At 40.7% G+C, this 144,179-nt stretch overlaps 7 protein-coding genes across 8 annotated transcripts in view; 4 read left to right on the forward strand and 3 right to left on the reverse strand.

Moving 5' to 3' along the window:
- Nucleotides 1–2,821, reverse strand: part of npc1 (NPC intracellular cholesterol transporter 1) — a 24,248-nt gene extending 21,427 nt beyond the window's left edge. The window contains exons 1-5 of the mRNA XM_011487031.3: nucleotides 2,654–2,821; nucleotides 969–1,094; nucleotides 787–893; nucleotides 552–697; nucleotides 155–322 (exon numbers count right to left, since the gene is read on the reverse strand). Of these exons, the coding sequence (XP_011485333.2) occupies nucleotides 155–322; nucleotides 552–697; nucleotides 787–893; nucleotides 969–1,094; nucleotides 2,654–2,731 (625 nt within the window). The 5' untranslated portion in view covers nucleotides 2,732–2,821. The remainder of the gene's footprint in view (nucleotides 1–154; nucleotides 323–551; nucleotides 698–786; nucleotides 894–968; nucleotides 1,095–2,653) is intronic.
- Nucleotides 2,822–6,291: 3,470 nt separating this feature from the next.
- Nucleotides 6,292–59,730, reverse strand: egfr (epidermal growth factor receptor). The gene is made up of 28 exons (XM_004079423.4): nucleotides 59,371–59,730; nucleotides 31,862–32,013; nucleotides 29,724–29,904; nucleotides 29,497–29,628; nucleotides 29,343–29,411; nucleotides 28,114–28,232; nucleotides 27,636–27,777; nucleotides 27,091–27,207; nucleotides 25,653–25,779; nucleotides 25,485–25,558; nucleotides 25,324–25,411; nucleotides 25,026–25,225; nucleotides 24,312–24,444; nucleotides 23,869–23,959; nucleotides 22,487–22,644; nucleotides 21,678–21,716; nucleotides 19,910–20,054; nucleotides 19,714–19,836; nucleotides 19,140–19,238; nucleotides 16,344–16,529; nucleotides 16,058–16,213; nucleotides 15,638–15,713; nucleotides 14,730–14,876; nucleotides 14,263–14,360; nucleotides 14,002–14,169; nucleotides 10,652–10,699; nucleotides 10,486–10,579; nucleotides 6,292–8,112 (listed from the first exon to the last, which is right to left on the reverse strand). Exons 1-28 carry the CDS (start codon nucleotides 59,441–59,443, stop codon nucleotides 7,790–7,792), a joined length of 3,558 nt encoding a protein of 1,185 aa, XP_004079471.1. The 5' UTR covers nucleotides 59,444–59,730; the 3' UTR covers nucleotides 6,292–7,789.
- An 8,109-nt stretch (nucleotides 59,731–67,839) lies between these two features.
- Nucleotides 67,840–89,848, forward strand: LOC101156684 (matrix metalloproteinase-16). 2 transcript variants are annotated; one of them, XM_011487032.3, is made up of 11 exons: nucleotides 67,841–68,453; nucleotides 72,076–72,224; nucleotides 72,428–72,442; nucleotides 72,694–72,810; nucleotides 73,728–74,032; nucleotides 77,807–77,968; nucleotides 78,248–78,465; nucleotides 78,555–78,693; nucleotides 79,897–80,047; nucleotides 84,076–84,191; nucleotides 85,575–89,848. In XM_011487032.3, the coding sequence occupies exons 1-11, from the start codon at nucleotides 68,325–68,327 to the stop codon at nucleotides 85,934–85,936; spliced, it is 1,863 nt and encodes a 620-aa protein (XP_011485334.1). In that variant the 5' UTR covers nucleotides 67,841–68,324; the 3' UTR covers nucleotides 85,937–89,848. The 2 variants fall into 2 exon arrangements, with proteins under 2 accessions (XP_004079542.1, XP_011485334.1); XM_004079494.4 differs by lacking the exon at nucleotides 72,428–72,442 and having other exon boundaries at nucleotides 67,840–68,453.
- A 13,127-nt stretch (nucleotides 89,849–102,975) lies between these two features.
- Nucleotides 102,976–103,971, forward strand: LOC101160024. The gene is made up of 5 exons (XM_004079424.4): nucleotides 102,976–103,177; nucleotides 103,248–103,323; nucleotides 103,396–103,512; nucleotides 103,586–103,664; nucleotides 103,749–103,971. Exons 1-5 carry the CDS (start codon nucleotides 103,056–103,058, stop codon nucleotides 103,835–103,837), a joined length of 483 nt encoding a protein of 160 aa, XP_004079472.1. The 5' UTR covers nucleotides 102,976–103,055; the 3' UTR covers nucleotides 103,838–103,971.
- Nucleotides 103,972–125,300: 21,329 nt separating this feature from the next.
- Nucleotides 125,301–128,788, forward strand: LOC101160510 (phosphotriesterase-related protein; the record flags this gene model as incomplete). Its single annotated transcript, XM_004079425.4, has 5 exons — nucleotides 125,301–125,443; nucleotides 125,791–126,244; nucleotides 126,357–126,622; nucleotides 128,260–128,400; nucleotides 128,546–128,788. Coding segments are annotated over 5 exons (1,215 nt in total), but the record flags the coding sequence as incomplete, so codon positions are not given.
- Nucleotides 128,789–130,163: 1,375 nt separating this feature from the next.
- Nucleotides 130,164–132,753, forward strand: pter (phosphotriesterase related). The gene is made up of 5 exons (XM_004079426.3): nucleotides 130,164–130,202; nucleotides 130,552–131,002; nucleotides 131,318–131,583; nucleotides 131,841–131,981; nucleotides 132,127–132,753. Exons 2-5 carry the CDS (start codon nucleotides 130,571–130,573, stop codon nucleotides 132,335–132,337), a joined length of 1,050 nt encoding a protein of 349 aa, XP_004079474.1. The 5' UTR covers nucleotides 130,164–130,202; nucleotides 130,552–130,570; the 3' UTR covers nucleotides 132,338–132,753.
- An 852-nt stretch (nucleotides 132,754–133,605) lies between these two features.
- LOC101161009 (complement C1q-like protein 3) lies at nucleotides 133,606–135,375 on the reverse strand. Its single transcript, XM_004079427.4, has 2 exons — nucleotides 134,194–135,375; nucleotides 133,606–133,941 (listed from the first exon to the last, which is right to left on the reverse strand). The coding sequence occupies exons 1-2, from the start codon at nucleotides 134,818–134,820 to the stop codon at nucleotides 133,762–133,764; spliced, it is 807 nt and encodes a 268-aa protein (XP_004079475.1). The 5' UTR covers nucleotides 134,821–135,375; the 3' UTR covers nucleotides 133,606–133,761.
- Between the last annotated feature and the right edge of the window lie 8,804 nt (nucleotides 135,376–144,179).

Raw genomic sequence — 144,179 nt, forward strand, 5'->3', positions numbered from 1 at the left:
ACTTTATTCTCATTGTCTCACTATAATGAAAATTACAGGCCCCTCTCCTCTTTTTAGGTGGGAGAACTTGCACGACTTTGCCCCACTGTATCCATATAACAGCGTGGGGGCACCCCAGCATTAATACCTTTAGGAGACAAAATAGGGAAATTACCAGAGAATATAGGGTTGATAGGAAACGGAGCCTGCCCGTTGCTGGTGCTGAACATGTACTGGATCCAGTTGGTTGCATTGCACTCTTGAGCAACTTTGCCACACAGCAGCGATAAGGCCTTGACGTTACTGGAAGGGGCCTGAACGTCGCTGCAGGCATTGTACATGGCTGCAAATATAAAAGAACAAAGAAAAAAAGAAGTTTTTATTTGAAGCATAAACAGCTATGACCATAAGTCACCCAGAGAATCACACTGCTGACAACATGACTGTTAAGGAAGCAGAAACACGCCACTCAGCAGATTTCTCATGAGAGCCAACCGTGGATGTGACTTATGCAAAAAAAAAAGTTTTGTAAACTTGACACCAAAAACAAAACAAAAAAACACTGAACTCACCGCTGGCGAACGTTTTTCCAATGTAATATTGCACTTCCATCACATTGGAGTCGTTAAACTTTGTGGCCTTCGTAAACTGGCTCTGGTGAGGGCTGCAGGTGAGCTCGCAGAAGAGGTTCATCAGGTTATAGAAACAGGCGGGACACCTGTTAAGTTAACAAATCAAATCAGCCCTGGTTTAGTGGCCGACCTAAACGTGTCATGTGCTTCACAGGGTTTGTACAGAACTGCTGACCTAGACAGGAACTGGAGTGGAAGCTGGAGGCTTCCCTTCAGCGTACGCAGCTGGTTGGCGTTGCAGCACAGACTTCGATTTCCATAGTCATATCCGGGACACAGCTCCTATAAAAAAGATCATTTACGTAAATGCCAGAACTAATGACAGGATCATCTTTTTTCTTTAAAAGCAGCCCCTACCGTGAGAAGATCATAAGCCTCAGGCTCCAGCGGCAGGGGGGGGCCCGTGTAGTTACAGTTGAATTTTTTCCCAGGGACCGGGCTGTCCCCACACTCGCCGTACCAAATACAGTGATGGGCCTCAACCTGACAGCGAGAGCGACAAAGTCATCAAGTGTCACAAAATAAAGATTTTCATAAAAACAAGCGACTAGATGCTCCGATTTGACACAAAAGCGGCTCAGAAACGCGCTTGGTTCCTCCGCCGAGCAAAACTTTTTCATTTCCAACTTAAATATAGACACATCTGTCAGATTCTGACCTAACAAGGTAAAAACCTGGTAATCTTTTTTTTTCCATTTCCTGTTTCTAAACTGGTATTTTTGTATGTATGAAATTAACTTCTGCTTAAACATCCTTTGGATGTAGGTTTTTTCCAAAGCAAGCCGGTAAAGTAAATGGATCTCTGAACGACAGAAAACAAGATAGAAAATGCAAAATTGGAAGACCATAATGCCCTATTTAATATTTGACATGTTTGTGAAGTGTTCAGTATTGTTGTTTTTCTTAGCTAATAGAGCAATTTTGACTACTTAAACTGCCCAAACAGGCAGTTTTTCCTTTATTTTTTTAAGGGAGTTACGCTGCAGCATCTGTCAAACACTTTCTGCAAAGATTCTGCTCACAGCAGTCGCACAAGAATCAATATTTTTTACTGATTTCAACATTCCTGCAGCTTTTTTTCCCCAAACTGGGATGCTGATACCCTATCTTTGGAAAGTAATGATTAATCAGATTTCAAATGTTCCAGCAAGGTTACTGAGCACTTTTGTTTATTTCAGAAGGAGTAATTGCATCATGAAACAGAACGCAAACAATGCAGAGACGTGGACAGCAGAGATGACGCCGCTTTTATCAGGATCTGATTAAATCAGAGCAAAGGATTGGAAGGAAGATGAACTTTTTAACCCACAACCCATTCCTGATTGATTCTTTTTTTTTTTTTTGAATGATCCTAAAAGGAAAAGTATCACAGTATGACTACGAATGATAATCAATGAAAAATGTGCAGAGTAAGTTGTATACTTTAACAGTGTTCTTGGATCTGGAAGTTTCTATAGGTTTTGCTTACTCTTATGCTGATCTTACAATCATTTTTACGCGTTTCAGTAAAGATTAGACAGTCGACACCTCGCCTGAATAAGATAGAGCTTAGATCTTGGTAATACATGTGTAAAAAAAATAAGTATGAATTAAAAATGACTATTTTGAGTGACAAACATGGTTAAAGTGATTTATAAAGTGGAAATAAAGTCTCTTTTACCAATAAAATTAAATTTAGTTAAGAAATCGTCGATAAAAATCTAATTTCTCCTACTTTTAAAAGAAATTAACCAACAGATGCTAGGTAAAAATAATAATTAAATTATTATAATAAATATCTCTGTGAGTTTTTTTATGTCTGCAATTTCGGCGTCTACAGTCCAACCAATCAATAGAAGTCGGTCTATGTGATCTATTCGTGTGACTGTGCGTTTATTTAGACCGGCGTTATCCCCAATTACCGGCTAAATTCGGTTTGTTTATCTCCAACCCCGGGGACGAGTGTAGCTGCGCTGGTTGGTTTCGGACGCCCTGATATACAATACTAGCAGCAGCTGAGTCATGTTTTGGTCACGAGAACCGGGACGTCGGGTCGCGCTTACCCATCGAAAATACACGGTGGCCGCGAGGAAGATGAAGAGGAGTCCTCGTGAAGCGCACCTCCCCGCTGCGGGCCCCATTCCTGTCCGTGGAAAGATCGAAAGAGAAGTGTCGCTGCGGGTAAACTTTCGCGTCTCTTGTTGATGCTTTCTTCTTCCGCTGGAGGTATTTTAGGGGCGGAGACGAGCCGCCGCGCGCACTGCTGCCCCCTGGCGCTCAAAGCTGCTAACTGCAAGTTGCGTAACCCCGCAACGTCCGGGTCATTTAAACCTCTTTCGCTGTTACTGGTCCTCTCAACCTTTCTCTCACTAAATTTACGAGTAAAACGCAAAAAAAAAGAAAAGCATTCAATATTATTGCAAAGATTCTTGTTGGGCAACAAATCAGCTGATAGGATTTGCCTTAAATGCATACACAAGTGTTTGGATGATTACAAAAAGGGGACTCAGAAACTATATGCCGTTTACAATATTGATTGATCAGAAATGATAAATCAACTGATAAGGTTAAATATGACAAGGTTGCAGACAGGCTTTAAATGTGTTGTTGTGCTGCAACTAACCCACTTCTGTTCAAAGGGTTTTGCAATCCTCTTTACCACCATGCAGAGGACATAGGTTACTTATGAGGTAGTGCAAGTCTCTCATATATAATAGACAGCAGCCTGTCCTTTGGATGCCATGCAGATTTTATCTTTAAAGAAGCACAGCAACCCCTCCTTCTCTTGAGAATTCATATTTTTCTCCATTTTAATAAGGACATCCTCTCCAGGTCATCATCGTAAATTAAAAGAAACTGTTCCTAACTGGTTATCCTGGTAAAAGAAAAAGTTAAATGAATCAAAATATTCCATGGTTATATTATATAATCTAATATTTCTTACTGCTTCAACTTTCTCACCCTTAAAAATCATTCATTTCAAAACAATTAATCAGGCCTTCAAAATGACCCAACCACCTCAGTCCCCTCTCAGTGACCTGTGACCTCAGTGACAGGCGATCAAGAACACCCACCCTCTCCGTCTCTCTGCTGCCAAATTGTATGTGGATAATAATGCCGTCTGTGATCTTTATTTGTTTATCAATATCAATACCCATCCATCCAGTTATGTAAAAATGTGGCCAACACAGACATTAATTGCAAATAATTGTAAAAAAAATAAAAAGTCAGAATAGTTGTTGAGTTATTTCTCCTTATTTTCAATGCTGCCCAACTCGAATGGCTCAGGAAACAACGGAGGACGCTGGACAACTCCACTCATTTTTACTTATTTTTATTTTCAACGAAGAATGGATGAGAGCTTGATAACCTTAAAAATAAAAAAGAACAAAATTAAACAGATATCAGAAATGTACTGTTATTTTAAACTTTTGCAAATATTGTTTCATTTAACTATTTCACTTGTTGAATACTGTTTACACAAATCTCAGAATATAAATGAAATTGAAATAAACATACCAATGGCGTCACCAAAGTCGCAAGCATTCAAATGTTGTTCAGCTCACCATGACTGCCAGACATGACCCTCACCTGCACACTGTTCCCTAATTTCATCCCTCTTCTCTTCCCAACCACCCACCTGGTAGATTAGGATTCACATTTTCTTTATACTGCCCCCTGCAGCTATGGAGTTGATCCTACCTGGAACAATCCTACAACTCATTGTTCAGGAGCAAGAATAAAGAAAATTGAAGACAAAAATGCAGATTAGACAAATCTTAACAATAATGCTAATTAAAACACACCATGGGTTTGCATTTAAACTACACAGGACATCGATGTTTCAGTGTTCATTTAAAAAAAAGCAGCTGTCAGCAAAGCTTTTAGCATCACACACGAAATCGGTCCAGCAAATATTTGAAAAACTGGATTTTGATTTGACTTTGTTTATTTGAGCCACAGCAGAGACCAATGTCAGCAGATCAAAATCCCTTTTTATTCAAAATGAGCAGATTCTGAACAGATGTTCGGTCACATGGATAAGGGGTTTCCTAAAGTTTCTTTTTTTTAATCTACGATGAAGTTCTTCATGCTCAACGTCGACAAGCATCTGCAGACCTGGTAAAGTTTCAATTTTTTTTCAATTTTTTTTTTTTTTCTTTTCTTTTAAAGTAAATTTTATGTTGATTATTTCTATGATGTATTGTGATTTTAATGCATTTTTCTGTTTTGTGAAGCACCTTGAATTACTTTGTGTATGAATTGTGCTATACAAATAAACTTGCCTTGCCTTGCCTTGCCTAAAGTGGAAAGTACGTTGGAAATAGAGGAAGTTTTTGCAACCAATGTTGATTCCAGTTAAACAATTCTGTAAATTGCACCAATAAAAATACACAGATAAGGTGCGACTCAAGTGTTGCGTTGGCAAAAGAAAACACAACACGTCGATTTCTTCCTTTAGTTGTGGTTTAAGCTTTCTTGTTGTTATATGCTGTGGTGCTTTTTTGCAAGCAAATTGTGTTTAACAATACAAATGAACTCTGTTTTAATTTTTGCTTGCAGGCTTTGACATTTAGATCATATTTTAGTGTGAAATTTCTGACCTCACACAGATAAATGTTGATTCTACGCTGATGTCAAACCTGCATTGGTATTTTTTTTTTGCCTGCAACTGAGTTTTTAATCCTTCCCACTGCGGTCACTGACATAGTCTGAAAAGTTTTTCTTTCACTTTCATCTAAATGAGATCTTTCTGTGTCGACATGATTTCTGTGCAGTAATTTTTGGCAGCTTACGTCCCACAGTTTCATTTTGTAAAACGGAATTGTTTTTCACTCCTGACCGAATTAAGGTTATTTAGGGAAATTAAATCGCATCCTGCATTAGTGAGCATGAATTTTTCATGATTTAAGATATTTGTTCTGGTTTTCTAAATTGTATTTATGATTGAACTTTTCCCTGTTCTGCATGCGTTTTAAAAATATTGTAAGTCATGTGACCACATCCTGACAATTCCCCTCAGATGACCTGAACGACCTTCATGGGATTTTTGCTTAAATGGTAGCAGGATTGAGATGACAGGATTTAATAAATGATTAAATCTATTAATCCCATCGTTTGTTAAAAGGTAAAGTCAAATTAGCACACATTTCCACCAATAATTCTTTTTTAATTACTGAATTATTAACCAACTTTTTAGTGTGTTTGTACATTTTATAAACCAACTTCTGCCTTTGCCATTGTCTTATTTGTAGGAAACCAAAACTATAACAACTGTTCATAAAAGAAGCAGCACAGTGGTGTAGCGGTTAGCACGCTTGCCTCACAGCAACGAGGCCTGAGTCCTTTCTGTGTGGACTTTGCATGTTCACCTCATGCACGTGTGGCACTTTGGCGTCCTCCCACCTTCCCACCCTAAGGTGGAACATGCAGGTTCAGCAAATGAATGGGTTTAGGTAAGAAATAAATAGTTAGAAGGATAAAACATATTTAGACTTAAAGCATAAAGCAGGTAAACTTAGAGTGATTACAAAAAAGTGTTTTCCGTAACTTTGAAAGAACAAGTGGAGTGGAAAAGTAACGTGCGTTATTTCAATGTTTTATGTCTTTATGCTAAATTTCCGTTTAGAAGAAGATTTAAAACACAACACACACAAATATTTTCTTTGTCTTACGTGACATAAGAAACAGCATTAGATCAATAAATGACTGTTTTGTGTATTTATTTATCCCTTGTCTGTACATGTACCTTACAGAAACTATAAAAAGTATATTCCTTTAAAAGTAAGAATCATATTTACAAACATAAAAAGCTTTCAAGACTAAAGTGCCTAAAAGCTTGGATAATATTTTTGGATGCGTTGTCAAAACTGTCCACAAAACATTACATCAGACTGTGAAAAACCACAAACAAATACTACAAATATGTTTAGTCAGCATTATTGTTTTCCACAAACAGAAGTGGGGCTGCTTTTTTCTTCTTCTCTTTTTTTTGTATGCCTCCGTTTGCTAAATGCAGCATGGAAAAAAAAAAGATAACCTTTAAACGCAGTCAGAGGTGTTGAGAAGTAATCAGTCACTGGGCTAAAAATAAAGACCCCCCCCCCCCATTGTATGCGGCCTTACATGTCACACTGATTAAACAAAACAAGAAGACAAAAAAAAACTCTGCAAACTTTACAGGTCTGCACTAAGATTTCTGCTCCTACAAAAGTGCTGCAGTTTCTGAGCTACAAAACGCAGCGGCGTGAGAACGACGGCGTCGTCCTCGCTGCGTGTCCTGTCACATTCTCTACATAGTACGATATAACATTAAGAATCAACCCTTCTGTTTGCAGCTGAGAGTTATGCCCTCTACATTCAGAACAATAAAACACAATCATCTTTTAGGAACAGTACTATCAGATGATTGACCTTAAAGACCCACTCCGATCATCTTTTGATCAATTGTGATTTTGTCGTTTTTAGCCAAAAATCAAAAAAACCTGTGTAGTTTTCTAGGACCTAGTTTCTGCAGTAGTTCGTTTGAAATTCACCTCTGAGTGGTGGGCAGGACTCGTGCAGAGCAACCCCGCCCCCACTTCCCTTCCATGCTGTTGAGAGCTCAGGGCAGGGAGCTTGTGGCCCATCCGGCATGTTTTCTATTCTCTTTTTCAAACGGCGTCTTTTTCGTCTCCTCCTGATTCACAACAATTTAAATAAAGAAATACTCAGAGATTCTATTTTAAGCTTAATTTTCTTTGTATATGTCCTCTATCATCAGAAAAATACCACAAGAACAGGTTAAAAACACCATTTTCCTCCGAGTGGGTCTTTAAAAATGTGCTTAAATAGTTTTACTTTTGTACAGATGAAATTGTTTGTGAACCTGCAGAACACGTGTACCACAGGCTCCTCTGGAATGCAAGTTCATATAGGAGGACACCTGCTTCCAAAGCACAGGACACTTCCTAAACACATCACAGGCTGCCCTCCCCAGCTGGCACACTTTCGGGCAGGTATTATGTCCTCCAGGTGGAGAGCGTCTAGTCCGGCGGTTCTGATGTCAGCTAAGTTTGCTCTGCTCAGTCCCACTTTCATCAAACAGTCATTCATAGGATGAAGCTGAGACAAAGCCTGTTTTGGTAAAGAGATCCACTTCTCCAGCTGCAGAAATGTCCCTCTGAGCGAAACAGAAAAACAGTTTCTTCATGTTTGTCTCAGTCCGGGCCGAGGTACTCTGCGTTCTCCGCCGCCGGTATGTGCCCGTTGGCGTGAGTCTTTAGGGTGGGAGTGAAGTCCTGTTGGTAGTCTGGGTTATCCATGCTGTTCTGGGGCTGACACATCTGAACGCCGTGGACCACGCCATTGGATGAGAGCGCGGGGGGGGACTCGTTGAGATATTCGGGTCCGTTCTTAAAACAGTTCAGGTACTCAGTCTCGGCGCCGTCGGATGAGATGGTGGGAAGAGTGGCACGGGGGGGCCTGGGATTCTGGTAAATGGGATTGGCCACATCTGAAACTCCGTTCTGGTTCATATAATCTGTAGGCAGATAAACATGAGATAAAAATCCAAACAGCCCAGATTAAATACTGATGGGTGTGTCACGCAGTGGAAGCTTCATGTGACCTAAAAGTGTTTTGCTCATTTGAAACACTTTGTTTTTAAAACAAAAAACTGTTATTTCATGAAATGCTTCTTTACCTTACTCCATCATTCTGCAGGATGTGATGTTTTCAACTTTGGTGCAAAACTGTTTATGTTTTCAGAGAAATGCAAACAGACGACTGGAACATTGTGCTTATCTGGCAGCTAAAGTACAACTTGTGTTTCACTGGACTTCAGTAAAGACACAGCTTTACATCTCTGACTGGTTTGACCGCATGAACTGAAGGAGTACGTGGTGAAGCTTGAGGTGTCAGTGATGAGGTTCAACAGTCTTCCTCACACTGCACGTCTGGATGAAGCCTCAGTTCCACAGGTGTGTCTTGCATTCCTTGAAGCTCGTACGGCCACCTCAAGGGACGTCATGAAAATGGAATGTACCATTGATGCACGTGAAAAAAACGTATGATGTATGGGTGATGCTGTCAAATGGTGGCTTTATGCCACATTTTGTAAGGTGCGAGTACTGACTCCTTACTGACTGCTGTATGCACTACCGTGATACGAAAGTGCCCGTGGGATGTTGTACTAACAGCACCAATGGCGCTTCTTGCACAGGGTTTGAGTGTGGTCAAAAAAATGAAAAAAATCCTTAGTTGACTCTTTGTCATTGTAAACATGTTTACTACAACCCAACTCCTGCAGCATGCCCATAGTTAAGGGCATAAACATTTTCCTTCTATCGGTTCACTAAGAGGTCTATGACGTCACCTGCATGACCCACTCAGGTTTTTACCATTTTTTGCCCGCAGACAGCCTGTATCCACCCATAAGGACAGTTGTGACTAAGAATCTGAATCTGGCTCCTCTCCATCTCCTCAAGGAGGAGCCGTAGCAACTCATGGCAGGCTATCCCTTCTCTGGAAGGGGGACCCGTTGTTGCGCTTGTGGTTGTCGAGGAGAAACGCATTTCTTCATGTGGGCGTGCTCTGAAGCACAGAAGTTTACATTAGAGTCTAAGTATTGACTTTTTGCTTTATTTGAATACCGGCGACTATGATGACGTCATCAAACGGTGGTAAGGTCCGATTTGAAGACACTATTTTTCCATAACTCTCCGCTTGGAGGTTTAAATGTAGGATTCAGCCTAAGACTTAAATTCTGCCTTTTGGTCCAGACACTAAACTCAGAGGGAGGAACATAAAAAAAATCTAGGTTTCTATGACAATGTCTTAAAATCAGGTAAAGTAAACCAAATGCGATCAACAACTCATAAAAAAACCTGTTTATCAGCTGCATGAAAAGCAAAAATATAGAAAACAAAAAACCAACAGACAGTGTGGGAAGCAGTAAATCAAGCTTTACGTGTCTAACGTCACTGTGAGAGTTTTTTTTTAAGGCATTAGGTTTGCAGGTGATTATGGTCTTAATTTTGAGTTATTACAGCATTTGCATTCTTCTCTTTTTGAGTTATGAATCTGTCATAACTTAGCTTTTGTTAGAAGGACTCCCTATTTCCAGCAGAAAGTGTTAGTGTACACATTTGGGATCTGCTCTGAGATTAAGCGGTCTGGTGGCACAGCTGCAAAGCAAACCCAGTCAGCACCCCCTCCCCATAGCTAGAATCAGGTCTTTCTGCTGATAAAGCTTTTTTCTTGTTTCATTTTAGCCAAGTGTGGCTTAGAACATCTCAGCCTGAGATCTCCATATGTTCTTGTTTGTTTCCAGGCCATTGTTCCTAAAATTCTGTGGTTTGTTCACATGTTGCAAACCACTGCTGACCTCCTCTGTTCTTGACGTAACAGTAAAACAATCAAGTCATGTTTCATCTGCACATTTAGTGAATACAGGAGTGTGATTCTACTTTATGAATATCTTTAGTCTTAAATCAAGATTTGACCGTTTCAAAAATGCCTATTAGCTCAAAAGTTAACTTTAAAGCTGCAAAAACCTCCTTAGATTCCCAGATTCATTTGATATGAAGTTACATTTTTACCATCATTAGGAAATATGTTTACATACATTTTTACATTATAAAAACATGCAATAGTTGGACTAAGCAAAAACAAGCATAAAAAGCAAAAAAGCTAGCAAATGTTTTTAAAGGACCATCCTCACATTGAGTCATTCTACTTTATTTTTAATTTTCAAAACCTAAGAAAGTGTTCTTCAGATTTATTAAATATCTCACTCGGTTGTCCACCAGATGTCCCTCTACTTCAGGGAATCAAACAGACCAGCATTGCACTTTCTCCACTGATATTTCTTCCTATAGGCACCGTTCAGGCGCTGTGTCTGGGAAACACTCACCTGGAGCGGGCTGGAAGGCTTCATCCAAGGATAGGTCTGTGGGGTCGGGAATATATCGGAGAATCATGCTTCCATCTCTGCTTGGGAATCCATTCTGTAACCACACAAACAAAAAAATGACTCCTGCTTTTATAAAAACTTGTTATGTAGTTATTTTTCCACTCACCAGTAATCCATTTCTGCCATGGTACGGTCCAGTGCTACTGTTGGTGCTCTGAAAAACAAATCATGTCTTGACGTATTTCTTTGACTCCATCATCTCGTTTTAGACCCATCATTTTAAATTGCATACATGTTTTTTTTTTTGTCTTCTTTAGTTTTAAATCTCCACAAAGGAAGGCGACATCCTTCCGAACAAAAAAGTTTGTGTTCTTTCCTAGTGTCCACGAAGGCTCAGCTGTCATCCTCAGCACAAACCGATGAAGAGTTACAAGCCTGTTCGTATTCAATTAGGTAAACTGACGCTCACTGTGGTGTCTGGTCGAGTTAAAACAGCAAAATGTGAGCAAACTCAGGGAGCAAAGTGACGGGTGAGAAGAAGGCAATTACTTCTCAACAAGGCAACATAATTGAAACATGCTCAAAACTCAGTCATCAGTAGAAAAAACAGGAAAGCACTGTATGTGGGTCATCATCCATCACTGGTTCTACAAAGCTGCTGCAGGTTGGCTGTTAAGGCAGTTACTTCTGAGAGCCCATATGGGTTAACCAGACTGTGGATGGAAATGATCCCAGGTAGAAGAACAGCCGGACGCATGGGTGGCCTTCAATGAGCCCACAGCAGAAAGCCTACTGATCCAGTTGCTGTCAATCAGAGGCCAACTGGGAGGAAGCGTGGGACAGAGTTACCAAAGGAGGACAAGTGGGCGGAGTCACAAGGAAACACCTCTTCAAAATTCTCCTCAGCAAAAACTTTCAGTCAAAACAGACAAATGTATCTTTTTTCCCCCTGACAACTGACATTTGTTTTCAGAGAGCAAACATGGTGTCTGTGTTTATTTCCCTTTCTGCATCTGACAGTAATGATTAATGCAGAAATCCCATTTTCCCAAAAGATGCTTAAAATAGCACCAACCCATTTTTAACCCACTAAACAGTACGGTGGTAAAGTGAGCGCCGCAAAGGCTTCTTTAATTTATGCAGCTTTTTCTGAAAAATTCAGCTCTGGCCTTTCCTCTCAGCTTTCTTAAGCAAACTCAGTGTCCAACTTTATAACATGAGTCTATATTCCCCTAGAAGTGCCGCTCACAGCTTAAATGAGGCCACCTGCATCTTACAGATGCAGATTTAAGACCAACTGGAATGTTGATGTTCAAACGTCTCCTCGGGTTTGCAAGTAAAAGGAAGAACTTTCAGTCAAATTGTGCCATTTTGTGGATATATTGAAGAAATTTTCAAATCAAAGAGATTTCTGTTTAAAAACCTTTGACTGTACATGAGAGCTAGACAAAGTAACCTCTCCATCCTGATGATCCAAACAGGAAGTGGCTCCAAGAAGCCAAAATCCCGTAGACTATTATAGAGAAATAAACAGCTGAGGTCAGAAGAACCATTCTTGCTCTGATACCTGGTTGAACATGTTCTTGATAATCCTCATTTATTCATGATCATTTATCTGTAGTGCAAGTTATTCAAGCTATAAACTGACCAATTAGAAGCTTTAATAAAAGTAGGTGGAGCCTGCTGCACATCCAACATTCAAAACATTTAATTGACAGATTTTGTGTGGCCTGCTTTGCTTTCAAGTGGGAGGGCTGTGGACTTCCAAAAAGCTCACTCCCGATTGGTGAGCGTGGTTGCCATGAAAACGATGACTCAGACTGACTTGGACAAATCCTTGCTCACCGACGACTTCTGGCTCAACATAGTGGCATCCATATCACGATAAAAATTGCAACTAATTTTTCTTCATTAGGGTTGAGCATGAAGTAAGCCATTTTCTATGGGTGACGTCACACTCACTCACTCATGTTCTCATATACAGTCAACGTTTACAAGGCTGGTTATCTAAAACTGTGGACAGGAATATGTTACTGATATACAAAACTGGGAAAACTGAGAAGCAGGTTCAGCAACAGACTCCTGCAGCCTCGCTGCTCTCAGGAACAGTACAGGAAGTTAGACTCTACCTCCTCAGAGCTGTGCTCACAAACTTACATGAATGCACCTGAGACATTACATGAGTGCACCTGAGAGGATGCACTTCAAGCTTTCAGTTAGAATTACAGGGTATTTATGTTCATTTGTCTGCTGCTATGTGTGTATATGTACGTAGGAGTTTCTTTCCTGTATATTTTGTATTTATTTTATTGTTCTGCTACAACTTAATTTACCCATGGGGATAAATAAAGTTAATTTAATCTTATTTCTTTATGACAGCTCACTCATGCTGGACCTGTGCGGATGCAGCGGCAGGAAATGCTTTTTTTAAACTGAAGGAGCTGCATTTCCAGAAGAAAATGCAGGGTTGAATGCTATGTTGTTGAATCAAAATGAAACTTAAAGGGGAATAATTGGCAAATAAATAAATAAATAAAGAAATGATCAAAGGTGGACATAAATAAAGTGAAAACAGCACAATAACAAAAATGACACATTTTGTGAAAAATGCCAGCGCTGGGTATTGAACCGGCGAGGTTCTGCACCAAGGTTTCCCCATGTATTTCAATGGAGGCAGAAACGTTCAAGGATTTGAAGGACCAAAAGTCATAGCTGGAAAAAGCTGAAAGAGCTAAACATTTTAATAGTTAAATGGATAAAATAGCAAAAAAATTGTAGGAGTTAAGCGTCAAAAATGGTGCAAGATACTGTAATAAATAAATAAATAAAGAGGCCGTGGTGCAGCGTTAGGGCGGTCGTCCCATGATCGTAAGGTTGCAGGTTCGATTCCCGCCTTGCACGCCCATGAGTCGAAATGTCATTGGGCAAGACACTGAACCCCACCTTGCCTCTGGTGGTAGGCGGGCGCCTGTGTTTGGCAGCGGAGCGACCACCAGTGTGTGACTGTGTGTGTGAATGTGTGTGTGACTGGGTGAATGGGTCTGTGACTGTAAAGCGCTTTGTCCTTGTAGGAAGAAAGGCGCTATATAAGTATACGCCATTTACCAGAAACTGGAAAACAATGGGTTGAATGCTTTATAGCAATGTTTTATAGCATTCAACCAATAAGGAACTTTCAGCTTTATCTTGATGAAAAGCTGCTTTGCTAACTTTACAAAGATGAAGTGTTTCGTATCAGTGGAAGGCTGCTTTTCTACGCTGGAATTACATTAATTGCGCAAACAAATGAGGAGTTAAGGCAGTCAGAAGAATGTCATAAAGCTCCAGTGTTAAAGTGTTAATGGCATCTTACCACACAAATAACAGAAATTAGGTTGTGTATTTCTGAAGAGTCAGGAGTAGCACTAAATCACTTTCCTGCACTTAAATTACCCATAATCAGAACTTTTTCAGCGTTTAGTTATGGAATAGACAGTTCAGATGGAAAATAATTTCTTTTTGAAAGAGAAAGCTTACTGTAGAGTGAAGCAGAGGGGTTTGGGAGGTGCTCGGACTGCTGAAGAAGCCGTGCTGTGGCAACAGATACTCATCTGCATCCACGGACTCCTCCGTGTCCTCCCCGCCGATCAAACTGCGATAGAACTTTGTGTCTGTCGGGCTCGGCAGGTGCATCCGATCATCACCCTAAATGATGCCAAATAAAGTGGAAAGACAGTCCTGAAGATCTTCATTTGACCTGATAATCTTGAAGCAGTCAGAAGAAGTGAGCAGTTATACCTGAATAACGAGATAGCGGGACGGATCTCGAGCCATTTTCGTAAACTCGCCGATCAGTTCTCTAAAGCGAGGCCGACTTTCGGCGTCGATCATCCAACCTGTAAGAAGGTAACACATTCAAAAAAAATTACAGGCCTAAAATACAAAATAAAAACAGAAATCATTGTCCAAAGATAGAATTCTGTAATTCCGCTTTTTTGTACATTTTTTTTTTCCTGGATAAATTGCGAAACTAAAGGAAAAAGAGAATACCAATATAATCAGCTAAAGTTATAGAAACCAAAATGATGTTAAGTCTGTTTTCTCTGTCAAACAAAAAAAAAATACTCATTTTCAAACTGCTAATTTAAACAAAAAGCTAAATCTGGCCTTTAAAATCAGAGGTAAAATTTCAATTAATGTTTTCAATTAGTGTTGCCATTATTCCATAAGAGCACATGTGTGTATGTGAATTAAAAGTGACTCACATTTCACCATGATCATGTAGACATCGATGGTACAGATTGGAGGTTGAGGGAGTCGATCTCCTTTCTCCAGAATTCCGGCTATTTCACTGGCTGGAATCCCGTCATACGGTTTGGTCCCAAATGTCATCAGCTCCCAGACTGTGACACCTACAGCAGAGGCAGGAGGACACCCGGTTAACTAACGCCAGTCTGATGAGCTGCCATTCAATTTGTTTCACTCCAGTTTTAAAAAAAAGAAAAACAGAGTGACAGGATGTACGCTTCTTTGATATCGCTCTGTGTCAAAATGTTGACAAATTGGCTGTGCATGCAGGAGTGGGAGTTAGCCGGATGCCTCTCTATGTTGGAGGAACTGAAGAAGGAAAAAGGAGGAAAGGAAGCTCATCACTTCTGCCAAGATTTGCTGATGCTTTTGCCAGATTGAGCGGAAGGCATAATCAAACCCGGGGGAAAAAGGATTTGGAAGCAGGCCCACTCTAAAAAAGCTTGGCTGTGTGAATGTGTGTAGGCATTTCTCCATATGCAAAGTCCTGAGCTGGAAGAGCCGCCTCAGTGGGCTGAGCTGACATTTGTCTGTCAGAGCCTGCGGGAGTGTGGGTGTGATCTACCTGCGTCCCAAGCTAACGTACCTGCAAGCTGTGTGTGCTATAAACTTAAATGCTGCTCTAAAAGTGAAAAACAACATATCTGGCAAAGCTTGAAAACAGCTGCCCACCTTTTCTCTGTTAAAACACTTCATTTGTGGAGGAATACATATTTCTCCAGTGAGACTGGCCGAAAAAGGAGAACAGGAAACCAGCTGTTTTTCTTTTTGTATGTTACACAAGCGTTCAATCTGAGACCGTGGCAGCAGAGTTTCTGCCTTTGTGGGTCAGAAGTAAAGTGTGCGTTCACATCACTGAGGTTACCGTAGCTCCATACGTCACTCTGGTGAGTGTAGGTTCTGGTCAGGATTGATTCAAGAGCCATCCATTTTATTGGCACCTGTGGAACAGAAAACAGGTTTAATAACAATTTCAAAAATACAGATAAGTTGTGATGTTGAGCTTAAATTCCTGTGCACATACAGTACAGCTGCTGTCACAGAAACAATGAATCTAGAGGGATTGACGCATTCCTACTACAAAATAGTAAATGTGCTTCTCAATTTGTGGTACAGAAGGTAATGAAAGAAAACAATCAGCCTGGATTGGCACCAGCTGCACTGTGACCCTGAGAGCGATTTAGCGGGTTCTGAAGATGCATGGACCTGGATGGCCACTAGATGTCACTGATGATCCTTTGAGCTCTTTAACATATCAAACATCTGCAGTACGGCTTGAACCAACCTTCCCTCCATCTGCGTGGTACTCCTTCTCATCTGCATTGAGGAGCTTGGCCAGACCAAAGTCAGTGATCTTGACATGATTAGGGGTCTTCACAAGCACATTTCGAGCAGCCAAGTCACGGTGGACCAAATGGCGCTCCTCCAAGTAGTTCATCCCCTTTAACAAAGAAAAATGTGTGTTTTCACAGATAACTGACAGATAAGGTTTGTTGTTCTCTTAAATCTATAATGACCATGGATGAATCTCATGATTGACTATAATCTGAGATTCACCTCCTTCTCCTCACCTTGGCTATCTGCACACACCAGTTGAGCAGGTGCTGGGAGCCGATGTTGTCCTTTTTCTCTTTGACATAGTCCAGCAGGCAGCCGTAGGGCATCAGCTGTGTTATCAGCTGCACGGTTGAGGTGAGACAAATACCAAGCAGGCGACACACGTGGGGGTTTTCCACACTGGCCATCACATACGCTTCCTGTTTTGTAGAAAAAGGCAAATAAATAACGTTCATTTTTTTATGTTTATTTTTATATCTATAACTACTTTTGATAATTGGTACATTTCTTTATTAGTGTTGGTGATGTAACAGTATTTCTATAGTACTATTTCAACCCAACTGATGGATTTTCTGTCTATGTAGTTTGCTTTAAAAAAGATGGAGGCGTTAATAACAACAAAATTGAAAAATATCAACAAAAAAATTATCTGGTGGTGCACACATTTCTAGATTAAAAGTATTTTTTGGATCTGAGAGTTTCTGCCATTGTGTAGATTTTTAAATGTAAATTAAAGACACATCTTTTGTAATCTAGCTTTAAAATCACTCTTTTAATCCACTTATTTATTGGGCTTTTATGTATTTTAGGGCTTTTATGGTTTATCATTTGTCAGCTTTTAACCTGTCTATCTTTTAATCTAGGCACTAGCCTCCTCACATTTTCCTATCTTTTTATGTTTTTTGTTGCTTTTAATCGAATGTCTTATGACCTCTTTATTGTTTTGAACTAATTTTATTTAAGTCGTTTTTGTTAAGCACCTTTTGTTCCACAGCATACTCGTGAAAAGTGCTATATATAAAGTAATTGATTGATTGACCAATCACACAAAATATTTATTTCAGCATTTGCATAGTTAACCCTTTTAGCTGTCATCCCCAAACTGTGTTTTTGCTGACATGCAAAGGTGTTTCTAAACTAGGGGAATGGCAGAGATAGCCTGTTTTCCATGGAAAACCATGGACATGTAGTGACTGAGCATCACAAACACAAAAGAGTCACAGAATCAGACATTCACATTCTGAAAAAGACTGTGTTCATCCTGCAGCTTTACGACTGCATTCCTTTTAAGAACACCTCGGGCTCAGATTACATACACACCAAAGCCTCTGCATCAAATGAATTAATCCAACTTCACGTATTCCCAGAAGACAGTCACAGTGTAACTGGACACATTCTCCATTACAAGAAAAACAAGTGCTTATTAGTCTGAAATAAAGACCTGCAGGGTCTAAAACAGGATGCAGTACAGCTATGCTAATATTGAACAAGCAGAAACAGACACTTTGGCTAACACGATGTACCGCTTACTAGATGTGGCAGACTTCTCTAACACCTTAGTCACAACGGCCCTACATGTGGACACGGGCTGTCTACAGGCGAAAAACTTGCCCAGGGGACGCAGGTGCACAGCTCGGGTCGTAGACCATGCAGTAAACCCATAGAGAGAAAGTGTTCATGCTGGCCTGCTGTGGACTAAAACACTTACACAGCACACAAGGGTAAGTAAGGGGCATCATACAGATATTTAATTGTTTCAACCCTCCAAATCCTGCGCAAGGAGCTAGTTAGTGTTGTCCATGTGATAAGTGCGCACGTCTTGCTGCAGCCTGACTGCTGGAAATGAGGAAATTGGACAATCAGAGTATAGTTTGTGTGGAAAATCTACAGGCGTCCTATGGGCACTTACGTATCACATGCTCACCGCGATGTATGCAGCATTCACACATGGTCAGTAAGGGGCCAGAATCCGTACCTTACTAATGACTAGAGTATGAAGTAACGACACTGTCCAACGGCGTCAACTTCACGTCATCATAAGTGTGTGCAATTTATATTAGCCTTACAGATACTTCACGGTATATTGATCACATGTACCACCATCGTCTGTTCTATTACAATGGCTGTACATCATAATAGAAATGATAGATGTACCACCATCGAATGTTCCATTTTCACTAGACTCTTGAAGTGAGTCTGAAGGAAACTGCAAGACACACCTGCGCTCCCGTCAACCTCTTAGGACATGGCCTCCACATGTGTGGACATCGCATTTTGGGTTTTAATACTACAGTAGTTCATTCTGCTCAACTGCAGGTCTGTGACAACATGTGAAGAGAGTTAGCTCGGATCTTAAGAAGTTAAGAGGCTGCCGTTCCTGTCTACAACATTCCACGGGCCCGGACAAACCCAAAAACATGAAGCATGTGACTGATGCTATGTTCACACCGGCATGTGACATACATTTAGCATATGGTCTCAGACTGGACTGCAACTATGGAAGAGACTCAGTGTAAAATGTTGAAGTGGTGCAATCTTGCAAGTCTTTTTCTTTCACTCTACTCCGATAAATGAAAGGCTTGGTGTCATATATTTCCAGGCACAAAATGGAATTGTTCATTTCTCCTCCTTTTTCAAATTGTTGGCACCTCCGTGAATTAAAAGGGAAGCAGTCCATACGTCACCACCAAATCCAAGTCCCCGATTGGTTTAAAAAGTGTAACTGGTATAACTTTCAACGTCCTATCAATGGCCACAGGTTTTTTTTACATAGAGCCCTAAAACAATCCAAAAAACTTACAGAAGCCTACAAACGCTTAGATACATGCGTTTGCATAGACTTTTCATTGGAAATGGGAACTTGAATCCGCGTTGCTAAGGGCAGTGTAGCAGTACACCGTATTTAGTATTCCTAAAAGCCCAGGTTTAACCTCATATATAATCAAACGAATGGCTATCCTTGTTCTGCCTTGGCATTTTTAGTAAGCTTGTTTATCAGGATCCTCCACAAACACTAAAGTGGGACATACATCCAAGATCTCTTTGTTGGCTTTGGGTGATGTGGCTTCTCTCAACACCTTGATGGCCACTGGGATCTTCACATCCTCACCCTCAGGTACCCACAAACCCTGCAGGAAAAGTACACGTTTGATGACTTTATTTCACTTTATCAAGTGAACACAAACACACACACAGTGAGATGTAGTGCCATGTCCTTTTTTAACATGGTGAAATCAAAAAAACAGAACAAACTTCCTCAGTTTAGGAAAAAATGTCTACACTTCATTTGTTCAGTAATGTTTTTTTTCTAGATGAAGATTTACTAAATTATAAACTACTATGAAATAAAGAGTTAACCCCAACAGATCACCTTTTTGCACTCATGTGAAACAACCCCCCCATCTGTGACTAATAAAGACTGATGCCAGAGGAAAGGCAGTCAGGCGTGATCTGGAAAGCTAAAAATGTGTCACGTAATTGAAAAATCTAAAACACATGTAGTCGAGGAAAACTGTTGAGTGCTGCTGGTTTTATGCAGTTTCCACACAGCAGAGTTGGAGGAGTTTAGCCGAAGATGGGCTGTTTGTGTGCGCATGCGATTACCTTGTAAACGGTGCCAAATGCTCCTGAACCGAGCACTTTGATTTTCTTAAACTCAGATTCCTTCAGGATCCGCAGCAGAGCCTGGTTTGGAGCCTGTCCACTCGGGGTGAGAGGTTCAACAAGCTGCACAGTTGAGGAAAAAAAGTTAAATGCCGTGGGGAAAGCTTTTCCTAACAAAGTCGTGCCATCCCGTCACCTCTCTCTCCTGCAGCAGCCTGCGCATGGTCCTTTTCCGCTTGATGTATCGTCGCCGTAGCAACACAAAGACGGAAAGGCCGGTCACAAGTACAGTGAGCAGTCCACCCACTACTCCAGCCGCGATCATAGAAAGACCTGTGGAGCTAAAAGACAGGAGGCCAAGTTGAGCAGCTATGAATTGACTGTACACATGTTCTAAAGGTGAAAATCCGAATTTGCTGTGTGTTTCTGTCACTTTTTCCAAAAGAAAGGGCTTGTATTTTTGGTGAGACATCTCAAGGATGCCTAAAACGCCTGATGTCATTCAGTCCAGGACAGAAATACACCAAAAAAGCGACAAGACATCAGTGAAGCAGAGTTTTTTATCCCAGCACTTATCCAGTGAAGTCTGTAAGCATGTCTGCTCTTCTTCTGTACAAACAAGCAACACCACAACGTCTTAGATTTTTGATGTCTTTCTAACCCCCTTAGGTCTTGTGCACTGCACAAGGACCTTGTTAGTGCCGTCCACGGGATAAGTGCGTGCTCCTTGTAGCACAGTGAGGAAACAAGTGGATGCATCAGAATGGAGCAGCTTCTATGTCACAGCTACAGGCTTCATTCATAACAGTTTGAATAAAGAAATACTCAGAAATGCAACTGTAAGCTTCATTTTCTTTGTATATGGCCTCAATCATCAGAAAAATGCTACAAGAACATGTTAAAAACAACATTTTCAACGGACTGAGTCTTTAAGATGTGGCCACTTTTAGCCACAAAACCAAAAATCTACTGTACCTGAACAGATGCATGTGACTAAGGCCTAAGCTGGATCTAAATCAAGGACTGTTTTATCCGTCAGGATTTGGCTAAAAAAAAAACCTTTAAGTCTGTGCATATCTTGTCTGTGTTTGCAACAAACAGTAAATGTTTAGCTCTGGGGATAATGAGAAGAGTGAGGGAGATAAGCAACCTTGTTTTAGTAAAGTCTAGACCAAAGAGAAACTCTTGTCACTCAACCTGGATGTGTGACAAGAGCAGCTTTGTAAGAGCATCACCTAAACCTGATGGAAAAAACAAACATCTTTGGTATTTGAACTGAGGATAAATGTAGCTTGATGCACTCTGGCTGGTATAACTAGGACTGTAGACCTTTTCTTAGCATCATCCTGGAGAAAGTATTTCTTCAAATTCTCAGTAACTATCTGTGATATCTATAAGATTTGAGTAGTTTACTAGAAAAAAATGATTTAATGGATCTTGATACGTTTTTTTAAAATCATTAATATCATTAAGATTAATGCTGTGATCGGACTTTTATGCCGTATCCAGTCGATCAACCACATTTCTTTTGCGTAACTGCATTGATTTAACAAAAACATTAAATTTGCTGGTGTGTTTTTTTCTGCTTTTTCTGTAGCACAAGCTCTTTGAAGCTTCTGAGTTTTTCAAACCTTTCCAGCCTGACAAACATAGAACTATTGTGATTCTGCTGAGGTCTTCTGAGGTCTTGCTTGTGGCCAGATACACTTTCACAAACATCGCTTTGTAAAAGAGACTTTGATTTGTCTAAATAAATATAATGCACACATTCTTGGCATGTAATTGATTGAAAACATGTGACAGTAATTTTTTTTCCATTTAAATGTGAGTTTTTGAGTCTCCTTTAATTTGTTCCTTTGCAAATACAAATATAAGATTTTATCTACATGGTGAAATTCTTTTTTTTTTGTCCCTTGGTGCTGCTGGTGAAAGGTTTCCTGTCTTTAAAGCATCACTGCACTCACCTTTTAATGTGGCAGCCTTTGAGACCAGGTCCTGTGCACCTGGAAATGAATCAAATGCAAGCCGTTAATGCTTTTTAGCTCTGCAAACACGCTGAAGAAAGCTCTGCAATCAGTGACCATCAAAAGCAAATCAATGTTGCAAAACTTCTCCATTTCCCAAAATATTTAATTTCATTTGTGCCAGCAAAAGCAGGCCAGTTCTCTGTAATTTCCCACAAGACTAAATAATCTCAATCAACGCATCGATCACTGGGGTCGGCTGCTGATCTCCATGAATCTTTTTGATGTATTTATTAAACATCAAACTATTGAAAAGTCACAGAAACGCATCATATTCCCTTTTAAAGGGAGTTGCACAAGACAGTTGCAGAAGAGAAACCCTGACACAACTGCACTCGGTGGTTTCAGGAGTCTGCCAGTGACTTCTCCCTGGTGAATCATCAGCTCGGCGTTAATTGTAAATCACTGGGAACATTTAGTTTATGCTCAGTCCTGTCCGTCTGCGCCATCATTGTTTCGCTCCATAATGGTGTGCAGACCACTAAAACTAAATACTTCAACAAATAGGCATCGAAGTGGCCCAGAAAGTAGAACATAGACATATATTATTTGTTAAATTTGAGAAAAATGAAAAAATAAATGTAAAAAATAGTTTGCTTTTTTGATTTGTTGACAGCAAATCATCTAAACTGTTGGACATGAAGAATGTCAGCAGTATGGAAAGAGATCTGGCCCTTTGCTTTTAAAATTTAGAACCAAAAAGCAACAGAAAAAAGCATTGCCAGGCCTCTGTTCTTGACTGTGTTTACCCTTGGGTGCAGTTTTTGTGGCATAGCTGACACACATTCCTCTCATCCGCGTATTTCCACACCAGGGTGTCGTCCTCTCCAGGCACGCCTTGAGGACAGCGGGACACACAGTAAAGCCCATCTTGGAAGTTGGCACACTTGGCACAATTTCCAGGACCCTGGAAGTAAAATAAATAAAGGTGCTTACAGCTCCATCAAGATCAGCTGTAAATATTTTGAAAGACTCTTTGCCTCATTGTAATACTTTGGCAAAGCAAACATGTAATGATCTCATAAAGGAGACAGTGATGACCAAACTGTGCTGTCCTCTATAATCATGTTGTAAAGCTGGGGGGCAAAACTTTAGGAGCACAAGTCAGCAGCTCTCTAAACGCTGCGGCTTTTGACAAGGATGCAGTATGTGGTAAAGGTTTTATAAACAGGTTTCAACACAGAGCTGTTCTTCATTGAGAAAATTTTTTAAATAAAGACAGAAACACCCCACAATTAAAGCGGCGTTGTATGGTCCCCAGACGCTACCCTCCCCTGCCCTCGGTGTCACCTTTTTTTACCGGCGCTCATCACCTGATTGGCTCCTACACACCTCCCACTCAGCCCTTCTGCCCCTGGTTAGAGTTGCATGTGATACATTTATAACTACCTTTTTTCAAAATGGCGGCTTGTGTTACTTTTATCTCCATAGCAACCATTTTATCTTTTGGTCCCCTGGGGGTGACCAACAGGTCCATGTGATTTTTAGAACAATTGCTAAAAGTACATTTTTGGATTTCCATGGCAACAAAGGCTTTTTGTTAACCACGCCCACATCCCTGATATGTTTTTATCATGTGTCACATCGTTTCGCTCAGATTGAGCCAGGGATTCACGTGTTAGATTTTCATGATATTCTGGTGAAAAATGTGTGAACAACAGGGGAATGCCACTTTTGCAAGCGAGCCACGCTAACTCCGTTCCAAATCTACAACTTCTAAAGTCCCCATTTTTTCCCAAGTAGTTTCCCAATAATGCTCTAGGAGTTTACTTTTGTAGAAAGCACTAAAGGTGATTTTTTCCCCCCCACAAAATTGACGATTTTGGTTGTGTTCAACATGGCCTAAATTCATTTTCACCGGATGGGTACTAGTTGTGTTTAAATTTTGGTGAGTTTTTGAGTATGTGGTGTGGGGGGGAATTTCTGTGGTAAGAAATAAGAACTGCAAAAACGAAGGGCTGCTGCAGGACAGAACAAGTCTTGTGGTTTTGATGAACTAAAGTCCATTCAGTCGGTGACAAAACAGTAGAAAAAATGCATTTGCTGCCGCACAAACGAGGACTTTACAGATTGTTTGTACAAGAAGATGAACAGAACTGGGGAGGTTTTATTTGTGATGTGGCAAACGTACAGAAGCGCTGCAGGTTGCTGTCCCATTCATGCGCTGACACTCGGGGTCACACTCCACACAGGTTTTATTCATGACTGCTTCCCGCGGCTCACTGTCGAAGCAAGAAAAGAATTAAGCGACAAGGAAACGTTTAAGAACACAAAAAAGAGCCTTGAAAGCCCCATACGTATCAAGATTCTGAGTTTATTAAAAGATTACCGAAGATAAACACGAGCCGTCTCGGCAACAATGTCTGCCTTATGCACTGAAAACTGAGCTTCTAAATCCCTCTAGATCTGTGCTTTTCTTTCAATAATCCCCAACTTCATCTAATGCCACACACCGTGGAAATACTCATGGAATGAAGACAGACTTGAAGAAATGACTGGAAGAAGTCAGGGATGATTGGACCGTTTGCCTTTAAACACTGAACATTTTTTCACAGCTGGCAGGATGGCTTTTACCCCTCCAGGATGTTGCAGGAGTCGACACATCTCCCTCCACGACTGTAGTCACGACAGGCGAAGCACATGTCCGGGCCGGGCCCCCAGCAGCCGTCTGCGGCACACTTCCTGTCACACGTGCTGTTCATCAGAGCTGAAAGCAGACGGGACGTTTTCAAAACGCCGGCTAGATAATTCTGCAGTTTTTAAAAGTTTCAGGAAAATAAAAGTACACAGATGACAACCATGTTTTTAGTCTTTTTAACATGTTCTTGTGGCATTTTTCTGATCATGGAGGACTTAAATAAAGAAAATTAAGCTTGAAAGAGCTTTTCTGAGTATTTATTTTGTTCAAATTGTTGTGAATCAGGAGTAAAAGACATAAATGACACTTGAAAAAAGATTGTTTTAGTGGCTCAAAAAATACGCTCGGTGGGCCACAAGCTCCCCCCTATGAGCTCCCGACAACGGGAATGGGAAAGGGAGGCGGGATTGCCCCTTGCGAACAGTCCCACCCACAAATCAGAGGTAAATTTCTAATGAGCTACTGCTGCTCTGCAGAAACTATGTCCAAGAAAACGACTAACGATGGCATAATCGTGATTAAAAAGACCACTGGGAACACTTTAAAACTGATCAAAAGTTGATCGGAGTGGGACCCTAAGTTCTGAAGTGAAGCCCAAAGAAGCACAGCCTTGAAACAAATTCAGGCTAAATTCCAGTTATTCCACTCACCACAGGCTGTGGCGCTTGCATTTTCGTCCACATTGGCGCTTTGTGTTTTGGACTTGAAGAGGCCTTTCCAGTGGCTTCTGTTGGTGTAGCAGAGATTGTGGTTCTTGATGATGACCACGTCACCATCGCTGATTTCTTTGAGGGAACGAAGGCCCAGGTAGCTGATGTCAAGCTGAGTAATGGCAACGCTGCGGCTACCCCTTTCCCCCCAAAGAAAGGAAAACAGTCAATCTTTGCTCTCGCCAAACTTTCATTCTATGATTGAGCAGTTTTGGAATTTACTTTACGAGGGACATACTGTTTTGTTCTTCCTCGAATGATCTCCAGATTCTCAAAAGGGCTGAGCGAGCTCATGTTCTTTGGCCACGTCTGAATCCACAGGTATCCTGAAGCAACACACAGTTTGTTTATTGTGTTGTTTTTCTTGTCACGCATGACTCACTCCTTCTTTGATCTTACCCGTAATTTCTTTAACAGTTTTAAACACATCAAGCTTGGCCGGATCCATCTTTGGGGTTTTGGTGAACTTGTCCCTGCAAAGAAAAAAATAAACAACTTGCAAAGATTCTGCCGCAACAAACTGCAGCTGATTTCTGCTGTGATTTTTCAATAATGTTTGTGACTTACCCATAAATAGATGTGTGAATAAAAGCAATGTTCCCATTGATTTTAGTGCAGTTTTTGAAGGAGTCGATGTTTGTGGCATTGATGGACAGAGTGTGGGTCAGGTTTCCTGTTCCAAGTCCATTACACACTGTAAACAATTAAAAGAAAAACGGAATTATCTTCATAATAATAGGTAGAAATGCGGGTCAGTTTAACCCCTTCATGATTGAATTTATTTCCAATTAGAGAAAAACATTATTCTTCAATGTTTTTTTTTCTATTCAAATGCCACAAGGTAATACTGAATTAGATTTGATGGTAGGTTTCTCAGCGGCACACAACATGAAGAGGTTCAATAAAGAAATGGTAAGAACTATTAATTAATTGAAATTAATTAATTGAAATTCAATTAATTGAAATTTTTAATAAAAAGAAGAAGAAAAATGTAAGCTCAACTTTATTTTTTAGAAGTTGGTTACAAAACAAAAAATGGGAATTATAATTATAAAAAATAGAAACACTAAATCCTGTTTAATAAAGAAGTTTTTTTGACCGTAGACAATAAAAATTAAGATTTTTGATTTCTGGCATACATTTCGGCTTTGAAAAAAGGGGGAAAGGTGAAGTTTTGTAATACACAGAAAACATATTTTAAAGTTCTAATTTTTGTTCAGTTTTTTGTTGCGTTTGCCTGAAGGGACACAGAGGTTCATGACACAATAAATTCCTCACATTCTTAACTGATAGCAGGTCAGAGCTGCAGGCCGGCCACTCAGATTCCCAAATGCGTGTCTTCACAGACAGTTTTTACAGCGTTTGCGTTGTTTTGTTCAAAATTTCTATGTGCTTATTTGCAAAAGTGCCTCCATCATTGAAGGAGGAAGAACCATTGATCAAATATTATCCCAGACTGGATGGTCTTGTAAATTGTGATATCAGTCTGACATGGCATTGTTTGAGCTTTAGCCTCATGCACTTGTACAGGGGATGACCTGTATGGGATCTGTAGATTTTGGGTATATCCGTGAAGGGTCCTAGAGAGGAGCAACTGCACTTTAAGGGGTTCACAGGTGTGTTTTGCAGTTCCCTTGAAGCTCAGACGACCACATCAAGGGACATTATGAAAATGGAACGTATCAATTTTTCCGATATGTGGTAAGTGTATTGAGAAGTATTTGTAAGGCTAGTAGGCTAGTAGAAAAAATGTGCATGGACATTTCTGCCTTATTGATTCACCAAGCGGTCTATGACATTAATATTTCCTACGTGCCCTGAACAAATTTGCCAATTCCCCCAGACAGCCCAATGCCAACCCGTAAGGACAGTTGTGACTAAGGCTTTGCTTTGTAGGGATCCAGTTCTATAATACCCACTATTTTCATTTTGTTTTATCCTGTGTATGAGCAGTGATATGCTGCGGCATGTTTGGCTGTTACACAGTAACAGCCTGATCTCCAACCTTTTGGACAGGGTCCGTTGCACTTGGCACACTTCCTGATCCCTCCTTCATCCACTTCATAGGTGTTACCGCTGCACGTCCGTACGCACGCACCATGATCCGTCACAACATAATTATCTGGATCAAAAAAAAAAGCTGGTCACGTCATGATTTGATCACAAATACAGGTGTCATCTCAACTTTTTTCTGTGAACATTACAAAGCATGTGGGCAAAAGTATAAAAAAGTTATTAAAACACAACTTTATGTTCATCAAGTTGCCAAAGTTGCCAGGAGACCATGATGTGGATCAGTCCAGATTGAGTAATACAGGAACAGGTTAGAGTAAGTTAAATATTCTAAAAGCAAGTTGTTGCATTAACACACCTTCAACTCAATCATTTTCTTTTCTTGTTCATAAAGTTTATAATTAAACCGGAGCAAAATGAATGCCTAACCCTCCTAAAGAAACCGCATTTGTTCTGAATAAGACGCCGGGTGCAGAGTCAACCCCAACACTGTCATTGTCAAACAGTTGATGACTTCGGGTAACAAAGAGCTCTTACGTGGGCAGTTCTTTACACAGGTGGCACCAAAACTGTACTTTCCATTTGGGTTTGGAACCAACAGGTGGAGGTTTGGATCGTAGCGCATGAGGCCGGGACAGGAGTCCTTACACACCCCGTCGTCTCGGAAGTCCCGACAGGCCTGCAGCACAAACAGCCGTCATCCAGTGTGCTGGGCCCAAAACAGAGCCCCCCCCCCTTCTCTAATGATAACACCACATTCCTTTGACACAGCCTTGGCTCAATTCTCAGAGCAGACCCTGAAACTCCCAAAAGAGGAGAACTTTCAATCAACGGTTACATTTCTCACAGGAATTAAGACCAAAACAATACCTTTGTTTTGAAATAAAATACCACCAAGTGAGTCTTTGGCGTCACAAGAGTATTTGGATGGAAAGAGTGATGCCGTTATTAGTCTTTCTGCATGTGTTTATTTATTTTTTTTTACTTTTGTTTGAGAGAAATGTCTTTTTCTTACCAGACAGTCGGTGGGTCTGGGTCCCGTGCAGCCCGCTGCACAATGCTCGTTGCAGCAGTCGCTGGGAGAAGGTCCTTTGCATCTTTTGGAGCACTGCTGTGCACAGTTCAGTTTGGTTACTGTAGATGGGAGCAGAACAGATGATTGGAGTTCATTAGAAATTCACTTCAGAGTTGTTGGCGGGACTGTCAGCGCAGAGCAACTAAAGACACATCGAGATTCAATGTTAAGTCAATGTACAGACATGATCTGTGGTCCTGTGGCGTGATTTGGCCGTTGGGCGCGTTGGGACGCAGTACGTTAACCAATTGGAGACTCGGCTTTGGGTGTGTGACGTTTTCAGTGACTCGATCAAAGGGTAGAAAAATGAACCCAATATGGCTGCTTGATGCAAGGATTTTTGTCCTGAACTTCCAACCATTTTCCTAACACACTGGGGCCGCAGGGTCGCCGGAGTCTGTCCCGGTTACTGTTGGGTAAAGGCGGGGTACACCCTGGACCGGTTGCTAGTGATCGAGACCGCTACGATGTCACCCGTGGTCCGGCCGGACCCTGGGCGTCGGTGTTCTCTAGCTCCAGCTCCATTGACTCTTTGACAGGCTGGTGACCTGTCCAGGGTGTACCAACAGTAACTGGGACAGTCTCTGTCAACTCAGCTTAGTACGTGAGGGCAGCACAGGCCGGGGCATCAAGGTGACGAGCAGTGAATTTGATGTGCGTCAAAAGAGAGGCGGAAGACACGAATTTGATGTGCCAATTGTGTCCGGTGTGAATGCAGTATAACGTACTTTTAACGCAGGTACCACCAATGTATAACTTTTATATAGTGCATATATCGCATTATCACGTTCATGTTCTATGTTGATATACGTGGTTTCTAACGTGGTTCGTTCAGGATATATCTGTGAAAATTTGACGTAAAGACCACAACTTCTCTTTTTCCACGTACATTAATGAAGGACCAATTTTCATCCGTGCAATATGCGCAAAATGTACGTAGTGGATGAGAAACACAGCCTTGAACTTCTCAGAAATACAAATTTGAGCTTTTTTTACCTTATCTATGTCCTTCACTATCAGGAAAATGCCACAAGAACATGTCAAAAACACCAAAAACATCATTTTCATAGGAGTGGGTCTTGAAAGAGTAGGTAAGAAATGTGGAAGAATAAACATTGGAAATTAAAAATTTAGTTGGAATGAAATGAAAGGCAGAAATGGCGGCTTACAGGTCTGACAGTATTGAGGACCAGGAGCCCAGCACGACCCGTTGAAGCAGCTTGAGTGGCATTTTTTACCTGAAATCCCAAAACATGAAATATTAGTTTGGAAGCGATAAAACAAATGTTTTCACCATCGTCTGCTGTACTTCGTGACACGTACAGAGAGGGTTATTGCTCGCCATCGGGAGCTCCATCTTTGGCTTCTTGTCTGGATTGACGATATCGAACCACTGTATTGTTTCAACGTTGCACAGCTGGTTGTTGCCAAACTTGATGCCTCCTGCAAGGATTTCTGCAGCACGAAAGCGTGACCTCAGTCAAACCAGCCTAGCTCCACACATGCCTGTTTGCTCTCAGGTAAAAACAGACAGGGTTTTTGCAGCTCACCTGTCAGTTTGGTCAGCAGGAGTTCAGTGGTGCCGGTTCCTTTATCAGAATTAACGAGCACAGAAAGAGCAAACTCTCCCTCATAGAGAGAATGACCCCGGATGATGCGCAGATTCTCCAGGGGAATTCTGGTCGCTGTGTTGAGTGCAATCAGGACGTAACCTCCCACTTCTTCAATTGACTGGAGAAGGAAACCACAAGAATTCCTTTGACTGTGGTTTATTTTTAGTTTTACTAGTCAAACTTAATGTAAAAGAATAAATAGGTAAAGCACAATAGGGTGGGAATGTATGAGTTCAGTTCCTGTCATTCCTTTTCAAGCAAGAAATTATTTTTTTGGACAAAATTCACATTTGATGGATTCAATGTACTGTGCTATAAGTAAAAATATGTTTATTTGTGATAAAGAGTGATTATAATGGCTTTCACATATGTATGTGGATCTTTTTTATCTATATATGGAGATGTATCTTCTTTTAGTTTTTCATTCAAGTCACAATTAATAATTCAAAGTTCGTTATATCTATGTATAGATATACATCTCTTTTGTTTGTTTTCTTTAGTATTTTTTAGTTTTGACTGTTTGAAGTAAACCAATTCCAAATCCATTTAGGGAATCATTGGGTCTGTAATTTCGTGTATTTTTATCAATAAAAAATGAAAATAATGTGAAATATTAAAGTACAAACTCTGACCAAAAGACACACATTGGAAAGCTTTTTTAATGCCAAGTTCAAAAGAATAAAAATAAAATCTGAAAGTATAATTAAACAAAAGCTGGGTCTTTTCTGAAGCTGCAATAGAGCCTGAAAGTATTGTCGTCATGCAATTGATTTAATTACTCATGACGTGTTATGAATAAATCGAATTGATCTGTTTCTAACCCAATAACTGCTGTAAAAAGAATGAGCTATTTTTTTTAACGTGTGACATTGTGGCGTAGCAAAAGATCAAAATACAACAAAAAAAGTGACTGTATGAGGTTTTCTTATTAAAACAGACTTCCAACCTTTACTTTTACATTACAAACAGGTATTTTTTTCAACCTCAAACAATAATAAAAAGAAAAAATCCCACAGTTCACCGTCCAGTCCATTCAGCCGTCTGCAATAATGTATGATAACAAACATCTCATCGGGCTTTATTCCTTACATAATAGATAATAGTTGTGGTGTTTTGGTTTTGTTTTGGAACTACAAAGTCACACATCGATGTAACTGCTGCGTTCAGGGACACCGAGAGCAACGTAGGAGGATTTTTAGCTGAGTTCAAATCGTTCGTGCGCGTAAACTGTTCGACAGTTGTTTTATATTTATGAAAACAGATAAAAAATGAGATGAGCTCAACTAAAAAAACTCCACTGATTTGTTTGTAAAAGAATAATTGTCATTAATACCTTCCAAAAAGAATTCTCTGGCTTCAAATTGCAGGAATATTTTCAGGTAAAGCAGATTGAGATGAACAGACAATATTTACAAGATTTAAACCTGGACAAAAATAAAGTGCAATATTTTGTAAAAGGATTCATAAGATGGTAGATAATTAAATCGCACAAAAGAAATGGTTCAATATTTTTACTGGTGACAGAAAGATTTCTTGTAGAATGTTTCAACTTTGATTTGCTTTTGTATGAATAGGAAGGCATTTTAGAAAGCATGCATGCTCTGTTTACTGTTTTGGAGTTTTATTTTTTAAAGTCTCCCAGATATTAAGCAACAATTAAGAATTAAAAATGTAAATTACAAAAGTAAAGTAAGCAAGTCAGCCTCCATCAGCATGTGAAACTCAACGTTTCCCTTGTTTGCGTCTGGTAAAAATCATTTAGAAAGCAAAGTGAATGTGACACAGATGAGAAGTTAGAAATCCCCTCTTTTTAGGGAAGAATTGCTGCAGCTCTCCTTCTAACCTGCATGCTGACTTGTGTTTGTATGAGTGAGCCTGAATGTAAGTGGAATTTTACAACATCTGTCTGGTAACCATAACTGTGTTGACTATGATTCCAGCGTTAAAATAGAAAAAACTTGATCACTACGCTTAGTCTTTTTCCCTTCCAAAAGAATTTAAATACAATAGACTTCAGGAGGTTAGAAGGCTCTTTTAAACTCATCCAACGGATCCTAAAAAAAAATTTTTTTTACCTTAAGGAAGGACAAATCGTGGTTATTATCCATGTAGGTGATCTCCAGGTTCTCCAGCACCACGGTGCAGTTGCTGTAGGTCTTCACCATGTTCAGGTAGTGGTCATCTTTAGAGCCTAGCAGGTTTAAACGGTTGCTGAGACCTTGGCATACTAAAGAAAAACAGAAACCTTTGATCAGAAATATACATAATGCATTAAATGCATTCTGTTAACAGGTCAGGTCTGGTGTGTCCGATTCTACGTGATGATCGGTAGCTTTTTGCGAACGACAAAAGTCATTTCTAATTTTGAAGAAAAGTTTATTTTAAATGTGTTTTTTTACAGGAAGAATGCTTCAGGGGGGTTTTCTCGTCTGCTGTTAGTCTGCAGACAGCTTTGGCTGGCGGGGGGTGGGTTTATAAGCAACAAAAACAATCCCAGACACCGCATTCCTCTACATGTCTGCTCTTGAGGATGAGCAGTCAAACCATTCAGAGACACGCCCCTCAAAGAACGCAGAGGCAAAATGCAGATCAGGTCCAAAGATGTTCCAGCTCGGGTCCATCACACATGAGGAGGTGGTATTCAACTGCTTTGCCTCCACTGCGCAGTTTGTGTTTGTCAGTGACTTCAGGCACACATGCACAAAAACTGAAGGCAAATAATAAGAGACAAAAGCATCTGTCTCCCGCGCTCCCTCCTCTTCCTCCTCACTGCTTTGTCCTCAAGGAAGCAACCTGACATGAACCTCAGAGTCCAGCAGCTTAATGCCCCAGCAACAGAAGCAGATGAACAACTGCTTTAATCAGAGGAGCCACGTGAGAGGCAATCAGCCTCCTAATTATTACTCCCACTGCAAAACTCAACCGTAATAAACAAACGATTAGGAACCTTTTGCATTTGTGAACACTAATGATTTAAGGCCCCCGGATGGCAAACTGTAAGTAATGTCCTGCCTGTCGTGTCACATTAATTATAAGTTTCCGCACGGCCCACGTCATGTTTGAACGCTTTTCTTCTGTTGACAGATATAAAGGTCGAGTGGAGCAGGTGGCTGAGAGGAGCAACAAACTTCCTTAAATCGATGCTCGCACCGAGTTCTGTAAAAAGAAAGAAAAAAGAAACTGTTTATTGCTCAAGCACGCAGGCTTATGGCCCCCGTAAACACCTAGCTCGTCCACTCGCTGGTTTCATAACCGCGCTGCAGGTGCTGAGTGACCTGATATTCCTAAAGGATTAACTGACTTCCTTCTCTGGCTGCAGCTCGTAAAAACAAAAGTCATTTTTTTAAAAGTCTCCACAAGATTTGAGTTGGAAGTTTCATAAAAGTTTGCACAACTTCTCAAGTACAGATAGGGGGTAAAACAATGTTGACTCACTGCCTGTTCTCTCATAAAATCTGATTCAAACGCACTAAAACGGCCCTTAGAAAGCTAGTCAGACAAAGGGTGGAGCTTACATTGACGTTACTGATACTGTGACAGAGACTGATTGCCGATTGCTCCACTGACTCCAGCTGTAATGTCGTCACTAAATGTTCAGAAGGTAAACTCTTGCAGCAGGGAGTGGCAGGTCTGCTATAATTCTAGTAGTTTGCGAGTGTTGTGTGGGTGTGTGCACTTGCATGTGTGTCAGCAACGCAGCGATCAGCGTGCAGGCAGAACTCGACAAAAGACTCCATAAACCCCGCCATTAGTCATCTCGGCCTGTTGCCGAACATGCCTGCCTATCACTCTTGTGGTGTTTACTTGGGGACTAATACTGAAAGTCCAAGGTGTGTGGCAAAAATGTATTTCTTGAGGCTACAGGATCTGCATAACAGCAGAAAATGCAACTTTTTTGTCTTATTTTTTGTGGCGTTTAATCCAAAAACAGATCATTTACACCTGCAGTCAGAGCTCAATGCCAACTGTTTGTAAAAGATAAACGAAATTTATGTTTTTAACATGTCTTACTGGCCTTTTTATTCCATGATGGAGGACACATATTGAAAAATGTATGCTTGAAAATCTATTTCATGCGCATCATCGTGAATTAAGAGCAGATGAAAAATGCAGCTGGAAAAGGGCCAAGAAACAAACTCCCTGCTGCGCTCTATTCTGATGCAGGTGGACTGCATGAAATTTTAAGGTCATAGACCGCTTGGCAAACCCGTAGACAGAAAATACTAATTTCTATGGCCTTGCTGTGAGCGACAGGTTGTAATGAACTCTTGTACAGGACGCAATGATAAGTAAGGGGGAAGTAGATGAGACGCAGGAGTGTTGTAAGGATTCTTTTCAACTGTTGAATTAGACAATCACAGTGTGGCGATCACCTACATAGCATGCTCTGTGTCAGTGTGCGCACCTTACTAGTGACTAAAGTGTGGCGTGAGGACACCCGTACGTCATTAGTTTGTGCAACTTCCATTGGTCTCACGAATATTTCACGATACCACATACACAACAATGGTACGTTCTATTTTCATTAACCCTGGAGAACCCAGAGTTTTAATTGGCTGCTGTAAATTGCTGCTTTCCCAAATGAACGAAAGAAAAAATACATTTGATTAATTAGCTCTAAAAGCCTTAAAGAAAATAGTTGTTGGGTTCTCCCTTTAAGGGGATATAACTCAATATTAGGTCTTAAACTCATTCTGTCCTCACTATCCTCTCATTACCTCTGGTATCTGTGCAGAAAAAGGTCCAAAAACAAAACTCCCAAAAGTACTTTGGCCTAGTTTCTAGTTATCTTTTTACACTTCATATAAGAGGAAACTAACATCTAATATGAAACGATTTGTTTTGATTCGCTAACTCACTGTAATTTAATCTTAAAAACATCCTTTTTGAATAAATATCTCTAATTTTTAGCAGAATTCTTTATTTGGGATTGGAGGAAACAGATTTGTTTTATTTGTGGAAAAGTAAATGTTTTATTTGACTCATATTATACTTGTAATTTTAAGAAAAATTATCTTAAACTATAAAAATTCTTGTCTTATTTTAGGATGATTATGGTTTGGAACTTAAGATTGTTGGACTGATGCTTAAGATAAGATATATTTTGTGGGGGAAAGTCTTTAAAATATACTAAATATAAAGACATACAACTAATTTTTGAGCAATAAATGCTTGTCTTTAGATATATTATTTCCAATTTTAGGATTCCAATTCATAGCAATCTTACCAAGACAAAATCTACTTGTTTTAGAAGAATTTATTACTAGATTTGGTCACTATAACAAGAGAAAAACATTTATTTTTCTAGATTTTTTAAACCTGCTTTGAGAAGAACATTTTTAAAGGGAGTTCTGAGGAACGATTGATTAATTTTATTACCATCAGCACAAACAACACAAAGTGAATCTTAAGAAAACACCTCTGTGACAAGATCCCTGAGAAGTTCCAAAACAAACAAGAAAAATTCCCGTAAGCCGATGATAAATATCAAGCATGTGAGAGGGCAGTGTTTCCACATATAGCCTGTTCTGAACAAGTCTGGAAAGTAGGTCGTGCACATTTAAACCAAGATTTGAGTTAATGTGCGCCCCTCCTGTATTACCAAAGCGGTGTTGACATCAAACTATGAAAACGTAAACACCAACGTTGAATCCGAGCGACCGCTCTCCGGCAGAAGAAAGGATCATATTCAGGGAGGTAAAAGACCAGCAAAGAATTTATGGTAAACCCCGAAGACAGACGGGTTAAACAGGACCAGAGCAAGAATACTGTGTTGTGTACCAAAATCAGCCAAAATGAAAACAAGTGAAGGTCTGCCATAAACTTATGTTCTTTGGCCACATTTTTATGTTTAGGCAAAAAGTTCCTTGTTGTGGAAACAGTGAAATGTCCAACTGAAAGTAATAATGTCTGAATCAGAAGTTCTCGTAAAGATTCACTCTGATCCTCTTCTGATCTTTTTTTAAAGTCTTTCCAGGGGTCTTGTAATTATAATTAAGCAGTTTTTGGCCAAAACCTAAAGATTTGTGTCATTTACCAAGAATTCTTCTTTCATGCTAGTGAACAGTTTTTGGATACATTTTTTTTGTCTTACAAGACAGAAAAAAGACAGATTTTCCTAAAACAAAAGTCTTTTTTCTTCTCTTGTTTTTGCATCACAGATCTAAGAGCTTTCTGTTTACACTCTCTCCCACTAGCTTACAGCCCCTCATATCCACAACCTAGCATGAGTGGTGCAACAAAAATGACGAGTAATATCCAGCCATACAGTTTTGATCCAGATTCCAGCTCAGATGAGGAAAACAAAGACGTACATGGATCTATTGTCCTACAATAGATGCTCCACATCCGAATGGAGTGGAGCATGCAGCTTATTTCCAAATTGTCACAAATGTGATCTTTTTCAAACGGCATTTTTTCATCTGCTCCTGATTCACAACTATCTGAACAACACAAAAATACTCAAAAATGCAATTTTAAGCTTAATTTTCTTTCTATATGTCCTCTATCATCAGAAGAATGCCACAAGAACATGTTCACAACCCCAAGACACAATTTTCATTGGCAAAGGTCTTTAAAGATTGATCTACGCCTCTGTGTCAACATGTTTTGTGTCTTACCCAACACAAACAGCCAACTTCTTCCTGTCGTTTTCTCTTCCTCTTCATTTTACCTGGAATTCAATTACCTTGTGTCCAGAGTCTGGTGATTACATTATCTTTTATGTGATAAGAGACGCATAACGATTCTAAGTAACAGGACTTGTTTAGATGAACTGAACAGCAGAGAATGTTGTGCCTCTCAGCCCAAGTCAAATCTACGATTAAAACCGGTGTTTGAAGTAGAAAATAATCTGTGCATGCTAAGAGGGCAAACATGAGAAACAAGAGTTCAGCCAAATTTGTTTTAAGTTTGTGCTTCTTCTTCTTCCCTTTAGACCTCATAATCATCATTTTCTGCAAATAAGTTCTTTTTCAAACTGCATTTTTTTTGTCTCCTCCTGATTTCGATGATTTGAATAAAGAAATGCTTTAGCTTAGTTTTCTATCTACAGCAAATGTCCTGCATCATCAGAAAAATGCCACAAAATCATGTTAAAAACACAATTTTTATCAGAGCGGGTCCTTAAGGTTGCATCAGTCTTTCCTAAACCCAAAGAGTCTGCTTCCTTTATTCAATCTGAGCACTCAGCTTCTGTTTCCTGAATGTGCATTTTGTATAATAAATGACTGATGCCAGATCACAACACCGGCAGAACTAGTGGTCTTTGTTTAGGGGCGGTTTTTTTTTAAATAAAAGTAGCTTGGTGACAAGTCTTACAATTCCTGATATCCTTCTCTCTGTTTAGGGGAAGTGCTATCTTCCTTTGCGTGGGAGATGCATCAATCTCCAGGGGAAAACATCTTAGGGGCCCAGAAAATAAAGAGCCAAGAAAGATGGGAGGATGCCCCTGCACCCCCCCCCCCCCCCCCCATCCCGAGTGAATGGAACAACACAAAACCCCCTGACACTTCAGGAAGTGGATCGTTGCACAGGGTGAGCTAAAAAAGCAAGATGCAGATGGTAACCAATTGTTGTCTCCGGGGGGAGACGGACACAAGGAGGACTTAAATCAAGCTCTATGAGCTATTTGTGAAGACGGAAAGGAAGTGAAAGGAGAAAAAGGGAGCACAGGGAGAACTGCGTGGGTTCAGCTAACCAAGTTATGGGGTCAAACTGCAGAGGGGGGGGGTAAAACCTCACAGTCTCTCACAGATGACCTTTACTGCCAACAATGAGGCGAGTCACCTGAAGAATCCGGCTGCATCCTGCTTAAAACATGACCAGTCCTCGTTTATGACTGCGACTGGCCTTGTCTAAGTCAGTAAAATAAGGTTTGAGCAAAGTGACCAAATAAAGGCCAGAAACGGCTGGTGTTTACTCTGTGTATCTGATGAGTGCTCTCACCAGTTAGTGAGACACTCCAGATACCTGTAGCTGGGCCCATCCGAATGTTTACTGTGCTACTCAGACAGAAGAAACAGGGGATTTAGCTTCTGCACAAACAGGAAAAATATAGTTTGATCAGCGTTCGCGAGCAGGACACAGCCTCTGCTTTCAAAGGTTTCATGAGCAGAGACTTTTTTGAATTTCAAAGGAGAGAAAAACAGAGGCTGGAACTCTTCCCGGTCAACTCTGGTTTCTTTGTTAATGTAAGAAGCAGAAAAATTAAGGCAAACATCTCAGCCTGTGCAGGACAGCAACAGCGAGAGTCCCAACATTTACTTTAAAGAGAAAAAAACAAACAACATTTTCCCCCCAGGAGTGAAGTGTACTGTAAAAGTCTCAGAATCTCAAACTGTTGGTAAGTGAAATGCAAATTAACCCTTGCAAAATGGAAAAATACCAAATTAATACCAAAACACAATAACTGGTGAAGCCACTCAAACGGGAAAAACTGCATTTAAGTGACAACTGGCAGTCAGGCTTTTAGATCGCTGTGTAAAGGTTTTGGTCCAGTTTGCCCCACAGTGGAGCATTTTTCTGCATGAACTCTCTTTATCTTAGCTACATCCACAGCATCTTAAAGTCCCGCTCTAAACATCTTTTGATCAATTTTAAATGTGTTCCTAGTGGTTTTATGATTGTGATAATGCTGTTAAAGCAGAGCAACCCCCCTTCCCCTTCCCATTGCTGAGAGCTCAGAGCAGGGAGCTTGTGGCCCCTCCCAGCATAGTTTCCACATCACAAATACGATCTTTTTCAAACTGCATTTTTTCGTCTGACTTCTGATTCGCATCGATTTGAATAGAGAAATGCCCAGAAATGCAAATTTGAGCCTCATTGTCTTTATTTCTGTCCTCAATCATCAGAAAAATGGCACAAGAACATGTTAAAACCCCCAAAAACGCAATTTTCATCAGAGTGGGTTCTTTTAAGGGTGGAAAAGTCAGTTGGTCCAGATCGAGTCCCGAACTTGCCTTGTCTTCAGACTGCCGTCAAGTTGGGTTTCTCTGTTCCGGACAATAGCTTGTCAACAAAACCACGTGACTAAAGATCTCTTCACTCATTGGCCATGAAGTACGAGGGTGGGGCAAAGCAACAAGAGGCAGAAATTATGGAAGTATTGTGCTTTGCAATCTTTGTCGGGATAGTTCACTTTTTCAAACGCCATATTTCTCTGACCAAGTCTGTACCAACGTCAGGTACCACACTTTTTACCTTCTACTTTGGTACAGCGGAGTCACGCTGCAATGCGGTTACTTCAGCGACTAAGAAGGCTCGCTAATAAGTGTTGATGAAGCAGTGGGAAAACAGTGTGAAAAACACTGTGTATCACGTTTCAGGTAATTTTAATGAGCCAGCTTTCATCAGACCACCGTCCGTTTTGGTGTATCGAGACAGAAAATTTGTTCTGGATCATTGGGGGCATAAAAACTCTGGTTCACTTTAAACAAACCAAATGAGTCCAGTCTGAATGCACCCTAAGTGGACCCAGATTAGAACCTCCGGGTCACTCCGAAGTTTTCATTTAGTTCATTTTAAGCTGCTGCAAAACACTGGAAACCATGTTGGTTGTGTTAGAAATCAGTTAAATTCAGCTGCGCTTTGATTCTCCAACCAGGAACTTCTGATGGATCCAACAGAACTGTTCCAATAACAAAAGCCTGTCCAACTCTCCCTAACGCTTTGTTGAAAAGTCCATTAGTGCTGGACAAGAAGGCAAAGCTCACATAACTCCCAACCACATTCACATTCCAACACTGCGCCACTTTCCCCCCAAAACAAAAATCCTGCAGAATTCAACCCACTTCCTCTTTCACATCCAGACATTTTATCCATCGGAGGCCGTTTCAGCCAGGACCCCCAACCCCCCCATGCAATAAAACCCTCCCTTTCTTCCCTGCTCTTAAAGCACTACTCCTCTTCAATCCCACAGGAAGCCTGAGAGGAAGAGTGGACAGGGAGTGGGCGGCGAGCACGCTGCTTCTGACTCCACAGTAGAACTACAGCCCCCCCAAACCCTGACTGTGCCTCTCTGTAAACCCTAATTCTAGCAAACATGACTGAGCCTGAAAAAGATGAGCAGAGAGGCAGAAAGCATGAAAACAAGAGGTGACCACACGTCATTCCAGTAAGAAGAAAGCAGCCGGGATCCGGAAAGCCCCTGTTGGTTTTAGCATTCTGACAGCAAAGCCGCCGGCCCGGGCTCAAGAAGAACCCAGAGAGCTCTCACTTCGTCTAAAAAAAAAGACGATCCATGCTCTTCGAGGGAGTCGTTCTGCTCAAACACCTCTTATTTTTAGCCCGGATGCCTACAAGACCGTTTCAGAGAAGACCTAACCAGTGTTTCAAAGCCTGCCAACATCTATTTTTCTGCCTTAGTCATGACAACTCTTTCCCACTGAGGTCTTTACAGAGATCCACTCCACAAAAGGAATGCAAAAGCCTCAGTTAGTAAGCCGTACTCGATCTCACAGACATTACTCACTGTTTCAATCAAAACTTCCCAAACGGACCTTTAAAAAAAACAAGCTTTCTTTCTTTCTTTCTTTCTTTCTCTTTCACCGTGGTAGTGGGGTAGGCTTGCGTAATCCCCCCAAAAAGTTATTTTCTCACACATGAAGTTGCTACAAAAAGCATGACTAATTTAATTTGTACAGGAACGCTTAGGCAAATTTACAGAGTTCTTCCTGCTGACACATAAAAATGAAATGTCTGAAATGCTTCAGGATAACAAGTCCAAGCGCTCCGAGCCCGGAGGCAGCTCAGTGAAAATCCCTCAAGCATCGTCGGAATCCCTAAAAATGAAGTGTGAAAAGCAAAGGACAGGCGGAAATCCATGGGAGTTTTTCCATCCGACACTCTGCATAAAAGCCCCCAGCTCACATTTCAGCCATTGTTAGTGCGTGAGGTGTTACACAAAAACGAGAACACATGGTTGCCACAGAACCAAAACAATGAGCAAAGCTTTCTGAAGATGATTATAACTGAGGAGTTTTGTTGTTTTTAGCCCCCCCCCCCTCCACTACAAACACACAGGGAGGCGTTTTTGCAAAGCCAAAGGCCGCGCTGCTCTCCATCAGTCTTCAAAGTCATGAGACCCGGCAGACAAGGTCCTTTAACGCTATCAGCAATACCGCTTAACACAAGGGCCCTATCACGGTTGCTATATGTACACAAAGGGAAACTTTGTGTGTGTGCCAGAGAACAAACGAGTCCGGTAAGAACCAGACTCCAAAACCTGAAGGTGAAAAGAAAACAATGTCTGAATGTTTGATTCTTGCAAAGATTTCAAACCTGTTTTTTAGACATTTCCGATATTTAACCTGGTTTGAATTAACTTCTCTTTGCCTTACACCTTTCCAAACTTTTAAGGTTCTAGAAATAAGTAAATTGTTATTAAATGAGTCTAAACCCTTTTGCTGCATATGTTGACAACAGAAAACTTGATTAAAGACTCGAAGGACACAAATTTTTACCTTGAACCTCAATAAAAGTTGTCCTGGCATTCATTTTAAGTATTTAAAAAACAAAACATGCTATGTTAAAAAGTTCCTAGCTTTTATGTAGATTTATTAAGATGGACCAACTTGTACTAAGGTTCTAATTTTGTTCATATTTTGTTCTAAAATAAGTCATTTCGGGCATCCGTGGTGCAGCGGAAGGGCGGTCGACCCATGATCGTAAGATTGCAGGTTCGTTTCCCGCCTAGCACGCCCATGTGTCGAAGTGTCCTTGGGCAAGACACTGAACCCCACCTTGCCTCTGGTGGGAGGTTGGCGCCAGTGTTCGGCAGCGGAGCCGCCATCAGTGTGTGAATGTGTGAGTGACTGGATGAATGGGACTGTGACTGTAAAGCGCTTTGGGCCTTGAAAGAGGGTAGAAAGCGCTATATAAGTATTTATCATTTTCACTTATTACACAAGTATTTTTTGTGGCAGTAATCAAAATAATCTACAATTAGGTTCATAAAAAGTCAGAAAATACAAACCACTTGCTTAAAACTAACAAAAATATATTTATTATTGGGCTGTTTAACAACAAAATTTAAACTGATTCTATCTAACAGCGAACTTTTATAGCGTATTTTTCCTTTATTGAATTCTCTTTTGAAACAACATTGTTAAGAAGTTTCCTTCTTAAGATTAGAGCTATTTTTCATTTTTAGGCTCTCTCTTATTTCAGTGTAAAAAGTGGCTTTTTAAACTTTACCAAAACATATATTTAAAGGTTACACATATAAAGTCCAACCACGAGGTTCTGATCATTCAATGTCATTTCTACAAAGACGATGTTTCAATAACTGCAGGAAGTCACAATGACATTCTTTGACCTAAAAACCTCGTTTGTTTTCTTCTAATCTTCTCGGTGATGGAATAGAACTGTAATGCTCGCGAAAAAACATGCAGTTTCATATTAGAAAATATAATCTCAGGCCGCTGTTTAATCAGCTCAGGGGAGGCTGTTGTTGTAGTGGATATACTGCAGGTCCAGATAATTCCGGCTTCCTGGCACAAGCCCAGATATGCACTCCGGGGTATTTGTTCCCTCCTCTTTCTCCAGCCGGCAGCTCAGCGATGAAGCTCAAGGGTTTTGTTAGGAAAACACAAGACAGGGAACATCTAATGATGCTTCAAGTGGCACAGGACTGTAATATGATGCAGAGCACTGGGTACATACTCATAATCAGTGACCGGCACTAATGGTTTAATGGGCTCTTGCAATAACACGGTCAATTCAACCTGCAGGAGAGAAAAGCAGACTTCCTCCCATTTTTTTCACAAGCCTGCAGGCCTCAATTATGAAAACAAACTGTAATGAAGACGTTCCGCTCAAAGTCCCAGCAGGAAATTAATTCTGTGCTGAGTGAAACAATGGTGTTGTTGAAAATTTACCGGGGAACTGGGCAGGTACAGCAGTGGAGTGTGCGGCACGCCTTGCTCAACAGCTGCGGGAATTAAACAAATCACAACTTGAACACACTAAACAATTATGTTCATCTTTATCTGTCTGCAGTGAAATTCAATTCCGAATGATAAAACAGGAACATGCGAGGAGCTGACATCTTTGTTTGTTTCTCCAACCTTTCCTCCAGTGATGTACTTCCCGCAGCCACACGGTCTTTATTTTCACATTTCAGATGAGGGCTTTATTGTGATGAGGAGACTCTTTTATTTACTTGAGAAAATTAGACATCCATGGTCATTACACTTATTACTGTTTACTCTTCCAGCCCTGGTGGACTTCTTTTTTTTCCCTTCATTTTACTGTCAATAACACTCCTTTGCTACTAAGAGCTGCTTTTTTCGTTTGGTATTTGTTGATTGTTTATTTAACAGGCTGAATATAATTTGATTTTTGACAAAAGCTACTTAAACTTTTATTGATTCGCAGGCTTTTTCCTCTACTTCAATCATCACTTGCAAAACATTTGAGCCTCAGTTCCAAGTGTCCTTAGGGGTGGATACAGGCTGAAAACGGACAAACCTGTACGGGGAAAGCAAGTGGCCTGCAGGTAATATCAAGGTTGTAGATCACTCAGTGAGCCCCCAAAGAAAAAGAGTTCGCAACAGTAAGTAAGGGTGAAGCAGGTGAGACACAGGGATGTCGTATGGATTTTTCTTTTTTTTCTCCCGACTCTCTTAAAATTCTCGTATCATGCAAAATCAACCTTTTCAGCTTTAAATGTATTATAATGTTCAAGCGGTATTTTGTTCCATTCATGCATTTCTAAGTATTTCTCAACCTGCTCTCTGAGCACCAGCCCCTCCCAACCCTACTTTACTTATCACTTTACATACCTTTATTGGTGACTTTCCTTTTGTGAATGTCACTTTTGCTGATTTTGGATGTCTGTTTTTTGCTGCCGCAGACAAAAGGAATTTCCCCATTGTGGGATAAACAAAGTCTATCTAATCTAATCTAATCTAATCTAATCTAATCTAATCTAATCTAATCTAATCTAATCTAATCTAATCTAATATTATTTTATCTAATCTAATCTAACCCACAAAAACAAGCAGGTTGTCACATTGTGACATCACAAAGGGAGGAACGGCCCTTTCCACGAAGAGTCTGTGGCTCGGCACGGCCCCAGGCTAACACACACACACACACACAGACACACACTTTCTCTGTGGCGCTAGCGTGATCGGGAAATGCTTTTCTAAAACTCCACAATATTCACATCCATCTTTGCAAAAATCGGATGCGGACACACTGCCGAGGTCTAGGTTGACGTTATAAAAAGGGCGCCACCCACCCGGAAAGAACAGGTCGTCTTACATCTGGGTAGGAAAAGGGGCTACAAAAATAACTCGTATTTATAAAAAAAAAAATCATACTTTAGTGTTCCATAAGTCATCTATGATCAAATATATGATATAGTTGACTCAGAGAGGCTGCAGAAAAGCAGGATAAAGGCCCTTTAAATCCTGTGCGCTTTGCAAGGAACCCGTTGTTGCTGTTCATGTACTGCTTTCGAGTTCTTCACGTGCAGCCTGACTGACAGGAAAGAGGAACTTAGACAATCAGAGCATAGTTTGTGTGGACATCATACAGCTGTCCTACGGTCCCTTTCTGGTGCACTCACCATGTGTTCGGCAGGAGCCAGTACTTGTACCTTGTTAAGACCTAACTAATGACTGACTGACTGTATATGACAGCAAATGACAGAGAATTCCTCTTGACGTTCCGAACAGGAAGTACAAACTGGCTACTGGAATTCAAAATCCCATAGACTTCTATAGTGAAATAAACAGCTATGACTTAGTCATTCTATCGGTCAGAATAACCATTTATTGTTCACATACGTTTTTTTTAACATCTTTTTAAAAATCCTAATTAGTTTTTAAATATTATTTCTGAAGTGCAAGTTATTTAAGTTACCAATCAGATGCCTCCATAAAAGGAGGCGGTGCTTGTTGGCCCCCATTTAGAACGCTCAAAACGTTTGATTGACAGATTTTGTGTTGCCTGCTTTAAGTGGTAGGGGTGTGGACTTCTAACAAGCTCGTGTCTGACTGACGAGGGTGGTTGGCCATTGAAATGTTAATTTAGACGGACTCGGACCATTTACTGCCAACTGACTACATCTGGTGTCCATATCTCAAAAAATTGGTGAAAAAGGACTTCATTTCGTTGGAGTCAGAAGTAAAACCTTCTCTAAAGGCAGCGTCACACTGGCTCAGTACAGTTCGTAGATATAGTCAATGCTAATGACTATAGTGCAGCGCAAGGACACCATATGATGGCATCACCCGTACGTCACAAGTGTGCGCAACTCACAATAGCCTTACAAGCAATTCACGATATACTTTTTTTTTTTTTTTTTTTTTTTTTTTTTTTTTTTTTTTTTTTTTTTTTTTTTCAACTTGTCCTGTCCAACAGCTAGGCAAACAGATGAGAGCTGAGGGCCTCTTGTGTTGGACATATTTTATTCTAACAAGAGGGGTTATTCAACTTCAGACAAACCAAAGGTATGTCTGAATAAACCCCTTTTGTAATTGAGGCCAAACTTTATTAATTTCAATCATGTTTGAAAATCTTTGGTGTTGGACCGGACGGAAAAGGAAAGAGGGGAACAAGAGAGAGGGACGTTAGAGAGAGGGGGGGGTAGGAGGGTGATAATAGGAGGGGAAGGGGGGTAAGACCATGAAGCAGCATAGAGCAGGCAGGTTTACTGGTTGTTTATCGTTACGGTACGGTTCAAATGTAGTACAAAAAGGGCGGGGCCTGTTCACACACACTCAAATATTATCAACACACCTGCTAGCCGCAGAAATGTCCACATGTCAACATGCACACAAAACAGATAGTGTTCACGAACGCATACTTATGCCTTTAAACCAACTAGTGTGAAATCTTTCATTCATTCAATCATGCAAACTATTAGTGCAAAGGTGAGCTAACACCTGTGCTCAGGTGAGTGTTTATGTTCTTCTAAAATGGATGGTGGAATGTGAAAAGAAGGAGGAGGAGCGCCCAGCCACCCCCACACCCATACCCCCGCCGCAGCAGCAGCGGCAGCCGGAATTCCCCCAGCGCCACACGGGAACAGGCAGGGAACAACCGCCCCCCGGGCGACCAAGACCGCCACCCAGGCCAGGGCCAGCAGGACCGCCGCGAGGCCCCCAGAGCCAGAGAGCAGGGAGGCGCAGAGGGAAAGAGAGCGCCGCCCCAGCCCAGCCAGGAAAGCAGCCCCCCGCCGCGCCGGAAGAGCCCAACGCAGGGCCCCACCGGAGAGGGACGCCCACAGCCCCAGACGAGCACCCCACCACCACCCAGGAGTTCCGGGCATCCCCCCGCCCCGACCCCAGGTACGAGCCAGGACCCCCCAAGGGAGACCCGCTCCGCACTCCAGGCAGCCACCCACCCGGCCCACGGTTGGTCCAGGTAGGAGCAAGGCAGGGGCCCGCCGCCCCCGCCCAGGAGGGGGGAACCCCGGGGAAAAAAGGGCGGCCCATAAGGGATGTTATAAATATGGCCCGACCAGGCTCGGCCATGTTGGAAGTTTGGCGGGGCCCAGCGCCCAGGGGCAAGGACCAGGACCCACCCCCCAGGGACACGAACACCCCCGGCTCAGGTGTAATATGAACCCCCCCACCGTGCGGAGAGAGCACCGCCGGGCCCAGGGAGCCGGCACCCAAGGGACACGGCCGCCATCGCCAAGGGGCCCACACCCCCCACCAGGGACGGGGTAGGGGACAGATGGACCCAGGTCCCACCTTCCTTGTAAAATGTGTGTGCGTGTATGGGTGTTTGAGAGGGTGTTTGTGTGCATGTGTGTGTGTTTATGTTTGAATGTATATATTGAAGGGGGAGGGGTGTGTGTACTAAGGGGGGTGCAGTTAAAATTGGCGAGTAGGGCACTAAGGGGACATCTCCTGATTACTCACAGTGATGTCCCCTCACCCTCCACACCAAGGGGCCCTAAATGTCTAAGGTGCGGTTAAAATTGGCGGGAAGGGTGCCAGGAGGACATCTGCTGCTTGCTGGCAGTGATGTCCAAGCACCCCCCTACCAAGGACCCTACGTGTCTAAGGTGCAAATAAAACCGAAAGAGGGGGGGCCCACTCCATACGGCAACCATAGGAGGGGGGCCACTCCCAAGTAGCCCCCCCCCAAGGCGCATCGCAGGCTAAACCCCCCACCCCCTCACCCTAATATGAGGTTATATAAGGAAGGGGGTAAGTTGGGGACAGCTGGTAGACTGTCCCCCGGTGGTCAAACAGCCGTCCCCCAGCCCACCCCCAGCAAAGGGGCCAGGGCCACCCAGCCCAGGGGCCCACCCCCTGAGGCGCCGACACCCCAGGCCCGGCACCACCCACCCCACACAGAGAGAGAGGAGCCAGAAAGCGTCGCCCCCCCCCGGAGCAAGCCCAGGCCCCCACCCCCAGACGCCGGCCCTAGAAGAGCTCTGGTCAGGCCTCGACGGGACCGAGGAGGCCAACCGGCCGAGGCAACCACTGATTGCCTCAGCGGAGACCCCGACCCGCTAGCCCCCCCGACCCGTACTAATAATGGGCCCCCCCTCCCCCCCAGAACGCCCCCCCACAGGACAGGGCCGACAAGCCCCACACCCCACCCCACCCCAGACCCCGCAGCCGAAGCGGGTGACACCCAGAGCGACCGGGGGCCCCGAGAGGGTTGTCCCGTCCCGTCCCAGAGCCAGGGAAGGGCCGATCCCAGCCCCAGGTGCAGATGGGCAGCCCATCCGGCGCCGCTGGGCCCCCCCCACCCGAGCAGGGCCCCCCGCCAACCCCCCCAGCACAGGCAAAGGGACCACCCCCCCAAGCCAAGCCAGACCACCACCCCACCCCCCCACCACGCACCCCCACACCCAAGCCCAGAGGACCACGCAGCGCCCCAGCCCGCCCCACCCAGGCACCGGACCCGACCCCCCGACCAACGGAGCCCCCCACCGCCCCCGCCAGGCACCGGAAGCCCCGACCCCCACCCCAAACCACGGCAGAAGGGCAAGGAGCAGCGACGACCAGGCCCTCCACCCCCTAAGTCATGGAGTCAACCACAGGAGACCAGAGAGACTGAATTCTTTCAAAGTTACTTGAGCTTTGGGCTGACATTTTTTCCAAGCTGATATGATCAAACAGCAGATTTCTGTGTTGACTTATGTTTATATTTTTCTTGTTTTTCCAATTTATTAAAATAGTTTTTTTGGCAATACAAAGAGTTATGAAAATGATAGATGCTAATCCTTCTTCTATATCGATGGCACTCATGTCACCAAGCACACAAAGTGACGGTGAGGCAGTGATTGAAACCTTAAGCCAGACTGATAAATCGGCACATACCTGCTGCCAGAGAGCCCTGACAGGAGTGCAGAACCACAGTGCGTGCATGTAGCTGTCGGGTAGATTATTATCACAGTGCTCGCAAATGTCTGAGTTACTGAGACCCATCTTGAACATCCTCTGTCCAGTGTAGTAAATTCTGTGAAGAGTTTTGAGATGGATTAGCTGCAGATTTGGACTTTTTGTCAGTTTAAAGGTGTTTAGACAAAGTTCTGACCAGAAGCTTTCATCTGTGCTGATGCTCAAATCTGCATCCCATTTTTTTGTTGGAAGGGCAATATTGTTATCTAAATTACATAAAAGTTTGTATATTTTGGAGAGAGTTCTATTCATTGAAAAATTAATCAGAGTGGTAACTACATCTGGTAGCTTTAAATCGTCGTCTTTAATTTTATACTTTTTAGTAATACTTGATTTAAGTTGCTGATATTCCAAGAAGTTATTTATTCCATTCACGATATACTTACCACACGCATGTCCCATTTCAATGACCCACCTGCGCTCCCCTCAAAATGAGGCCACTCTTCTCTATGACCCTCCACGGGCCTGGACAAACCAAAAACACAGAACACGCGAATTCGTACAGGGGGAGGGACTACTAAGGTTTAAGTTAAAGTCCCAGAATTCATTGGAAAGACAAATCCGATGAACCATGAATGTCTACGACAGGCATTCTTACTTCAGTTTTTCTTTTTCTAAAAGCAGATTGCTATTTGGTGGTATTTTTCTCTGAAACTGCATTCAGAAGCCTTTTGTCTAAAAGGTGTGTTTAAATAACAAAGAACTAAATGTTAATTTCATTTAATTACATCCTTAAAAACATTCTATAAAACACTCAGATGATCGTGTAATCAAAGTTATTGCCCTAAAACAATAAATGTGCTCAACAACATCAGTAGTTATGTTAATGTTGTGGCAATAACACACTGAAACTTGTTACTTAGTTTCCTCACTGATGTTTATATTTGACGCCCAACCTTGATATCTGCTTATCAGATTCTCTAGATCTGCAGAAAGTTTTAGCTAACAAAAGCTCTTTTCTCCTCTCTGTTGACACAGCTCTGTAAAGTCATGTCTACATGACAACCGAAGGTCAAGCAAAGACGACAACAAGGTCCCCAAATAAAGAGCCCCTTTGTCCAGAAACTCATTTATATTTGTCCTTTCCTTTCTGTTATTTTCTCGATTGTGTTTGGTCTCTCCTTTCAGCCACACTTTTTTCATTTTAAAGACTCACTTTTGGCAGTGGTGTCATAAACTCAAAACTTGCTCTGGAAACATTATCAATTAACAAGCGCTTCATCATTTCTGTACATGTTTATTCTGTACGGTGTGTGACAACCTTTTTCCATTTCTCTGCTCAACAAAGAGCACTCATCAAAGTCGAGAGGATGAAAAGCCATTTTTCTCTCCATTGTACCGTTAAAGCTTTCTCTGCTAAGGACACCGTTGCTTTTCAAAGAATAAATGAGCCACAGCGCTCTCTTTTTTATGTGAAAGGGTTGTAAAAACACAAAACTGATTAAATTTGATGAAGTTGGTTCTTCACTAAGGATTTCCCACACCTGTGCAACGAAACATGTAATGACTCCGACAACGAAAACACTCTTTTCTCAGGGTGGTTTGAGTGATGAACCCTGGAGGCCTGACAAGCCCAATCAGGATTCCTCCAACATGAAATACATTTTTTTTCTTTTATAATAAGCAGTCAAAGCATGATTGCTGTTCCAAATGAGCAAAACCAACGGCATGAAGAAATATCAAGTTAAGCCAAAAAAAAAAAAAAAAAACGACTGTGTGTTTTAAATGTCTGTCATATCATTTCTGTTCAGACGTGTGAGGATCAAAACTACAAAACTTTTAGTTTTAAAGTCAATAAAAGAGTCACTTCTAAATTCAACTGCATCTGAAGCAGGACGGTCTTTAACTACAATCTAGATTAAAGATCAAACTTCCTGCTCTGTAATGACTTTCACACATGCAAGAATTGGTGCAGAAACTCCTCAACACTCAGTCCTGAAGGTCCACATCCCTAAGACCTGCAGCTAAATTCTAAATCCTGTTAGAGGAGAAAGCGTCAGGGATCAGCCACCAACCTGATTACAACGATTATTCTGCCATATTCTGGGATTTGTTGGTGAGACTATTGTTCTCGACTCTGTGGGGGATTTCTTTTTTGAGGGGAGCCCAGCCTGAAGCCTGGCTTCTCAGCTCGACCTGCAGGTCATTAGAGAGGATGGGGAACCGACGGGAGGTCCACAGGATAACGGAGGGCGCCTCATCTGAACTATGGAAGCTAGACAGCTGAGAAGACGGAGGTCCTGGAGATGAACAAGTAAACAGCTCCCAAGATCAAAGATCTCACCTCATCCTTCTGTTTTGTTGCCTCTCTTATGACAGGGCCACCCCCACTGTGCACCTCACTGGCACCTCCGACATTTGCATGTTGACATGAACAAATATAAAGCTGAATACAAACAAGAAGCAAGAGAGAGGCTACTGTTGCATCTATTGTCGTTCAGCAGCAGAGACTGTCATGATTTGGGTGTCTTTGCCTTAGTTTTTGCTTCCTTTTGTTTCTGTCATGTTTGACTTCTCTTTCCTGTCTTATTTTGGAAGGTTTCCTGTTTTGTCATGCTTTACTTCCCTGCTCCCAGTCTCTCCTGATCATCTTCACCTGTCTTGTCAGTCCTGTTTTGTATTTGAGTCTTGTCTCTGCCTTCCTCTCGAGCTGGTCCATACAGTCTCTTCCCTGACTGTCTTCTGCCATGTTTTCATGTTTAGGCCACAGTACGTTTAGTTTTGTTTCCCTGCTCTGCAGGGAAGTTAATGTTGTTAAGTTAATAAACCCCTTGCCCTGGAACCGTGTGCCTCCTGTCTCTGCATTTTGGGTCCTTAATGCTCACCAGCCCTCCCTACCTGACAGAGACGGGTGGTCAGTCTGAGCTTTTCAGGGCGGCCGTGGTGCAGCGGAAGGGCAGTCGACCCATGATCGTAATATTGCAGGTTCAATTCCCACCTTGCACAGCCATGTGTCGAAGTGTCCTTGGGCAAGACACTGAACCCCACCTTGCGTCTGGTGGGAGGTTGGCGCCAGAGTTCAGCGGCGGAGCCACCATTAGTGTGTGAATACGTGTGTGTGAATGGGTGACAACATTCTTTGTATGTCTGCAAAATGTGGAATAATTTCAATAAAAACACTAAATGTTGTAGATATTGTTGGGAAGTTTCACAACAAGTAGAATTAGTCTATGTATTTTTTTTTAATTGGCAAAAGCAAATTTTTTTGATTTCGTTGGCAACGAGGTTTTATGCTAACCTCGCCCAAAGTCCTTATATGGTCACATCGTATGTCATATGGCTTCATTCAGCTTGAGCCAAAGGTATTCCATTTTCATAATGGCTCTGTTCAAAATGTGGGAGCAATAATAGAACGCCACTTTTGCCAGCTAATGCCATGCTAACAGCGTTCTAAATGTACAAATTTTAATACCAACATTTTATTCCCCCCTAAGTAGCTTGACGCTCGAGGAGTTAGGATGCAATAGATCGAAATCCAGAGGAGTTGCAATTTGCAGAAGGTACTGAGGGTCATTTTATTCAAGAATTTTATTCAAAATTCAAGACTGCCGCCTCAAAGTTCAACAAAACTTTGGTTGTGGTTTTAGACTTAAGCTGGAAGCATTTGTGTTTTTTTGTTAGGGTAGCTTGAAGAAAACGTTTTCTTTTCATGTATTGTGCGAAAATATGAAAATCGCCAAATGTCTCACTTTGCCACTAAATGGTCTTCGAGCCGTAGGTCCTGTAGTCCTTCCATAATAATTTCAAAACTTGTTTCTGTTCATTATTTGATGGTTTCCTCCACCATGGTGTCATAGTTTTTTGGGGTTGGGGGTGGGGGTGGGGGTGGGTCGCTATGTACAAAATTCCTTTTCACCGGATGCTAGTTTTAGATCAAAGGTGCAGTAAGAAAGAACATTTTTTAAGACAATCTGGTCCTTGCCGTCCAGATCCACTGCAGGACAAAATGATGGAAGATGAGGAAAAACATCTTTTCATTCTTATATATTTAATTTAAAACCACATCAGGCATGGTCATTCCATATCTGAACAAGAAAAACTTGAATGATAATTTCAAAAATCCCAGCTTTGAGCCAGGATTAATATCTTCATTGAAGTGGTGGCCTCGTTTTTCCTCTTAACACGAGGCTGCACTTGATAAGATGAAAGATAGCGGAAGGCTTTTTTTCCAGCCTGAATACTTGGGTCTCTTTCCACTGGATCCCCCCCGTGCACCACAAGCACGGGATCATGGAAAGGCCATAAATGCTGCAGATGACTCTGTTACCGTGTACAAACAAAGCCCGCAAACTCCTTCAATGAGTAACCATGCATTCACTTATTCCATGATGGAGGTATACAAACTGTCACAGTGGAACCAGACTCATAATTAACAGTTACAGAAGTTCTTCATTTCAGGGGGCTGCTATTTTTGAATGCATCTTTGTTGTAAAAAGTTAAAAGTAAAAAAAAAAAGATGGTTTACTTCTTCAGATGACAAACACGTCTGGTCTCAGACGCTCCAAGCGTCTGGTCCTGGCTGCTCAACAAAAGAGTGCGAGCTGCCAGATAACCTGTTCTCCACAGAGCTGCTATTGTCCAAGAGTGAAACCCAACTCCTGAACCACACAAGCAATTCTCTCCAATCTCCACCACTAAGACCTTACAAAGTTTCTCAAACCAGAAAGAGGGCGGACAGACATGGAGCTCCAGCTCCCACGGCCTTAAGCTAAAAAGCTTTTTTTACGGACAATAGCTGCAGCAGATGGAAGTTCTGGGAAGACGGTCAGAGGAACAGCAAGCAGTAGCTGCAAAAGTACTAGTACCCCTGTGGAGTCTAAGATTACAACGTTATTTTCCACTACCAATTCCAGAGAGTGGGCTTTAATGGAAGTTAAAGGCAACATTTCCTTTAAAAAAAAAAAAAAAGAAGAAGAAGAAAAAACCTAAACTGATGGGAAGAACCGACTCTTTAGAACTCGAATCAAGACACAGGGAGAACGGCTTAGTCAGGGTTCTGAAATTCTGTCTGAATCAGCAAAACCTTTCTGTACGTGCACAATCGATGGAGCTCAGCTTCACTTTGTGGTATCTTTTCCAATTATTCAACGGATAAATGGAAAAACCCATTATTCACAAAAGCATATTGATATAAGCGGGTTATTCAGCGCTCAAGGCAAACCTTGCATTAAGGATTATGGACTTAACTGTTGACAAGTTCCTGTGATTCATTTGATCTTTCACAGGTTCACTCTTTGGCTTCACAGAACACATGCAGACTGGGAGAATTGTGGTTCTTCTTTAGTGCTGAATATATATATATATAATTACATGATAATGATATATATCATAATTTACCACAGTAAAGTATGATGTTTTCCTATATTCTCTGAGAAGTTTATCAAGTAGTTTCATTGCTTACTTTTCTCAAACTTTATTCCTAAGTGGCATTTACCTGAACTGTCACAAATGAGAAACATGTACATTTTAGTGCTGCAAAATTAATGGATTGAATGAAAACAGGCGTAGTGGAGGAACAAAACCCTCAGCAACAAGTACTACACTCAAGTACACTTGAGAATAGCCAGTACTACAGACCATGTAGTTTAGGAAGTATACTAACTGAAGACTAAATTGGATCAATTTAAGTTTACAATATGTATAGTATATAAAATATATATATATTGGTGATCAATATTGCGATGATGACTTGCAATACATGAAGAAATAGCAACACAACAAAGAGCTAATGCCGAATTACCATTTCACTGCAATAGTAAACAAAAGTAAACAAATAATACTGCAAATGACCCACATCTACCTGGGAGGCGGCCATCTAACATGAAAGGGCTCCATTCGATTGGTCAACAATGTGGGGGTCTATCTGATTGGTCAAATGCGTAATGGGCAGTAATTTAATCTGCAGAGTCACACCAAATACTCTAAAAATGGGACCCAATGCCTCCTTGCTTGACACTCAGCATTAAGGGGTTGGATTGGGGGGGTCAAACCATCAAATGGTGTCAAACCATCAAAATGTGTCTGCAGCTCACCACTCCCCCAATTTCACACATACTGCAGGTGTGTGAGAGATAATGGGACTTTAACTATTTGATTACATATTTGCTGCGATTATTGATAAAATTAGGTTAGAAATGATAGAAGAAAAAATGGCACAAGAGACGCTTTTCTATTGCCCCCACAATGTTGTCATCTCGCCCAGTGCTAGAGCTGTGTGCAGCGTGAGGATGATTTAAACGATTTCCCAGCACAGTTTGACTCTCCTGCAGAAGCCGTTAAGCTCTGAGGGGCTGTTTGCTGAGCTCTGGACTGACAGGTGGGTTCCTCATGGGAGAGGCCGCTGGCTGCCAGGTGTGTTTTCAAACCCAGGACTCATTACCACGAAGCCTCAACGTCTGGCCCATAACAAGCCTGCAATTAGACATGGCTGAGAGATGGGGCTGTGATTATCCTCAGTACCTTTCATCTTTAATTGGAGAAAGCACTTCAAGTTGCTTGAGTCAGCTGGTTTTGATATCTGTTCATGCAGAGCAAATGGGACATTTAACTGAAGACTATGACAAACGCACTTTTTTAAATGCCTCTTCGAAAGTCTCAATAAACCAGACGTTTGACTTTGCTGAGTCTCTTTTTTTTGTTTCGCAAGAAATGATATCTGACTGCTAAACATTTTCAATTAACTTTGAATAAGAAGCTTAAAAGAATGACTGCAGGGAGAAGATTTGAGACACATTTCAAAATAAAATAAGACAATTTAAACCCACAGCAGTCTGAACTCATCATTGAGTTTGCCAATCACATCGGTTGTCTCCATTTGCATAGGAATGACATCAACCCCTCTGTTAATAACGTTTTCATTCAACATTTAACATGAAGGTTTTAAAAGGTTATTAACTTTTTTGGTTAAAACAAATTTTTGACACATAATTGTTGGGATAAATAATCCCTTGAAATAAATCCTTGGAACATTTAGTTTACAGTTTTTTTTAATATAATTTTCACATTGTTTTGACTTTGTCTTTGCTTTAATTTTGGGTTTTTACATTTTTATTTTGTCTCTACACATTTGATCTTTGTTATAAAACTGTTTGATCTTAATTTTTGTTATGTTTGCAGTTACAAAAAAATACTACTTAGAATTGGGTCTGTTGTACGGTTACAGGTTTATTGTGAAATTATTGCGGAAAATATAATGAAACAGATCATTGAAAAATGAATGAAAAAATATAAAAAAAGTTAAAGTTTGAGTTTGAGTATAAAAAAGTGATCCTCTCTAGGTTTGTGTTCATTTATAATTTGAACACTTAAGTTAAACGCTGATATCAACATGTGTGATAAAGTTAGTGTAAGCGCCATTTATGTGACACGTTTATAGTTTGTTGCCAGCGATGTCATAATTTCATTTTAAAGAACAATCTATGCTTTTATTTTGAAGTCGGTAACTTCCGTTTTAATCCAGGAAATATTTTGGGTTTATGATGGAATGTGCTGCTGGTGAATTCTTTGAATAAATGAATGGACGGCGGAGCCGTACGGTTGTTTTACCGTTGTTGGTATCGGACGGCATCGTTGGCGCCTCTACTGAGCCATTCAAACGAGAAAGACAGTCTCTACTCGTTCATTGAGTTTGTGGGATTCAAGATTGAAATGAGAGAAACAAAAAAGTGCAATGAAGAAGAAAGTTTAACAAAGATAACTTAACAGTTAGACTATATATTTATTTCTCTCCAAACTGAAATATTTTATGGCATCCTGAGCAGAACTTCTGCAGATATTTTCACAGTTTTGCTCCCATTGAGCTTCTGTGACGCACCTTCTGGTAAACCACTGAGCAGATTTCCATCAGCTCCAAACAACACAAACAGTCTCCAACAAATCTCAAATGAGCAATACTTAATTAGACTGCACTGCCGACAGTTTTCTGCAAAAAGCTCTCGAGTGCCGTTTTTAAAATAAATCCAGGGATTACATTCTCCTTTTATTTTCCATCTTCTTCAGGCTTATAAAGTCGCGTGGATTACCTCAGAATTGCCTTGTCAAAAAGCTTAAAATAATAAAGTTATTTCATTGAAGTGTGGACATGTTTTTCCCACTAATTACACATTCTGAACCATTTTATGTTGACATAACTTACTGATGCACAGACATGTAGGGTCAATAATCTTTTGATTTTTGCAGCTATTCGTAGAAAAATGCACTTTAATTAAGCAGGACAGAGATTTGCATCCTGCTGGATGGAAGATGCTGGATGGAAGACCAGCAGTGGAGCTTCTTCTAAAAAAAAAAAAGAGGCAGAGACACAATTTTGCTGAAGTTGTTAAAACCTGATTCCCAAGGTTAAGTGAAACTTCAGCAGCAGACGTCACACTGCAAAAGCTGAATCTTAAGAAAGTAAAGACACTTGTTTAAGAAAATATGTATTTTTTTCTGTCTTGCGAGAATAATATTCTTATCAAGAACGTTCTTTAAAAGCATAATAATATAGTTTAAGAAAACACGTCTAGAGTTTTTCTCAAAATAAGGGTTCTTGCTACGACCATTTTTCTTACCCCAATCTTTCAAATTTTAGGAATTAATGACTTTTTTTTGAGGGGTCTGCTTTTACAGTGCAGAAACTGCTGTTAGATGGAGGCTGATGAGGTTTTAGAGATTTCTACATACGTTTATCTGGGAAAACCATCATTTTATGTCAAGTTATTAGTAAGAATTTTCAAAAATATAACTACTTGTTTTTTAAGTAGTTTTTAGGAAGTTTTGTCTAAATCCAGACCTGCTAAACCATCAAGGGCTGCTTGATGGTTTGAAAAATAAATGTAAAATTTCAAATTATTTCCTTTTTTATAACAAATGTGGACTAAAAATGAATAATATTAAAAACTAAACATTCCAAGAAACCCTACATTACAAAAACACCAAAAAAATCACATAGTATTTTGGTTTAGTTTCTAGTTTAAATATATTTTTGTACTTCATATAAGACAATACTACCTTAAAGGTACTTTTCAGTAAAATGTAAGCCCTTATTTTAAGACAATAAATCTTGAAAATCCTGTTAAGTTGTTTATTCTTGAAAAAGATGTATGCAATATTTCTAATGAAACTAGTTTTTTTACTCATAATTGACTATTTTATTGTAAAACGTGTAATTCTAGCCAAGTTTTATTTGGTCTGGAAAGAAAGATAGATGGACTGTTGTAGCACTTAAAGTAAGATATATAAGTGTTTGTTTGTATATAACTATACCTACATGAAAGATATAACATATTAACCCCCCACAGTCTCATTTAAAGACATAATATTTCAGATTATCATAGCTTTTTATATCAATATGATGTTTTATAGCTTATTTCACCATCATCTTGGATCTTGAAAAGGGCAGACCATAACAACGTATTAAAAGAAATCTATTCAAGACAAATTTTGCTAGTTTGGGAAGATTTTTTTAAAATCAAAACAAGGCATAAACATCTTCTATTCTACAGTCTATACTTGATTTGAGAAGGATATTTTCCACTGTAAAAGCAGCACAAAAAGCAAAAAAACAAATAAAAATTGGTTGATGATGGATCCGCACAAACCAAACAGAACGGAGAAGTTTAAATCAGTAACAGCGTTTCAGCTCCAGACTTTCTATGCAACGTCCTCTCACATTTTATTTTTTGGAAAAATTGAAATGTTTGTGTTTTGTTGGAGTCAGGTTTGACACTATAGAGCAAAACATCTGGGCCTAATTTGGGGTCCAAAAAAACAAACAACTAGAAAAATTGCATCTGGAATGCGACAGTGCATCCTTTGGAAATACTAACTGGATCATTTATGCAAAAAGGAACAACAATTACAACAAAATACCAAGCAGAGTCCGCTTGCATTACAGATTCTGCTGCTTTAAACTCCAAAGGTGTTTTTTTTTTTTACTGTTGGAGCAGTACTGCAGCATGAAGCCTACACTAAGACTTGTTTACAAGCCCAGAAATATTTAGGGATTCTGTCTTTTTTGGATCACAAACACGTTTGATTTGTTATGGTTTTAAGAAACCCGCCCTGGTTTGAACCTGTCAGAGCAGACAGGAAAGATGCATCGCTCACATGTGGAGCTGACACTGAAGCTTATCTGCTTCAGAGGAGGAACAGCAATCCAATGAGTGTTGACAAATGATGGTCCATGAGAAGAGGAAGTTAGAGCCATCAGGGAGGAAAGTGATACCAATGGTCACTTTCTCCTCTGACATCTGGACTTTGTGAGGTCTGACTCACTCTAACTAATGTGGAGTACTACTAAAGTGGGTGGGAAGGAGGAGGGAGGAGGGTCTAAATTGTCTTTGTATTTGATAATGAATCTGCATCTTTAAAACATTTGGGTTATATCTTCAATTTAACTCTTGTGTTATCATGTTGGAATTGATTTTTAGGTCCTTTTTAGAGTGATACTAATTTTTGGGTTTTAATCTTTACATTTTACTCCAATTTGTGATTTTTCTTTCCTGAGTTAAAATAGTCCATTTAGTCCATTTTTACCCTAAGTTAGATTAAAAACAACCTAACTTGGATTCGTTTGTACTGTGGATATTATTAGTTTGTGATCATTTGGAGTCCAAATTACAATATTGGTTAAAATCACACACACACAAAAATTGAAAAATAAAACCAAAAGCAATAAAATATCACAAAGAATACATTTCTGTGGCCTTCATTTCAGGGACAACATTCAATGGGAGTACAACAAGAAAAATAATCTCTCTTTTCCCCCCCATTTTTTTGGACATCATGTTGGCTTACTTGTGCAAAATAAGACAGAAGTTTTTAAAAGATTCAAAAAATATTTTTTTATTTCTAAACTTGTAACGATAACAAGAAAAGGATATTTCAATGCAACACTGAAGAAAATATGAATGCAAATCTGTGGGTTTATGAGTTCAAAAAATCCTCTACACTCCATCATCCTCTCATTTTCGTAAATTGGCTAAACCTCAACTTATCGACGATCTTTTTTTGTTTAATAACTAGTTGGCGAGTTAAACAGCCTTTACGCACTTCACTTTCTGGAGAGTGGACTCCGCTTTCCTGAAGCTTCACGCAGCGGGACTTCACTGCGTGAGAAACTTTCCCCGCTGCGGGATCGTGTTTCTCCGCAGCTTCGCGCCCCGCCGGTGAGCTCTGTCGAAGCGAAAAGGCCGTTTCTGGGCAGAATGACGCACGGCCCCACATACCTTTCCTTTCCGCCAGGACGCAGGAGAGCGCGGAGGTGAGGAGGCAGATCCACTTCAGAAAACGGGCTGCCATCGTCCTTTGGAAGTCCCGGACGCTCGGACTCACTCCATGCCAACGCGCGCGAGCGTTCTTCGGTTCCAAACCCTCGGTTCCGCTCTGCTCGTTTGCGTAAAAAAAGGACTTGTTCTTTCTCTAGGAAAGTCAAACTTTGACAGCTCCTCCTCCTCCCTGCAGAAGTCTTCAGTCCGACGGCGCAAGAAGGGGCTGTGACGTCACAAGGAGGACGGCCAGATGTGAGTCTCGCGCTGCTCAGGTGAAAGCAGGGTCAGCGAGAGTCCTCCTGAAATCCAGCTGCTGTGGGTTCCTGATAAACAAAGAAAAGTTCAGGGTATGAATGTTTACCTCCACGGGCGCCGCGGCGCGTGTGCTCACCAAGATCGCGTGGCTCCACGTCGCAGTAAACCCTATAACATCCAGATGTTCTACATCTGCACCGGGAATATTCAGACAATCAAAATGAAGTTTGGCAGCAGATCCTTTTTTTGTGTGTGCAGAAATTCAGAAAATGATGCTTCAAATAATCTAGATTAAAAAAAAACTTGATTTACCAAAAAGTTCAAATTTGCCCAGGATACACCTGTAGAACAGGGGGACGTATAACTTGCCCAGGATACACCTGTTATATGTAAGTAACTTTTGGTAAACAGGTACAACATTTTGTCATTTGTTACCAAAGTCTTTTATTTCTGCACACATATATGTTAGGGTAGGCCATTGTCGGCTTCTGTACTCCATATTATTTTAGAGAAAAGCTGCTTTCATTTGAGTGAATTCTTTATTACATCTCCCAAAGTTCTGGGAAAGGTTTTCTCATTCAGACGACTCATTTCAGATGAAAGAGATGGAAACTGCAGAATGAATCAGTCAGTGTGTCCCCGTAGACGCATGACTCTGCAGACTTTACCAACCGCAGCAGTGTAACTCATTACAAAAGTAATAGATTACAACAACAGTACTATTTTCTGCAATAAAGTAGTGTACGACAATACTGGTGATTTTTTTAAATAATAATTTACTCCGTACATGTTCAGTAACTTGTGTATTACAGCACACTTAACATCTGTAAATGTTCAAAGTAAACCCATAACCATTAACAGACTTTGGTCAGCCACTCTAAGCTTTTATTTGGTTTAGTTTAATTATATTTTGTGACGCAAATTTTCTGTTAGACTTCACAAGCCCAAACACTTTTACACCATTTCTGTTTCTAATAGTGTCCAGTCATGTTTTTGACCAAAGTCGTTAAGTTTTCTAATTTTCAAAATGAATAACCTTTTTTTCACTTTTCTGAAGTAATCTGCATGAAGCTGAGGGTTAGTCTTTCAATATTTTTTCGTGTACTTTATTGGTTTTCAAAATAAACTATTTTTAATGATTCAAAAATACACCTCATCTAAATGTAAATATTTTTCTGTTCCTTTACCTTTACATTGTGTTCAACCTTTACAACTTTAACTAGGAAAGTATAGTAAATGAACGCTTTATGATCCTGAAAGGTAAAGGATTACTTTTATAATTCCATTCCAATCATCTTTTGATCTATTTTTAAAGCGTTCCCAGTTGTCATGTAATTATTATTATTCTGTTTTTAGCCAAAATAAAACAAAAAACGGTGTTTTCAAGTTTCTGCAGAGCGGCATAAGTGTATTAGAAAATCCCCTCTGAGTTGTGGGCAGGACGGCTGATGCAAAGCAATTCCGCCCCCCCTTACCATCACCTATAAGTGACAGCTGTCTGTTTACACACTGTCCTGCTGGCTTACAGCCCCTCAAATCCCCTACCTAACAAAACAGCAGACAGTATCTTAGCTATCCTGCCGTACAGTTAAGATCCAGAATCCAGCTCAGACGAGGAAAACAAAGACATACATGGATGTATTTGTCTGCAAGTCTCAGCATTTATTCATCAGACCCTGATTCATGTTGATTTGAATAAATAAATACTCAGAAATGCAATTTAAAGACTAATTTTCCTCTTACACGTCCTCCATTGGTTCATCCCAGTAGGACTTTAGACGCCACACACCGCTCCTCAGATAGTTTCTTTTTTTTTATATATATATAAAATATCTTCAGAAAATACATAAATGCTCACAAACTTTATAAGTTAAAAAGCATTTATGTATTTGTGTTCCTGCCCATAAACTCCCCAAATGTGAAGCGTGTCTTTTTCCATTACCCTCAAAATATGAAGATACCAACAGACTAATGCACAAAAAATATATCATTCAGTTATTTTATTGGTAGTCAATTAGAAAGACTGGATCATCTTTGCTCCAGCCTACATGTTAATAATCATTAACCCACTTTTGCTTAAGCAGGATTTGTCACCTCCAATGTACAATTTTTAAAATAATAATAATTCTAATTATTATTTTTTCCTGAACTGCGAACTTTTTCCTTAAAGTAAATGAGATAAAAGTGTTTCCGATGTGGGAAGTTGAATCTTTAGCAGTGCACAAAAGTCCCATTGATGACTCATCCAGGATATTGAAAATCTGAAGGTATCATTGGATTTAGCTGCTGAAAACTAAGGCCTAGTGTCGGTGCTGACATCCTATAATTACTTTACCTCTATTTTTATGGATGCATGAGGAACCGTAGTCTGCATCAAACATGGGCAGCCTGCATGGATGAAACATTGGGATTGTTAAAAAAGAGGTCCCCCCCTTTATGAGATGTGAGTCTAATTGGATGTCCTGCTGCACAAATGTGTTTGTTGTTGTGCACATCTCAGACACTGCGGGGACGAGAATGATAGAAACCATTTTTCACGCTGGTGTTTATTAAATTATCACAGTCTAATGGGCAAGCATCGCACTGTGTGTGCAAGAGGATATTTTGTTGAGTGAAATTACATCCATTCTGCTCAAAGAAGAATCACCTAAAATGAGGTTAAGGTTTCACATGCGCCTGTTCACAACACTATTCGTCTGTCAACCTGAAACCTAAAAGTAAAAATTCAATTAGTGTAATAAAGGAGTTAAATATTACCTGATAATAATAACTGAAAAACAAAATTGCAGCCTCCCTTCAGGGCCATCGTTGAATTAGGGTCAAGGTTTGGCTGCAGCTGCTTTAAAACCAGATTTAGCCCAAAAAGAGAGTCATTAAAGAGGAGAGGAAGAAAGAGATCACCTTGGCATCTTACCAGAGGCCCATTTCTAAAGCACTAGCATATGTTGGAGCTCTGAAATCCCTCACAGAAAACGGTTCCGGTTGTTTTCGCAGCATTGCTCTGTGCCTTCCAGTGCTGCTCCGAGGATGAGTGTCATCTGCAGTGCTGATACAAGCAGAAAAAAAAAACGAAACAAGCATGGAATAATGGCTCTACTAGGCAAGATTTAGAGCACTGTGAAAAAGAAAGAAAGCAAAGAAAGATCATGGATGACAATAAAAAGAAAAGAATCCATGTCCTATTTAGCAGACTTGTTTTTCTTCTCACTTTATGCTTGATAAGCGCAGTGTGGCTGTAACTGAGAAACAATAGCAAAGAACCCTCTAATTAATGAGTCTGGTGTCTGCAAGTCCTTAAAACAAAAGAATTACAATTAAGGTCAAACAATATAAGACAACTTCTGGCAATTTTACTAATGTTCAAATAAGAGGTCTTAAGGAAGAATGGCTTTGTATCTGTGAGACAGAGATGACAGTTTGTGTTACGATGGAAGCACCCAGGCGCAGAGAGGTGGAGGAGGCAGAAGGTTTTTTAAGGGAAACAGGGGCTTTAATAACTAAACAAAAACTACAAACCAAAACCACTGCATCAGGAAGGCAAACTCTACAACTTACAATCACACAAGAACTAGGGGAGCAGTAACCTATGGAGCAGCACAGGAGGAAGGGAAAGACAGGACTTAAATACATCCAGACAAACGAGGCACAGGTGGAAACACTCTGGACAGATGGGAACCAAAAGCTAAACTCGAGACAACAACAAAACAGGAAACCCTACAAAATAAAACAGGAACTGAACTCAAAACATGACAGAAACTAAAGAGAACCAGAACACAAAAGTAAAGAAACTAAAACCGTGACAGTTTGTTGAGATGCATGATGGGGGTCGGATCAGCAAGATGTGTCAAAATTTGGGATGTTCACCTAAAGTGATGCACTTACACTACTCAGAAAATGTGGGATATTATTCAATAAAAGCTTTTCCCTTTTGGTCTGAATTTTAAACAAAAGTGCCTTTTAGTGTTACTAAAAATAAGTGAGAAGAAACCCAATTTTCATTAGTTTGATATTTAATAAAGACAAAAATAAATAATAATAAAGATAGCCTAATATAACAAATATCCATCATGTCAATAGCGGGTATTTCCACCACTTGCTGCAATGACAACTTGACAGCGACGTCTCCTGCTTCCACCAGCCTCATGAAGTTGTTCTGAGGTGTTCCACTCTTCCACTAGTGCTACATGCAGTTCTGCCCTTTGGGGTGGGGTCAGATCATCCAGTTTCTGCTTTAGCTGGTCCAGCTGTGGCAGATCTGGCACCATGTGGTGGAGTATTATCATCCAGTTGGGGATGTTCTGGTGGAATTGGGGGGTTGATGATGGTTCTGTGATGTCTCTGAGGTAAGTACGTGTAGTGCCAGGACCGTCCAGAACCAAATTGGTTTTGCTCTGACTGGTGATGCCTGCCCAGACTGTTGCTCCTCCTCCCCCAAAGTCAACCCTGGAGACCATGTTGACCTCAGCGTTTCGCTCACCTCGTCTTCTCCAGCAACGCTGACAACCATCTTTTCTGTGGATGGTGACCCGACACTCACCAGTGAACAGGACCACTGCTGCATTATCCACATGGTCTTCAAAGCCGAGTACCCCTCACATCTGGTAAACGGGCCTGCAGCTGTGTGGCGTTCGCTAAACCATGTCTGAGGTCAGAGGTCCTTAGGTTCTGGTCATGGTTGTGGTCGGTCGTTGGCAGGTCTCCACTCCTGGGACTGTCCCAAACTCTGTCAGTAGTTCTGTGAGACAAGTTCACCTGCAACATCTGACTGTCTACCAACCTGACGGCGCTATGGCCAGGTGACGCTGCTCGTCTGCTTAGCGGCGTTGTGTCTTCATGTCTGTTTGAAGGATGAACTAGAGCAGGGGTGGGCAATTCCAGGCCTCGAGAGCCGGTGTGTCTGCATGATTTCCAGATAGTCTTGCCCTACTCATGGCTGATTACCTGGTTCAGGTGTGTCCAGCCAATTAGAACATGCCAGAGCAGGGTATGCTGGAAAACATGCAGGAATGCGGCCCTCAGTGCCCACCTCTGAACTAGAGACAACTTACTGGCTAAATCAGCTTTTTATCCCCACAGAAAGTTGACAAAGATGCCACGTTTTTCAGATTTTTTTTTGTTTTGGTTTTGGCCCCAAAAAGTAAGATAGACTGTACACAGTGAGACCATAACGTGGTAAACACAACGTGAGTTGTTTCTATCACCCCAATACAAACAACACCATGTTTACGACATCCACTAGGTTTCTTCACAATGTCCCAAACTTATTGTGTGTAGTGTAGAGAGTGAGGACGTTCAGATGAAGAGCAGGTCTGGCTGTCACTCTGCTGCAGCCTCTTTATTGTGAGGCAGAGAAAATAAGCAACCCAAGACGTGCTGTTTTATCAGGGTTCCAGGAGGGTTTTGGAAGCTGCAGAGTTATGATTTCATACTCAGTTTCTCTGCTTCCAGGGATTTTCACAGCAGTCAGATGAGATTTCTCTCAGCTGAGAGTGAACCCAAAAAGAAGCATAACGAACCTAAACCAGCACCTATTTTCTATGGTTGAAAAGCCTGAGGCGTTCAGTGGCAACTGTCAAGCATCAATTAATTAGGTTTAATTAGAGAAGCTACAGATTAGCTCACGTTCACCATCTGCCCGCCTCAGGGCAATTCTCCCGCAGCTAAACTTGGCGGATAAAGTGGTAAAGGCAAATATTTGAATGTTTGTTTTGCTGTGATGCTGCACACTCACATGTATTTTTATGAGAAAGACCAATAAAAACACATGCATGAGTCTTATTGCTCTGCTCTCTTACCTTTCCTGACCAGGGCCCCTGGTGGATGCCAGCCATATTCACTTGCCAGAGCATGCAGTCTCCATGGCATCCCAATGGGTTACTCAGTAAACAACTAAAGGTAAATGAATGGAGCGTTTTAATCCAGCAGGAATCCCTTTCTGGGTTTCTCAGCCTGTCACGTCCTGTTTCCAAGTGGAACGCCTTGTTCTCAGGTGTGAGTCATGTGACTCTGATGATCATGAGCCCTCAGGTCTTACAGGTGACTTAGCCTTAGAATTTCCCTCATTTGGAAATGCATCCGTTTTTGTTTTTACTTCATAGTACTGTAGCAAATTGAGAAAGCGGCCAAAAATGAAAGTGGCCCTGGGACAGACTGGTGACCGGTTGTGGGTGTACCCCGTCTTTGCCCAACAGTAGCTCCGGCGACCCTGTGACCCCTAAAAGGATTCAGTGGGATGGGAAGATGGATGGATGCAATTAAGACTGAGTGCAGCATTGTGTGGCACTACCCACTACCGCCAGCACACTTTTGAACTGCCCTAACTGGCTGGGTGGCGTCTTCGGGCCCCTCACACTCCTCCACCCACCCTGGTCAAAACTGTACAAGACAAATTCTAAAAAAAATGACCAATCCTAACCCTCAAAATGCAGATTTTCCATTGGTTATATCTGTATAGCAACCCTTTTATGTTTTGGTCGTCTGGGGGTGACGAACAAATGTATGTACTTTTTATAAGAATCAGCTAAATTGAATTTTTTGATTTCCTTTTTATTAACCACGCCCACATTACAAAGAAGTTCATATCATATGTAGTGTTGTTTTGACAACAATTCATGGATCTAATTTTCACAATAGTCCGGTGAAAAATGGGCGAGAAATAGGGGGATGGCACTTTTGTGAGCTCGCCACGCTAACAACCTTTTATAATCTACAAACTTTTAAACCAACATGTTTTTTCTTACCAGGTAGCTTCCCAGTGATGATTTCAATTTGTAGCTGGTACTAGTGATTGTTTTTTTGGGGGGGAAATTCAAGATGGTGACCTCTTTTTGAAGTCAAAGGTCAAAAAATCTTCAGTTGTGTTTGTAGGCTTAACCTGGTGTGTGTGTGTTTGTGAAGATTGCCTGAACTAAAGAATTTTTTTTCGGATATTTTGCGAAACTGCCGGAATTCACCCTTAGCAACATAATGGTTGCCACACTGTGGGTCCTGTGGCCATCCCATAATAATTTAAAGACGTCCTTTTGATGTCCCTGATGTGTCTTTTGGTTGCATTAGTGGATTTTATAAGAAAAAAACAAAAAGAATTTGAGCCCAAGAAGAATTTGGCCCCGTTCATTTTTTTGATGGTTTTGCCTGCTATGATGTCATCATTTTTTGGGGGAGGTCGTTCATTGTATACCAAATTCATCTTCACCGGGTACTGCTGTAGTTGCGTGCACATTTGGGTGAGTTTTTGAGTGTGTGGCAGGGGCAAAATATTTGCTCAAACGAGCAGTAAGAAAGATGAATTGCAAAACCAATCTGGTCCTTCAGTTCAGGACGGCTGCGGGACGTGAATATTGGAAATAATCGGCATCTTTGGTGTCGGCTGGTACCTTCGCCTCGATTTTTTCACAGAGACCAGCTGCTTGTTCGGTCTAATCATTTCTATTGGTGACTGGACAATCTGTCTACAGGATACTGTGAGTCATAGACGAATGAATGAGATCCTCTTGGCTCAAACTGTGTAGCTCTGAGTTGTCCGGTTATGTCAGCCCGCGAAGTTCTGAGCATCTGTCCTGCAAATCAGACTGAGGAGGATTCTAAGGATAATAATGATATGAACATTTGAATTTAAAGAAAGTGAATGCAGGTGGGATTAAATTTACTTCCTCCCACTTCATTTCAAGCCATTGATATCTTGAGAGGAAGCAATCAAACAACATTTCAAATGCAGGATTAAACCAATTTAAATGCAAACCTTTTTAAAAGTATTCCAGTTTATTCAGCAAACATGGAATATTCTTGAAGACCTTTCAGAGGACGAAATTCATGGCCTTCAGTTGCAGATCAGGTCTTTAACATTATTATTAGACTGTCCTTTTCACTGTAAATCAAAATGATGGTCTTTGTTGGGTAAAAACTCACAATGACGTATCAAACCAACGTGGCCATACTTTGTGGACGTGGAGTAGATTTAGGATCCGTGCGCCCTGAGAGAAGAGGATCTCGGGGAAACACTGCCACCTTGTGGATTTCTAAGAAAGCCGATGTGTTTTGCCTTTTTCAGATCAAAGAACATGTGTATAACATGTTACATAACATGGTTGTATGTATTTCCATGTATTTGACCGAGAAATGTAACTGACGAAGTTGATCAAAGCACCAACAAAGGGAACGAGCTTCATCTGACTATAATCTGGCTCTGGGCTCCAGGCACGCGATTTTAGGGTGAAATGACAAATATTGGCTGCAAAGTGCCATGATTTTGCAGCGTGAAGGTAAACGCACGCGGACTGCATTGATTGTGTCGTGCGCTCTGCAGGGCTGCTCTCATGATGCTGCCAAGCAGCGCTGCGCTGTGTGAGAAATCAAAGCGCAGGCGTCGAGTCGGGAGGGAGCCCATCCTGCGCAGACTAGGTATCTTTACTGTACATGGCCATTGATGCTGCTGGATACATGAAGCCCCTGGTGTCAACAGGAATGGCGACAGCGGTGGATCTAACATGTCGCTGTTTTTCTGCGTGATACCGAAACATCCTTTTTTTGGCGTTTTCTGACATTTTCTTGAATTTGGCCCGAATCTGCTGTGACAGCTGGCCCGATGGTTTTCATTTGACACACAGAGCTGACGGGCGGCTTCCTGATAAACACTCGACTCAAGCAAGTGGGTCATTATGACCTTAGTATCCGCCAGTAAAAGAAAGCCATCGGATTGTGTTTACGCGGCAGCTCTCTGGTTGCACATTCTGCTTTGGATTTCGCGTTCCGTGTCCGGAGAGGCGCATCGGCAGTTCAGCGTCGAGGTAAGATGATGGCCTTCCCTCCCCGCGAGCATCATTGACCGAGCTCGCATCCTCCGCATCCTCAGCCTCAGCACCCAAATCCTCTGCTGGCTCCGCGCGCATCCTGCTGTTTGTCAGCAGAAATCTGTCATCACAGAGGCGCAGAAATTCTCATTTCTGGGGTTTTGTTTTGCTGCTTCTGTACCTCAACCCAGATAGGATGCACCCTGAGCGGCTTTTGTCCTCATAAATTGGCCAGCAGAAGAAGGTTTTAGTAGCATTATTTTTGACAGCTTGTCATATGTCTTACGCAACATCATTTGATGAAGATTAAACGTGTACGCATTGCATAATAGGATTCCTTAATTTGAATCTCATTAATTGCTGCTGTCTCCTCCATCCTCAGCACAAAATGCCCCCCCTGACCACCATAAAGAAATAGCTTCAGAGAGATGTTACACACACACACGCATCATTATACAATTTAATGGCTCAGTGAAATCTGCCCAGTATCTGTCTGGGATCTGTGTCTTTGAACCAACTCGCCTTGCAGATTCACAGATGCAGCACGCCCTCAGGACCAGGGAGAAGGGGATAAACAAGGCGTTAGGCTGAGCCGGGGGGGGGGGGGGGGGGGGGGGGGGCAGGGAGGACGGCTCATCAGATTGGTTGGCTGGAGCAGAGACTGCATATGATAGGGAGGTCAGCTGGATGGGACGCAGACAGCTGTGCAGATTGGAAATACCCTCTGGGCCTCCAGTGTCTGATTTCTCTGACTTAAGGTGACTTCACCTGAAGATTTGCATCCGACCGCAGCGTGCCTTTGTGGTTCAGGGCTGTAAATCCTCCACACGTGAGCCCTGTCTGAGCTGCAGGAGCGACGTTAACAGCTGGAAATGCTAGTTAATCCAATCATTTCAAGAAACTTTTAAACTTTGTTCTGCAAAGTAAAATCCAAAAGATCATGATTCAAAATCTGTGCAATTTCTGCAAAACTGAAAACTGCAAGGTGCAGTCCTGCATGATTTAATTAATTGATTTACTTTTCAGTCATAAGTTAAAAGCTGAGATGGGAGGATTTTAATGTTGTTGTTTGTTTTACCGTCAAAGAGAAAAGCTGAATGAAACACCACTACGTCAAAGGTTTTATTTTGTTTTCTGTAGTGAAAGTAACGGAACTGATAACAGCCGCTGTGACAAAATCACAGGCAAACTGATTGTGTTAAATAGTTTGAGGGCAGTTGGAATACATTTGTAGATACTTGATTCAGAAAAATTGTGCCTCTGTGCGGCATTTCTGGAAACAAAAAAGAAATAAAGAGAGAAATGCAGGTTTGTTTTAGAATGCACAACTGATGTTTTACATGGATAGAAACTTATATGAATCATAGGGAGAGACTGCAATGCAGGGCTTGAATTTATAATCATAATTTTTTTTAAATCTTTTTCTATTTGGATGTCAAAATTGACATTTTGTTTTCAGTTTTCTTAATGCTGTTTCCGTTGATGAAGCGTCAAAACAGGAAAAGCCTGTTTATATCTCCCTGGAGGTTGATTTATCAGGATTAATGTTTTCAAAATAAAAGCATCCTTTTAAGCAGCGACTAGAGGTTTGACTCTCAGTTCAAATGACTTGCGAGTGTCCTGAATTGAGTAAATGGTACATTTGGTTATTTATTATATATTTGTAAAAATCAAACTCTATAGGGACAACTTCTCCTCTCTGTTTTGAGAGTTGTGCCAAGAAGTGAAAAGCGAGCATTTTCTTTTGAAAGAGCCACACAAACTGCAGCTCTGCAGAGACACAGCACAGAACACATTTTAATTTAAATTTAGAACTGTGTGTTTTTTAGTCACTTTAAACAAATGCATAAATTGTCTCAACACTGTAAGTAAATAAACGCTGTAAATAAATAAATCTAGCTTCATTTCTGCATTCAGAATGTATTATTTATTGCTTAATGACATTGCTCCAGGCTTAGTTTAAGCCAGGAGTCTGCAACCTTTAACACTGAAAGAGCCATTTGGTTCAGTTCCTTACAGACAAAGCACAGCAAAAGCGGCAAAACCACACCTCACAGTATTTATGTTTCTGTGACCATGAAGCCATTTGTTCACAACTCTAACTTTGAATATCTACAAAATTACCTTACGAATAGCATATGAAATTACTATATGTAACAATTGTAATTTGCTTTGAAAACAGCTTATAAAGTTAATTAAAAAAACACAAGCATTCTAGTGATTATGTCAAAGATGTGAAAATGATAAGACAAAAAAGAGTCATTGAGTCTACTCTGTTGCACTCACATTGTTTTCTTGGTATCAAAAATAAACGGGACAACTTTGGTTTAGGACATATACTGTATATGAATTTATTAAAAATGTATTTTTTTATGTATGTTAATGTAAACATGGAGGACTTTAACCTCTGAACTAGAAGTGTAAAGAACTGAACCAAGACACTGCTGTGCAGCAGAAGATAAGAATATGTGCTTTAAACGGTTTAGCATCATTTTGCTGTTATTTGATATGTGCATTTTGGAGGAGTTGATAAAACACATCCTGTTTCTGGATTTAGTGTAATGTCAGCAGTGGTAAAAAAAAAGGAGAGAAAAAACCCACATAGTTTATTTTGCTAGTAATAAATCGTCTCAGTTTAAAAATATAAATATCAATAAAAAACCATACCAACAAAAAATTAATCTAAAATGCATGTCAATTATTTATTTAGATTATTATTCTTCAAAGCCAAAGAGCCCGAATGGGTGGTTAAAAGGGCTACAGAGGATCCAAAAGTTTCATTTAGCTTATACCAGAGGTATAGGCTCAGTGAAAGGGTTTCCACCAATCTTACTTGCTTATTAAAAAGAAAAAAAAAAAAAAGAAAAAAAAACCTTTTTACGATTTTTTTTGTTTTTTGTTGTTGTTTCTATCAAACCAAAACAAAACTGTGACCCAAATATGGAGGTTTGAACAAAACCGTCTGGTGCAAACTCCAAAAAAACGTAACATTTTCTACAGATTTTTTCTGTTAAACAACTGACGGGGACGACTGACCTTCGCCTGTGGGCGTTAATGGCCGTGCCAAGAACAGAGAAAAACAAACAAAACAAAGCGGGCATCTAATGTGTTTAATAGCCATCAGGGCATTAATCTGCAAATCCTCATTACACGCAATGTATTTGTGGGAACTGGGATCTTTGTAATTGTGTCTAACTTTCAGTAAATGTCATCTCAATCAAAATTAAAACAGTTTTAGCTGGAAAAAAATAGAGAGTAGTGCTTTAATAAGCCCATGTAAAAGCTTTGGCACATGCACAACTGGGTGCATTTGGTGCACGACGCTGAAGTAGAGGGGCAGTTCCTCCCTAAATTCCCCCCGTAGATTCACCCCTGTCTGTGAATAAAGTACACTCTGTGACAAAGGAATGTTCTTTGCACTGAAGGTTCTCTAGGAGATGCAGCTTTTCAATGCTTCCTTTCTGTTATCGCACAGCAGATTCTCCGTTTGCAGTCGGAGGAAAATGTTTGGCACAAATTCATATATCAACGGGTTTTCTAACTGGAACATTTCTAAATGTAGAATCTTTTCTCTTTTGAGTTTGATTTTTGTCGGACGACCATCCTCTTTGTTTTGCAGGGATGGCTACAGAGGTATGGCTACCTTTCCCGCACAGAACCGGGAATGTCTGTCCAGCGCTCGGCCCAAACCATGCACTCAGCCATCGCTGCCATGCAGCGCGTCTACGGTCTCAATGTCACAGGGACGCTGGATGAGAAAACCATGGAGTGAGTAACTGCACATGTAATCAGGCTGTTAGCTCCCCAGTGTCTGCTCGTATATTTTCACCACCTACTGATGAGAAATGCTGCTTCATGTTAGTGAAGATAAAAATGTTTATTTAACCTTCCCCACCACGACCTCACCTAAAGCAGTCCCAGGTGAAGGGTTTAACACTTTTCCCTCTTCTCATTTTTGCATGGTGATGCAGTGATATCACATTAAGGTGAGAATTAATGCTTTGCCTTTGTATGGTGTCTGTTCTGTAGTTGTGCTACCTGATGTGGTTCGAAACACAAGCAGTTTGCAGTAGTTTAGCACTACTTTGCATCCTCTACTCTGCCGCTCTGACTCGTCAGGAAGAGAACTGCTGAGTTCACTTCACTGCTTTGTGTTGTCTCGTGTTAGAAACTCCTGATTCAGACCGTCGGTCGGTCCAGGCGGTTCAAGCCTCTCCTCCCTCTCGTCTCTTCTCAGATGGATGCAAAAACCACGCTGCGGAGTTCCGGACAAAGTCAAGAGTGCCACGAGGTCACGGAAGCGGAGATACGCATTGACCGGGCAGAAGTGGCAGAGAACGCACATCACCTACAGGTGAGGAGCAGAGGAGGCAGTTGCCATGGAAACTATTGAACCAGGGCTCCGTCTCTGATAAGTCGGTGTTAATTTCTCAGGCGTGGCCCCATCTCTCGTGTGGGATGGCGTGTTCGTTTGTTGTCATAGGGACTGATCTAACACGTCACCGGCGGTGTGGAAGATAAAAATATAGTGCCAGTGAATGTTCTCACAGATAAACAGGTCAATTACTCGGGTACTGGATCTTCTTTGCGCCGCATGTAAACAATTCTAGAGTTCGGATAGGGTACATTTCCATAACTTCTTTTAATTCTTTCCCTTTCATAAAACAGTACTTTAGCCTGGGAGTTAGGGCTGAAGGCTCCTCTACCTTAATCTCTGCAGAATTATTAAAACCCGTATCTTATCTGACACGATTAAGCCCAGAATTTCAATAGATTCTGAGGAGAAACAATAAATGGGCCGGCAGCACGGCTGCAAATTGACAGGTTACAGCAGTAATAGATGACAACGCTGCCAATTTATTCAAATCCTTCCTTCCTTCCTCCCTGAATTTGAATTGATGAGTCACCTTTCCTAATGGAATGTCAATCAGTGCTGCTGCTGCTGCTGCTGCTGCACTTTATCCATGAAAATGAGTGGAGGGAGAGGAAGAAGATGTCCCTCTCCACTCTGCCTGCCAGACGCTGATAAGAGCGTTGCGGTAAAGGTTCAGCCGAAGCTGCTGGGCTTTAAATAGTTGTGTCAAGTACAACATTTTTCTTCACTGTTGCCTCATTCTGAAAAAGACAAGCTCATTCAAAATTAATCAGATAACAAGTTGTTGGATGGAGTTTGTTCGCATTTTAAATGATGTAATTGTCTTTTCATGCTCCTGTTGGAGAGCATTTCCATCTCTGAGCAACAAATTGACAGGAATTTTTTTCCCCCTCAAGCATAAAAAATGTCACACCAAAGGTCGGTGCCCGGCAGACTCATGACGCCATCAGGCGGGCCTTCGATGTGTGGCAGGGTGTTACCCCCCTACGTTTTGAGGCAGTGCCCTACATTGCCCTGGAGACGGGGAGGCGGGACGTGGACATCACCATCATCTTCGCCTCAGGTTTTCACGGTGACAGCTCACCGTTCGATGGGGAGGGAGGATTCCTCGCTCACGCCTACTTCCCAGGCCCAGGCATAGGAGGGGACACACACTTTGACTTAGACGAGCCTTGGACCCTCGGGAACTCCCACCATGATGGTAAGAAAGCAGTGGAGGTCCTAAACGTCCACTATGATCATCTTTCAATCTATCTTCAAAGCTCTCCCAGTGAATTTTCATGAGGATTATGCCGTTTTTAGCCACAAAAAAACCTGTGTAGTTTTTCCAGGACGTAGTTTCTGCAGAGTGACAGTAGTTCCTTAGAAATTTGCCTCTGAGTTGTAGGCGGGACCGTTGGCGAGAAGCAAGCCCCCCCCCCCATTCCCGTTGTTGAGAGCTCGGATCAGGGGGCCTGTGGCCGTCCAGCATATGTCAAACATGTGGTATTTTTCCATTTTTTGTCATCTGCTCCTGAATCTTAACAATTTGAAATGCTCAGAAGAAACGCAAATTTGAGCTTAATTCTTTTTGGAAAATGTCCGTCATCATCAAAAAAATGCCACAAAATCATGTTTAAAACACTTTTTTTTATCACAGTGGGTCTTTAACTGGTCAGGTTAGGAGTGTAATGATTAGACACCGCTCCACGGTGGAGTGGCCGTAACCGCCATCGCGTTTCATCAAGAAAACTCTTTAACACCGGAGATGTCACCGGTGACTCCTACATATCACACATCCTCTTTGACACGCTGTAAATCTTTGATCATTTACGACGAGAATCAGCTGATTGTGACACAGAGAAAAGCAGCTCTTCATTTAGGCATAAAAAGTTGCATTTCAGTGCTTGTGACAGAATCGGATGGAATTACATTTTATTGCATAAACGGCTGAAGAGTTACGACTCGGCGCGTCACGCTGAAATACACCTGCGATGTTCTTAAAGCTGCCGTGCCAACCACTAATGTAAATCCGCCATGCTAGCAAAGTAAACAAAAAACAAACACATTTGGAGAAATGAGGAACAGAATAAGAGCCTTCGACTTCAAAATAAAAGAAATCTGCATTTAACAGACAAAAAAACAGAAGTCTTTCCTCCACCAATTATAATAATAGTAAATAATATTCAGCAACTGGCTGTCTGATGTTCTGAAGATGCTGTTAATAAAGTTGCACTAACGGTGGATGGACGTTTTGTATTATTTAAAAAAAACAGCTTCAGGGATCATTTTTATACGTCGCTCCTTAAAAGTCAGATGAGGCTGAAGTTGGCGTCCGGTTTTCTAGCTTCGATTTTGACAGAACTTCATGAGTTATATCATATGTATAAAAATCTAGTGTAGAAATCAGGTTTAAAGCAGGTGCAGATAATTTACAGAGGATGAAGATTACCTTTACCCTTACAAGTTAACAGAAACTGGAGGCCAAAAAAATGTATATATTTTGACGCCTACTTCAGCTTCGTACCGGACGGTCTCTGAAAATGTTGTCTGACAGTAAACCGGTCTGTGGCCTGAAAAAGGTTGGAGATCACTTTCTGCAGAGGACTAAGAAGGGGATAGAAAGGATGGAGGGAAGAAAAATGTAGTGCTAAAAAAAAAATGGAGGAACGCCAAGAAAAGAGCAGTCATCTGGAGGAATAGATAAGGAAAGATTGAAAGCAGATCATTGGAATCCAGATGGCTTGGCAGGAGGGCCTTATCATAGAGATGGTATCACGGGGCAGAAAGAGGGACGCTTAGGCAAAAACAAAGAATGTTGAGACGTCTTTGATGCACTTATGCTCTGTAAAGATGTATCACCCATCTGTCAGAGCATTATTTATTTTTTTATGATAAGCTCTTTAGATGACAGGATCGAAAGCCCTGCTATTTTCAGACATTGGTTGCTGGCAAATGATTATGGTTGTTCAGTTATATTGACATTTTATTTAGCTCAGTGGTTCAAGTAGGGCAGCCTTAAAAATGGAAATAAAACACCTTGCTGAGCCATGCAACGAAGCGCGCTTTAATTATTCCATCTGCACCGCACTCTCAACACCTCCATCAGGCTGCTTCATTGGTATCAACACGCTAATATTCTTCCGTCTGAAGGTGAGGAGGGTCAGAGCGACCTGCCACCCTTCAGCTCCTTTCATACATTCACTTTTTTCTTTTCTCTAATGATTATAGTCTGAGACTCCCGAGTCAGACGCAAGTTCAAGTCCCCCGTGTGACATCCCATGGCTATCCATTTGGCGTGCTGAGGCTGATTGTGAGAGCTCCTGTCTCCACGTGTGCTTCAAGAAGGCTGTGCCGTCTTTAATGGGTTCTCACAGCAGAGCGAGTGTTAACTGTTGCAAGCTGACATGTGCACTAATGGTAGCTCCGGCCTGTCTCTGGGGAGTCCTCATGGGGAATTTCTTTTGGTTCAGTGGAAGAGGCTGGGAGGGTCAGATAAATGGGGGGGTTGGAGGAAAGACTGGATGTTGCACCGTAAAGGGCGGCATCCTCCCGAGGACAGCTCCAGACACAGGCTGATCTCAGATGGGGTATTTTGTTGTAAATCAAGTTGACAGCAGAGCTGAAAACCAGAAATGCCAGCTGTGGCCCTTTTATTTTATTTTGTTTTGTTTGGGGGGGGGGGGGGGGGGTTGCATTGTTGAATGTGCAATGAAGCAGGCACACAGTGCTTATCTTAATGGAGAAGAGATAATGAAGTGCTCTTGTTACACAGTTGACTTCCAGCAAACCTTAATTACAACTTTTTGCACCTCATTGCCTTGAAGGAGGTTACGTCTGGACTGGAGAGGAGTAATTGTTTGGAATATATATTTATCGTCAATCATTCATGCAGGGATTTGTCAGAAAAAGAAAAAAAAAAAAAGGAAGGCAAAGGTACCAAAGCAGTCCCAGAGACTAGGTCATCATTTTGCTGCACCTTTGAGACATTTTTTTAAAATCTGCAAGTGTACATTTTTTAGATTTCCTTGGCAACAGGGATTTTTGTTAACCACGCCCACATTGCTAATATATTCATATCATTTGTCAAATGGATTTATGGAGCCGGTTTAGCTCATGCTGGTCTGCGGCGCCTTCCGTCCGTGAAACCAGGGTTCGAATCCGGGCTGCTCCCTATTCCCTTCTCTGCTTCTGTGCCGGTCCCAAGCCCGGATAAATTGAGAGGGTTGCGTCAGGAAGGGCATCCGGCGTAAAACATTGCCAAGTTAACCATGCGACTCATCCTCGACTGAGAGGTCGTTTTGCTGTGGCGACCCCTGATGGGAAAAGCCGAAAGAGAAAGAAGATTTGTCAAATGGATTTATGTGTTGAAATTTTCCCCACTATTACGGTAAAAAGAAATTGTGCCACCAACACAAAAACGTCACTTTTGCGAGCTTGTCCAGCTGACGTGGTTGTGGACTTAACCTGGTGCCGTTTCATGAAGATTCATGAAGATTGCTCCAAAAAGAGTTTTGTTTTTCCCATATTGTGAGAAGATGTTTGTCCTTCTACAATGTCATAATTTATTGGAAGTGTGTGTGTGTGTGGGGGGGGGGTGTTGCTCCATATGCCCAAAATTCATTTTCACCAGGTACTAGGTGTGTGCACCTTTTTGGGGGGTTTTGAGGTTGTGGTGGAGTGAAATGTTTGTTTAAAGAAGCATTAAGACAGAAAATTTGCAAAAACAATCTGGTACTTCAGTCCTGGACAGCTGCAGGACAGAATTAAGAATGAAAGATTAGTTTTATAATCAATCAAAGTTGTCAAAGTTTCTGGGGAGATGAAAATAATGAAGTAGATGTACACTGACGTAAACCGAGGGCTTTTTTCTATAAGCTACAATTCATTTTCCTTGTGGCCTATTAGATCTTGCACACAGTCCTTTTTGTCCCACTTTAATACAACATTTACCATTAAAGATACATTCTTGATGCATCTTTCTTCTGCCTTCCAGGTAATGATCTGTTTTTGGTTGCGGTTCATGAGCTGGGGCACGCCCTCGGCCTGGAGCACTCCAACGACCCCACCGCCATCATGGCCCCCTTCTATCAGTACATGGACACAGAAAACTTCAAACTACCTCACGATGACCTGCAGGGCATCCAGAAAATCTATGGTACTGATGCCGAAAAGAGTGAAAAATTCTATTGATCTTGAAACGCTGAACAACAAAGCTGTGAAAATGAGTCACTGTTGCCGCTTGTGCCAGTCATGATGAGCAGTAACAAGCATTTGTCAGCCGGTAGAGAAGTGAGGCAGCCTGTGTTATCCAAAGACACATGACTCCACCTCCAATCTGCTAAAGAGATGAAAACAGTCACCAAAACAGAAAACAGAAAAAAACAGACAAAGATGACTTCAGAGAAAAGCTGCTGACATGTCTCTGTGTTTGTAGGACCACCAGACAGAGCTCCACATCCCACTAAGCCCCCTCCCACGGCCCCGCCGCCTTGCTTCCACCCGCCTTCAGATCCACGGAAACACGACCGCCACACCAGACCCCCTCTCCCCCCACAGGGAGCCAAACCTTACGACCCCAACGCAAAACCTAACATCTGCGACGGAGGCTTCAACACTCTGGCCATCCTCCGACAGGAGCTCTTCGTTTTCAAGGTACCGCAGCTCCTTCAGCTCAGCAAGACCTCATTCCGCTCGGGGATGTTGATAAGAGGGATGATGGCGCGGCTCTGTCACTTTCACAGGACCATTGGTTTTGGAGGGTGCGGGATAACTCCGTCGTCCCTGGTTACCCCATGCAGATCAACCTCTTCTGGAAAGGCCTGCCTGCCAAGATCGATGCTGTGTACGAAAACAGCGAGGGGAAGTTTGTCTTTTTCAAAGGTACCAAAGCAGTCCCAGAGACTAGGTCATCATTTTGCTGCACCTTTGAGACATTTTTTTAGTTTGAGGTTCTTGGGACATAAAGGGGAGGCAGTGATGGATATTTTAAATCTACTTAAAGTTTGAATTGTTTGGATACATCCAAAACATGAGTGCAGGACCACCGCAAAATCTAAATCAAAGCTGAAAAACCTTTTTTGACCCGCCCTCTTTAGCTGAGAAGAACCCGTCCCTCACTCACTCTCCCCTCCAAAATGGCAGCTTTTCTGTTGGTTTTATCTCCATAGCAACCATAGGACGAACGAACAGGACAAAAGTGTAGGTTTCCCTGGCAACGGAGGTTTTTTTTTGTTTACCACGCCCACATTGATTGATATGATATTGTTTTGTTCAGCTTCCATGTTAACGTTGTTTAAAATTTACAACAATTACAACATTTTTCCCAATTAGCTTCCCAATGATGCTGGAAGTGATAGAGATAGGAGGCAATTCGTCCTTTGAAGGAGATTTTTGTTTGAATTTAAGATGGGAGACTCTTCCCAAGGTCAAAGTTCAACGAAGTTTCAGTAGTGGTTGTAGCTTTAGACTGGCGGCGTGTGTGTGTGTGAAATTTCGGGAAGATCTCTTTAACCAAAGAATATTGCCAACTTTCACACTTTGCCACGACACGTGTTAAGTCGCAGGTCCAGTGGCCATCCCATAATAATTTTAAAAACTCCTTCTGATTGTCCCTGACATGTTCCATAAGTAGATTTTATACTTTTCTTTTGACCTCCTTAAAAGATTTTCGCCCCATTTTTTTTCTTTTTTTGATGGTTTGATGGTACAGAAGAGTACAGCGGCTCTTCTGTACCGAGGAGAACTGGTGCAGAACCCATAAAGCCAGTCGTCGATCGAGCAGATTAACATGACATCTGTCAAGCAGCAGGATCAGCGAGACTCGTGCTTCATTTATTCACTCAGAGGGACTTTACCATTTGAGTATTGATGTGAGAATGTCCGCCCAGCTGCTGCACCCCCCCCAGTGCTTCCCTTCCCCTGTGATTCGGCTGAATTAAATGGCACAATCGCCAAAAGGAATTAAACAACTCAAGCGTCAGCAGAGTTCTGAGCATCAGTGTTGGGTTTTTTGATGACATGATTGTTTCTGCAGTGTGTTCATGTTTGAGCCTGTTCTGATTCTAATTGGGATTTGTCTTTCAGGAAATCGTTATTGGGTGTTCAAGGACACAATCCTCCAGCCCTCTTACCCTCAAGACATCTCTCTGTTCGGTATCGGCATGCCCAAACAGGACATCGAGACGGCTGTTTGGTGGGAAGACGTTGCCAAAACCTACTTCTTCAAAGGAGACAGGTCTTTATTCATTTGTTGGTTTATTCATTACTTGTCTTGTCCACCAGCTGAGAGCTGAAGGCCTCTTGCGTTGCACATATTTGCACATGTCACCTTCCTGTGGTGTCCCCTAAAGGCAGAAGCAAAAAAACAAATAGGAAGATCCACACAGTGGATCAAATGCATTTCAATCTCTGTCCTCTAAAATCCCATCAAGTACATTTTTATTCGGGAATTAGTCAACTATTATACTATGAAGTATTTGTTTGAGGTACCTTTGAAGCTTTCAAACTAGACTTTTCTTGTAAAGTCTTATTTTTCTTCATAAATAAATCAGACATCAGACAGAAATCTGTTGTTCATTTATGTTCGTCACAGGCATCATACTCTATGAGAGTATGTCAATGTGACTCACAAATTCATCTGTCACGATATATCATATCCTGAAAGGCCGGTGGACCCTGTTGTGGGAGCTGACAAAAATTTTAGTCATCCTGAAACTCATGATGCCCCATTCTGACGAACACAGCAATCTGTCCCAAGCAGTGTTGGAGACAGATGGTCTGTGAGTCCATCACTGTGACATCAGTGTTGGAGAGGAATGCCAATAAAATCGATTTAATAAAAGCTGTCTGCATGTTCAAACCATTCAAATTTAACATCTTTAACAAAACAGAAACGTTGTGGAAAATCTGTTGAAAAAAACACGAGTTTACATCTAGGCTGCCGGTATGTCCAAATTCCTTCACCACTCACCATAAAGTGCGCTATCTAGTGCCTTCGCCATTTCGTAGTGCTGTCCGAATCTACACTTCCCAAATCCAGTGCCCTAGAAATTTCCCAGAAGTCTCTGTGAAAAACCAGTGTGCATCGATGCTCACTAGATCGTCGAATATAGGCCGCAATCCATTTTTTTGCAAAAAAGTTGTATGTAATGTAATGTAATTGTTTTAATAAACCATCAACGTTTCCATCTTCAGAAGTCCGTAAATTCATAAATAGTCGTTGCAAAACGCTCACATCAATTAGATTTTCACTCTGTGAAATCGATGACGTCATATTCACCGTTGGAAAAACTAAGGAGTGAGCACGGTGTCTGAATTACTTTTAAAATGAAACGTTTTGACAACCAACAACACTTTCAAATGTTTTGAGAGCTAAAAGAAGAAAAACCACAAGTTTGCTAATAGAAAGTGATGTTGTTTACTCAAAGCTCATATTATGAAAACTAAATTTCCCTTTGTGGGATTAATAAAGTATCACTGATTGATTGATTGATTGATTGATTGATTGATTGATTGATTGATTGATTGATTGATTGATTGATTGATTGATTGATTGATTGATTGATTGATTGATTGATTGATTGATTGATTGATTGATTGAAGCACAACCAAATGTTTTATCACTTCAATCAGCCTTTTATACATCAGTTTTGTCTCCTTATTTTTAAAATAAGTGAATATTTTAAGTGCGGCAACATAAGAAAAATTATAAGAAGCCTTTTATTTTGTTTTTGTTGTCCAAGGGGTGAAAAGACTTCCTTTTACAACTCGGACTGCCTGAGTTATAAAAAAGCCATGAAACAGAACCAGTTTACACTCAACACAACATCCAAAAATAAAGGAGTTTAAGAACAAAGAATAAGAATTTAAACCCCGCCCCTGTGAGCTACTCTCATTGGCTAACATCTGCTACACCTCACAGCCGCCCCAAAAATCTACCAAGTTCAGGAGAAAAAACACTTTGCGACTTTTATGTTGGTTTTATCGCCATAGCAACCCTTTTGTTTTTTTTGGTTGCCCTTGGGTGACGAACCGGTTTATGTAATTTTTTGAAGAATTGGAAAAAAGTTCATATTTGGATTACCTTAGCAACAGAGGTTTTTGTGTAAACCACGCCCACATTCCTAATATGTTCATATCGTATGTCATGTTGCTTTGTTTCGTTTGATGCAACGATTTGAGTATTAAATTTTTGTAACATTCCAAGAAAAAAAACGTGCAAGCAACATGGGAACGCCACTTTTGCTATCTCACCGCGCTAACGCTGTTCAAAATCTGCAAACTTTAAAAACCAACATATTCCCTCAAGCAACTTCCCAATGACGCTTGAGAAGTTAAGAGGCAATAGATTGGAGTTAACCACGCCCACATTGGAGGAATTTAAATTTGTAGAAGGTACTGGTGATTTTTAAATTTGAATTGTGGGGAGCAATTGTTTAGGGAATTGAGATTATATTTGAACCAAATGGGTGTTCCTACATGAGAGTGTGTGTTGCATGTTTTCATATGTTTCTCAGTATATTTTTGCATCCTATCTTTCCTTTCAAAGAATATGTCTGAAATAAAACATCACCATCATCGTCAACATTGACAATTTAAGGCAAAACCCAACTTAAATGTTTCTCAACTCAATAAAAAAACAGTCACAGTGATTATTTTCTAGCAGAACACAAATCAATGAAAAAAACCAACATAGGCTCAGAAAGCTGCATGAAAACACTGAATAATGTAAAAAATAGTTGGGAACACACAAGCCCCTCACAAGAAATTAACAGAAAAAAGCAAAGCGTGTTCATGCAAAACAAAACCTTTTTGGAAAACACTTCTGTCAGAGGAAACTCAACGCTGTAATAAACAGAACCAACAAAAAAGAGTATTGCACCTGAGCGGGATCAGGAAACATGATAGAAAGTTATTGCTTCGCTATGAGAGGTTTTCTTTCTTAAAACATGCACTTTGGTTCTTTACATCATCAGAATTATTTATTGGTAACCAGAAGGGGGGAAAAAAGCAAATCTGACTTAATTTAAGATTCCTCAAAAAGGTTCAAGTGCAATTCAATTCAATTTTATTTAAATAGCCCAAATTCACAACAACAGTCGTCTCAATTGGCTTCGCAAGTCTTGTAAGGTAACCATACAATCAAAAAGGATCATAAATGCATAGAATTGAAGAGGATAATACTAAAACTTTAACTAAACAGACTAAACTAAACTGGACTTCCCTGCCCTTAGACCATCATTGGCGGTAAGGAAAAACTCCTAAAAAAAACGGATTCCGCAAAAAATGAAGAAACCTCAAGGGTGTCCACATGAAGGAGGGATTTCCCCCCCCCCCCCCCCCCCCCCCCCCCCCAGGACGGACAGGCGATGTACCAGACCAGAGTTCTTAGAGAAGAATAGAGAAAAATTAACAGTACATGAATCACACTGCACCAAACAGAGGCATGGAGAAGTAAATGATGAATAATGATCAAGAATAGAGGAGAGAGGAAGGTAGAAGTAGATGAGAAAAGAGGACAGAACCCCAGTAAACCATAGTTTCCCCAGCTTCAACTTCTAGCAGCCTATTAACAATTTTATTGTTATTGTTTAGTTTAATTTAAACAAATTAACATTAAGTTAAATAATCTCTGAGTACTAAGTAGTCTGACAATAAGCCTGTCCAAAGAGGAATGTTTTCAGTCTAACTTTGAATGTAGAAACTGAGTCAGCCTCTCTTCCATGAGCTGGGAGTTTATTCCATAAACAGGGGCTTGGTGGCTAAACGCTCTACCTCCAATCGTACTTTTACTAATTCTAGGAACCACAAGCAGTCCTGCATTTAGTGAGTGAAGTGTTCTGTTTGGGTGGTAAGGCACTATGAGGTCTTAAAAATAGGATGGGGCCATTCCATGTAAGGCCTTATAGGTTAACAGGAGGATCTTGAACTTGATTCTAGAATCAACTGGGATCCAGTGAAGCGAAACTAACACAGGAGTGATGTGATCTCTTCTGCTAGTTCCTGCTAACAATCTAGCTGCTGCGCTCTGAACAAGCTGGATACTTCTTAAGGAACTCTTAGGACACGCTGCTAACAAAGAGTTACAGTAATCCAGTCTAGATGGATGAGTTTTTCAGCATCACTCTTAGAAAGTATATCTCTGATCTTAGCTATATTTCACAGGTGAAAAAATTCAGTTTTGCATGCCTGAGATATATGTGAGCCTTAAATGATAATAAAGTTAATAAAGCAATAAAGTTGTTTTTTTCTGTAATTTTCCAGATACTGGAGGTACAATGAGGACACAAGGATGATGGACCCAGGTTACCCCAAATCAATCTCCATCTGGAAGGGCCTCCCCGACTCGCCACAGGGAGCTTTTGTAGATAAGACCAATGGTATGGAGTATTGTCCTTTAACCCTACACTGATAAAGATGCCCTTTACAAAAAGAAAGAGTAGGATACACAAGTTAAATCATATTAAGTGAACAAATGGAAGTAGTGAAATTAGTAGAATTTGATTTTTTTTTTAAAGTGTTGGGATCTCCTGCTCTTAAATTAGCGATAAACATGAATAGTTTTTTAAACAACAGTCCAACTATCTTCATTTCTAGACTATAATCATCTCAAAATAAGACTAGAACAATGCATTTAAAGATTAATCTTGAAAAATTCAATTAAATAAAAACTTCCCAGTTTCCCTAAGTCGAGCAAGTGTGTTTCTTGAAACACTCAGCATTCAACAATAGAGCTTCTGCTTGTAAATATTATGCAACGTAGTAAAAACTTATTTTATTACAGATAATACAGATTACAGATTGCATAAATTAAATGTTTTCAAGATTAAATACTAGATATTTAATATTTATTGTCTGAAAACAGATTGTTACGTTTCTCTAAACAGTTACTGGTGAGCTAGTTTTGAGGGTCTAATACAATAATTAAACTAGAAACCCAAAAAATACTTGGGGAGTTTTTGTGTTATTGCAGTATAGGTAGACATTTCAAGCAATGTTTATCATGAAAATGTTTAAGAAATGGTTATCATTTTCTTTGAAATCAGTTTTTTGTTTGGTTGGAGAAATGATCCAAAGACCATGACGTTAATGAGACACTTAAAAGAGGTTTATTAGGTGAGGATTTACATTATTTTTCAGTCATAAAGACATTTCATCTGCATACTTTGGTCAGTATATTACATGCTTTAGAGCTTTGTGGTTGCTTGAAATGAGACCGTCAATGACAGAATTTAATGGCAGAATATAATAAGTCATTTATGACTTATATTCTGTTATTAGTTAAGGGAAAACACTCAGCATCGTGTTTGAGTAAATTTATCTAACAAACCAACCTTTAAACCGAAGGAGGCTTGTTTTATTTTGAAAGGCTTATAGTTTGTTTTTTTCTTCTGATAATTGTTTTTTAATTGCTGGTTTGCCCCAAAATGGTCAAATATAAAAACAAAGTAAATAAAAAAAGAGGTATACTGATTTTTTTTCAATTTTTTTTCAATTTTATTTGTATAGCCCGAAATCACAACAACAGTCGTCTCGATAGGCTTTGTGCGGATACATGTAGGGTAAAACATAAAATAAAAAGGATCATGAGTACAAACAGTTCAATAGAAAAATTCTAAACTAAACTAATTAAACTAAACTAATCAAACCAGACATTCAGGATTTATTGTCTTCAAACAAGTCATTACAAAATACTGAAACGTCAGTTTTGTCTAATGTCAAGTGCAAAACTGTATTTAACTGTGTTTTTTACTGGCATCCAGGGTTTACCTACTTTTACAAGGGGAAGGAGTACTGGAAGTTCAACAACAATCTGCTTCGTGTTGAGCCCGGCTACCCCAGGTCCATTCTGAGGGACTTCATGGGATGCGACGGTTACCCTGCCGACCCCAACTGGGACTGGAGTCCCCCAGCGGCAGAGGAGCGGCACTACGACAACGGTGACGTTGACGTGGTCATCAAACTGGACAGCACAGGCGGTACGGAGAAAGCGGTGGCCATCGCCATCCCCTGCGTTCTGGCGCTGTGCATGATGGTCCTCCTTTACACCATTTTCCAGTTCAGGAGGAAGAGCACACAGCGCCACATACTGTACTGCAAGCGCTCTATGCAGGAGTGGGTCTAAGGTCCTAAAGGAGAGAGTAGGAAGCTCTGATTAAGGTCTAGATTTTGCTTAAAGCCCTATAACTGGAGACACTATAGGAGGATACAGCACAGGTTTGCCATGTTGGCAGGTTGAGAAGCAAGCAGAGTCAGCAGAACTCACATGAAGACGGGGCCACGCCTCCTTTGTCCAACCAATATGTATGTATCTACTTTGACCCACTCAATTAAGTTGGACAGAATTACGCTTCTGTAAGTGGGACCTCTGTCTATTCCCATCTCTGCACGCCGCTTCAAAAGCTCTCAGCATTAACTTCAGAGGACAAATTAGGATCCTTACTTTCCTTAATGAAATCCTCCATAGCTGTTCTTTCTTTTTTTTTCTTCTTCTTCTTTTTTTTTTTTAAAGTTTTGACCCCTGTAAAATCATTCATGTGGAGGAGCTGTACACGAACCAAATATAACCTTTTCTTCCAAAGAGGATTACCGCTCGGTTTGGATGTTTTTCCTCAGCGGATCACGCTCTGATTTTCTTCATTTGCTCTGTCATTTTTTGGGGGGAAGGATGCAGCATTTAGCAAAAGCGAGGAACCTGAGGCTCTTGTGGCAGTTTGTTTTCTAAAGACAAGAGGGCCAAAATCCCTCTCTGCAATATTGATGAGACGGCCTTAAATAATCCCAGATTATGCTGGTGTTGACGTTGGATCCTCAGTGACACAGTCAGAAAAGAAAACGCCGTGTGAAGTCTGTAATTACTGCCCACAGTTTGATCCGCAACAGGCGCGCCGCTCTTGGAAAATGTCAGCTGCCAAATATCAGCTTTCATTAACTGCCTCACCAGAGAGACAAAAGGGTGGCTAGTTGTGTGTCTGTGTGTGGGTGTGTGTGTGTGTGCGTTTGTATTGTGCGGATGTAAAAGACAGAATACTCGCTTTAATGGGTGTGTAGTGTCATGTTTGAAACGGCTTCTGTTTTTCTTGATAAGTTTACTCAGAAACTCTCCAGAGAGCGGCTTCGCTTTAACAGCTTTTTAATTCACATTTTTTTGGTGTTTTTTATTTAAAAAAGTGTTTTGGATCATTGTTTTCACGCACAACGCCACCCAGAGGAAGAAGAACGCCATCTACGCCTCTTTCTGATCTGGAAGAATGTCACGCTTCACAAAGGTGATTCCATCCTTTCCCTGCAGTTTTTGATCAATAGCATCTCTGTACAGAAGACTGCATGTCCAAACAGAAGCAGGAAATTATCACTGATATATCCAAACTTTCTTTGAGTGAATTTGGGAATTTGAGGAGCAGAGCTGTACCAGTAGAGCCTGTGGGTTCAGTAATAGAACCAGGCTGCTTTATGCACTGTAACTACAACTAACCCTTATGCAAACGCAATCCTGAGCTGAAAGTATGGGACGCTAAACAAATGACATGTGGATTCATTCACTGGGTTTTAGGAAAAGCAGCACAGTGACCAGAATCTGACATTTGTGTTCTGAGCCACGACGTGTGGCAGATGCCTGGACACATTTTATGGGGAAAAGATGGCGGCACTAGGGAACTTGGGAGTCAGATCAGGCCGAACAAAGCCAGACATTATTAATTTTTCAGTTGCTGTTTTACTTTGTGTTGCATCACGCAGCTTTGGTACTAATGAAACGCCGTCTTTAAAAGCGTCGTGTGGCTTTCTCAGATCTTGTTAACAGCTCTGTTTGTACTTATGAAGATGTTTACGCTCACAAGCTTCTTTAAAAGGAACCGGGAGCTCATCCTTAACAACTTGATCATCTATGGAGGTTGTTTCCATGTCACAGTGTGAGTAGTTTTACACCAAAAAGATAAATAAATATGTGAGAAATATGTTAACATTTTATGAGAATAAAGTTGTAAAATTAGGCAAAAAAATTTCAGCAATTTATGAGAAATAAATCATATAACAATTTATAGGAATATATTTGTAAAATTATTAGATGATTTATGATAATAATGTCATTACATACATAGTCAAAACAACGATGGGAATAAAGTCTCAGATTTATAATCAAAATGTCATAATTTCACAAGAATAGATTTTTACATTTTGAGAAAAAATGTAACAATTTATGAACTTTAAGTCAAACAATCAACATAAAGTCACCAATTCACAAGAAAATAGTCGTAAAATTATGAGGAAAAAGTCAAACTTTTACAAGAATAAAAGACAAAGTCGTAATTTTACAATAATTGAGTTGATATGAGAAAAAAGAAAAAACGCAATCTAAAAATTAAATTTATGACTTTGTTTTTGTAAGATTACATTTTTTTAAATGTAAAAAAAATATTTTACATTTTTCTACCTAGATCCCATAAAATTATAATTTCTTTTCATAATTTTATGGTGTTGTTTGTTCTTGTTAAATTATGATTTTTTTCTCGATTTCCTTTTTTACGGTGGCCCTAATGTTAAGTCATACAATTTACTTAAAGGACTATAAAAAGTAAAGGAAAATTACGTCAGCCAAACACCAAAGTATCAAACCAGAAACAGCAAAGAGCATGAATATCTGCACAAATGTTTTGCTTTTAATGGTTTGGTTTTTACTTTTTGAACATTTCATGCATCTTTTTTCATTTTCTGTTATAAAATACATTTGAATGTACTTTTAGACTATTTTGACTACAGATGAAAAAGGCTTTTTAATGAACACATGTTGGCACATGTAGAGTAATGTTTATGCAAGTTTGGCAGCATCATTGACTCAAAAACCTCCACAAAACTATGAAACAGCACTCATGTACCTGCTAAACTAGCTGGTGAGTGTAAACACCACATTGCTTTTTAATTGCTTTTCTGTCCGCTGTTCAGGAACCGTAATCCAATCTTCCATTTTTCTAAGACACCAGATATTTAAAACGTTTCTGTCTGAAAGCATTGTTCGACTCCTTGGGCTGAGGTGCTTGTGGGAAGGTCGCTGTTAAATCAAGACGCCATTCCATCCCTTTTGTTGACGACAAATCGCTCTCGCTCCAGTCATCTTTGCGGTGAAATGCCTGATCAGCCTCGTAGAGCCCCGATCCAAGCATCGACAGAGTCAAGATCTGGCCTGACCTTGTGGTGTCGGTCTTCAATATCAAAACTCTAAGACCGGTGGAAGCAGGAGCCACTTTCATTTGCGGGCGCGCCGTGCACATCGGCCCACGTCGATCCGTGACCACTGTAATTTAAAGGCTGAGGCGGACGCCTCCGGCTTGGTGTCGTGCGTGATGTTGTATCAGTGTGCGTGTTTGTGGTGAGGGTGTGACAGCTCAGAGATGGAGAACTGAACAAGGCCCCATAGGCGAGTGGATAATGTATTTATTGCTGTAGTTACCCCTGTGTGCTCAGATTTCATTGCATTGTACTGAAAACAACAAGCTGTCAATAAAGTGGGTTTAAAAATGCAATATTTTCTTCAAGTCTCACTGCTACAGAGTAATACCACTCCCTCCTGTTAGAACAGAGGCAGTTTGTTTTGTGTTTTTCCATCTTCTGAAGAAGCAAACCCGACGTTGAAGGTGACGGACATCCATGGTCTCAAACAAACATCTGTGGACCACAGGAAGCTTTCAACACATCGATGACACGGACCCCGTTTGTCTCCAGACTTCTGTTTGTGTGTGTGTGTTTTTTGTCTGCCTTGACACTTGCTGCTAAGCATTAGGGCTAAATTGGAGTCTTATCAAAAGACACAGAGAGATCACACCGAAAGACAAGGAGGAAAGAGGAGATGAAGAGCACTCTAGATCTTCTACAGACATGTGAAACACATTCTCTGAGGCACCATGTACAAGAGGTTCACTTGTGTAAATAATGTACAAGCCGGGCTGTATACTCTGCTTTGGACACTTTTGTTTTTGATCCACCGACTCCATGGAGAAAGAAAATACCGTCTGTTGTAAATAAAACGAGTGCATATTCATTACGTTTGACTGTTGTTGTCCTTTTGTCGAACGTTAAATTGATTCTCAGAGTTCAGCCAAAGCCGGGTGGGTGTCCCAAGAGAAATGGTCAGATGTGCCGTGGGATGTGACTCCATTTCACCTAATTGGCCTAAAGACATTTAGAAGAATAAGCTTTAATGTCATTGTGACATGGTACGTGCACAAAGAACTGCCAGAAAGGGTCATTTCAGTCAGACAAGAGTAAACAACATAACACAATGTCATAGTTGGTTTAAGGCAAGTATAAACGCAGCACAGAAAGATAAAAAATGCCATACCCTCATGCCAGTCCACTTATTGCACATCTTGTGAGTGTGTGGATGTTAGTTGAGTGTGTTGGTGGTTGTGGGATAGAAAGCGTTTTTTAGTCTGTTTGTTCATGTTCCGATTGCTGTGTACTGCCGTCCTGAAGCCGGTAACAGTCCAAATAGAGTGTCCCCTGGGTAGGGTGTGTTCCTGAGTTGTGCAGGATATTGCCAAGAAATCAGCTCCAAAAAGGTCCAAGTTCCACACTGATTGGATGGATTATAAAATACCCTGAAGTACTTTTTTATATGCATTTATTTAAATCTTATTCAACACACTGATCATAATGACTGTGCCGTGTTTTTATCACAACTTTGGCTGATTGCTATTTTCAATTCGATGCTGATTACTTTAAGCATAAAATATTCTATACCAACTACTGGCCATTTCTTATTGGTGTTTTTTTTCCCCTAAGATTATTATTTGCTATCCTGAAAATAAATACCATCAAACACTGTCCAGATATCAACTTAACTGTGCAAGATTTAAAATACAAACCCCGTAACTCACCTAATGACCAAAACTATCCAGAAATGACACAAGCACTTTTATTTTTCCATTTATTTGAAATTGACAAATTCAATTTCAGACTTTTTGAAAAATGAAATAATGTTTAAATATAAGTAAAAAAAAGAAATTATAGAAACAGAATTAAGTTTAAATCACCTATCATGTCTATCATGCTTGAACTGAAAGTAAACTGAAATGATCATTTTATTCCCAAAATAAACTGAACAGTTTTGTTAAAGTTACATCATTGATTTAGACAAAAAAAAAAAAAAAAAACGACTTAAACCTCAAAGTGTTCACTTTTTTTCTTCTATAGCTGCAATTTAACTTCTAAATATGAATATAATGTTGGTCTTTTTTGTGCACAAGCATGAAAAATAAAAATAAATGAATGTTTAAAAAGGAAAATAGTTGGAACGAGTACATCAGAGGGACGGCTCACGTTGCCTGTGTTAGCGACAAAGTCAGAGAAGCCAGACTGAGATGGTTTGGACATGTTCAGAGGAGGGATAGTGGATATATTGGTAGAAGGATGTTGGAGATGGAGCTGCCTGGCAGGAGGGCAAGAGGACGGCCAAAGAGGAGATACATGGATGTCTTAACAGAGGACATGAAGTTGGCTAACGTTAGGGTAGAAGATGTTCATGATAGATTGAGGTGGAAAAGGATGATTCGCTGTGGCGACCCCTGATGGGAAAAGCCGAAAGAGAAAGAAGAGTTTAAAAAGGAAAATAGTTGTGGCTTTGTTGTTTTTTTTTATAAGCTTACATGCAATTGAATTTATTTACAAAAAAAGTATGCAAGATCCTGAAAGGACTGGTACCGCATTAATACAGACAACAGAGTTTCTCTTTTTATTTACCTTTTCCTCTTGCCTCGTGATTTTTGTCAAGAAAAGCTTGAAGAAGAAAAAAGAGCTAGTTACTAATATTTATGGCTCCAAACTTTATTCAGTCTGAAAATCAATTTTTCTACAAGAAACGAGTGAACAGCTGGGATTTGTCAGCAAGGACTTCCTCCTTATCGCAGTGCGCCGATGACTTTGAGGGACATTTCTCCTTGTTGCAGATCTCCTGGTAGCCTTCAGCCTCCATCAGTCCACTTGCTTTTTGATGCAATAATAAAATAAGACTTAATTAGTTTCCATGACAGTCTGCACAGAATCAGCACAGAGCAAAAATGTACCTTCTATTAGATTGTGAAGGATGCAGTAGTCGTTTGGACCGGTGCTGTTCTTGGAGGTGGAGGTTGAAATAGCCTGTGCAGAGATGACCAGCCAGTGTTACATGTCAGAAAAAGCTGATTTAAAAAAAAAAAGTTCTGCTCAATAAAGTCAAATAAATTTACTTTAATTTTGCAGAAAGACTTTGCTGCTGGAGGAGCAAACTCATAGTTAATATCCATCACTTTTCCAGTTTGAGGCGATGTGTGTTTCACCTCAAGGGACTGGGCCGACTCTGTTAATATCTTAAAAAAAAGCAAAAACAATCAAACAAGCCCTCACATTCACAGACAGATCTTTGTTTGCACCAAAACAAGCATCACTACACACATAAAGATGTTTGTTTTTTTCCAGCTGAGAATGTAGCTCTTGACGATATTAAGTTAGTTTTACCTCATAGCGGCACTTTTCTGGACCATCGCGGCATTTTTTTGTGCTCCATGTCTTCACCTGCTTCACCAGATCCCTGACGGGTTCAGAACAAGGCAACCTGAAGGTCCTGCAAAGAGGAGAAAAGAAATCCTCCTTAAAGGTTTTTGGTTAGAGGAGGGAAGAGAAGAGCAAAGTTCCAGTCGTTTACCATATTGCTATGCATTTTGAAGGATCTACAGCTGAAGAAGCAAGAAGCACGAGCTGCAGAAACCCAGCAAAGGCCAGCAGAGCTCTGGCGGTCATCATGGTCCCAGATAAGGATTCAGAATGAGAGCTCAGAGCGTCCTTGCTATGCCGTTCCGTGTCTTGAGTGATGACTTAATGTGCTACTAATGGAGTGTGACTTACTTGGCCAGTAACACAGCGCCGTTGGCCTTGACGCAAAGCTGTACACTGTTTTATTGAGGAGGAAGCCTTGTTTCTGCCTAAACTCATGACAAACACTGAGTTCGGAACAAGATGAAGAACTATTAACAGGGATTGTTCTGTTTAAAAGTTGAATTTATCAAAGATGATATCAAATTTATTTTCCATCCACCACCTAGGGAATCTAAAAGGTTTTTTTTTCAAGTGTTATGATATTTTTACCAGTAATTTTTAACTAAGCTTGAAGAATCATGTGATTGAAATCATTTTTATTTCCACTATCAAGCTAAAGATTCATAAACATGGAGGAGTCAATATGATTCTTCCAAAGCTCTTTGGACAAATAAAACAAAGACACCACACACTTTATCATCCCCTTGAGAGAAACGGAAATCAGTATTGGTTCTTTACCATAAGATGATGTAAAAAACCCTGACTTGTAACCAAACAGGAGATTGAAGTGATTCTTAAAACAAAGACAGTCATTTGTAATAATTAAGGATTTTATCATAACAGAAAAGGAAATTTCTTCAATATCTGAGCAATAAATGTTGCAAATGATGATGAAGCAAAATAAAAAAATAAAGCATTGAAGTACAATTTCATATTGACTTGTTGTGGCTAAGGCTATAGGGCCCTGGTTCAGATCTTCTTCTTTCTCTTTCGGCTTTTCCCATCAGGGGTCGCCACAGCGAATCATCCTTTTCCACCTCACTCTATCATGGACATCTTCTACCCTAACATTAGCCAACTTCATGTCCTCTGTTAAGACATCCATGTATCAGGGCCCTGGTTCAGATCCCGGGTGGGTTCTTTCTATGTGGAGCGTGCATGTTCTCTTTGTGCATGCATGGGTTTTCTCCAGCTTCCTTCCACAGTCCAACAACCTGCAGCAAAATTTGACAAATAATTCAAATTTCATCCCTGTGGTGTGACTTTGGGATTGTGTGGCCCATGTGACAAACTAGCAACCTGCCGAGGGTGTACCCCGCCTTTACCCAATAGCTGCTGGGATAGGCTCCAGCAACCACATGACCCCCAAAAGGTATTCAGCGGATTCTAAAGATGTTTCGTGGGGGTTGACCCATGCGGTACTATGAGTTTTTGGGTTGTCCTGATGCATGGAGGGTCTTAGAGAGGAGCGGCCGCATCTTAGCCCTGTGCTATCCTATGACCCCACCCTTCCATTGACGTGTTCTCCCTACCATGACAAAGGTGGATGAAGGTGGAAAGATTTCATGTAATCCATGGACACCAGTGAAGATCACAAATCATTGAAGAAAAAAGGTTCAGAGCACTGTCTAGTGGGTCTAGATGACCCAACTCCCAATGTTAAAGTGCCTAGGATAGCACAAGGGTCACGGGGAGCACAGGTGTGTAGTGTTTTTTGATTTTTTTTTTTGATCATGCACACAATTCAATGTTTAACGGTGCAAATCTACACTTACTAAACCGTCAGAAACAAAGTAGGATTCTGAAAACCCAGAATACTTTTATTGTGTCTCTCGGCTGTGTCCGCATGACCATCAAATGACAGTCACCTCAAAAACCACATGGCAAGTCTGTGGTCAAATCAATGTCAAGCTTCATGAAATCATAAAGAGGCTCAGGCCATATTTACATAAATGTGCTCCAGAAGAGATCAAATCCATAAAATCCCATCTGTCACAGCGGCGACAGTGTTTTCACTCATAAAGTCCCAGAACGAAGTGAAACAATACTGAGTGCGAATGAGGCATGTGCTGTGTCACATGCTGATGGGGATTGTCTTATAGAAAAGATCCTGTCTGCACCAAATTAAAAGCATGACGGCAAAAACAATGAGCTTGCAGGAGCAATACGGAATAATTTCATCCTGTGGGTGTCACTTGATGTCAATTGTAAATGGAAGTTGATGAGATGATGTGTGTTTCCGTCGGAAGGGCAAAAGGTTTTTGACCTGCTGTTGCGGTAAGAAATGAATGAATGAAAGCAGATTCCGTATTGACAGCATGTCAACCTGCAAGATGGGTCTTGTGTGAAATCTCAGGAGAAGTTCAGAGCAGCTGTGGTTTATTGGCTGAGAGATTGAATCAGTTGGACCGATTGATGACTGCAGGAAGACGAAGTGGAACCGGATCGGAACATTGGAGTGGAAATGAAGATTCATTTGTGGATTTGGACAAGAGCCGAAAACAACACTGCAGTGAAGTTCAACTTGACATTTGGTGTCCAACGCAACAAAGAAACTGATGTATGAGAAGCGCTTCCCTTCTCAAGGGCCATTTGAAAACCGGTGCACACATGACTGAGCATAAAACCCTGTCCATTGGTTGACTAATCAACATGACTGCTAAATTAGCTTTTACAGCTTGTTGAAGAATTAGGATCGTTTCCATGGAAATGCGCAATGCAGTCTATAGAGGTAGTCCGCTCCAGTATCACATGAGCCACACACTGACACCTTTCTTCCTGTTAAATGTCATTTTCCCTGTTGACAAGTTTCATTTTTACATCAACAAATTTGAAGTTTGACTCTGCCTCATACAGCAGATGACCTATTGACTTCAACAATTTTTCTACAGGCTTTCCCATCCGTCCATCTAGTCATTCATTTTCTAAAAAAGCTGAAACCCTTAAGGGGTCACGGGGTTGCTGGAGCCTATCCCAGCCACTGTCGGGTGAAGGCAGGGTACACCCTGGACAGGTCGCCCAATCCGTTTCCATAGAATTCCTCCCACAAACGGGACATTTTAGAGTCACCAATTAACCTATGAAGCATGTCTTTAGACTGTGGGAGGAAGTGGTAATGGCTTTTCCTTTATAAATTATTTTTTACACGAATTATTTTGATATTATTTGTTTATTTATTTTTTGCTTATTTGCTGAAAATCATAATTATTTAAGGCTTTACCCAAATATTTACAGCACTTGAATAATCCCTGATTTTTTTTCTCTTTTTGCTTAAAGGCGTGAAGCTTTTATTTTGAAGAAATGTATTTTCTTTTGTTTTTGATTGTACGACTTTTGTGGGTGTCAGGTCTCAGTTCTTCCTCATTATTATTATTATTATTATCGTTGTTGACTCTTGCAAATAAACAAAAAAAACTGGAAAAAATGAATGCATTTTGGGTTAAATTGGTTTGATTCCTGTATAAAATAATCTCAGCTGCTGGTTCTCATGCAGTGAGCAGGAATCTGTTGATTAGATCTTCTTCATGTGAGGATTTTTCGGTTTGTTTTTACTGGTTTCTGCTTTGATTTATTTTCTGTTTATCTGAAATCTGTGCTCTTTATCTTTTATAGGGTTCTGACAGTTTTATGAAGATGTGTTCAATGACTCCATCACTCTGTTAAGAAGAAATTTGTTTTGTTGTTTTCACTGTGTTGGTCAACCATTTTCAAGCCCAGTTCTCCTTAACATTTATAAATCCTTTTTGTTTTAAGAAACACGAAACCGACATTTTCTAAGCCCTTTTGTCAGACATAAAAAGGCTGTTAATTAAGAAAAAGACAAATGAGATATTTAAAGTCATCAATTTACTGATGAAAACCCACTTGGCCGTTTCCCCTTTGGAACACATAAATCATGGTTTTGTTTATCTGCTTTTCCCACATCAATACTGGCAACAAATCATTTTTGACGACCAAAGGCAATAAACCTACAGGAGCCATGCTGAAGCTAACATGCTAACGACGAGCAGTACAGAATCAAAGATGGGTGGGGCTTTTTTGTCACCTGTGTGAAAGCTTAGAGAAAGTCCAAGAGGCCACTTAATTGGCTGAAAGCGAGCACGCCTGTTTTGCTAATGAGTTTGATTGACAGATTCATTAGCCAATGGTAAATTAGTTGACCTGCCCATCTTTGATTCTGGTTTCCATCAAACAACAAGAATTCTAGAAAATGTTTATTGTTGATTGGTTAATTTCAAGCAATTTCAGGAATAAGGACAAGGGCAAAAAGTAAAAATACAGAGATATATCAAATCAATTAAATGAATATCATTTCCTGTTTTTGTTTTTTTCTTTTTTTAATTTCCGTCCTCTTGAAGCAAACAGGCAGTGTCATGAGAGGAAAACAGAAAATACTCACAGGTTTTTATTTCAGTTTTAACCCAAAGAAAACTCACACATTATTTCTAGTCATGACTGTTCTTCATCACTGGTCTTCAAAGTAATAAAGTCATTATTTTTAAAATCAACTAAATATGTAAAAAGTAACTCTTTAATGTCTATTTAAGACCGTTTTTAAATTAATTAATCATAAATTAGATGAAAATGACCTGCAGTTTTCAAGAATATTTAGTGGGAAACAGTAGAAGTCATAAAATTGCTAGCAATTACCTTTGATTTTTAGAGCAATTAAATTATTTAGATTACTTTTGGACATCAGGCTACATTAGAATTATTTTTAGATGTTAAAAACTCTGCATTTATATGAGCAAGGTACCAAACAGTAGGATCTCAATAACTTTCACAAACAATAAAGTAGACAGATTTCAGGAAATTAATCTAATTACTAAATCTGCAGGGTTTTTCTTGCCTTTCTATTGTGAAACATTCTTTCTGTGATGAATCACTTGATTAATTTTATAGTAAACTAATGGGACTAGTAGGCATGTGAGCATAAAAACATCAAACATTTATTGAGTTTTTTCTCTCCTTTCATTTGCAGCAGAATTATGACATCAACTCATTGGTAATAACATACAGCTCTCCCATCTCATCTGGTTTTTATCACTTACAACCAGTTTAATGAAAACATTTCAGATGTACAATTTTCTTTTTAGCTACATAAAATTCTGATAAAAATGTGCTTTTTTGTTTTTTATGTGCAGCCTCTGCTGAAAGCTCCAAATCAAGAGAGATAATGATAGTTTAGGAAAACAACAGCATTCTTGAATGAGTGGAGTTCAGCACTGTGCAGGACTTATGACGCGCCGCACGCCGTCACGTCCATGGAGGGGCACATTGCTGCGTTGCAGATCTCTGTGAAGCCAGGCTCCTGAGTCAGACCACTTCCTGTTTGTGCAGAAAACAAAACAAAACAAAAAACTTAGTAGTCTTAATCTGAATTGTTAAACACGAAAAAACGTTTGCAAACCATTAATCAAATTGTGGAGGACACAGTAGGGACTTGAACCTCCCGGAGGCACTGTGGTGGAGAGTCCCTGTGAAGAGACACGACAGTGTGGTTTTTACCAGGATCAGATGCTTGTCGTCAAAAGTCTGCTTACCCTCATGGAGCAAAAGGAAGGAGCGGCGGGGGGTTTGAATGTAAAGTTGAGAGCAGTGGTTTTCTGGGTGCTGAGGTACGTGTGCTTGATTTCAATGTATCCTGGCGTCTCCTTTATTATCTGAAAGGTAATAATTCAAATTGACTCCGGGGGGAGCAGATCATTGCATTTCAAGAGGCTCATTTGACTTTCAAATCAGACCAGCAGGAATAAAAACAGATCATTCCATCAATCTCCTCATCAGCAGCTCTTGAGCTTCACAAACTCTAATTACCTCATAAGAGCACTCCTCTTCACTGTCATAACACTTGTGAGTGCTCCAAGCGATCACCTGGTCTTCCACAGCAGCTCGAGGCTGAGTGCACGGCATCTTGAAGAGCCTAAGAAGAGGGGAAAGAAAACGTCTTTGTTTGCACAATGTAAAATGTAACAATTCAGAAACGATTTTCACGACGTTACCATACTGCTCTGCACGTTGAGGGATCGACAGCTGATGTGGACGGCATGAGAATCTGCAGGAAGGCAGCAGAAGTGAGGAGCAGAGCCCTGAAAGCCATAGCAGTTTCTGATCAGACGACGTCCTCCAGACTGATGGCGTACAAAAAACTCCAGGCTGTTTTTCTGTGTGTTAGACTCCTCCCAGCTAAAGGTTCCTCATAGGGTGCTTTAGACCCGGAGCCAACATGTTTTTTCCAGCTAGCCTGCCTTTGAAGCTCCTTATTGGATAAATACACCTGATCCAGGTAATCAGTGGCGGATAAGGCAGGATTTCTGGAAAAAAAACAGCCTTGAGGGCTAGAGTTTGACACCCCTTTTTAGACAGACCTGCATCAAAATCTAAACTGCAAAACTGGTTTCAAGAGTTACCAATGATGCAAGTTTTATTATCTTTCCTTAATTTGTCTTTGTTTTTAGTGTATGAGCACTGACAAAAGAGCACTTTTTAAAATTTTGTATACTTGATTCAATAAAGTATCTATCCTTTCCTATTAACATTGTTCCCATGACTATAACTACTCCTCTCATACTTTATACTGAAAAGTCTCACCCATTGACTATATGTGACAACTATATGTGACTCCTCCCTGGCGTTCCAAACAGGAAGTGGCTCCAAGAGCCAAAATATCATAGACTTCTATACGGAAATAAACAGCTGTCACTCAGTCATTGCATTTGTCAGAGTTACCATTCTTGCTCTGATACTTTTTTCCAACGTTTTTTTGATAATCCTCTTTTTTTAAGCATATTTTTTCTGAAGTTCAAGTTACAAATTGACCAATCAGATGCCTCAAAAAATGTAGGTGGAGCTTGTTTTTTGTGTGGCCCTCACGTCAGTTGTTTGATTGACCGATTTTTTTTGTGGCCTGTTTTCGAGTGGCAGGGGCGTGGACTTCCAACAAACTCACTTTTGATTGGCGAGAGTGGTTACTACAGGAACTCAGACAAAGTCGGACCAACCCCTGCTCGCTAACGACGTCTGGCTCCAACATGGCGACATCCGTGTCACAGAAAAATGGCGACTAAATTGATTTCATTTGGTTGGAGCTGGAGGTAAACGTTTTCCATGGTCCAGCTCTCAGATACAGTCGATGGTCTGACTTGATGCTCATCGTGACCATTCAGTCCTATGACACTGTGGTTAACCAGCAAAAAAGATCTATTCCACACCACACTGTGTCATTGTGTGTCCACGTGCTACTGAGTGACTGTGATTAATCAATACTGCGCACTAAGAAGTCCATCATACTCTGACGTGCTGGAACAGCAGATCTCATCCAACAGATCTCTGTCCTGTTGGATGTGTAAACCGAGTCATTTATTGACACCAATACTGAGGACTTTTCTGTCGCTTAGTGAAAAACTTAAGTCCTTCTCTCTCAGGTATGATCATTTTTGGTGCAAAAGAAAATGCAAAAGAAAATGAGCAAACTACCTTTACAGCTTTGGTGAACATGGACTAGTTAGGCCAGGGGTCTGCAATCTGAGGCTTCAGAGCCACATGTCTTTCTAATGGGGCTCTTTGGCTTTGAGGAAATTTGCCGACAATTTGAATAAACTAGGGTTTTAAAGTTTTGGTTAATTTACTTTATTTAATTAAGTCTTGCCATTTATGTACAGAAATAAAATTAAGTTAAAGTCCCATTTTTAGAACCTTTGGTAAGGATTTGAACTCACAACCTTCCAAACTCAGGATGGACACACTACCACATGGCCACTGAGCTGAGCTAGCACATCAGATAACTGATCAAAATGGTGGTAAAAGGTTTTTATTTACTGTCAGAACGGTTTATTATTGAAGCACATACACTTATCTTTTGCTGCACAACAGGGTTAGTTGCTGTTTAAAAGGCAAAGTTCTCATAACTGCATTTAAATGTATTAATTAAAAAAAAACTTCATTCTACTCCAATGTTGTCATGCTTAGCCCTTGTGCTATCCTAGGCACTTTGACGTTGGGAGTGGGGTCATCTGGACCCCACAAGACAGTGCGCTGAACCTTTTTTCTTCAATGATTTGTGATCTTCACTGGTTTCCATGGATTACATGAAATCCTCTTCACCTTTATCCACCTTTGTCATGGTAGGGAGAACACGTCAATGGTCATCTTGACACCATAGGACAGCACAAGGGTTACATTTGATAGCAAAATGAGAAAAACTGAAGGCATACCAAAGCTCTAGAAGAAATTGTCATGTTTCACTTGACTTTCGAGCATTTTTAGTTCAGGTAAATCTGGAAGATCTTATTTGACACAGGATGCATTTTATTTTGAAAGGAACTTTCATGTGCTGCTGTCAAACGGAACCCGAAATTATTAAACATAGAAAAATACCAGTAACACTTTATATTAAGATTCCTTAACAAGCTTTGGTAACTCATTAGCGAGCAGTATAATAGAGTTTAAGATGCTATTGATGCATTTATTAAACGCCTAACAAATGTGTCACTGTTAATAAGCTTAACAAAATTTATTAACAACCTTTGTTAATAAATTAAGAAGTATCATTATTATTTGGGGTTCTAGTAAGACATTTGTTAGCATTATAAATGTCTTGCTAATACATGATAGTGTTAATAAGATTCACTGACATCTAAAGTCAGACCATTGTCTTCAAAGTCCATATTACTAAACTGCTTATAAGCTTAACAAACGTATTAATTAACTTTGTTATTACAGTCTATAAATGTTTTGCAGAACCCCATCTAAAGTGTGGAATGTTTTTACCACAAACAACCAGAAAGCTTGTAAAAAGAACTTTAAAACATTAAAACAGACTACACATGCAAAAATCTTTCTGTCAAAGAAATACAATAATCTAATTCAGACAAATAAATCAAAAAACGTAGGGACCAGTGTTTGATGACTCATAGCTAATAAGGATAAAGCATTAGCATCTGTCCTGAGTGAAACATTCATAGCAAATCCCATCACCAGGAGACAGTTCTCTGGGTTCAATGCCAACTGCATTCAACCACTGTTGCCTTGCTTCCAAGTCTACTAGAACGTTGCACAAGCCAGTCATTTTTGACGACTGAAGGCAATAAACCTACAGGAGCCATGCTGAAGCTAACATGCTAACGACGAGCAGTACAGATTCAAAGATGGGCGGGGCTTTTTTGTCACCTGTGTGAAAGCTTAGAGAAAGTCCAAGAGGCCACTTAATTGCTGATGAGTTTGATTGACAGATTCATTAGCGAATGGTAAATTGGTTGACCTGTCCATCTTTGATTCTGTTTTCCATCAAACAAGAAGAATTCTAGAAAACATTTATTGTTGGCTGGTTAATTTCAAGCAATTTCAGGAATAAGGACAAGGGAAAAAAGTAAAAATACAGAGATATATCAAATTTAGTCCTGCGACAGACTAGCGACCTGTCCAGGACGTCCCCTGCTTTTCCCCGCAAGTGGCTGGGATAGGCTCCAGCAGCCCCGTGACCCCAAAAGGGGTCAAAAAACGGTTTATAGGATGAATTAATGAATATCAAATCTATTTAAGAAAATAATCTATACGTTGATTTAAAAACAAATAAAAGAAAGTGATGCTATCTCTTTTGACATCATAAACAGACACATTTAGTATATTAAATATTAAGTTTGTCAAATGTACCTTTATTAATCACTTGAAAGGAAAGAAGATAAAATTTATATAATCCCATCCCCATTATGAACGACCCTGTGAGTATTTCAGGCGGGCAACTCGAGCGGTGCGTTTACCTGATTACCTGGTTACGTGGGCGGTTCAGTCTAATCAACTCACCTATTCAGCGTCCTCCCTGGGTTCCAGGTGTGCGGTCCAATCCCTCTTCTTCCATTTCCGCGAGCTCTGCATTCATCAACCCACCCTCCTTCCCGGCTTCCACCTTTGAGCTCCGTTAGGGGTAGTTTAATACCCAAATTTTCTATGGAGATCTTTGTTTTATGTATCTGCACGGAGCCTAATGCCAAGCTAAAAGAAATATGGAAAATAATCTTCTCTACTGCATGAGTTGTCTGACTGAAATGTTTTCATTCTATTTTAAATGGTTGCCAAATTCCATACAGTGCAACCAATGTTTCATTAACAGATTAAAAAAAGACCTTAAATCTGTCATGTTTGGTTTCACAGGAAGCATCGTTTCAGCAGAAATCCTGATTCCTGCACAGCGGTGGAGGTTTGATAATATCGGCTCATTTTTTGTTGTAGTTTGTCACTTTTTCTTACCGTTCACAGTGTTTATAAACCGTGGCACAATTTAGACAATGTCGGGATTTTTACACAATTTAAACATTTTTTGAATGTTTTTACCGGTAATTTGTTTATTGGCATAGAAAACTGGCTCTATTTCTTGCTTTGTTAACCGTTAAAAACAAGGACACATCCAGTTTTTTCTTTTTTCTTTTTTTTGGATCATGTGTATTTCAGCAGGAATTTCATGGTTTTACTGAAGACAATCGGCACAAGACCACTTCCAAGTCAGACAACGACCACAAGACGCACAAATCACCCACATCAATTTCAAGCCACATTTCTACACCTTGTGATGAGCCTGCTGTTTGGTATATATTAGTCTGCCGCCCTCCCAGCATTCACCCACAATCTCCAGAGCGAGGGAGCAGCTGTTACTGTCTGCAACGCTTCGAAGGAACAGACTCATCATGAAGACTCTGTTGCTGACCGCCGCCATCGTTGCAGGACTGTTTGGCTGCTTGGTGGCCTTCCCGCCCCCGGCCCCCTTCCCTTTCCCCGTCCCTTACCACGCCTTCTGCAGGGCTCTCTGGTGAGTCTGATGACCTGAGCTGTTCATTCGCTGCTTGACTGTGGGTTTACCTTCTCTGTCCTGCTTCCAGGCTCTTTGCAACACCTTGTGCTGAAATCAGCACCACCATTGCACAGCAGATTCAAATCTCCGCCCCGGAGTATAAGGTCAAAATCTTTTTATTGCAGGATCTGTTTTAGTCAGGAGAAGCCGTCTGACGTGATGTCGTTCTTTTGCAGCTTGTGACCGCAACACCTTTGGTCATCAAAGCCAACCACACGTCTGATGGCGTCCAGATGCAGAACGTCACCTTCTCTTTCAGTGACACCATCCTGACCGGAGGCTGCCGCGTATCTGTTAGTGCCCTCTTTTTCCTTTTGTTTTTCTCCATGCGTCCTTTCATTCATTTGTGTACCTTTTCGTCTCCAGGCAGAGTCCATCTCTCTTGGATTTACCAGCCTTCTTGACGATGGTCTCAACTATTGCAACCTCTACAACTTGCTGGCAGGTAAAGAAGCGTCAACTTTATGTTCTCGTGAACACGTCATTGCAGAGGGACCTGATTTGACTGTTTACTTTTCTTTTTTAACAGCAAGTGGACTCACCTCGGCTCCAGGCTTCATGGAGATGACCAACGAGTGGGCCTGCATGGGATATGGACTGGCCAAGTGCAAAGCCTAACGAGTTTTGTCTCAGTTTATCAGATGGCAGCAAAAAGTAGTTATGTTTGAATAAGAAATAAGTTTCCTTGTGGAAAACATTTCCACTTTGAATGAGTAGAAAAAAATAAAGTGATGGTTTAAGAATGCTTCTAAGATTTGTGTCTTTTTATTCCTCCTCTGATGAGATCCATAATTCTTAACGTTTTCCAATGCACGGCTGCAAAGAAATGGATGGATTTTGGTGTCAGAAGAACAGATTTAGTCTGCGTTTAAAAGGCGCTGCTGGCTGTCAGTGAGGACAGGAGGTGACCGGGCTGGAACCTGAATCCAGAGACTGACGTTAAGCTTCTCACTTCCATTCACTGATGAGGGGGAAAAAGTCTTGGATGTGTCCGAATTTCCTCACTACTTTGTGCACTACAGGGCATTGGTCAGTTTTTTTAAGGCTGTCCGAATCTACAATTCCACAATCCACTGCACATTTTGTAGAAGTCTCTGCAAAAAACAGTGTGCATCAATGCTCCCTAGACTAGAAAAATAGACCACAATGCATTGGGTCTGAACCATTTTCCATTTGAAAAGAAGGTTTTGAAGTTATTTTTTCAAATAAATCAAGCAAGTTTTCATCATCAAAACAAGGTGGATTTATAAATAATCTTCGTAAAAGGTTCATATTCATTAGGTTTTCACTTCAGCAAATGAGTGACGTCTTTTTTGGCATTAAACAAAAGAAAAAAAAGAAAAGAACAGTAGTGACTCTGAATGTCATTAAATTCCAGGACACTGATAGTCCCACACCGTAGTCTAATAGGGTTTAGACAGCAGGGAGGGAATGTGAGGATACAAAATACGTCTTGTAAATCGTTTTATTTGTTTATTATTTCTTTAAGCATTTGCGATGCTTAAATGACACTAGTTTGACTCAAAAGATTGTTGGGGAAGTTAGGGGGGCAAAGCTCTTTATTTGGGGCGGCACCTGCCCCCCCCCCCCCCCCCCCCCCAGTTCCCGTTTATTATTTATTCTTAAAGAAAAGAATAAAGTTGCTGACATGCTGTGGTTGTGAAATAATCTCTCATTACAGATGAACAGGCTACTGCCGCAGAAACTCCCTTTCTAAAATTTGGCAATAATGTTACCAAAGTACATTTGACATTTTTTTATTATAGTTGGTCGTTTTTTAGTACTTGGTCGTTTTGCACAGATGTCGAATGTAAAAAAAGCCGAGATGTGAAAGGGTGAGAGAATTGGTGAGAAATTCCTTTCTGATGTGATACTGCCCTCTGCTGGACAAATCTCAAAGTGCATGCGGAGTTGGTTCCTCATTCTAGTTACATTAAAATTCTGTCATAGGTGATGTATTTTACGGAGCCCGTGTCCTGACATTAAGATATAAAAATATATCTTGTTCCCACAGATTAATATCTTGTTCCCACAGGTTATTATGTCGTTCGCACGAAATACTATTCCGTTCCCACAAGATACTATTCTGTTCCCACAAGATACTATTGCGTTCCCTCAAAATACTATTCCGTTCCCTCGAAATGATTAACTCGTGCGAACGCAATAATTATGTCGTTCGAACGCAATAATTAATCCGTTCGAACGCAGTAATTATTCACGTCATAAGCCATACACGCAGATATGCTCTCTGTACGCCGGCAAAACTAAGCCGCAAAAACGGTAACTTCCGTGTCAGATGAAAATCTGAAAAATATCATATCAAGCTGGCTGCTTCGCCTAAAGCACTTACCTTTAGCTTGTAGCATAACAACAATAGCAGTACGTCACGTTTCCCAGAATGCTTTGCTGCCAATCATTGGCCAATCACCGTGTCCCTGTGACCAAGGTCTAACAACAAGACCAATGATTGGCCGCTGAGCATGCTGGGAAACGTGACGTACTGCTATTGTTGTTATGCTACAAGCTAAAGGTAAGTGCTTTAGGCGAAGCAGCCAGCTTAATATGATATTTTTCAGATTTTCATCGAGACAATAACAGATCGATCATTCTTGCTTTTATTTTTACCCCTATTGAATGCTCACAGAGACACGGAAGTAGCGGCAGGAAGCGGCTTTTGCAGCAAGATGCGTACCAGATCATCATGTGAACGTGAATACGATGGATGCTTCTGTGCTTTTTAAAATAAATAAATCTGTTCTCTAAACATCCTCCGTGTCTTCAATGCAATGTAATGAGACACACACAGACAGAAATGTGAAGGTATCTGCTGTAAATCTATGACGTAAATTAATAACAGGATATGATCGGCTAGTCAGTTAGCATGTATCCTAATAGCCTTCGAATGCGAAGCGACTGACTGCTAAAGTTAATAAAAGACAAGTCCTGCATATTATTATTCCTATTCGACCCTAAACTACAATATCAGCTGTCTGTCAACCGACCAGCCAGTTGCCCAAATGGCGGCATACATCAAAGAGCTCTGCAGCGGCGCTAGTAGTAGCCTAGCAGGAGCTATCGTATGACAAAGCAGCCTAGTTATCATAAATCTTTTGATATTTTTCTTATATTCATGGAGACAGTATTAAAGTGATCATTTTTGTTTTTCATGTTCCTTTTTTGAACGAATGTGGGTCACAGAGACACTGAAGTTACCGCTGAAAGCGGCTTAGTTTTTCCGGCGTACAGAGAGCGTGTATGACTTATGACGTGAATAATTACTGCGTTCGAACGGATTAATTATTGCGTTCGCACGAGTTAATCATTTCGAGGGAACGGAATAGTATTTTGAGGGAACGGAATAGTATCTTGTGGGAACGGAATAGTATCTTGTGGGAACGGAATAGTATTTCGTGCGAACGACATAATAACCTGTGGGAACAAGATATTAATCTGTGGGAACAAGACATATTTTTATATCTTAATGTCAGGACACGGGCTCCGTAGTATTTCACAGTTCACTTTTAGATTAACTCTGGAAACCCCAAGAACACATTTATTCTGGGATTTTAAAGTTGATTTGACTTTTTTAAATCTTTTATTTTGGTCAAATAATGATAAACAGTCATGATCAAAAATAAAAGTAAAAAAAGAAAAGAAAAGAGAAGAAATTATAAGAAAATAATAAAACAAATAGAAAATAATTTGTGTTATTTAAGAAAAATATATATATTTTGGGGGGGAAAACAGCGTTACTGCAATAATTACATTATTTTTAGGTTCTCATTTTTGCAGGCACGAAACAAATCACAAAAAATTGTTTTCAAAAAGTATTTTTTTAAGGAAGAAGTAAAAATGAAGGTTTTTTTATTGAAAGAGAAATAGACAGAAATAAATCTGCTAAGTAATTTTGATCAGCTCATTAAACTCATCTAAAATTTAAAACTAAAAGCAGTCAAAACTTCCCATGAAGCAAATACTGATAAACATCCTTTTATTTGCTCACATGCACAGGATAAACAATCTACATTTTTAGTGTAATATTCATTTGCAGACAGAAACTCCGTATCCAAGGCAGAGCCATTCATTGGAGAACTCCATGAAACCCGGGGTTTTGGTGAGTCCACTGCCTATAAACAAACAGGAATGCAGTAAAAAAAAAAAAGATTTAGGATGAAGTCAGAAATCTAGAGTCTGGAGGAAATCAAAATAATAAAAAAACAAACCTTTCAAAACTTTGTAGAGGTTACAGTAGTTGGTGCCGTTGTCAAACAGGCTGAATGACAGTGAAGACACAGAGGAACCCTAACAGCAACCAGAAGGAACAGAAATCTAACAATATTTCAAAGATAATTTAGAGTAAAGGAAGCAGAAAAATGTACATTACCGCTACATGGCAGCCCATGGTCATGGCGGTGGGCGCCAAGGTGAAGTTAAGATACTCCACTTGCCCAACAGCAGAGGTGTGGTTGGCCAGAATCTGTGCTGGAGTCACTGGACCCAGCTGGAATGGAAAAGAAGAAACTGTTTCTTTTGTTTGCTAAACTAGACATACATTAAAGTTTTTCAGTGGAAATACACCAAGCTTTTACTCTTTGTTCACCTTGTAGGACTGTTTTCCTTTTAGCCCCGACACGAGAGCCACGTTCACTTCATCACAGGGGACTCCAAGCAGCCTGGAAACAATGAAAAAATGGCAGAATTTGGTGGTTTTGATTATGTTTAATACAACAACATCAGTCCCTGATTAGGTTAAAGAGTCTACCTTACCAGAACATTTTGCAGAAGGAGTTTGAGATCTCCGGGGGTTGAGCAGTTGTGAGGAATCTCACTCCTGAGAGCAGAACGCACGCTGCAACCAAAGTCCTCAGCGCCATCCTGATCTCTGTTTCTCTGTCTGCACTTCTTCTAGACTCTGCAGCACAACTGCCGGTTGCTGCTGAAGCCAATAAAGAGCACAGCGGGAGAAAAATGTGGCGTGAAGACCTCTGGCCTGTCATGTGGAGGCATGCAAACAAAAGATCTGTAGAACAACAAGCTGCACGTTGGTTTTCTGGATGATAGAATTCAGATTATTAATTTTTTCTCTGTTGCACAAAGTGCTAAGAGACAGAAAATTTCAAGATCCCAACTCCTGCCAAAGATAAGTAACTTTAAAAGTAACTATCTCTCCAGTGATCAACGTAAAAGAAAACAAAGTTTCACTTGAAGATACCAGTGTGGAAAACATGAAAATATAAAATAATCAATAACATGTTCTCATTTAAAAGGCAGAAAACAAATCAGGTGAGAATTTAAGGCATATTAAATGTATATGTCATCATGTAGTGTCAGAATACTGTGCTGAAATTTCTTTGAATTTTACCAGTCCTCTTTCCTTCCTTCCTTTGCTTTACCAGAGAAGATTATCATAAACCCTGAGGTTAACCACAACCAGCCGTTCACTGTGCCTTTAATTCATGATGTTACTGTTATTTCTGCAAACAAAAGTCTCATTGATGCACCCTTCCTGGAGTTTTAACAGCCTGACCAGCATGGAAATTGTGGGGGAAAAAGCTGAAACGAAAGCATCCCAGCGAACCGAAGCCCGTTAAACCGTTTGTGGTGCGCGTCGGCTAAATCATCTGATGTTTTAACCAAATAGAATCTGCAGATCTGCAGTGTAAGATGAGGATGTTGTTTCATTATTTTATCATAGTGAGGACAGAAAAAAAACAGGCTGAGAAACCAAAAAGAATAACAACAATAAAAGCATTTATTATAGAAAGATAGCAGACAAGGCTCCAGTTTAATAGAAACCTAAACAGAAAACTCTTCATCTAACTACAACTGATGTTCTATCTTATTTTATCAGGGATCTTTGGTTGATGATGCAGAACCAGGAGACTTGATCTTGAATCTTATGAACACGTTTTTAAAAAGATTTAAAAAACTGAATTCTGTCCTTACAAAAATACAGATTAAACGCCTACAAAAACAAGCCACACCCCACTTGATGACACATAGACACTCTTTCAACCCTTGTCTGCGATTGGGCTCTTGTTTGTACTAATTTTAAAACACATTTACTAATACTTGTTTTTATTTATCTATTGCATCTTTTCACAGTGATTTCTAGTGGTTTCCCTGTCAGTCTCAAGCTGCTCTAATTTAGCAGCAAAACTGAGTCTGAGTCTGAAATGACACGTTGCTGTGACAACAGAAAACTATAGAATCTGGGGGGTATCGACACATGGAGATTTGGGTTCAGGAACCTAAGGTCATATTGGGGGGAAGACAGATCATAAATGAACTAAAAACGTGACAAAAGATGGAAAAAATGATCCAAAAAGCCACAGATTCTTGCTGTTTTTTTATGTTTTTATGACGATTTTCAAGTAATCTTTGAGAGACAGTTGAAAATAAATATAATTAGTTACAAAAGACTGCTTAAGGACAGTAAACTATTTAAATTTAGAAAAGAACATTTGCTTTTAATGTTGTTTTTCACTGCAAGGGGGTCTTCTGCTTTGTGATAAAAACACAAATAGTGATGATGATGATGATGATAAACAGTCCTGATCAAACATTAAATTGGTGTTTTTTACTCTACACACCTAAAATCAACCTGAAAGTCCATTAGGCTACGTTCGCACTGCAGGGCTTGATGCTCAATTACGATTTTTTTGAAAAAATCCAATTTTTCTGCAAGGCTGTTCACATTTCCAATTACATGCGAATTTTTGTGATCTCTTGTGTGACCGTGAAATGACCCAGAAGTGACCCGCATGCGCAGACGAGTACTCAACGGTGAATGACGTCACTCGTTGTTTGCGGAAGCAGCTAACGTTAGCAATGGACGTCAACAACAGGGTTGTCAACAGCGGAGCTCTTTTGTATTATTACATTTATTTTCACAAAGGAGCCAGCACAATTACAATCTCCTCATTTTAAGAAGGCATTGGAGCCAGGATCGTCTGGACCCACTGTTGTGGAATGGGAATGTTTATGTGCTGGGGCCACGTGTGTGTGTGTGTGTGTGTGTGTGTGTAAGAGAGAGGAGAGAGCGTGTGCAGCGCAGTATTCCCTACTGCGCTGTCTCCTCTCTGAGGGGCAATGGGGGCACGCCTTCATGTTGTGTGTTACGGAGAAAGGAGAACGATAATAAAAGAAGGTTTCCCGCAGAATAAATGCTATTGATTCTTTATTCACCGGCTCTGGAGAATCTGAGGGTCCGAACGGGGATATGAACCCGGAAGGAGGATCCGCCTTCTGTCCCCCGCGCTTCTGACAAAAGTCATCCCTGGAAAGGTTCAACACCACGCTCAGCCACTTCGCTGGAAATTCTTTCAAAAACTGCCCGGTTGCGATAAGAGCCCTGGAGTTTGGCCTGAATAGAGCTGTCACCCCAAATATGAATCCAATCGGTGACCTCGCTTCCCTTTTACTGACTGGTCTCAGCAGCATCGTCCGCCATGGTTGATGTTTATGTTCTCGTTCCCGCCTACTTCAATGCAGAATTATGACGTTTGTAGCGTATCAAAGACGTACGGGTCGGATTCATGTGGCCTGGCCGCTCAGACGGAGGTCGCATTTCAAAAGATCGGATACGTATCGGATTCAGGACCACATATCCAAGTGGCCTGGGTCTCATTTGAAAAGATCAGATCTGTGTCGTTCAGACTGTCATGAAAAGATCAGATACAGGTGGCATAGGGGCAAAACGAAAGACTGAAATTTCATACATGGAAACTGCGTAAAATGTACATGTTGGCTGTGTGACACAGCCTTAACCTTCACCTCAAATGATCCGTTTGCTCCAACGCTGTGGCTCAGAATGAAAAAAGCTACGGTCGGGAACTAATGAGCACAGCGTGTTAAATGAAACCAAAGCTGAAGAGAAACACATGACGGCCACAAAGTCAGCTTTTATTCTGAAAATCCATTCTCCTCGCACAGCCACAAGGCTCAAAAAATACATATCTGAGCTTTTATCAGCAGGCAGAAAAACCACATCCAAGGCAGAGCCACTCGTTGGTGAACTCCAGGAAGCCTGGAGCTTTGTAGAGGCCACTTCCTGTTCAGACAGGAAACACAAACATTAAGGCGTATAGGTGGCTGTAATTTTTTTAACCAGAATGCAGTGAATAAATGTTTGAAGGCTCACCCTTAATGACATTGCGGAGGTTGCAGAAGTTGATGCCGTTATCAAACAAGCTGTACCAAACAGCTGACACAGATGTTCCCTAAATAAAAGAGACGCACGTAAATCCAAAAGAGCATTGATTGGCCCACAGGCGCCACCCACCCTGCAGTCTAGTTAGAGCTACACGTGAGAAATTCATTTTAAAAAACACTTTTTTCATAACGGCGGCGTTTCTGTTGACTTCGTCTCCATAGTGACTATTTTTTGTGACAAACAGGTCTATGCACATTTTTAGAAAAACTGGCGAAAGGAAATTTTCGGAATTCCTTGGCAACTGATGTTTTATGTTAACCACGCCCACATTCCTAATACGGTCATAGCGTATGTCAAATCATTCCTTTCAGCTTGAGTCAGGAATTCATGTACTAAATTGAGCAAGCAACAGGGGAACGCCACTTTTGAGAGCTCGCCAGGCTAATGCCGTTCAAAATCTAGAAACTTTAAAACCAAATTTCTTTTTTCCCAAGTGGCTTCCCATTGATGCACTGGATGACCTTTATTTTGGGGCTTCCATAATGCAGAGGTTGAGTGGTCGACCTCTGTTCAGAAGTTAACAGGTTTGATTCCCGCCCATGTGTGGAAGTGTCCTCAGATAAGACACTGAACCCCACGTTGGTCCTGGTGGTTTTAGGGTGGTGCCAGTGTTCGTCATCAGTGTGTGAATTGGAGCGTGACTGCAAACCGCTTCGGGTCTTACAAGGCAGGTATCTCTGGCAGTGATGTCATCTTTTTTTTCTCTCCCTTTGCCCTAATACTTCATTTTCAACGGGTACAAGGTGCGTGCAAATGATTTGAGTGTGTAGCATTGGTAACATTTTTGCTCGAAGATGCAGTAAAAGTAAGGAATTGCAAAAACCATCAGGTTCTTCAGTTCAGGATAAAGAAAATCGTCTGAATGGAAAAATAAACAAAAAAAATGTACCAATACAAAAACACAATAGCTGAGTGGACGCAGACTTACTTGCACATGGCAGCCCAGGATCACAGATGTGGGAGTCATAGTGAAGTTGACGCTTTCGATTTGGCCGACTCCTGAAGTGTGATTGGCCTGAATCGCCGCTGAGGTGACGGAGCTAAGCTGAAATGCAATCGCAGAAAAAGCTACGTTTCCATGACAGCTGTTAATATAAAGTGACACAAACAGCTTCTAACGATGTTTTCTCACAGTGTATGAACCCATGGCTTTAATCTGAGTCACAATGGCAGAGTTGACCTCAGTGCAGGGGACTCCAATTAACCTAAAATTTAAAAAAACAATATGAGTTAATGATTATTATTCTGAGACACAGAAGTGACAAAATCCTACCAGATGATCTTGCAGAAGGCGCTCGTCGTGGTGGCGGGTGCTGCATCTTTGCCCCCTGTGAGGACCCAGGTTCCCATGAAGATGGCACACGACACACCCAAAATCCTCAACGCCATCCTGGAATGAGCTCCGTCTTGCACCAGAGGTTGAACTGAGTTTCTGTTTCTGACGTGAGGGTTTATATAGTCCTCTGATCTTCCAGCCTCTAGAGGACACACCATCAGTCATGTGGAGCCATGAAAACAGATTTACATAGCAGGTTTGTCTGTAAAACAGCAGTCACTGTTTTTGCAAGTATCTCAATGCTTGCTGTGTATTTATTATTTTTCTGCAAATACTACAATAAGACAAAATGCTGATGTTGTGAGAGCTTAGTCATATAGCTTATTTTTATTGGATATCTTCACTTAAAATTAAATAAAAGTTACTTTTTATTCAGGAGGACCTGATGGAACATAGAGACAGACAGAGACAAACAATCATCAGTAAAATCAGTGCAAAACACATCATATCCAGACAAAGCATACGCTGTTGAAGCAGCCAAATTGAAAGATTACTAAAGGAAATAATAATTAAAAAAGAATTTAGGATTAAAAAAAAGAACTAGTTTAAAAGTAAGAGACTGGTATTTGTGGTATTATATAAAAAAAAAACATTAATCTGGAAAAAAAGGAAAGATGAAATACCACTGAAGATTTTTCCACAGCCTTAACTAAAGATTTAATCCAGACAAATTTAAAGTAAACACATTTTAATAAAATACTTTAATCTAAAATTAACTGAACAACCCCACAGAAGAATTTGATTAAACATGATTAAATTCAGGTTTTTGGTGTTTTAACATGTTCTTGTGGGTTTTTTTCTAATGAAGAAGGACATAAAGAAATAAAATGAAGATCAAACTTGGATTTATGAGGATTTCTTCTATAAAAATGGTTGTGAACCAGGAGCAGACGAAAAAAAAGCAATTTAAAAGGAGATTGTTGGTGACGTAAAAAATACGCTGGGCGGGGCCACAAGCTCCCTGCGCTTTGCCATGGGGAGAAGGGGGGGGGGGGGGGTTGCTCTTTGACAATAGTGCCGCCCACATCTCAGAGGTGAGATTCTGTTGAATTCCTACCGCTCTGCAGAAACTATGTTCCAGACAACGACCCAGCAGGATTTGTGATTTTTGGCTAAAATAGCATAAAAATCCTTTAAAAGACCACTGAGAATGATTTGAAAATAGATCAAAAGATGATACAAAAACTGCATAGACCACCAAATGTGGTTAAAAGGTCATGTATAATAATTTAAAGTTATTGGCATTACAACATATCACAAAAACAAGAAACACCATTAATATCCTTTCATTTAAACACATTTTCTTTTATTAATTTCTGTTTTTCACTGTTTTGTATGGAGTTATTTCAGTCTCAATAATCAGAAATGCACACAACCGGTTTTACAAATACACACGCTCCGATTCACAAATGTCATTTTATGCAAACGTGAAAAATAAATTCGGAAATACACACCCTGTGTTTCACAAACACACACATTGTGTTTCACAAATGCACACTAAATGTTTTACAAATGCACAATAAGTGTTTCTCACAAATGTGCACACTGTTTTTCACAAAAACATTTTAGAAATTCACAATAAATGTATCAGAAATGCACAGTAAGTGCTTCACAAACGTGATTTTTAGTTACACATGTGATGTGAACTCACAGATCATTCGAATTGCAGACTGTGCATTCAAAATCCCGTTCTCGTTTGTGAATCTCCCCGTGTGTGTGAGAGATTTTTCTACGGTGAATATAGACCTTTTTCGCAAAAACCGGAAGTACGTCATCAACGTGTAAACCTAGTTCCGGTTTGTGCTTCGCTGGCGGAGGAATGGCAGAGCCTAGAGTGTTTTCGAAGAGCCTGAGCTGTGTTCCGAAGTTCACCAGCACCGATGTGATGAAGAGTGTGAAGATGCAATCGTCCACTAAAGGAAACAAATTGGACATGGGATATAAATTCGTCCACGAAGAGTTTATCCACCATTACCAAGGTAAGCTTCAGCTAGCTTTAGCCATAGCCGCATCACCGGTAACTCTGTGTGTTTACGTCAACTGTAAATCCTGGTGTTATTAATTTGTAATATAAGGCATCGCAGTGAATATGTTGTGTGTATGTTTAAGTGAAAAGGCATGAGATTAACATAACACCCAAAAATTTGGTGAAGCTGTAAATAAGAAATGTTAAGTTGCCCGTATGCGTGTTCATTTTGCTGCGGTTGCGGCACTTTCTTCACTTACTAGTATTATTTTTCTGAAAGTATGGTGAGCAGAAGTCCTCTTTTCCTGGACATGTCCTCTCTTTTGATACTTATATAATAAAATAACATTGAACATAGATGAAATGTAATTATATTTGCTTCATGTATGCAGCTCTGAACACCAATTACTCTCGATGAAATATCTCACAAACTCACTTCACTCCTCTTTTTTACAAACTCAAATCTGGTCACCCTATTGACAGTTATAGTTTCATGTCATTCTGAACATTGATGTAGCAACATAAGTATGTCCTAATTTTAACCTATATAATTTATTGTGTCTAGATATCACTGGACGCAGAAAGTGCCAACCTGAAAGCTTTCGTCTGCAGTTGTGTGGCTGCTAAAGGATTTTGCAATCACATAGTTGCCATCCTGTTCCAGACCGCACATTATTCACAGCTGGGTCTGCAGGCTGCTCCACCCCCCTGGCCTGCACGAGTGGCTTGCAAAGATGGCACAGGTGGGTTTGTGATCATATTGTCATTATTTTTTAAGAACGTATGTGTATCCATAACAACTCTAAATTATTATAAAAACACCCCAAGTAGTTACTACAGACTTTAATTGCTTTCTGCCTTTTACTTATAAGGGAATCCATCCTGAACCGGTTAGTGAGCTGATGGTGCAAAAACCCAAAACAGTTGGCAGGGACGGTCAGAGGTCCACACTGTACAAGGCATATACAGGTAATTAACTTTTTGTTGCTTTGTGAGCAAGTTAAGTTTTTTTTTTTTTTTTAATCTTATGACTAACCAAATTATGGTTACAGCAGATATAATGAATTAAATTGAAATGTAGTTATGCACTTATGTCTAACTTTTGTGTGTTGTGTTTCTCTTGTGTAGGACCACAGCCAGATCCATATGATGGCATCTGGAAGCAGATTATGCCAGGTGCAGCCCCAACCTCTCATGGTTGTGTTGGATGGGTTTCTGAGATGGAATGAAAGAGAACTTGGATATATATTGTGGCAAATGCATGAATGCATACCTTAAATTACACTTATCTTGTCTTTAACAATCAGTTCAGCCTTCTGTCTTACTGTTGATCTGTAATGTTATTTTTTATTGTAAATGTTTGATGTTATTTGCATACCAAAAAATTAAACGAGGCACAATTTTGACCAAAATTGTTTTATTTGTTCATCTAATTTTTTTGTGTAGTCAGTCACATTTCAACAGAAAAACATTACGAATATAACAATTATATTTAATTAGATTTTAAGAATATGTGGAAACACTAAATTTTTCCATACTATTTGCACATTATACATTATTTACATACCAAACATTAATTCACTCTTCAAAACAAAAAAGTCCATGATAATTTGCCAAAACACGGCGGTTAAGCCAGATCTGATTCACACTGCCCATCAGTGTGAGCGGCACAGAGAGTTCCTGATGTGAAAGGACTTTATCCTACTGATCACTCTTTCCACCATAATTCTGAGGCGGGTGATGGCTGCGGTTTGTTCTGTTTCCTCCTTGCTGAATTGAGTTGAAAGCTTAAAAGGTGGAATGATGATCTTAGATCCAATGTCAGTTAGGAGGTCTTGAACGAGGAACTTTTGTCCGCCATGACATCGTCTCCTGGCTCCAGCAAAGGAACTTGGCTTCTAAGTCATGGATGTAATCCAAAGCCTCATCCAGAGCACCTGTGAAGATAAAGAAATTAAAAATCAGTCTTAATATATTAATGCTACCTTTCAACACAACACAGTAATCATGTTTTGAAAAGTATGTTAAGTATTTAATTACAAATACATTTCATTTATTTTTGTTAAGGAAATTACAAAATGACAAAATGCTCAAAAGTGATTAAATACATGTAATTAAAATAGGTGAGAGCATGAACATCTTTTATTATAAATATTAATTTGTTCAGGTAGAAATGCATGTATCCAATAACGGTACACATAGTTGACTAACGTTAACCAAACACATTATGAACAACCTTACCTGCAGGTGGGTGTGTCACGTAGTCGTGATCCATCTTTACTGTCTTAGCTTAGCCACCATGTCGCTAGTATCTTCACAGCTTAGCTGCATAGCCTGACGTTTGAAGTTCTGTCATATTCTGACTCCCTTCTCAAAGGATCAGTAAAGTTGTTCCAAGGGAAAATACTCGGGGCAACACCACTCTTCAGGCGACGAACGACGCAGCCGCACCACAATCCCGGAGCGAAGTTAGTAAGTGCCGGCAGCAGAGGGTGCTACCTGTGTTTACATTAAAACTATGCCCTTCATCTCTTCGGATCGCCTATATCCATTTGGGTTTCAGGTTTGGATCCACAGGAAAATAATGAAATGAAAGGTAAGGCTGTTTTTGGTTGGAAGACGAACAGCCTGGAACGCAACAGAGACTGCAACTCTTCGACTCTGCCATTCTTCATATCTGCTGCTACGCTAACAGGAAGTTGTTTTACACGTCATTGACGTATTTCCGGTCGAAAAATGCGGAAGTGTGAAAAAGGTCTATTGAGACTCATCTGACGGAGCGGGTCGACTAATGTCACCATTGGCTAGTGAATCTGTCAATCAAACTCGTCGGCAAAGCAGGCGGGTTCGCTTTTAGCCAATCGAATGGCCCCTTACACTTTCTCTACGCTTTCTGCGGGTGGCAAAAGCCCCGCCCATGTTTGATTCTGGACCAGTCGGTCGTTAGCGTGTTAGCTTTAGCATGGCTTGTCGGTTTATTTGCCTTCGGTTGTCAAAATTTACTGGCTTGTGCAACTTTTCAGTGGACCTGGTAGCAAGGCAACATTGGTTGAATGCAGTTGACATAGTATCCATCGAACTCTGTACTGGTCATGAGATTTAAAATGAATGTTTCACTCGGGATTGTTTGTACGTTATCCTTCTCTTAGCTTTCATGCTAGCGTCATTTCAACACTCAGACACGGTCCCCTTCGGTCTTGATCATATGAAGGTGGAGGAGAAAAACCTGCAACTTCCACAGGTTTTGTGGAGAAACTGGCATCACTTTGCTCCGTACCACGCAGTGGGACTACATTACCTCAAGTTCATCTCACTGTCAATCACAGATACCCAATACACCTCCCCTGCTCCCCAAGTCACTCTGCTGGACCTTAATTTTATTTTTTTAATAACTCAAATGTCATAGATTTTATATTGTAACCATATACATATACACCTCTTGGCCAGGTCACCCTTAAAAAAAGTTTCCTCATCTCTCTGGGTTTTATAGCTGGTTAAATACTACACAACAAAAGATGGTCATAGAACAACAAAGTGCAAACATTCACCCTTTATTGCAGAGTAAAATTCAGTGAAAACATGGACAGATTAAAACATCAAAATTTAAGCAAATGTGGGATCTCTACTGATTTGAATTTTATTTAAACTGGAACTAATTTTCATAACATCCTTACATACAATGAAGTCCCTTGAACAATACAGCAGTATTGATTTGAACTCTGTCTTGCCCCGCTCAGTCTCTCTTCTTCTGTATGTAATTATGTCGCCTAAATTAAGTTCTAAACAAACGGGACAGTAAAGATGTAGGTCCACTCCCAAACGGTCTGAATTACACAATGGGTTGATGTCGTCTTGCAGTTCCAACATTTGTGGACCCAAAAGGGGACTGTCCCATACCAGGACATTGATCCCAGGATGAGGTTCAGTCATGGATCCACTCTCTTCCCATTCATTCTCTGGAAGCAGCATACCCTGACAAAAAAAAAAATATACCGTTTATGAACAGCACTGTTTTTTTTTATGTTTTAGATTATGTAGGAACAGAGACCCACTAATAATGACATATTGTTTCTAGCAGGCAGACCTCATATCTCCATAACTGTTTATAATTTGCAAATAAGTGACTCTTAACAAAGTAGTGAGATTAGTACAGCTGATGGCTCATAATGCCATGCATTGTGATGCATTTTGAACTTGCAGATGTGCTATTCTTCCTACTTGATTTAAAAAACCAAACAATTTAGGGAAATAGTTTGCACCACACAACAATAATACTTTTCATTCATTTTTGATGAAAATTCCTTGTAGTCATTGTGATTTCATTATACTGTTATTGATACTTTCCACTTTAGTCGAACTGCACACAAATCAGTTGTCCAGTACAGTGAGATTAAATAAAGCAGTGTTTTTCAACCAGTGTGTGTGCCGCGGCACACTAGTGTGCCGTGGGAGATGGTCAAGTGCGCCGTGGGGAATTGCCCTACTTCACTGATCTAAAAACATTTCCCATCTCCAGGAAATCAGCTCTTTGTTAATCCAAACAGGCACTGATAAAACACTGAGTAGTTAGGAATATAAAAGATCTTAAAATGACTTTTTCTTTGTGTTTATTTAATTCTATAAAATACATTTTGATAAGGTTGACGGTGCCGCGATTTAGCTGCAGCTATAACTGTGTAAGGAAAAGTCGCGCCCCTTTAACTGTCTCCGCCAATCATTATTGAAGGCTTGATCACATGTCATCAGTCTGACCAATCAGAAGTGGTTAAAGTTTTCCCTTCCTTGTTCTTAATTCTGCTGATAAAGTCGCTCAGTTATAACAAAAATACCAGCTAAAGCTCGTCTTTAGCGGTGTAACTTTCCACAGAGTCCAGTGTCAGACCGTGGAACAAGTGAACAAAGGTTGAAAAACACTGAAATAAAGCACTTACCCGGGGATCAGAAACAGGGTTCTGGGTCAAGCCCAACTGCCACAGCTGATTTGGTGTCATGCTTTGCTCCGTCCTGATGGGATGGCTGTCCCACGCGTCACTAAAGACATCCAAACTGGCCTGAATGCGTGGTAGGAAAATATAGTGGCAGCAGAATACGTGATGTTACCGATATTGAGCAAGTCTTGGTCCTCAGGAGAGTGCAGGATGTTGTAATATAAACCAGTAACAGTCATGAAGACATCACACCAGAGGAGCTCAATCCTGTATTTGGAAAAAAGCAAAAAGAAATATTATATTGTCAGATTTATTTTTAATACATAATTCACTTTTATGTTTATATTAATGCGTCTAAAACTAGGTTCAACTCACCGTTGATTGTGTGTACACTTTTGCTGCAATGAAGCTGTTTGTGTCAGTTCTACGTACTGTGAGCATCAACTCAGCTATGCCCACATTTTGTCCTCCGTGATCTCCTCTCACCCTGACAATAACATGAAAATCATGTCTCAAACACATAATTACAAATGCATCGCCAATACGGTACACATCAATTTAAAATGTAATGTTCTTATGTATGTTGCCAATAAGTAGAATTTCTAGGTTAGACAAATTGCAGGAGTGGGTTACATGTATCACTGGGGAAAAAATTGAGGTGAGAGAGACTGTTAAGGGGGGGTAAAATGTTATCCATGAGGGGAAAGAGTTTTAGAGTTGCCTTTGTTTTCAGAGGAGTCTAAAAAAAGTTATTTTATTTTTGTACAAATAACCAAGTGCTTATACTGCCTGATATGTGAATAAAATATTTCTTTATGAATAACATGAATACCTCAGAGGAAAGCCATACACGTTCACAGCGTCACTGAAGAAGGCCAAGTGGGTGTCTGCACAGTTGTTGTCTGCTATCTTCAGGTACAAGATCTATGGAATACAAGTACAAATACTTTCAACTGGCAGATATTTACAGGGGCAAAAATGCTAAATTCCCAATTGATAGGTAAAACAGTAATACAATAGGATGATAAAATATGAAATAGAATAGAATAGAAAGGTATTTAGGATGTCACACTTCAGCAATTCCTAGAGAATAAATAAAAACACGACAAACATGGATTAGATCATTTAGCTGTCTGAGATTAAATTACATAATTTTCAAATATTAGAAAGGGGAATTTTTTAAAACACTCTTGCTATGATAACTTGAGCTTGTAGTAAAGAACAGCTTTAAAAAAATCAGAGACAAGACACTGATCACAGGAAGCCTGTGTGTAATACTTACAGTAACTTCTACTCTAATCACTGTTGACAGCTGATTTCTCCCATCCGCCCTTTCTGTGACTACTTATCGACTACAAAACCGACTAAAAAAATAATGTTTGGGATTCTTGTCATTTCGTCATTGGAAGTAAAGATACGGGGAATTTAGTGGCTGTCACTCTGACACAATCTCACAGGGCTTTTCAGCACAATACGGGTTCTAACGTTAGAAACTTAATGAGGCTTCTTTCATTCAACAGTGGATTCACGTCTGTTATATTTACAAAATACAGTTTTCATGAATGTCATATGAATTAACTTTGTTGCACAATCCACCCCGTCTTAAAGTCTGGGTTGTGAAAAGACTGTGTCTAACTTTAACCCGGATCGCGTTTACATAAAGGCAGCACATTGAACAACTAGCTAGCTAGCTAGTTAGCATAGCATCAGTGTTTAAACAAATCCCCGTCTCCAAATCAATACTTTTTATTAAACTTTCTGTGCTGCTGTAAATCCGGCATGTTTTCCCCTTAGTTCCTTATGAATCATGTTAAGAACCTACAGATTGGCTGTATATCTAGCTTGAACCGACGCGCTAGCTTAAACTTCCCTCACACTCACAGGGCAGACAGACACAATTTGAGTCAAAAGCCGGCTAGTTTCGAGGCCCCTGGTTGGTTGTAGTTACTCGTGTTGTGTGAAGAGCTGGTATGCCAAGTATAAAACTTGACAAAACCATCATAAGTCCTCCCTCGCTTTCATAAAAAATATGACCGCACAGGCTAAGCTAAGCTAATTTGCGGTGGGGGTACTCTGCAAACGACTCGGCTGCAGTGTTCATAAAGCATTCACACATGTCACTTGGCCAAGGAGAACGCTTCAACTTAGTATTCAATAACATTACAGGACGTACAACGAGGGAATAATAATCAAATAAGTGCATTACTTACGGGCTGAGACTGATCCCTTTCAGAAGAACTCTCCGCCATGTTTGCCGCCCGCGTCCTCCCAACTGCTGTGTTGAACAGCTCCCTCCCTCGTCAGTTGAGAGTGAAGAGTGTAAGGGGCCATTCGATTGGCTAAAAGCGAACCCGCCTGCTTTGCCAATGAGTTTGATTGACAGATTCACTAGCCAATGGTGAGATTAGTCGACCCGCTCCGTCAGATGAGTCTCAATATTCACCGTAGAAAAATCTCTCACACACTCGGGGAGATTCACAAACGAGAACGGGATTTTGAATGCACATTCTGCAGTTCGAATGATCTGTGAGTTCACATCACATGTGTACCTAAAAATCACGTTTGTGAAGCACTTAGTCTGCATTTCTGATACATTTATTGTGAATTTCTAAAATGTTTTTGTGAAAAACAGTGTGCACATTTGTGAGAAACACTTATTGTGCATTTGTAAAACATTTAGTGTGCATTTGTGAAACACAATGTGTGTGTTTGTGAAACACAGGGTGTGTATTTCCGAATTTATTTTTCACGTTTGCATAAAATGACATTTGTGAATCGGAGCGTGTGTATTTGTAAAACCGGTTGTGTGCATTTCTGATTATTGAGACTGAAATAACTCCATAGTTTTGGAACCACCTCAGAATGCAAACAGATCGCTTTACTTCTCCATGTCTGCAGAGGGCGTCAGATTACAACATTCGGATTCCTGCAGAACTCATTTAAAAAGAAATTTTGATCCCAAATAGACAAGTGACAGTAAGTCAAGTATGTGACGCTCCTCTGGTTTGAGTCATCTGTTTGAGGGTCTCCCCGAAGCCTTTTCTCTCTGAAAATGTCACAGATTGATGTGAAGTGACATCTTTTTTTTAAATAAAAAACATTCTTTTCAGGATTTAAAAATGATTAAGAGTAGCATTTCGAAGCATTTTTTTGATCCGGCTTTTATTTACAGTGACTGACTTACATTAGTTATTAAGTTTTGCTTTTGTTTTTGTTTTGCATTTTAGTCTTTGTTTTAGACCTCCTTTTAGAAAAACATGACAAAAGTGCAATAAAATGTAGAACATTTTCCCAGCTGTAAGGTCTAAATGTCAAAAATGCAATTAAAAGATTAAATAGAATTAGTAAGATCATATCAAATGGTCATAAAGCAACAGAAATATATATTTATGGGGGTATAATATGAGCCTAAATAAAATCAATAAATGAGTAGTGTTATTACAGTATTTGTTAGTCAATGTGCAAAGGTTATTTAGTAATAACCTTTGCACAGGTTAACTTATTTTAAAACAGTTTAATTTTTAAAGAGGATGTTTAATGTTTGCCGAGGTTTGTTGCCCATCTTGAATTTTTAGGTACTAGACAGGAAATAAATGTTATTTTATTTGTAATATGTTACTAAAATTCTATCAAAATACATTATATTTGACACACTTTTAGATTTGTATTACCATTTTTTTATTTTAAGGGGCCAGTCAAATGTTCAAGCTGTTTTCTTGGAAACTTTATTTTGAAAAACTAAAAGGTCTTTTAACCTTCAGGAGGTAAAGTGATTCAAGCAGAACCTCCCAGTGTGTTTTTTGCCCTATTATTTTTAATGTTTTTTCAAAGAACAGAATTAAAGCATTTACAGTCATCTATATGTAACTAAAGCACATATATGCACTTACTTACACGCGGAGGTGAGGTCAGCCCAGAGCTGATAATTCACCTAGACTACCAAAGTTCCCATAAGTTTGCTACCCAGAGCGGTCATCGAGCTGACAAATGGATGGCACGTCCACAGTCCATAGATCTGCTCATCTTTCTGCACGGATGGTGGTGACTGTGCACGGGGCAGTTCCCTGCAGCAACAGACCAAATTCTGCTGTGGAGACCATCTGCTGAGAGAAGAGCCAACAGAAAGAGCAGCAGTCTGTTTGTATGAAGACTGCATCATCCTCAAATGTTCTCTCAGTCATCGTGTTTATGTGGAGGGAATCTATTAGGTCAGTGAGGAGGATTTAGATGAAACCTTCATCTTCTTCTCAAACTGCAGAAAGATGCTTTCGTTGTCTGCCAGCCAGTTGGCAATTTGTCCAAATCATTGTCTTTGGGCTAAAACTAAGAAACGTCTGCTAAATGTCACTTAAACACAAATTACACTATTTCATTCCAAACAATTAAAAAAACAAATCCAGATATAAATTCAATTCAATTTTATTTGTATAGCCCAAAATCACAACAACAGTCGTCTCGATGGGCTTTGTGCGGAGAAATGTAGGGTAAAACATAAAATAAAAAGGATCATGAATTCACTCAATTCAATAGAAAAATTCTAAACTGAACTAATTAAACTAAACTGGACATCCCTGCCCTACGCTGGGTTTTTTAAAGCTCCCATATTTGAGGTTTAAAGTCCCACTCAGAGAGGGTTTTGGGTGTTTTTAACACATTTTTGATGTTGCTCAGCAGAAAATATGTCCTAGAAAATTTCCTTTTGGCTAAGAATGGCCTAATAATTAATTAAAGACCACTGGGAACGCTTTCAAAAAAGATCAACAGATGGTTGGAGTGGAACTTTCCAAAGGTTTTTCTCCACCTCAATAAATGACTGTGCATTTCCCAAAAGCAATAAAAATTGTACTAATAAATAAAACAAAAAAGAGATAAAACAAACGGTTTCGATTTTTTCTCCTCAGTAGTTTAAAGCAGGGGTCTGCGGTCTTTAACGCTAAGAGCGATTTTATCAGAATCAGAATCAGAATCCCTTTATTGTCATACGCACAGCTTTTGCACTGACATAAAGATCCAGTTTATCCAGTTTCTAACAGACTAAAACCGAGCGAGAGCTGCAAAGTCCTACCTCACTGTTAAAAAAAATACTTTTGATATCTACAATGAATGAATTACACTGACAAATAAATATGGTTATAAAGGTGTATGTTTTTCTATGCAGTGTGACAATTTTACCCTCAAATTCCTTTCAAAATAAAATAAAACCTGTGTTGAAGAAGATCCTCCTGCTGCAGGAGATTTACTTGAAATAAAAATGCAAAAAATTCAACTCAAACACAACATCATTTTCTCCTCTTACTTTCAAATATAACGTAATAACATTGGTGTAGAGTCTAATTTTGTTTGTTTGAATTAAACATACAAATGCAATTATATACCTAAAGGACATAGTTTCTGAACAGCAAAAAAAAAACCCTGTTGTGCAGCAGATCAGAAAACTGTATGTCCTTAAGCTTCTAATTATACCACTCAGACAACAGATTAAACCTTTTACAATCATTATTGATCAGTTTCCTGACATGTTAAAATCTAAACATTAACGGCAACTGAACTAAAACAGATTAACCAAAACAAAAAAAAAAACAATATCTATGTAAATTTTAAGCATTGAAAGCTAAAGAGCCACATTGGGTGGATAAAAGTTGCCCCAGGTTGCAGACTTTGATATCTCACCAGTTATCCTTCCAGAGCGTGATCTTGCAAAGTCTCGCGATAATCGGCGTGGGTTCCTAGAATCCCGAACTGCTTCTGGTGGAAGTTGCTTTCTACAATCACAAGCAAGGTCAGAACGCCGATTTTAGACACTTTCCCATACGGTGATATTAGAAAAGCTTTTACTCTGTGTCTGCAGTCTCTAATTTCCTGCGCACTGTTCATTTGTTTCGCTTTTTCACAACATCGATCGAAAGTTTGGCATTAGGCTGCAGCTCGTTCGTTGCAAAAATAGCATGCACTATTATAATAAACATGTTATGTTCAATTAATAAAGCAGGAAAAAAAACATGCACGCTTGAGACATTTTAATTTGAAATGAACAGCAGTTGTTGCACGCAGGTTCAAAGGTCACTCTTTTGCAATCACCTCAGTTTTAGCACAAAAATTGCATTTAAAAAATGTATTTCTTTTCAGGTGCTGGTCAAACCCTGACTCTAACATCATGGTTAGCGGGAAGGTCCAGACTGTTCTAGGTCCGATGGATCCAGAGCAGCTGGGGCGCACCATGACCCATGAACATCTGACCATGAGTTTTGAGTGTTGCTACTGCCCCCCTGCAGCTGGAGCTGACCCAGAGCCAGAAAACCCCTTCCAGATGCAGCACATGCACTGGCTGAGGCAAAACCCCTACAGCTGTCGGGAAAACCTGTATCTGCAGCAGGAGACCGGCGCGGTGCGCGACGAGCTGCTGGCCTACAGGAAGGCCGGAGGAGGAACCATAGTGGAGAACACAACCACAGGCATCGACCGGGACCTGCCCACCCTCAAACAGCTGGCAAAGGACACCGGGGTTCACATCATCGCAGGAGCTGGGTTTTATGTGGACGCTACCCACTCTGAGGCTACCAGAAAAATGAGCGTGGAGAAGGCTGGTGTCCCTTTTTACTCCATTGTAACAGCAGTCGGTCATCCGATTTTCTGTCTGTTTTGGCTTTGTTAATACTCAATCCTGTTTTTATGACCTGTTTCCACACTGACAGCTCACAGATGTCATTGTCAGCGAGGTGCTTCACGGTGCCGATGGAACAGACATCCGCTGTGGCGTGATTGGAGAGATTGGCACCAGTTGGCCTATCACAGACAGCGAGACCAAGGTGCTGAGGGCCACGGCTCACGCTCAGGCTCAGCTGGGCTGCCCGGTCATCATCCATCCCGGCAGGAGTCCTGCCGCTCCAGCTGAAATCCTCCGGATTCTCCAGGAGGCCGGAGGGGACATCAGCAAAACCGTCATGTCTCACCTTGACAGGTAGGATGAAAAGCCATCACTACTGCCTGATTAGAAGCTTCTATTACAGTTTTTCTCCATTGCTTTGGCTCATTTCTTGAAGCAGACCGGACGCTCTCAACACTCTTGCTGCTTTTGCCAAAATAATGTGGTTGGTTCGGCACAACACCATGGTTCCAAAACAATTCACTCATGTGTCCAAACTAAATTTCCTTCTCATTTAAACAGTCAGTGCCCCCAAAATACTTTGTCCCTTTGTCATTGTGTAAGCACTGCAAGTCATAATGATTAGATGTTTTGTCACTAACCATTGAAATTTCCCTCATGTCCACCTTTCCGTCTTAGCTCAGTCCTTCATTGACAATGGTTACTGTACTGTTTTTGTATAGCTAACAGAATACAATTTTGTCTAAAACTGAAAAAAATAAAAAGGATTTTAGGTTAAGAGTAGCCTCTTAGGTATAACAGCACACGTTGCACTCATACTGCCAAGGAAATTGTAACCATTATCATTCACACACATAAAGTAACTTTCATACATCAGAGTAAAAAGAAAATGTTTACAGCATAATATACTTTATAATATAAACACAAACAAAAAATAATGAAAATGATATGCAGCCCACAGTGCTGTATATGATGCTTGAGTTTCACAACTAACAGTTCTTCACTGGTCGCTGTCCTCACCCTTCCTCTCCTGGCCATCGTCCTCACCCTGCTGGCCGTCCACGCGCTGCTGTCTGTCTGGCCACAGATTCTCGTCCACATCACAGCGTAGATTCTCCCTTGCGATGCAACGAGGGAAGAAACGGTGTGCATGTCTCAACCATCCCCTACACTGATCTCCTGTAACATCCTCACACGCAGCATCCATTGCATGGAGCAGGGACCTCTGATCTTGAGCCTGATCTTAAGACACTCTCCACCGCCAAGCAGAGAGAAACTCCTCAATAGGATTGAGGAAAGGAGAGTAAGGTGGTAGGAACACTGTGACTTCGTTAGTCAAGTCCTAGTTTCACCTGACTGTCAATTGCTGTAATAAATGTATCAAATGTTCCAAGGGATTCATATATCGCATTCATGGTATTATGTTCTTGTCTAATTTTGAGGATTGAACAGACTATTGTGCATGGGATGACTTACACAATGAAATTATGCTGACTCATTTTTGAGCGAACAACCATTAGACTGAGAATCAACAATCAGTTTAGATCAACACGATATATTCACTTGGAAATTGTGCTAAATATAGGCTACCTTTACGTAATCACTTGCAAAGATGTACTGAGACATTGAGACATGTACTAAGACATTTGCAATTTGATGAAATTAATGAAAAATTCCATTCTGTTGTGAACTATTGCCAAGTAGTTTGGAGGTTTGTCCATGTTGTTTTGAGAAAGTAAATTCTGTTTCAAGAAATGAGCCAAACCAATGGAGAACTGTAATATAGCCTCTGATTCTGCTCTTTCATTAGCAACATTTGTTTCAAAAAGATTATTTTTTTGAATCTGAAAACAGTGAGTGAAAGTTTGCAGGAAACTGAGTGAAAACTTTGACCAAAAAATCTCAAAAAGCAGAAAGACTTTGGTTTTTAAAATGCATAAAACTGTGTTAAGGAATTTGATTAAAACCAGTAGAAAATGCTCTTTCTGTAGGACAATATTTGATGAAGCTGAGCTGCTGGAGTTTGCAAAGCTGGGGAGTTACCTGGAGTACGATCTGTTTGGAACGGAGATGCTGAACTACCCGTTTCACCTGGAAGTGGACATGCCCAGTGACAGCCAGAGAGTGAAGGCGTGAGTTCCTCCACTCTGACATGAAGCTGCGCTTCTTTGTCCTAAACTTCTCCCAACATGAAACATAATGAAATAACAGATTCCACAGCAAACACGTCAGCTTTGGGTCCATGTAATAGTATCTTCTTCCTCTGCCTGTTTCCAGATTGGCCTTCCTGGTGAAGGAGGGCTTCGAGGACAGGCTCGTGATCTCACACGACATCCACACTAAGAACCGTCTGGCCAAGTTTGGCGGCCACGGCTACTCCCACATCCTGAGGAACATAGTTCCCAAGATGCTGACGAGGGGCATCACACAGCAGCAGGTGGACAAGATCCTGATGGACAACCCCAAACACTGGCTGACCTTTAAATAAATAAAAGAAGAGACGAGAGGAAGAGGAAGGCAGTTTGATGAAGCTGTGTTTTTACCTTCACACGACCAATCATCTCACAGCAATCACCATTTGAATTGTTGAACTTTTCAAAAAGATATTTGTATTTAGTTTAGATTGACATTTTTAAACTAGGAACATTTCATGCAGCTTTCGGCTATAAAAACACCCACTGACTAAAGATCTCCACACTTTTTGATCAACTTTGACGTCCGTTTTTACGGTTGTCTGTCAGAAGATGCGGAAACTTCAGTAAAACTTGTTTGCACATAAAATAAGGGTTCAAAGCAGCACCTGAACGTGCAAAAGCTCAGCAGAATCATTTATTCTTATTATAAGGATTGCAGTTTTCATAAAGGGGTTTTCTTTTTTTAAATATGATGTGCATTTTATAAAATGATATTTCAAATTTAAGAAATGCATGAAGGATTTTACAGTAAAACCCAGACAGAAGAGAGTTTATCAACATCCTGTTCAAACAGGAAGCACAAAAATTAATATTGATGTTTTAAAGCTTCAAAAGGTTTTATAAATATTTTTTAAGATACTGGTTTCCTATAAGGTATAAAGACTTGTGTTTAAAGGTTACAAGTAGGATCATTATGAAGAAGGGCGGTGTACAAATAAAGAAAACCTTTTCGTACAACCAAATAAATGATGTTTTTTAAAAATTTGTAAAGACAATTGTGATTTTTTTGGAAATAAAAGTTTGTTTCCTTTGACCTGCATTTGATGTTTTGATTTTTTGTCTTGAATATGGCAGCCCAGGATTTTAAAAGTGGGAGTCATGGTGATGTTTTGAGTTTGTCTTATTTTAAAGATAATATTGTCATAAACTTATTGAAGTTAAGAAGCGGAAATACACTGAATTAGAGATATATCATTATATGTTTTTACTAAAAGGTTATTAAATCATTTTGTTACTTTAGTATACTTTGAAAATACATAATCAAAGTCTTTAATTATTGTTTTACTTCATGGTAATATCTAAATATTCCAAGTTGGAAATGTGTTTTTTGTCATTTTCTTTATGCCCCTTCTTAGATCTTGTACTATTAGAAAAATTAAAATAAAACACATTTTTCTAAAACCTTTAAAAATATATATTTTTACGTTAAAAAAATCTCAGTGATTTTTCATTATTTTACTATGTTAAATAATAGATGTTTATTTTATTTTTATTTTTTTGGAAATAAAATAAACTCCAATGAATTTTTAAAAAAGGGTTTTAACCTAAAAAGAAAAAATATATTTTTTATTGAAAATTCTGTGTTTTGTAGACAAACGTTTTAAGCAAAAGATGTCTGCTATGATCCAAAACATTTCCTACAGGGCTGCAGCTTTCATAGCACTGGTCTCGTGAAATCTCGCGATATTTGCTCCATGAGTTTGTGAGCCCTTCTGGACTAGCGCGCAGCTCCAGCTCAGGTGAGTAATAGGAAATAAAACTTGCTCAAAACCTCCTTAATGATAAAGTTTCCTTTACTATTAAGTTGAAAACTGTTTATTTAGGTAATATAAATATCATTTACAATAAAAACAAGATTAAGACGCTCTTTAGAACTTATTTAACTATTTTGCTTTAGTGTTTCACCACATTAAAGCTGAAGTTTAACTGTTCAGGTAAAGTCACATGGGTGTTGTACTAAAGTTTGTGGTTTGTAGGGATCTTGACCCAGCTGCTAAAAGTCCAAAGGTCCTGTGATTCATTGTAAATGTTGGCAGACATACCTGTACTTCATTTTATGCACAGGACGGTTTCTCTTTCTTCTTCCAGCATTTTGGACACTGTCTGGATGTCATCTTTAAGCGGGAAGGTCCAGACTGTCCTGGGTCCGGTGGATCCAGACCTCCTGGGATGCACCATGACCCATGAACACCTTGCTGTCAATGCCAGCTTCTGTGACTTTCCAGCTCCCCCTGGTGCTGAGCCAGAGCCAGAAAACCCCTTCCAGATGCAGCACATGCACTGGCTGAGGCAAAACCCCTACAGCTGTCGGGAAAACCTGCAGCTGCAGCAGGAGACCGGCGCGGTGCGCGACGAGCTGCTGGCATACAGGAAGGCCGGAGGAGGAACCATAGTGGAGAACACAACCACAGGCATCGACCGGGACCTGCCCACCCTCAAACAGCTGGCAAAGGACACCGGGGTTCACATCATCGCAGGAGCTGGGTTCTACATCGACTGTACCCACTCTGATGCCACCAGGAAAATGAGCGTGGAGAAGGTGTACCTGCTCTGTTACCTGCAGACCAAACACAAAGTTCTGTTCAGACAAAGTATATTAATTAGCTAAGAGATTTGTTATAAAATATAACAGATAATTTTTTTCCTCTCCCCACACTGAATTTGTAGTGTCTCTGCATCTGTGAATTAATTTCATTTAATATTTCCCTTTTTATCAAATCTTTTAGATGCAAAATGTTCACACCTATGTTTCTAATTGCACGTGAGAGCTTTTTAAAGGGACAGACAAAGCTTTGCATCGCCGATTGTCTAAGGAGTGACCGTCCCGCTCTTCTACCTGTTTCCACCCTGACAGCTCACAGATGTCATTGTCAGCGAGGTGCTTCACGGTGCCGATGGAACAGACATCCGCTGTGGCGTGATTGGAGAGATTGGCACCAGTTGGCCTATCACAGACAGCGAGACCAAGGTGCTGAGGGCCACGGCTCACGCTCAGGCTCAGCTGGGCTGCCCGGTCATCATCCATCCCGGCAGGAGTCCTGCCGCTCCAGCTGAAATCCTCCGGATTCTCCAGGAGGCCGGAGGGGACATCAGCAAAACCGTCATGTCTCACCTTGACAGGTAGGATGAAAAGCCATCACTACTGCCTGATTAGAAGCTTCTATTACAATACTCTCTGATTCTGCTCTTTCATTAGAAACATTTGTTTCAAAAAGATTATTTTTTTGAATCTGAAAACAGTGAGTGAAAGTTTGCAGGAAACTGAGTGAAAACTTTGACCAAAAAATCTCAAAAAGCAGAAAGACTTTGGTTTTTAAAATGCATAAAACTGTGTTAAGGAATTTGATTAAAACCAGTAGAAAATGCTCTTTCTGTAGGACAATATTTGATGAAGCTGAGCTGCTGGAGTTTGCAAAGCTGGGGAGTTACCTGGAGTACGATCTGTTTGGAACGGAGATGCTGAACTACCCGTTTCACCTGGAAGTGGACATGCCCAGTGACAGCCAGAGAGTGAAGGCGTGAGTTCCTTCACTCTGACATGAAGCTGCGCTTCTTTGTCCTAAACTTCTCCCAACATGAAACATAATAAAATAACAGATTCCACAGCAAACACGTCAGCTTTGGGTCCATGTAATAGTATCTTCTTCCTCTGCCTGTTTCCAGATTGGCCTTCCTGGTGAAGGAGGGCTTCGAGGACAGGCTCGTGATCTCACACGACATCCACACTAAGAACCGTCTGGCCAAGTTTGGCGGCCACGGCTACTCCCACATCCTGAGGAACATAGTTCCCAAGATGCTGACGAGGGGCATCACACAGCAGCAGGTGGACAAGATCCTGATGGACAACCCCAAACACTGGCTGACCTTTAAATAAATAAAAGAAGAGGAAGGCAGTTTGATGAAGCTGTGTTTTTACCTCCACACACTGTGATCACCATTATTATTGTGACTTTGTTTCCCTTTTACCTTACTGGTCACAGAGAATACATGTTTAGATCTACCTGCAATTTTTGTACTTTTTTATTTTAAGCTTAAAAACATTTAAATTGTTCTCAGGAACCGTTCTCCGTTAAAATCTTGTTTGCAGTTTAGCAAAACTTTTTACCACATTTTTTAGAGGCTTTGTGGAATATTGTTCTTTTTTTTTTTATTCTTTTGGCCCCATTTTACTTCATATCTTGTGTTTTTCTTCAGAAATAATACCTTCACAGGTGATCATTTCTATGTACAGAGGTGATTACACAGACAGTACTACAGTAATTGACTTCTTAATTAAACTAAACATCCTTGCTTCCTTTTTTTTATTGCTGACATCTTTGCAAACATGTTTTCTGACAGGGAAATAATGAGCTTCTCAGTAATCAGTATGCTCCGCCACTCTTGACACGGTGTGGTTGTGCTGGATGACTTGTCCCATGTGTGTCTATGGGAGATGAAGGACGCGTCCTCCTCTCATCTGGGAACAGGTGGCCTCACAGGGTGACTTCACATGATCAATGGTGCGATCGCCACGGCTGACTGTGCGGGGTGAACAACTATGTAACTTTGATTAATCTTATGAGAGGGACTTTCATTTTTATTTATTTCGCCACTTAGTGTCTTGGAAAATAAGCAGATTGGCAAACATCGTCGAGCTGGAGGAAAGATGTCAAACAGAAGAAGATGCAACTGTCCAGTTTGTGATGATGACAAACCATCAGGCTACCCTGCTGCCTAACCAGATGTCGTATTGACACAAGAAAAATGGATGGTCTGGGGCTTCCATGCCTCTCTTTACACGCTGCACAGTGTTCAAATGACTCTTTAGAAACATGCATTATCAAGACTTCTCAGGATGCAACATCTATAGGACTTCACTTCTGTAAAGTGTATGACACACGTGGGCTTACAATGTGCACTGATTGTGTGAGTATAGAAGCATCTATGCTTGAGTGCTAGAGGTCAAACTTTCCAAATACAGTCAGTATATATTATCACGGCAGCTACAGTGTGCTTGACATGTTGGCAAACTTAATTAATAAAGCCTAACAGTTCATTTGGAAAGCACTAACAACACTAATCAGCCTAACAGGAATATCATTCTGCTGTACAAATTCATAATTACATTATAGCTCTTGGCTGTAGCAAAGTACAGTTTTTTTCTTTGTTTTTTTGCACGACTTCCACCTTACTGTCGATTCATTTAAACATTGAAACATCGAGCTGCGTCCCAGTTTTGGCTGCGAACTGAGAAGAGAAGCAAACTCCCTCTCTCCCTCTGCCTCTCCACTCTCTTTTTCTTCTGCGCTCCTCCGTGTTTCAGTCCGCGTACAGCATGAAGCCAGAGAAGGTGCTGTATTTGTTGTTGTTGCCCCCGTGGGCTTTCCCCCCGTCCAGCTTGATGTAAATCTCGTCCCCGGGCTCCAGATGGAGAACCACGCTGTTGCTGGCGTAGTCGTAGTTCTGGTCGGCGTCCTGAGCGATGGCGCTGGCTCTCACCTGGAACGCAAACAGAATTAGGTTTTCTGTCACAAAAATGTGGATTTATTTTCAACCAGCAACGTGCTCATTTGATTTACCGGTGAAAATAGTGATTCCAAGTAAAGTAAAGCAACTTCACTAAGTGCTGGATGTGGATTTGTGACGCGTGTCGTGCGCAAAAACGCACAGGTGAGCGGCAATGTTCACATTTAGGACTAAAATTCATATAAATACGCTTGAGTTTGAATCAAATATTAGAAATGGAGGTACCTGGTTGTTTTTGCAGAGGTCAGCCCACATGCTCGTCCCATCGCCGCCTCGCATCAGCACGTGGTAAACAAAGAAGTAAATCCCGGGAATGGAGCAGGTGAATTTGCCCGTCGCGGGGTCATAGTGGTTGCCGATGTTTGTGACCACGTCGTCAAATTTTAGAACCTCGTAGCCTTCGTGCTGCTTCTTCAGCCCCGCGTAAAACGCTATCTTTGGGACTGTGTTGTAAGTGGCTGCGCTGATGGCACCGGTTGGCCCATTGACCCCCGGCAGCCCGGGTGGACCCGGGGGACCGGGTGGCCCCCTCTCCCCGGGAGGTCCAGTAGATCCAGGTGGCCCGGGCTCGCCGATTGGACCCCTGGGACCCACTCTCCCGACCCGCCCCGGCTCTCCCTGTGGACCTTGGATGAACGTTGGGAGCGACTGAACCAGACGGTTGTCTTTGATCGGGTTGGTCGCCTTGGCCGTGGCCGTGGCCGTGGCCGCAGTCCCGTGGGAGTCACACACCATTTGACACGATCCGAGCATCTCGTAGCGGGCAGGGGGTCCGGCGGAGCTCACCATGACCGGGATCAGAACCACCAGCACCAGCACCAGCGCGACCCCACAAACACCAGTTGCGATCATCTGCGCTCTGCGGAATCGCGGCGTGCGGCCGAGTGGGTGGTCTTCCAGCCTGATTGCGGGAGATATTTTCGCAAAGGGAAGAATTGCACTTGCGCTTCAGTTGCGCCGAAGCCGTTGGAGATCCAAAACTCCTCCAAACGTTTGCGCGTAAAGGTAACCATCCACAACTTTAGCCCTCGGAGAATTCGTCCAGTCGACTCATTTTAACTTTCTCTGCGTGGCGGGAAAAACAACAACAAAACTTTCTGATTCTGCGTGTGAAGTTTCTGCCTCGCGCGGTGTCACAGGAGAGACTGGACAAGAAAATGAGCCGCCGCTAGTTCCTAGATTTGGGCAGAGAGGGGAGGGGTGGATGTGATGGATGGGCTGGAATCCGCGCGTTTCTTCAATCAAGCGGGAGAAGGTGAACAACATACAAACACGGATGCAACTTTGGAGTAAAGACATTTCTCTCCTTTTTCTTTTTGCACGCCACGCGGCTGTTTGTGGAGTTGTGGGAGGCGCGCGGAAAGGGGGGGAGGTCTCACCATGTAATACTTTTGCTATTGATTATTGTACACCCAACCATATGGCAATATTAGAGCTCATCCAAACACCCTAAACACAATTAGGCCCTTTTAAGATAAAAGGTCACGCCCCAGTGGCTCCCAGAGCCCAATTTATCATGTAGAAAAAAATCTATAGAGCCACTGAAAGGAAGAGGGAAGTCACTAGAAGCTGGCATTGAAGGATCACTCCACAGATAAACAAATGAAATGTATTCTCCCCCATTTACAGGAAAAATGGGGTGAGATCACTTTATTATTTAGGCGTACACAAACATTACACGTTCATGATGTTAATCTCTCATTCCTTGCTTGTTTGTATTTTACAACTGCTTTTGCTAAAGCTTTTGAATGAAAGCAAAGAGAAATGAGGAGATAAGAAGGATGAAGGCAGATGATGATGAGGAAGAGGAGGAGGAGAAGAATATCTAATGAAATGTTCTAATCTGAACGGAGAGGGATTTGGTGACCAAACACATGCATTCAAAGGATAATAAAGACTGGAAACCTGAGATCACGCATTGGTGTCAGATTAGTTTAATCTTCCTGCATTTTGTTATTTTTTGACAGTTAAAAGGAAGTTTTTAAATGTATTGAAATTTCTTTTATTTCATAAAGTTCTTTCTAAACTTTTGTTGCAGATTTTCTTTAACGTGAAAACATCAAACGTGTGTGTGTACAAATGTGGAACTATGGATTTCCTTTTTCTATGGGGCACCGAATACCTTCAAGTCCCAGACAAATGCTTTCAATTGTGATAAATGCAGCAAACATGGAAAGAATTGTCTAAATGTGGTGACGTGTCACGTTATGATGTGGTAAATTATTACATTCAATGTAAAGCAGACTTGGGGTTTCTCAATTTTTTGGGATATTTTTGGTTTTGTCGTCTATGTTTATTTATTTTTTTTTGTTTTCTTTTAAATCTGTGCCTAAGAATTGAACCCTGAATTCCTACATGCCACCATCTAGCCACCATGTTTTGATTTGATAAATAATTTGTAAATGAAAAAAAACACAACAAAAATAAAGCTACATATTTGGGAAAAGGGCTTTTTAAAAAGAAAAGCAAGAAACAATGAAGAAAGCCCTTTATTTACTACTAAACTGGGTGTAATGTCATCAAACAATAAATGATAAATCCTTCTAATACATGTGTTTGTCACCTTCAATGTAATAATTGTAATTCGGTTAAAATGTAAAATGTAATTCGTTTCAGTGCGGTAACATATGGTTTGGTATTAAACTGAGAATAGTGGCATCCCTAATTTAAATCAGCAAACTTTTTTTTTAAATAAGGGAAACTGGTACTGTATTTCAGTAAGAGTATTTTCTAAAAATTGACCTTAATATTTAAATGCAACCCTTGCAATATCAAACAATAACGTTCCATATAGAAGTCCAACGATTAATTGACTTCATCTACGAATCAATTCATATTCCTACGATTCAACCAGATGGATCTGTCTGTGGCAAGTTGTTGATCACATTAAATTGAATCGACCTGTACCATTATAAAATCATTTTATAAGGAAATAAATCAGTAATCGATATTAGAAAATACTATTTGTTTGAGGCGTGGTAGATTTAGTTGAGTATAACGTAAAAACGACTATCACAGCAGACAACACACACGTGATGCAGCAAAAACGGATCTGTCCATCATTCCAGTCCAATGTGTGGACAGACTTTGAATAAAGTCATGTGACCATCCAGTGTGACCATCCAATGTTCCCTTTGGATTCTTTGGATGTGGAAAAACAACAGTGGTCTGAACCTTAGGAAACTACAATGTGAATGGATTTGACATTCATTCCTGTTTACTGGTTTGTTTGAACACAGATTTCATTTACACTTGATGAAGAAAGCCAAGAAATCTGGAAAACTTCGTTGTTCAGTAGCAGGAATTTCTGTCTGAGTCACACAGGTTGAAGTTTGGCTAAAGATAATACTCCTTTTTTTTTGTAAAGCACCTTTCAAAACGCTCAATTACACTGTACAGTCTCAAAAACTGTCGGTATGGCCAGTGCATCTGCTGGAGAACGGGAGTGATGTGATGGAAGGAAGGAGTTCTGGTGGTGATGCGGGCAGCTGAATTCTGGACCAATTGAAGTTTATTCAGCGTTTTATTGGGAAGACCAGATAGAAGTGCATTGCAATAGTCAAGGCAAGAAGTGACCAGACTATGAACTAAAGTGAAAGTGGAGTGGACAGTGAGGGAGGGGCGGAGACGATTAATATTGCGTAAATGAAAGTAGGCAGACCAAGTAATGCTAAGGAAGTGAGACTGAAAGGATAATGTACTGTCAAGGATGACACCCGGACTCTTTACCTGAAGGGAGAAAAAAACTGGAGAGGAATCAATGGAAAGTGTCAAATTAGCAACTTTGGAAAGGGTGGATTTGGAACGTACAAGGAGCAATTCGGTTTTATCGCTGTTAAATCTGAGGAAGTTTAAGGTGAGCCGGGTTTTTATTTCAAACAGGCAGGAGGAAAGGGAGGCAGGTGGAAGAGAAGAGTTCAGTTTACTGGACAGATAGAGCTGAGTGTCATCTGCAAAACAATGAAAATCAATGTTGAATTGACGGAATATATTGCCAAGGGGTAGTGGCTAGGTAATGAAGAGGAGGGGACAGAGGACAGAACCTTGAGGAACACCAGAGAAAACAGGTGAGGGTTGAGATTTAGAAGATTCCCGTTGGATAAACTGAGTGCAGCTCGAGAAGTAAGAATGAAACCAGCGGAGGGGGGTGGACTTGATGCAGAGAGATGAAAGTTTGTGAAGGAGGATGGAGTGGGATATGGGGTCAAATGCCGTGCTTAGGTCAAGTGGGATGAGGATGAAGATGAGTCCAGAATCAACTTTTAGGAGGTCATTAGTGATTTTTAACAGGGCAGTTTCAGCGCTATGAGATGTCTTGGATCCATTTTAGGTCTGTCAATCGGATTGACAACCACAACTTACATTAAATTGTTGTTAAAAAGAATCATTACAACCCGACAAATTTCGTTTTGTCCCTGTGGTGAAATGACAAAAAAGAATCCTGATTCCAGATCGCATTTCAGAACCTGCTGTCGTTCCAGTAAGTAACATCCAATTAAAAAGAATACTGCTGCTGTAATTTATAAAAATTCAATTTTTGTTTACTGTTTTACGCCACAGTTCTTTTCGCTAAATAAATGTACTTTAAAGTCACCGTGAGGATGTTTGCCAAAACTGAGCACAATTTTTTTTATTCAGTCACTAAATCATTTTTTGTCTTGTTACAATAATCAAATTATTTATTTGTGTTTGTGCAAAGGTCATCTACCACAACAAAGAAGCAGAATCAACCTCTAAAACAATGACGTGAAGATTTAAAGCTAAGGAACTGAAATCTTTTGTTTACAATCTCAGTCAGCCTAACCTTATTTCAAATTATTTCCATCTTTTTATTGCCCTACTGTAAAGTAACATTATAAACCAAAATGAAGATGTTTTAGTACAGTTTGCTGAAAAACATCCACTGTTTTCATAGAATGATGCGATATAAAACAATCTAGAAACATCAAAACGACATCCTGATTGTTGCTCCCAAAATGTCTGGATTTTTTGTGTGTCCCTTTAAAGCAGAACTGCATCCACTTCAACCAAATTTCCCTAAAGGTCTCCTGATGACGACGCAGATAAACGAAGAGGTTTTGTTTACCGTGGACAGGTTGGAAGACGGCAGCCCTTCTGTGCCGTTTGGCAGCTCACTCCCACAGCAGGAAGAGTCTTCGTCGTTCTCAGACGGCAAATTTCATTAAAAAAAGCAAAAAAAAATTGACTTGTGAGATGTTTTTCTCTGCATGAGCCCTGCCTTTACTTTCTGTTTTTTCTGTATTTTTTTTTCTATACTTCACAGGATTTGTTTTTACAGGCATTAAAAACACATAAGAAGAACACGTTTTCTGTGGGATGGGTGACAAATAGAAAAGTATAGAACTAAATAGTATACAAAACACTCACGCGCGCACTGACACAGTGAGACATACTGTGGCGGCTATGAGTCAGTGAGCACTTGTTAGTGGTCAGGCTCTCTCCCTGCAGTTGGCACCAACCTCAAGTGATTCACTTGTCGACCAGGTGCCAACATGAACAGCAGTGTCAAAATTACCCCAAAAGCTGTGGGAAGGACGACAAACTTTTTCTCAGCGTTCACAAAACTCCACTTCTAATGTGCATTTAAACCATGGAAGGTGTTGCATTTTTCACGTGTGTGCAGTTGATTTCCATCCCTCCTCTCTTGCAAAGGATCTTCGTTACACGGCTCGCTGTGCTGAGAGATTCCCCTGGCGGCGAGGAGCTCTGACAGGTTGTTTTGAGTCTGGGCTTCGTAGTTCATTTACAACCAGTCAGGCAGGAGTCTTCTGGGAGTTTGATGATTTTTTGACACCCAGACAAGCAGATGTTCAGAGGACATGAATAAAACATGCGGCCCATCTGACCACAGAGCCAAGGCTCTCCGAGAGTCTAATGAAAAATGAAGCGTGATTTCAATTCACAAGGAAAGAAATGAAACCTTTTGTCAGATAAGTGGGTAAGCGTATGAAATATGGATGACCTTTTTTGTAGGCTGACCTGATTGGCTTGCAGGGTTTAGTTGTGGTCATGACAATCAAAGCTGACACAGGTTTGTCATGTGGTGGATGGGGGGGAATGTGAATGGACCTCTCATTAGCAGCCAGGCGCAGGGGCAGAACGGTTCTGACGCCTCTGAGTTTATCAGCTGATAAAACACCCAAGTTTTTGGTTCTGCTTTTCCAGAATCTGTTTATTTCCTCAGGAAAACAGTTAGGCGCAGCGGGAGGTGGGGGCAAGAGCATGCGCTGCCACCTCACCCACTTAAAGCTGATCCCGCGCCGTCTCAGAAATGTGGAAACGGTCCTGTTTGTCCCGGGGAGGGACATTCAAGACAGAAACCATTCAGTTCAGATCCCAGAATTTAACGTATTTTGCTTGGAGTGCACATGTCCGTGTCACAGCACCTTTTCATTCGCCATCAACACTGTGAGGTGAAGTGTTTTCAAAGTACTCAGTGTCTGCCCTTGAGTGGAGAACAGTGTTTACGGCAGATGAACTGCATTTATATAAAACCCTCCTGGCCTCGGGCAGCCATTCACGGCATGTTTTTCTTCTGCTTTTCTCCCAGAGTCCATCAGAAACACAAACACTCAGAAACTCTGACAAAAACTGCCATTAGGTTTGCCATCCATCCATCCATCCATCCATCCATCCATCCATCCATCCATCCATCATTCCTTCCTTCCGTCCTCCCTTTCTTCCTTCCTTCCATCCATCCATCCATCCATTCATTCATCCTCAGAACCAGCTGAATCCCTTTTGGGGTCACATGGTTGCTGGAGCCTATCCCAGCTGTTCTCTTGCATACTATTGCAGGGCCACCCTCTTTCACACATGCACACCTATGGACAATTCAGAGTCACCAAATGAAAGTGATAATCCACAGTGATAATGGACGCCTGAAAAAGAAGTTCCGGTCACATAGCTTAAATGTTTTGTATCACTGCGCTGGCTTCTTTAAAACGAACTTTAGCTTCATCACCTGGACAAAAACAAGTGGTTAGAAGTGAAATTTCTTTCTGAACTGATGCTTTATTTAACGATTATTTAACTTTGTGACCATCAGCATATATATATATATATATATATATATATATATATATATATATATATATATATATATATATATATATATATATATATATATAAACAGGCTCTTCGCAACTCAACTTGCAAAAGTGTACGCTCAGTGGCAGGGTCAAAACAGCCAAGCAGACCCACCAAGGCTAGAAACTGAACAGAACTGGAAAAGTATATGGGAGAAACAGACAGCACATAACAGCAATGCCCAGTGGCTGGTCTCTCTAAGAAAAGAACATAGCAACCTCCCTGAACAGAATCCAGTATCCATCACAGTGGCAGACATCCAAGAAAGAGTCTCAGGTATGAAGAACTGGACAGCACCGGGCCCTGACATGATCCATGCCTACTGGCTAAAGAAGCTTATCGCACTCCACGAGCGCCTGGCAGCACAAATGAACCAGCTGCTAAGAGATGGGACTCACCCCGAGTGGCTAACGGAAGGGCGAACGATCCTGATCCAGAAGGATCCCTCAAAGGGTGCAGTCTCATCCAACTACCGGCCAATAACCTGTCTGTCCACAATATGGAAGCTCATGTCAGGCATCATTGCAACCAAGATAAATAGGCACATGGATCAATTCATGAGTAACACACAGAAGGGCATTGGTAGAGACTCCAGAGGAGCCAAACACCAACTCCTGGTCTACAGAACAGTCGCTCAAGACTGCAAGTCACGACACACCAACCTGTGCACAGCCTGGATTGATTACAAAAAGGCCTATGACTCGATGCCACACACATGGATCACTGAATGCTTGGAGCTGTACAACATCAACAGGACTCTAAGAGCCTTCATAGGAAACTCAATGAAGCTGTGGAAAACCACCCTTGAAGCCAATGGGAAGCCACTTGCACAAGTGTCCATCAAATGTGGGATATACCAAGGTGATGCTCTGTCCCCACTGCTGTTCTGCATAGGTCTCAACCCCCTCAGTCAAATAATCAACAAGACTGGCTATGGATACCGACTCAGAAATGGAGCCAACATCAGTCACCTCCTCTACATGGATGACATCAAGCTATATGCTAAGAGCGAGCGTGACATTGACTCCCTGATCCACACCACCTGGATCTACAGTACTGACATTGGGATGTCATTCGGGCTCGAGAAATGCAGCCGGATGGAGACAAAGAGAGGCAAGGTAGTCCACACAGGAGGGGTCTCACTCCCAGAAGGAACAATAGCAGACATTGAGGACAGTTACAAGTACCTTGGAATTCCACAGGCAAATGGCAACCTGGAGCAGGCAACAAGGAAAGCTGCAACAGCTAAATACCTCCAACAAGTAAGGCAAGTCCTGAGAAGCCAGCTCAATGGCAAAAATAAGACCCGGGCAATTAACAGCTACGCACTGCCAGTTATCAGATACCCTGCAGGAATAATAAGATGGCCAAAGGAAGAGATACAGACCACGGATGTTAAAACACGAAAGCTCCTCACCATGCATGGAGGGTTCCATCCCAAATCCAGCACCCTGAGACTGTATGCTAGCCGCAAGGAAGGAGGCCGAGGACTAGTGAGCGTAGAAGCCACTATCCAGGATGAAACATCCAAGATCCATGAGTACATCAAGCTCAAGGCCCCAACTGACAGTGTGCTCAGTGAATGTCTCAGGCAATGGAGAGCAGAAGATACAGTGCTGGAGGACAGATCCTCATGGGAGGACAAACCCCTCCATGGGATGTACCACCGGACCATAACTGAAGTGGCTGATATCAAGAACTCCTACCAATGGCTAGAAAGGGCTGGCCTACAGGACAGCACCGAAGCGCTCATCCTGGCAGCCCAGGAACAAGCCCTGAGCACCAGAGCAAAAGAGGCTCAGATCTACCACACCAGACAAGACCCAAGGTGTAGGCTGTGCAAAGAGGCGCCTGAAACAATCCAGCACATAACTGCAGGGTGGAAGATGCTGGCAGGGAAAGCATACATGGAGCGCCACAATCAAGTGGCTGGAATAATATACAGGAACATGTGTGCAGAATATGAACTGGAAACCCCAAGGTCAAAATGGGAAACACCTCCGAAGGTGGTAGAGAATGAGAGGGCAAAGGTCCTGTGGGACTTCCAGATCCAGACTGATAGGATGGTAATGGCGAACCAACCAGACATTGTAGTGGTGGATAAAGAACAGAGGAAAGCCGTTGTGGTGGATGTGGCAATGCCAAGCGATGGGAACATCAGGAAGAAGGAACATGAGAAACTGGAGAAATACCAGGGACTCAGAGAAGAACTGGAGAAAGCCTGGAAAGTGAAGGTGACAGTGGTGCCTGTGGTAATTGGAGCACTCGGGGCAGTAACCCCCAAGCTGGAGGAGTGGCTACAACAGATACCTGGAAAGACCTCAGACCTCTCAGTCCAGAAAAGCGCAGTGCTGGGAACAGTTCAGATACTGCGCAGGACCCTCAAGCTCCCAGGCCTCTGGTAGAGGACCCGAGCTTGGAGGAGAAACCACCCGCGGAGGGTGAGAGGGGCGTTTTTATATATATATATATATATATATATATATATATATATATATATATATATATATATATATATATATATATATATATATGTCGAGGTCGGTCCCAGCTCAGCCAGCTAAGCGGCGCGTTGTCACGGGTGCCGCACCAAGTAACAAATTGTCCGCTTTTTGTGAAAAAAGGTATCTAAACCGAACAAAAAAACAAGAATAGAGTACTGAAAACTAGTTGAATATTTATTCATCTTGACAACGACCATGATAAATGTGGGTTAATGGCCTTTGAATGGCCTCAGAACCGCCCACTGCGGATATTTATAGGAATTTATTTTATTTTATTTATTTTTTTTAGCAATGTCTGAAACATTTTTTTGCAGTTGGATAAAAAAAATGTTCCAAAGACGATTTGGTCCAGATTTCTACTCCAATTGAAAAAATAAACAGGAAGTAAGCAAGCAAAATGATTATAGAAATTACTGTGACCACAAAGAAAGTAAAGTTTTTATTCTGCTGTGGTCCTAAAATCTAAAACCAGATTTGATTGTCATACCTGCACAAAAAGATAATCCAAGTGAAGAAACTTTAGAGAAAATGTATCCAAATAACCTGGTTATATATGGAAGCAATAATTTGTTTCGTTTTACAGGTTAAATGTAAAAT

Source organism: Oryzias latipes, chromosome 17, assembly GCF_002234675.1.
Source record: "Oryzias latipes chromosome 17, ASM223467v1".
Classification (NCBI taxonomy): Eukaryota; Metazoa; Chordata; class Actinopteri; order Beloniformes; family Adrianichthyidae; genus Oryzias; species Oryzias latipes.

Coding starts and splice junctions, on each gene's coding strand:
- LOC101160024 (XM_004079424.4), top strand. CDS start 103,056: ATGAAGACTCTGTTGCTGACCGCCGCCATCGTTGCAGGACTGTTTGGC. Junction 103,178..103,247: donor GCCTTCTGCAGGGCTCTCTG/GTGAGTCTGATG, acceptor TCCTGCTTCCAG/GCTCTTTGCAACACCTTGTG. Junction 103,665..103,748: donor CCTCTACAACTTGCTGGCAG/GTAAAGAAGCGT, acceptor CTTTTTTAACAG/CAAGTGGACTCACCTCGGCT.
- pter (XM_004079426.3), top strand. CDS start 130,571: ATGTCATCTTTAAGCGGGAAGGTCCAGACTGTCCTGGGTCCGGTGGAT. Junction 131,003..131,317: donor GGAAAATGAGCGTGGAGAAG/GTGTACCTGCTC, acceptor CCACCCTGACAG/CTCACAGATGTCATTGTCAG. Junction 131,982..132,126: donor GACAGCCAGAGAGTGAAGGC/GTGAGTTCCTTC, acceptor GCCTGTTTCCAG/ATTGGCCTTCCTGGTGAAGG.
- LOC101156684 (XM_011487032.3), top strand. CDS start 68,325: ATGACCTTAGTATCCGCCAGTAAAAGAAAGCCATCGGATTGTGTTTAC. Junction 68,454..72,075: donor ATCGGCAGTTCAGCGTCGAG/GTAAGATGATGG, acceptor TTTGTTTTGCAG/GGATGGCTACAGAGGTATGG. Junction 74,033..77,806: donor CGGGAACTCCCACCATGATG/GTAAGAAAGCAG, acceptor TCTGCCTTCCAG/GTAATGATCTGTTTTTGGTT.
- LOC101161009 (XM_004079427.4), bottom strand. CDS start 134,820: ATGATCGCAACTGGTGTTTGTGGGGTCGCGCTGGTGCTGGTGCTGGTG. Junction 133,942..134,193: donor ACCTCTGCAAAAACAACCAG/GTACCTCCATTT, acceptor TTTGCGTTCCAG/GTGAGAGCCAGCGCCATCGC.
- egfr (XM_004079423.4), bottom strand. CDS start 59,443: ATGGCAGCCCGTTTTCTGAAGTGGATCTGCCTCCTCACCTCCGCGCTC. Junction 21,717..22,486: donor CACAAAAACTGCACCCAAGG/GTAAACACAGTC, acceptor ATTCATTTCCAG/GTGCACAGGACCTGGTCTCA. Junction 14,361..14,729: donor CTACATGATCATGGTGAAAT/GTGAGTCACTTT, acceptor ACCTTCTTACAG/GTTGGATGATCGACGCCGAA.